At 41.0% G+C, this 144,179-nt stretch overlaps 1 non-coding gene across 1 annotated transcript; it reads right to left on the bottom strand.

Moving 5' to 3' along the window:
* Positions 1–101,975: 101,975 nt before the first annotated feature.
* On the bottom strand, positions 101,976–102,104 carry LOC126021177 (small nucleolar RNA SNORA51). The gene has a single exon (XR_007499783.1). It is a non-coding gene; the product is annotated as a small nucleolar RNA SNORA51 (small nucleolar RNA).
* Between the last annotated feature and the right edge of the window lie 42,075 nt (positions 102,105–144,179).

The raw sequence follows: 144,179 nt of genomic DNA, 5'->3' as shown, positions 1-144,179 counted from the left end.
TTGAGGCTCATCTGTTCCAACAAGAGCAAAACATCTTCCCATTACAAAACTTACATTCTTATGGCTTAGTAGAACAAAAAAAGGTAAAGAGAATCAATGAATAAAGATCTATGAATTGAACTGTGAGAGGGCTATCGAAAGCACAGCAACAGAGGATGTACTACTGTAAGATGATACCAAGCTTTCAAACCCTAACAAAGGTGTTCCCCCAACTTCTCCTTCCCTAAACCTCTTCCTTTGATATGTAAAAGCCCACCTGCATTACTCAACCTTCCCCCTCCTGCTATTGGGAATTGGTCTGAATAAAGAATACACAATTCTGGCTTTTGGATCTGGCAGAGAGCATGAGGCAAAGGCCTTGATCATCATGTCCATTCTTTCCTGACTGACTTGATAATACTTCTTCACTGCAACCCTGCTTCTTCAGACCCGGCTGCATGGGGGTTAGAAATACAATGCCTAGTATGGTCTCACAACTTGTGGAATTTTCTTTTACACACTACCAGGTGAATTTTTAAAAGCACATTCGAGTTGAGGCATATGAAAAGGTAGCAATGAAGCCAACTTGAGGAAATGAGGAGTTGAATTTAGTATTAGAGACCAAAAAAACTCTGACTAGGGGTATTGAAAATTTTGAGAATTCTCCCCCCTTATTTAAACCTAGTGGATAAAGAGATTAAAGTCTGAATCCTAAATCTTTGTTTTCGAGAACCCATCAGAAGTAAGCTTAAGAGAATCAACCCATAGCAGAATTCAGGACATTCCAGCATCCCTGCCTTGCTAAAATGTGTGCTTCTCTGTTCATTTTTTATACTGTTTTATTGTTTTTATTTATTGTTATTTTAATTTTAGATTTTTTGTTTTGTTTTGTTTTTGTGTTTGGGCCACACCTGGTGGTGCTCAGGGGTTACTTCTGGCTCTGCACTCAAAAATCTCTCCTGGCAGTATCAGGAGACCATATGGGATTCCTGGGATTGAACCCTTAGGTTGGCCGCATGCTAGGCAAATGCCCTTTGTCTTTTCTTTTGCTCTGTCCCATATTATTTTAGTTTTGGGCCACATCCCATGATGCTCAGGGATAACTCTTGCCTCTACACTCAGGAGTCACTCCTGGAAGGTTCAGGGAACCTTATGGGATGTCAGGGACCAAACCCTGGTCAACTGCATGCAAGGCAAATGCCCTCTCCACTGTGCTATCGCGCCAGTCCACTTCCCTGTTCTTATTTTCTGTAAAACCTCTTTGGACCATGAGGACAAGAAGGCAACTTTGTGGAATTGAGTTCACCATCTACCAACTTGCTAGCATGTTGCAGAGAAAGAGATCTCCATCTTCTCCTCTTCCTGTGTTTTGTTTAATTGGCTTTCAAGTGGAAGTGGAAACTTGAAGCTGATAAGAATTTGTGTGCACAAACATGTATGTGGAAAATACTTTTGGTTTAAAAGGAAAGTATTACAGGGAGAGGTCAGTGGGTGGGAAGAGCCCTGAGGATCCTTTCAAAGCACTGAGTCCAGGAATGCAAAAGCAGTGTGGAAGCCAGAAAGGGCAGACTTTAGTGATCTCAGATCAAGCTTAGGTCATGGAGGGATGTTTCATGCTTTAAGGCCTAGGAGATTTACTCTATGAGACTTTTGTTTTGGCAGTCCTCAGGAGTTACTCCTGGTACTGCACTCAGAAATCGTTCCTGGCTCAGGAAGCCATATAAGATGCTGGGGATCGAACCCAGGATCAAACCTGAGTTAGACCCTGAGCCAGCCATGTGCAAGACAAATGCCCTGTCACTGTGCTATCACTCTGGCCCCTCTGTGAGACTTTTTGGCTTTGCTTCATTTTGCCTTGCTCACCTCGGACTTGATGCAGTTCAGGCATTTGCTCTACTATTGAGCCACATCCTAGATGGTAGTTTATATGAAAGATCAAGGAATCCAGAGGAAGATTTTGAGAGGAGATCACATTGATTAGATCTAAATTTAAATAAAAGGAATATCATTCTAGCTTCTGCTTATTGAGAACAGATCATAATGGGACATGTGAAGACTGGTGAGGAGATAATTGCAAAACAAAATTAAACAAAAACCAGAGCTCAAATCCTGGTTGCATGAACCACAGTAAGAACAATAGAGAAGGAGAGAGAGGGTGGGAGTCTGAATATTTCCAGGGGAGAGTGGAGAAGCTTCAGCCACACTCAGTAGCACTCAGGGCTTATTCTTGAGGCGACCCTTGCCAGGATTTGGCTAGACCTCCTGCAGTGCCAGGAATTTGGTTGGGTTGGGTTTGAGTTTGGAGGTCATACCCAACAATGCTCAGGCTTACTCATGGCTTCATTCCTAGGGATCACTGCTGACATTGTTTAGAAGATCATATGTGGTGCAAGGTATCAAACTAGGCTGAGCTGCGTGTAAGGCAAACACCCTCATCTCTTTGTGTGCCAGAGATTTAACCAAAGTTGTCAGGATGCAAGACAAGCACTTTAACCCCTGTCCTATGTCTCTAGCCTGAATTCTGCTTTCTATTTTAAAGGAGGTTTCAATAGGACTTATTAAATATTACAACTGGAATGAGACAAGAAGAAGATAACTACTGTCTTTTCCTGGCAACTGAAGTAGACTTTATCTGTGAAGAAAAAGATAATAGTTGGAATAACACGTTGAGACGGGCTTAAGGATAAGAGAGGCCCACGTCTAGACACTTTTGTTTTTATATATCTGTTCCACTATCATGGTAGCTATTGCAGAATCACAAGTCTCTGTGAACCTCAATTGTTGATAGGACACAAAAAAGCACAATCTATTTTAAAAAATAGATAAACTGTGACTTTATCAAAAGTGTAAACTTTGGCTGTTCAGAAAACAAAATGTCAAGCCATAGAACCAAAGACAATATTCCTAACACATGTTCCAAAGAACTTTTATCTAGAATATATATATATAAAAAAAAAACCTCTTGCAACTCAAAAGCATGAAGATAAATGCCCATTTTTAAAGAAAAAATATGAAGACGAGTAGACTTAAAGATACAAAAATAGTTCATAAGTATGAGAAGAGAGGCTCAATATTGTGTCACCAGAAAAATGAAATGAAAACCCCAAACCAAAAATGCACAAGGATGGCTAAATTCAAAATGATTGGCAGTGTTGAGAGTTTGAGAATACAGTCAGAACTCACTAAATTTTCCCTTCTAAATATAACTCAAAATCTAAAGTGAATTATGGAAAAACTCAAAATTAACTCAGCTTCAGAGTTCTACTCCCAGCAGTATTCAAATGCTGCTCTACTGTTGGATCTCTAGTGGTGCAGCAAAGTTATGATTGTCAACACACAAATGCAAATGCTGGGGTGGGGGGGACTACCATGGAGAGCACTAGGCCAAGAGAGTAATGAGCCCGGCAATTAAAGCGTTGACCTCCAGAAGCACAGGAACAAGGCCTGGTCAATCAGTCAGGGGTCAATCATTGAGCCCCAGGTCTGAGTCTGTGAGCATCTGGTCCAGTAGATACATAGTAAACCTGGTCCTCTCACATATGTGTGTGTAACCCACAACCATTGAAGCAATCTAAAAAAAGAGGAAATGGGTGTGAAATTGGAAAAAGCAGCCAGTGGCTTTAAGTCATAAGGATTTATTACATTGCTAGCATTCACAAACCACCTTGCAGACAGAACCCCATATAGCAATTGTTGAGTTGAAAGCTTTGGAGACACTCCAGAGATGGGGAAGGCTAGAACAAAAAAGGGTGCACCTCCTCATAATTAGTGATTACTCAGGCTTGATTCCAGGCCATCCTTCATCCTTCACAGAGAGTTCTAGTTAAGGGAGATTACATGCTTCTTTTATTGTCCACTGTGTTGCTCCCAAGACATTCCTAAGCACCAATGCTATGCTTATCTTCTCCCTGGTGCCTCACTTTCCCTGGGCTATCCTTCTGCTATGTTCCTGGTCCTGCTCCCCTGCATGTATCCCAGTTCTTCTTGCTCTATATAAGCATTATTAAATGGAATAAAGTGTCTCTGGTTATCAGCCTGAGACCTGTTCTTTCCTGGTCATCAGCTGGAGTGAGAGCTAAATGTACTTGGCCCCAAATGCATTGGGAGAATGAAAATTAACCTTTACTGGCTGACTGGGTCAACACAGCTATGAGTTCATGAGGATTAGCATCTTTTGGTTTGTACTCAATTGATCTCTGCCAGGCTCACTCTTACCTTTCAACAGGTAACCTGTCTACAGCTAAACTTGACATCTGCTCTCATCTGACTTGGTTGAGGTCTCTTGGCTAAAGGGTTCTGCTCCAACAGTCTGACTTTGAGCAGTTCTCATGCCTGGCTGGATGGGAAACCATCAGCTTAAACATGCACTCACTCTTGACATGTTGCCTTGGTACTCAAACACCTCCTCACTTCCCCTACCCTGCACATTTTTAAATTCTGGTCTATTCCACTGCTGATTTTCTGGTCAAGCCAAGATTCATCAAGTGGAGCAAGAACAGATGATGAGAGAAAATTTACAGGCATGAGGCAAAGGGTACATATGACATTTAGTTAAATTCATTCCAGGTTTCACATGGAACTAGGGCCAGTGTAAATGAATGCCTGGAAGTCAGAGACCTGGGTTGTGGACAGGAATCTAGATTTTTCAGCAACAGAAAACATTGAGATGGTATAACTAGCCAGATCATTGAGAAATAAATGCTGACAGAGAGGAGAAGAGATTCCGGGTTGGGGAGAAAGAAGATGAATCTATGTGAATCATAAAATGGGAGCTGGTGAATAGAGTCAAGAGGAAATCATGTCTTGGAAGCCAAGCTAAGAACACGTTTTTTAAAAGGAGAATGAATTATTGGTGTCGATGGCTGTTCTGTGAACTAAATAAGGCTGCTCTACATGCCACCTGTTCCTCCTAAGTGACCACAGCATTGTTGGACATGCAGCTGCATTGATACTTATGCAGTTAGATGATGCATGACTTAAAAAAACGTACCCACTTGATCTGCCGACACACAGAGGGGCCAGTTTGAATGCTCGACCCATCCACACTGCCTCTTGTGCTGTTTTTGCTTGAAGTTCCACACCAGAGTGACTTCCAACTCCAGCAAGCTCCAGAGCCAAATGTTTAATGCCACAGCATTTCTCAGAGGTTCTTCTCTGTCACACATTGCTCTATGCAAAGGGACTAGAGTAGGAAAATGTAAGTTTTCAAAGGTCACACAGCTTGTGTCCCAGACATAAGGGACATAAAATAAAGACATAAGGGAGTCAGATAAATTAAGTGAGATAAATTAAGAAATAATTTCAGAGAGTAGAAATCTCTGAAAGAATGGGTGACAATACAACAGAATGGTGACAGGAGCACTTGTGGCCATTATTCTTAATTAAGTGACCAAGGATACTGTTTCAAAGTTGCTAAAGTGTTGCTTCTAGACAATCCTTTGTTTTCTTTTTTTTCTTTTGGGGTTACACTCAGCACACTCAGGGGTTACTCCTGGCACTTCACTCAGAAATTGCTCCTGGCAAGGTTGGGAGATCTTATGGGATGCCAGGAATCGAACCCTGGTCAGACCCAGGTCAGTCACATGCAAGGCAAACGCCCTGCTACTACCTTATTGCTATGGCCCCAATACTCTGTTTTGTGTGTGTGTGTGTGTGAAAATATTTTGTCACAGTGCATAGGAAGGGGAAACCCACCTCATTCCTATCTTTCCTCACATTCTTTCTACTGTCAAATAAAGGGAGATGAATGCCTCAAAGAACTGGTGCACATGCTTTCACAAGGGAACCTCCAGTTGACTTTTTGGTACTAGTACAATCTGTTGACCATCCACATGCACAAAGAGTGTGGAGCAGAGAGGACAAGGTTTACTAGAGTCTGCTAGACCAGATATCCACAGACTCAGTCTCAGTGACTCAAAGAAATGCTTTATAAAGAACTAGAGTTGCCAGAAGCCTTTGAAAGGAAAGGTCTCCTTTGATCTCCTTTGACTTAGCAACTGTGCTTTCTCTGTTGCAGGAAAAGATGTTATTAAACTCTGCCCAAGAGAAACTCATCATTGATCCAAAGCCCCCCTTGGTGGCCAATGGCCCACTGGTATTCTGTTAACAGAGCAGTCAAAGGGGATGCAGGGTGACACACGAGTCCTGTCTCTAAGAGAAACAACAGCAGTCTTGGGTGCGAGCAATTGCTCTTGGAATGAAGACTCTAGTTCTGAGGGATTCAGAGACAGCTAAGGCCATTCAGGTGGTACCAAACAAAACCAGAGTACACAATCGCCAAAGTGGGCTGTTTCCAAAACATTTTTAGACTAAATCATTTTTCAACTAAATGGACTAGATCATTTTTCAACTAAATGATCTAGCCAAACTGGAACCCAGAAACCATACAACACATAACAGAACACATGTATTCACTGGTGATAGTCTTTAGAGAGGCAAGTGCATGTAAGGAGATCACCAATGTATGTTTGCTTTCTCCCCAGAAGGATTCTAGAGAGGAACAGACCATTGAACAACAGTTTCAACTTGAGGATGGAGAGGGGAAATGAGAGAGAAAGAGAGAGAGAGAGAGGAGAGAGAGAGAGGAGAGAGAGGAGAGAGAGAGGAGAGGAGAGAGAGAGAGAGAGGGAGAGAGAGAGAGAGAGAGAGAGAGAGAGAGAGAGAGAGAGAGAGAGAGAGAGAGAGAGAGAGAGAGAGAGAGAGAGAGAGAGAGAGAGAGAGAAAGAACACAATATTTCCCTGCGGCTTTCTCCAGGCCCATCTGTCACTTCCATCTCTCCAAGTCTCTGCCTCCAACACAGGCCATTTGTTTATCGGAAATATGACTGCAATCAGATTTGCTCCGGGCTTTCCTGTTGTTTTGTGTTTTGTTTTTCAGAAAAGAAATAAAGAAATCAGGTTGTCTCTCTCTTTGTGTTTCCACTAGGGTTTTTGCCCTGGTTCAGAAACATTCTCTACAGCTCATGCTCTAAAAGCCACCAAGACTGGCTTTCCAGGAGCAAATCCAACTAGATTTGCAAACCATGCTGGCCCCCGTGTGTTTGTATACTCATTCCTGTGCGCCCTGGGACGAGAAATGAAGACCTAAAACCCTCTGAGAAAGGTAGGAAAAGCAATTGCAATGTTGCATCCATTTGTTGGAGCCAAGTGCAGAGTGAAACAGGTGGGTTTTGCCCTGAGCACTTCCAGTTTATGGGGGAAAAATGATCCTTGCCTCTCCCTGAAGCAACACAGAAGAGATCCCTGTGGGCTTGATTGGATCTCAGATACAGGGCCTAGGCAGGCCCAGCCACACAAACACATGCTGATTTGAGTCAACCCCCTGGAAACCACTGGCAGCGGATTAGTGGCATTTTTTTCATGTCAACTCCTCTGCTTTTTAAGCCGTCAATTGGGCATGTTACCCAGGTTTTGGAGCTGAAACTCCTCAAAGGTCCAGAGGCCTTGGTTCAATTCCTCCCAGTTTGCATGCAGTTGCCAGATCACCCCAATCCTCCACTTGTCACAGCCTCTGGGCCCCGGAGGGCTCAGGAAGCTTCTCAATTCGAGGAACACCACCCTTCAGGTGGCTGCTGAAGGGAGTAAGTGGCGGCCAATTATTCCTCTTTCGTTTGCCCACCCGGGATCCAAGCAGAGAGAGCACTGCCCTCCTAAGGGGGAGGCCACCTTGGTCTTGTCAGCGCCCCTCTGGCTAGAGGGCTGGAACCAGAAAAATCATCACAGCTGCTCTGCACACCAGGACTCTTGCTGGCTGCCTGAGGCACAGGACAGAAGGGAGGGATGGAGGTGAGAGAACCCAGTCCTGGGAGGCTGTGCTGAACCAGAAACAAATGTCTTCCAAAATGTCCTTTTATTGTACAATTCAAGTTCTTTTGTTCCCTTAGTTGCTGCTGTTTTGTGATGACCAGGACTCTTATCTTTCTTTCCTCTTCTCAACCCTCTTTCCTCTCTCTTCTCTATCTCTTTCTCCTCTCTCCTTTTTCTTCTCTCCCTCACATCTCTCTCTCCCTCTCTTCTCTCTGTCTCTTTGTCTCTGTCTGTCTGTCTGTCTGTCTCTCTCCCTCTCTCACCAGGATTCTATCTGTCCTCTCCTCAATCCTTTCTCCCCCTCTCCTCTCTCTCTTCTCTCTTCTCTCTTTTTCTCTCTCTCTTTCTCTTTCTCTCTCTCTCCTCTCTCATCCTACTCCCTTACTGCTGACGGACTCCACACCAGGGGCTGTGCTCACTTACTTGCAATGTTGTCTGTGTAAGTAATAGACAATGATCTGATTTGATATAATTTTTGTGTCACTTGCTAATATATTTTGTTCCCCCTGATCATTTGTAGCAGTTGAGGACAGGAGCTCTTTTGTCTTCTCGTTGTCTTTGCAGTCACTGTTCTGGGCAAAGGAAAAGGGGAGGAGGTTTTCACTTCATGCTATATGGGTACAGTTTTGAATCCTAATAGTTCCAACCTCGCTCACTCTATAGCACCAGGCTCAGGTTTCCATTTTGCACCAGGCCTGGGCCCTCCCAAAAGTTCATTGCAATGTCCTTTTGTCCTCCCTGGTCCTCACCACCCTTCCTCAGAGCCTGAAGTCTGGGCTTCTATCTCTGGTGCTCTATATCTTCTTGGTTTGGAGAAATAAAACCAAATTTCACTTGCAGGGTAAGAACCTGCCACTTGAGACATGATCCCAGCAGCAGGGCTTAAGCACCTTCTCTTGGTCCTGTGTCCCAGGGGTGATGGTGTGGCTTCCACATGGTCTCACATGCTTCCCTTGTGGTACTGGCACCTAGCTGGGAATAAAACCATCTTCTTTTGTTGCACTGAGATCTCCAGATCAAGTGGGGGAGTGCAGTTAGGGCAGAGAAGGGACCATTTCTGGAATATCACCTTATGTGCAGTATCTCCAACCCCAGGTGAACAAGTCTAAAAAAGGGTCATACATGAGATAATCCAGATCAGGCTGAGAATGAAACACATGTAGTCTGAAAATCTTCTGCCTCATATATCAAGAAAGCTGCCTGCCTGAACTGTTTTTATTGAGTGCAGAGACACCCCCCACCCCCACCGGTGGAGCAGTAAGGTAGATAGTTCAGGGTATCCTGAGCCTGTCCCACCAAGGTTTACGTTATAAGACAATATTTTGAGTGAAACCAAGTTGTAAGCAAACAGATACAAAGAAACCAGGGATGGGGATGATCTTTGTTTTTAGGTAAAATAAGATGTAACATAATACATTTTGACAAGAGTTGGAAATGATCACTATGGACAAGAAGTGGGTGCTGCAAGGAGGTAAAGTGATATGTATGATAGCCCTTCAGTAACACAATTGCAAACCAAGGTGCCAAGTTGCCAAGAAAGAGAGAGAGAGAGAGAGAGAGAGAGAGAGAGAGAGAGAGAGAGAGAGAGAGAGAGAGAGAGATGTCTGCCATAGGGAAACTGGGAACATTAGTGACAGGAAATGTAAACTGGTGAAGGGTATTGGACATTGGATGATTGATACTTAATCATAAACAACTTTGTTGCTGTGGACCTCATAGTGATTCAATTAAAATTTTTTTCTTCCCCGACCCAGTGATTCAATTAAAATTTATTAAATTTTTTAAAAAAGAACTTAAGAATGACGGGGCTGGAGAGATAGCATGGAGGCAAGGCATTTGCCTTGCATGGGGAAGAACGGTGGTTCGAATCCCGGCATCCCATATGGTCCCCCAAGTGTGCTGGGGGCAATTTCTGAGCATAGAGCCAGGAGTAGCCCCTGAATGCTGCTGGGTGTGATCCAAAAACCAAAAAAAAAAAAAGGGCCCCGAGAGATAGCACAGCGGCGTTTGCCTTGCAAGCAGCTGACCCAGGACCTAAGGTGGTTGGTTCGAATCCCGGTGTCCCATATGGTCCCCCGTACCTGCCAGGAGCTATTTCTGAGCAGACAGCCACCAGGAGTAACACCTGAGCACCGCCAGGTGTGACCCCAAAAAAAAACAAAAACAAAAAAAAAGGCACAAGTGGCACAAATTCTTGGCACAAGTGGGCATCATGGGGGGGGGGAGTTTTGAATTAATAATCCCCTGTTTGCATGGAAGGTACTTTTAACCATAGAATTATTATCCAGGCCAGGAAACAGTAATTTTTTTCATCTACCAATTTTAGGTTCATTGACTTGGGCTCTCAAATCAAACTGCCAAAATGAGGTAGTGTATCAGGGAAAGAAAACACTTGCCTTGCACATGACCCACCTGGGTTCAGTCCTCTGCATCTAGTGCTGAGCCATGCCAGAAGTGATTCCTGAGCACAGAGATAGGAGTAAGGCCTGAGCAGTGCCAGGTATGGCCCAAAAGCAAAAAAGAAAGTAAGAAAGAAAGAGAGGGAGAGAGAAAGAGAAAAGGAAGGAAAAAGGAAGGAAGGAAGGAAGGAAGGAAGGAAGGAAGGAAGGAAGGAAGGAAGGAAGGAAGGAAGGAAGGAAGGAAGGAAGGAAGGGAGGGAGGGAGGGAGGGAGGGAGGGAGGGAGGGAGGGAGAGAGAGAGGGAGGGAGGGAGGGAGGGAGGGAGGGAGAGAGGGCGAGGGAGAGGAAGAGAAAGAAAGAAGAAAGAAAGAAAGAAAGAAAGAAAGAAAGAAAGAAAGAAAGAAAGAAAGAAAGAAAGAAAGAAAGAAAGAAAGAAAGAAAGAAAGAAAGAAAGAAAGAAAGAAAGAAAGAAAGAAAGAAAGAAAGAAAGAGAAAGAAAGAAAGAAAGAAAGAAAGAAAGAAAGAAAGAAAGAAAGAAAGAAAGAAAGAAAGAAAGAAAGAAAGAAAGAAAGAAAGGAAAGAAAGAAAGAAAGAAATAAATAAATAAAGAAATAAAGAAAGAAAGAAAGAAAGAAAGAAAGAAAGAAAGAAAGAAAGAAAGAAGAAAGAAAGAGAAGAAAGAAAGAAAGAGAAGAAAGAAAGAAAGAAAGAGAAAGAAAGAAAGAAAGAAAGAAAGAAAGAAAGAAAGAAAGAAAGAAAGAAAGAAAGAAAGAAAGAAAGAAAGAAAGAAAGAAAGAAAGAAAGAAAGAAAGAAAGAAAGAAAGAAAGACAAGAAAGAAAAAGAAAGAAAGAAAGAAGAAAGAAAGAAAGAAAGAAAGAAAGAAAGAAAGAAAGAAAGAAAGAAAGAAAGAAAGAAAGAAAGAAAGAAAGAAAGAAAGAAAAAGGAAGAAAGGAAGGAAGATGGAGGAGGAGAGGCAATAGATAGGATGGAACAAAAATTATTAGTGGAAGACCACCAGTGAAAAGCACAAAGGAACAGGTGTCCAGCTATGAAAGAATTTATCCTGTACCACCTCGGTTCTTTTCAAGATTGGAAAATAATCAAACAAATTAATAAGAGTGACTGAGTGATAAGATAAACTGAGTGACTCTGCATGATCTCAGACATCATTATCATTAGACATAGCTAGAGCCGAAAACATTGGGAAGAAGGGGGTGGCTAATCAGTGAGTTTCCCGAAGAATCAAACCAAGCAAACCAACAAAGGCAGTCAGATTTCAGCTCCACTGCCTTTATTGGAAAAATATTGGAAAAGTCCCTCTAGCACCTTGGTGGATTATGTAGGCAGAGATCCTGAAACTTATGAATGGGTGCTCCTAAGCCTATAAAAAGGGAGGAAAAAAAATCAGCAAATTGGCCCCCAATGTCACTCTAGTTGACTTCCGAGAATCATTTTATGTGTAAATGCCTGTTGATGAGTTTCTTTTTGTTTTTGTTTTTGTTTTTTGTTATTTTTTTTGAGGGGGGCACACCTGGCGGTGTACAGAGGTTACTCCTAGCTCTGCACTCAGAAATCTCCCCTGGCAAGCTCAGGGGACCATATGGGATGCCGGAAATCGAACCCAATTCCATCCTGAGTTGGCTGCATGCAAGGCAAACACCCTACCGCTTTGCTATTGCTCTAGCCCCCATGCTTCTAATGAGCATCCAAGAACATCCATAAATCTGGTAGAACCAGCCATTATGTCCAGATGCATGCTGTGGAGGTGGGCATGTGCCACTCAAAAATATGCCTCTTTGGGAGCCAGAGTGATAGCATAGCTGGCAGGGCATTTGTATTGCACACAATCAAGCCAGATTTGCTCCTTGGCATTATGGTCCCCCAAGCCTGCCAGGACTGATTTCTGAGCACAGAGCCAAGAGTAACACTTGAGTGCTGCCTGTCTAGTGTGGCCCCCCAAACAAAACAAAAACAAACAAATATGCTTCTTTGACATATTAATTATTTTGAGATGGTTATTTAAAATTCCTGCCAGCACAAGAGAAACCGTATATACAACATGTTTTTCTTTTATCAGAGAAATTTACATTCATAAAGGAAATGATTTTTAAGGGTATCTCCCTCTAGGTCTCAGGTCGAGAAAAATAACTCTTAAACATGATCCTCTATGCAGAAGGTGTTTACTTAAAATCTGTCTGACAAAAACAGATCCTGTTCTTCAGACCTTTTCTGCCTGCTTTCAATAACCACATTCCCCAACCAGATGCTCCCAAACCACATTTCCTTTGTTAGAATTTTAATTCATGCTCTAACCCAGCCTTTGGGTTACTCACCCCTGAGCACCACCATGTATTGTAGGCATATAACACATACCTCTATAAACTTCTACTTGCTTTCTCTTGTTAACCTGTCTTTTGTTATAAAGCCCCAGTTGAGAACCTAGAAAAACAGAAGAAGAAAAAAAAAAAAAAAACATGTTTTCTCATTTTCTCTTTCATGGAGCCAAAGGAAATAAACTAAATTTCTGTGCAGCAATGGTTCTGCTGTCTTGCTGCTATCTTTAGGGAGGAAAGTCCCCTTAAGTGGATTCAATATTTTTGAAAACTCTCGGTTTATGGCAGTAGCTACCTGTTAACAGCTCTGATGAGATTTTAGGAACTAGCTTGGGCTCTGCTGAGTGAGCCTCAATTCAGGTACAGGTCTAAACATTCACAGGTCTCTGGTGGAGAAAAAAATGTTTATTTGAACTGTAAAAAGAGACTATAGACCTACAATGGAGTCATTAATGCTAAATCTCAAGTCACCGAACCCAAATTTACTATGTAACCTAATTATACTTTAACCCTTTCTCTGGGATACAATCTTTTTTGGGGGAAGTGGGGGGCACATAAGGCAGTTGCTCACGAGTCACTCGTAGCTTTCAGTTCAGAGATCGCTCCTGGCAGGCTCTGGAGAACCATATGGGATGCCAGGGATTGAACCCAGGTTGGCCATGTGCAAGGCAAATGCCCTTCTCACTGTGCAATTGCTCCAGCCCCAGGGTTGGAAGCTTAAATTTGTTTATTCATCTGCAATTACCTGAACAGCACTACAGGTAGTTAGTTCATCTTCCTGGTAGGACCCTGCCATCCCCTAAGGAAGGTGACCTTTCTATAGTCCCTCCCTTCTTTGTCAATGTCACTTCGTCATTACACCACTTTCTGCCTAGGAATTTTTTAATTGTGTATGGTTTTGTTGTTGTTGTTTTTTATTTGTTTTTGTTTGTTTGGGAGCCACACAAGGCTGTGCTCAGAACTTATTTCTGGCTCTCCATTCAGGGACCACTTCTGGTAGGGTTCAGGGAAGCATACTGGGTACTGAGAATTAAACCCAGGTTTGTGCAAGGCAAATGATCTACCTGCTGTACTCACTCCAACCCCATGTGTATGGCTCTTTGGACCTCAAGTCTAAAGAGAAAGGATGGAAGGAGCAGTGATAGAGTCCAGCAGTGTGAATGGGGGCACTTGACTTGCATATGGCCCACCAGGTTCAATCTCTTGCAATCCCATATGGTCCTCCAAGCCTACTAGAAGTGATTCCTAAGTGCAAAGCCAGAAGTAACCCCTGAGCACTGCTGAGTCTGACCCCCAAAACTCAAAAATAAAAATAAGAATAGATAGATAAAGAGAAAGAATGGGGAACCGTGTCCCAGAGCTGCCACCGTATTTGCTTATCGGCCAGACTCATTTTATTGGCAAAAGAAATGTAAATCAGGGGCTGGAGAGATAGCATGGAGGTAAGGTATTTGCCTTGCATACATAAGGTCAGTGGTTCGAATCTTGGCATCCCATATGGTCCCCTGAGTCTGCCAGGAGTGATTTCTGAGTGTAGAGCCAGGAGTAAATCCTGAGCGCTGCCAGCTGTGACCCAAAAACCAAAAAAAAATAGTAAACCAGACCATGAAAAATCATGGTACACCAGTCTCACAACTGCAAACTGGGGCTCTTTCAAGAAGGGTAGGCCAAGGCCAAGTCCCCACCCTGCCTAAGCCTCTGCAGTCACACACATAAACCACAGCCACCAGCACACTAATGATTCAACTTCACCACTTTATCACTGATCTCTACAGAGACACTTAACAGATCAAAACTCCAGGTATGCTTGTATTTCAGCTGGGATTTCCAGGATCCCATTATAATTTGTCATAATGAATGTGAGCAGCCTCCTCTCATTTTTTCATACTTCCAGAAACCCTTGTAGCCCTAGCCAAGAACCACAGCTATAGCCACATCAGCCACAGGACTTGTAATTTCTGAAGCATGTGGCTGCATATGCTGCCACATGACATCTTTATATATATTTTTAACACACCAAATTAGATGTCAAAGTAGCATAAAAGTCATATAAGATTAACAAAGAAAACCAATAACAGAATGATCAACTAGTAATAAACTAATTAGTATACCTTCAGGCCATGGCTTCAGACCATGTCCTTATTGGGATAATTTTCACAAATTTTCTTTTGCTGTATACTTTTTTTTTTTTTTTTTTTTGGTTTTTGGGCCACACCCTGTGACGCTCAGGGGTTACTCCTGGCTATGCGCTCAGAAGTTGCTCCTGGCTTCTTGGGGGACCATATGGGACACCGGGGGATCGAACTGCGGTCCGTCCTAGGCTAGCGCAGGCAAGGCAGGCACCTTACCTCCAGCGCCACCGCCCGGCCCCTGTATACTTTTTTCTATTCCATTGCCACTTATCTTATTTACTTACTTAGCTGTAAATAAGAAATATAAAGTAAGCTATTTTGTGCCTGCCAAAGGGGCAGGCTTGGGGGGGGGGTATTCAGGACAATGGTGAAGGGAACTTAATACTGGATGGTGGGATTCATGTTAGAACATGGAATGGCACAAACAAATGTATTGTGGACAACCATGTAAACCAGTGTTTAAATGAAACAACTAATTTTTTAAAAAGAAAGAATGGAATGCTACCTAACTCATGAATTATTAAATAAAGTCAATTAGAACTTTATTTAGATGAGGTTAACCTCTTTACTCTGATATCTTATCTTCAGGCCTTCTTGATACCAGAAACAAATTATCTTCCCTTCTGTGGATACCAAGCAGTCTCCACACCCAACTTCTCTACAGGTCCATACCTCACACCTTATACTTTCTCATTTAAGACCAATATCCGAGACCCAGAGTGCTGGCACAAGTTGTAGGGCATTTGCCTTGCACGTGCTGACCTAGGACAGACTGTGGTTCTATCCCCCAGCATCCCATATGATCCCCCAAGTCAGGAGCTATTTCAGAGCACATAGCCAGGAGTAACCCTTGAGCGTCACCAGGTGTGGCCCAAAAACCAAAAGACAAAACCACTGAAAAAAAAAAAAAAAAAAAACGACCAACCTCCATAACTTCATTCATGACTACTTGGGCCCTGAACTGTACAGTGTAACTCACACTGTAAACACATTTACTCTTGTCATTGAGCGAAGGCCATTAGGGAAGAAAAAGAGCAATACTTAGTCTAATCCTCCTGAGTAAATCTCCATAGAAGAAAACTACAAAGATTTATCTTCAGAACGTAACAGACACAATGTGGAAGCCCCATAGAAGTCCACCAAGCTCATAGAAGACTATTAGGAGCAATTAGTTCTGAAACCACGCCAATAATAATTATTAAAAAACAACAACAAAAAAACATGATGGGGGCTGGAGAGATAGCACAATGGTAGGGTGCTTGACTTGCATGCAGCAGACCCAGGATGGATGGTGGTTCAAATCCCAGCATCCCATATGGTTCCCCAAGCCTGCCAGGAGCAATTTCTGAGCACAGAGCCAGGTGTAACCCCTGAGCACCACCTGGCGTGGCCCAAGAACAAAAAAAAAGAAAAATAAAATTTAAAAAGCATGATAAGAATGGTTGATGAGGGGCCGGCGAGGTGGCGCTAGAGGGAAGGTGTCTGCCTTGTAAGCGCTAGCCAAGGAAATGACAACGGTTCGATCCCCCGGTGTCCCATATGGTCTGCCCAAGCCAGGGGCAATTTCTGAGCGTGTAGCCAGAAATAACCCCTGAGCATCAAACGGGTGTGACCCGAAAAACCAAAAAAAAAAAAAAAAAAAGAATGGTTGATGAATTCAAGGAAAAGATGGTACAGGTAGTCAGAAAAGCACAGGAACATATGAGAGTAGAAATGAGAAAATTACAAGCAGAAGTGTGGAAATAAAGAGTATGGTGTGTAGGGGAGGAAAATAACAGGAGATGTGGGGGAATCTAAAATGATGTAAAAAATGCATCAGAGCACTGTAGGATAAATTCAAGAGGAATAATATAAAAATTGTTAGTGTTTCTGAGGAATAAGAAGATAAATTTGATAAAAACAACTAGTCAAAATATAATAGGTTTTATGGGGTTGGAGCAATGGTGTAGCAGTAGGGTGTTTGCCTTGCATGGTGCTGATCCAAGACAGACAGCAGTTCAATCCCCTGAGGCATTCCATTTGGTCCCCCAAGCCAAGAGCGATTTCTGAGCACATGGCCAGGTATAACCCCTGAGTGTAACTGGTGTGGCCCCAAAACAAAAACAAAACAAACAGATTTATGTATAAAATAGGTTTTAATTTCAATGGGTTACTCCTGTCTCTGTGCTCAACAAACACTCCTGACAGGCTTAGGGGACCATACAGAATGCTGGGGATCAAACCCATGGTAGGCTACATGCAAGACAAATGCCCTCCCCACTGTGCTATTACTTCAGCCCCATAGTTTGTTTGGTTTTTTTGTTGTTGTTGTTGTTGTTGTTTAGTTCAGATTTGTGTTATTTAAAAAAAAAAAGCCTTAATAAAATGAACACCTCACCAAGAATCTTCTGTCTGGCTAGATTATTATTCAGATTTGCAAGATTCATTCAAAGCTTTATGCACAAGCTTAGAAAGTTCATAGCCTTGAATCTAGATTTGTAAGAAATGGGGCCGGAGAGATAGCATGGAGGTAAGGCGTTTGCCTTTCATGCAGAAGGTCATTGGTTCGAATCCCGGCGTCCCATATGGTCCCCTGAACATGAGCGATTTCTGAGCATGGAGCCAGGAGTAACCCCTGAGCACTGCCAGGTGTGACCCAAAAACCAAAATATATATATATATATATATATATATATATATATATATATATATATATTTGTAAGAAACATTAAAGGAGCTTCTTTAAAAGAATACTTCACCGTTAAGTATCTCATCCACACATCGAGCTTAGAGTCGCCAGCATCTAGGTCTGTCTGTTTATTCCCAGTTTGCAAAGAGTATTAAACATTTTAAATAGTTAGTTTATCATTTACTTTGAGTGGTCTTTCTGCATCTACTCATGCGATATTTTATATCCATAAGATTTTCTTTTTCTTATTCATGTAGATACATTAACATTAACATTGTTTATAACGTAATATAAATTATGTTTTAGATATAATTATAAAAATAGCCAGAAATGGGGCTGGAGAAGTGGTTCAAGTGGTAGAGCGTTTGCCTTTCATGCGCTAACCTAGAACAGACCGCAGTTCTATCCCCCCTCCAAAAAAAAATAGCCAGAAAGATAGCACAGAGTAGGGTATCTGCCTTGCATGCAGCTGGCCCAGGACAGACCTAGGTTTAATTCCCAGCATCCCATATGGTCCCCAGAGCCTACCAGGAGCAATTTCTCAGCACAGAGCAGGAGTAACTCCTGAGCATTGCTGGTTATGGCCCCAAAAACAAACCAAAAGAGAGGTTAATTTCCAACACAAAATCTACACACTTTTATGTATATCTAGGTCTATTAAGATTTGTTTAGTTCTCTGCATACTTGCTAAATCATATATTAGCATTTACACATGCAAAATATATTACCATAAAATATTTATTATTGTTTATTGTTATTATTTATTAATTATTATTATTTATTATTTATTAATTTTAAATGTGTATATATATATATAGGGCCCAGTAAGATAGCAAAGCATTTGCTTTACACAGCCAACCAGGATTCAGTCCCTGGCAATCCGATGGTACCCTAAGCTTTCCAGAAGTGGTTCCCAAGCACAGAGCCAGGAGTAACCCATGAGCATCATTAGGTGTGGCAAAAAACAACAACAACAAAAAGAAAACAAAAGCCAAAAACTACATCTCACCATTCTCTTTTGGCTTGTAGAGCCTAAATAAATAAATAAATAAATTTGTGATACTTAGGGGAGATCCTATATATGTAAGATCTTTCTTTGATTTTGTTGCTATCAATATTCTGTCTTTGGTTTTTGACTTTTGTCATTCTGATAAAAATATTTCTGAAGTTTTTATATGTGGGTTTTTGCATTTTTGAGCCTTGGATCTGGATGCATATATGTCTAAATCATTGAAATCCAAAAAAAAAAATGTATGTATACACACATACTTATACATATACACACACAAACACAGGTTTTTTTTGTTTGTTTTTGGCTACATTTGACTGTTTCAGGCTTATCCTTGGCTCTGTGTTCAGGATCTACTTTGAGCAGCGCTTAGGGGACTATATGTGATGCTTAGGATTTAACTTAGGTAAGTCATATGCAAGCAAGCACCTTATCCACTGTGCTATCTCTCTAGGCCCAAGATATAATTGCTTTGTTTTGTTTTGTTTTGTTTTGTTTTTTGGGGGGGCCACACCCGACAGTGCTCAGGGGTTACTCCTGGCTGTCTGCTCAGAAATAGCTCCTGGCAGGCACGGGGGACCATGTGGGACACCGGGATTTGAACCAACCACCTTTGGTCCTGGATCGGCTGCTTGCAAGGCAAACACCACTGCGCTATCTCTCCAGGCCCCCAAGATATAATTTTTTTAAAAAAAAATGTATCAACTTAACATTAGTTTAAAATTGTGTAGAAGTTTAGGAGTTTAGTTTTATTCATCTGTATGTTTGTAGTTGTCACCACCTACCCAATCAAAACACAATCTTTCTCTTATGTGGCTTATAAAAATCATTATAAAAGAACAAATAATAGCTAAAGGATCACAGCTGGAGAGCTTGTCTTAGAACTGAGCTTGGGGAGAATAGTGACAATTGCTCAATAGAGAATAGAACAATATATTCATGACATTATCATTGACAATACTGTACATGATGGTATTCAATAAAAGTGATGAACAAATAAAATGAGCTGTAAAAATTTTAAATTAAATATATAAAATTTACTATATTTAGCTGAATTATGTGTATTAACATACTTAATAAAATATATTTATTCAACAGGTAAAGCAGGAAGCCTTTTTCATGTCCTGGCCCCAACCCTTTCTGACAGAGTCCAGTCTCCTCTCACCCTGAGCATCCTTTAGGGTGGTTTCCCAGAATGCCGCTGTACAAAGCCTGCATCTCTAGGAAAGAGGTCCATGCATTTCAATGTATATATATATATATTTTTTTAACTTCCCAAGTGATTTTAACATATAACCAGCTATTGTACTGAGCAGTGGTATCAGATCACGAATAGAAGAATGATGTTCCCTCAGTTGAGTTTTATGCAGAATAGAAGAATGATGTTTCCTCAATTGATTTTTATGCAATCAACCAACCATGGGCTAACATGGAGTTTGTAGACTTACTGTTAGGCAAAGCCACTTCTGGCTTGCTGCATAAAATATATGGGATAAATGAGAGAATTCAATGCTTCGAGAGAGACAAGTTTCCCTTACTGCAGCTAGAAAGAAATCAGATGGACATTAGACCAACCGAAAGGAAAAACAAAATTCAGTTCTTTAACTATAAAGATTCCAAAGTCTGAGAGTAAAAATGAGGATACAAATCTCGAGTTAAGGAATCGCCTGTGGACCTGGCTTTTAAGGAAAAGAGGAATTGAAGTCATATGACCAGAGAGGGTGAGTCATGTGACAAAAGTCAGATATTCTGTAACTGACCAGTTGTGCCATAAGGAAAGGTTATTTCTAGTTGTAGTTTAATTCTGGATGAGATCTATCAGTTGGAGGGCTAGAGTGATAGTACAAAGGGTAGGGCACTTGCCATGAATGTGGCAGACCTTTCAATCCCCCGCACTCAGAAGATACCCCAAGCCCTACCAGGAGTGACCCTAGAGAACAGTGTTAAGAGTAAGCCCTGGGCATAGACAGGTGTGTCCCCAAAACAAAATTAAATAAATCTTATTTTCTCTTTCTTCTATATTAATATAGGGCAGTCTTCTTGAAAACATTTTTGTTTGTTTTTAGGCCACAACCTGTGATGCTCCCTGTGGGTTACTCCTAGCTATGCACTCAGAAATCGCTCCTGGCTTGGGGGACCATATGGAACACCAGGGGATCGAACTGTGGTCTATCCTAGGTCAGCCTCATGCAAGGCAAATACCCTATCATTGCGCCACCACTCCGGCCCATTCTTGGAAACATTTTTATACTAGCAGCCCGGTGGGGAGGAGGGGGGCAAAGGAGAGGGATATGCAATGCATGCTGGGAACAAGGTTGGAGGGAAGACAACATTGGTGGTGGGAATGCCCCTGATTCAATGTCACTCTGTACCTAAAATATTACTGTAAAAGATTTGTGATCCACTTTGGTCAAATTAAAATTATTTAAAAATAAAATTTATTGTGACTTAGAATGAGAACTTTAGGCTCTAAAGGGGATAAGATGCCATAGGTACAAAGTATGAAATAAGGATTAGAGTTCCTGCATGCAAGCTAGTTAGAAATAATCAGTGCCAGAGTCATCTGTGCCTCATTCTCTCTCTTGAGCGCTCATGTTCTTTGAGTTTTAATAGAATTCTGTTTGCTTGTTTGTTTTCTAGAGTTTTCCTGTTTCCCTTTTTAGGAAGGAAAGAAATGCTATTCTAATGAGCCAGTCAGTAGAGGAAGAATTTTATTTGCTTTACAGCCTGTCCTATCTTCTCTTTCCCCTTATTATTTCAGAAACTTTCTTGTCTCTGCACATTCTCTGACCTTCACACCTCTACTTCTGCAACAGGGCTCTTGGTGCCTTTGACATCTTTCTCTGAGTAGGAGTTTGGAAAAAAAAGAAAAAGAAAATAGAGCTACAAACTTGGAGTTTATTTTTAGGAACTATATATACATATCAAATCAAGACCCTGAATAGAGTCACACAGAACAAGAATAGAGTCACACAGAAGGAACCAAGTGAATTACCACATCTTCTATGACTCAAATCAACTTATATACTTCAGAGCAATAAAAATTAACTTAAGTTTCTCATGCCTCCAGCTTCACTTGCCTGGGCAAATATCTAATATGAAATTTTAACATACACACCACTTCATGGTATGACAGACCCTGAGATTTATATGCATAGGTGATAGTCTCTACTGTCAGTTCTTTCACACAAATTCAGTGCCGGCCTTCTTCTCCTCTGAGGCAGGCTTGCACTCACTGCAGCCTTGAAATGTAATGTCTGCTCCTGATCTTGTTCTAGCAAGTATTGCTGCTTGTCCAGAACACACCAATGGGAGCAATTACTCGCATTTCCAAGAAACTATATTTGAGAAATCTTTAGACATGTTTTCCCACCTAGAAACAATGAAAATAATCCTGAGTAGAGAAATTGAACATTATCTTGCTGTCTGCGGCACCCCTTTTATGTTGCTACGGGCTTCACGCAGGAACGACCATTTCAATTGTTTACTGGCTATAACTTTAATGGGAACAATAGATCTGGATAGGAGACATAGGAATAATTGATCATGAAGCTGGCCATTCCATTAGTTCAAGACAGCAGTAGAGTTAAGGCAGGCTCTGTAACTTGCTAATGCAAAGTATCTGCTGGGTTCAATTCTCACCACAATGTTAGAAGTCATCTTGGTTTGTACTAGTTCTTTCTAGCGTTAGTCACAAAGAATCTTTTCTGAATATATTACTTGGCTATTAATAATGGAGGAAAGCTGAGTAAGCATTCCTTAAGTCTAATTTAAATAAAGAAGAAAATAAATTAGTTGTGTCCTTGGATTTTATGCCATGTTGAATAAATATACATGTGCAAACCTTTGTAATACAGTTAGAAATAAAAATGATTGCATATTACAAAAATAATAGTAACTCTCACGGTCGTCCTTGAAAATCATCTCAAAAGATTAAAAGCACATATTGAATCCTAAGAGTCTCTGTCTTCCATAATCAGCTCAGTAAATCATTATCAACTGCCTGCCCTGTAAAACTGACCGGACATCTCCTTTCAGGGACCCAGAGATGAATAAGACATGAAACCAGCATCAGAGGAAATTATTCTTTTCTCATACATTAATTGATACCTTTTTGACATCTAATTTTATTTTTTAATCTGAAAAAGGCTTATATGAGGTAGAATCAAGGTATGTCTTGTCTTATCTAGTATAAGCTGATTCTATAGTTTAAATAATAATGTCAAAATAAAAGAGGAAGAAAATAATAACTTTTTTTCCTAGGAAATATTAACTCTTTCTAAGAAATCAATTTGTGTTGATTGAAATTTTTTCAGGATACTTTTTTAAAATTTGGTGGTGGTGGGGATGTGAGTTTCACCCAGCTGTGCTCAGGGCTTAACTCCTGAATTTGTGATCAGGGAGGACTCCTAGAACTTTTGGGGGTGACAATATATGCATTGCTGCTGATGGAACCAGAGTTGGTTATCTGTGAAGTAAGCACCTTACCTGCTATACTATGTCTCTGGCTCTTTTTTAAGCTATTAAAAAAGTTTTGATTTGGGGGAGGTTGGCCCACAACTGGCAGTGCCCAGGACATACTGCAATGCCCGGGCTGGTACTCAGGGATCAATCACAGTGGTGCTTTAGGGCACTTCCCTCCCCTGTGTCCCACCCAAATTCTAAGACATGTTCACAAATATTTAATTTTTGCTTCAACTTTGTTCCAGCCATTTCTGCCTATGCTTTATTAGATAAAAGCAAGGTAATCTGGCTGTCTTCTTTGCAAAACACAAAGCCTGTGTGAAAGAGGTCTGTTGACAGCATGAAACCCATTGTGTAAATACAGACTGTTTTGTATTGTCATGTTGAATAAGTAATGTCCTGATATAGGAAATTCTAACAAGGACGAAAGAGATTTAGTGTTTAAATATAATCCAACAATGTGATATGAAGAAATTGTCACCAAAGTATGGTGAACTGAGGCAGGAATAAGCAGCTATCTTTGCTGTGATGACTTGCAGTTTTTTGTCAGATCAGGTCAACCTAAAGAATTGTCACTGATGGGCCTGAGCAGTAGCACAAGCAGTAGGGCATTTGCCTTGCATGTGGCTGACCCAGGACAGACCGAAGTTCAATCCCCTGGCGTCCCATATGGTCCTCCAAGCCAGGAGCAATTTTTGAGCGTGTAGCCAGGAGTAACTCCTGAGCGTCACTAGTTGCGGCCCCCCAAAAATAAGAAAATGAAAATGAAATATTGTCACTGGAGACAATATTCTAGCCTGAGTCTGAATTGTCTTGAAGACTACATAAATCCTAACAATGTTGATGACATGTAGAAAAGGACAAATAATCTTTCTTCTGTCTTTCTTATTCCCCAAATGGGGTCCTATAACAAAATATATATATTAACCAGAGAACAAACAATTGAAGCTAGTAATATGTATAACTCATGTATACACAGGAGAGACCCAGAAGAAACATAAATGATTCAAAGAGATGTCTTGGAACTCCAGCTAAAATATCATCTTCGGCTGAAGATAAAAGAAGAATGTGGGGGTTTGGGAGGTTTTATACAGAAGATACTAGGAAAAACACGGTAAACAGATTCAGATTTACCAGGCAGATTTAAAACAATTTCTTCTCCATTGATAAGATTTAGAGCCTTAATTCTCTTTCTGGTACATAGAAGGAGACATCCCTAAAAAACAGACACAACCTTTATAAATGTCAGTTTCCTTTGAAAAGGGTAAATTCTACACTGTTTTCAGAGTTTCTTCTGTTTTCTCAAAATACTCATTTCAAAACAAGGTAGGCCAAAGAGGGTGAAGGGCACATTCATCTTTTCCTTCAGATAGTATTTGCTTTCTGTCTACCTTAGGACACCTCTAATGAGTGTAAAGGAGATTAAAGGGAGGTGTAATTATGTTAACAGGAACCAAGATCTCTCCTCAGAGGAAAAAGATTGATGACAAAATTCTAAATTCTCTGAGTTTGGGGGGTATTTTTGAGATTCACATGGTTGAAATGTACAGAGAAAGCTTTGTGCCATTCTTTTCAGAAAACCCTGTACCATTCTTTTCACTCATGGTTGACTATAACATCTTCTTTACCTGTTTCTCTCAATTCAGTTTTATGGAAGCTCTTGAATAGAGCTTCAAATAGCATTTGTAAATATGGTCTTTTGAAATGGGCATTGGTGGGTAAATATCATTTTTATCCCATGAGAATTTCTCAATAGCAAATCAACACATCTTATAATTCAAATACCTTCTAATTTTATTTCTCAATTTACTCTTGGTAAAACTGAGACACTCAACAATTATTCTAAAATATAGTTCAAATCTAAGTCTATTAAAATATGAAGTTAGTTATGGTTCACCAATTTGAGTATTATAAACAATGTTATGCTAAATAGTGCATTGGGTTAATTCATTAATACATTTTGGGAACTGATGAAGAAATGGGAGGTAAAGAGACACCAGCTTGAATTGATCAAAGTTCTATTACCAAGGTTACCATTTTTCTAATTTTCCACAATGCTCTTTCATTTGGAAATTTTTTTAATGTGAAAATGGTGGGCATGAACACTTTCTTGTTTTGAGTTTACCTTTTCCCATTGTAAAAATCAATCATATCTAATGTTTCAGGAAGCAGATTATTTAAAATGTTTTCCAGCAATGAGAGCAATTAAGGGGCTGACCAGGAAAGTACAGAATCAGTTGCTCTCTGTAAATTTGCAATTATGATCTAATAGACCTGATAATGGGGCCAGATTTGACCCAAGTTCGACCTCAGCTACAGGTGGCTAAAGAGCACTAAACAAAACTATAATTTAGGGGCTGGAGCGATAGCATAGCAGTAGGGCATTTGCTCTGCACATGGTCAACTTAGGACAAACCTGAGTTTGATCCCCCACTATCCCCCCGAACCTGCCAAGAGCAATTTCTGAGTGCAGAGCCAGGAATAACCCCTGAATGCCACCAAGTGTGACCCAAAAACAATAACAAGAAAACTAAAATTTATACTTTAAAAGATACTTGATTAAAAGGAGAATATTCATAACTATTCAAAATTGGCAGCAACATGGGGCCAAGAGATAGTATAGTGGGTAAGGTGTTTGCCTTGCACATGGCTGATTCAGCTTTGGTCCCTGGCCCATCCTATTTGATCTCCAGGAATCTCAAGAGAGATTCCTGAGTGTAGAGCCAAGAGTAATTCCTGATCATTGACAGCTGTAGTCTAAAAACCAAAACACAAAATTGGCAATGACTTTAGAACTTTTTGTTATAATCTTCTCATTTTATCCAATTAAAATACCAAAGCATAGAAGGCATAAATGTCCTCAGTCATGTCTCTAGTATGTAGAAGAAACTGTAATAAAAAACAATAAAGTGCCATATTCCTAATGTTTATGCTACAACCGATTTGCAGTGAGAATAATAATGCCAATATCACAGAGCTTTTGTTGTACTCAAGCGAATTAATTAGGACAGGTTTTATAAGACTGTACTGCAAATGAGAAAGTCAGAATACACATTAGAGCCAATATTGATGCTGATGATGATAAAAATTATGACAAGTCATGAGAGATGGTTGTCACAATAGAAACCCCCTTGTTCATGTGCTATGTCTATATATTCTATGCTAATGTGCTTATGGGTAGTAAATTGTTTGCTGGTCACAAGTTCCTTCCAGGCCAGCATGCCTGCTGCTTTATAATGTTGCATTACTAATTCTTCATTTACTAGGCAAACCTGGAGTAGTTTTTGTTTCTTTTTTTTAACCAGCTAAATGTGATGGATCCGATACCATCTGAATTTTAGGGATTAAAAAATCCCTAAATACTTTCACACTAAAAAAAAATCCTAAAATGCAACCATCTTGGGCTAGAATGACAGTACAGTAGAAAGGACACTAGTCTTTCATGCAGTTGAACCAAGTTCAATTCAAGTACCCTATATGATCCCCTAGCTCTGCTAGTTATGGTTTGAATAAAAAAATTCTGATATCTTATTTTATTGAAGTGTGTGAGTTATTTTCTCCATGGCCCAAATTTAACCTGTGGCACTGAGCCAAGTTTATAATAATAGTAGGAATACAATTAATGAAGACTCAGCTGAATGAAACACACCAGAAAAACAGTCCCCACTTGAGATTAAATAAATAAAACATCTTATTCACTAAAACATTTATTGCAAGAGGTTCTAAGTTTGAATTTAGCTGGATGCATTTCTAGGACCCAGCCAGAATAACAGTTCTGCTTCAATTCAGTCATGACTAGATTGAACAAGGTGGTGACACCTGTGCCTCTCATCTCTGTTCCTTCTGCCAAGGTTCTTCTCTTTATCCTGTTCTATTTTTTATTTGTTTGTTTGGTTTTTTTTTTTTAAATTTAACCTAACTGAAAAAAAATCTAACCTCATAAAAAACATTTTTAAGAAATTAGTAAGGTGGGGGCCGGGCGGTGGCGCTAAAGGTAAGGTGCCTGCCTTGCCAGCGCTAGCCTTGGACGGACCGCGGTTCGATCCCCCGGTGTCCCATATGGTCCCCCAAGCCAGGAGCAACTTCTGAGCGCATAGCCAGGAGTAACCCCTGAGCGTTACCGGGTGTGGCCCAAAAACAAAAAAAAAAAAAAAGAAATTAGTAAGGTATAGGTGGGTTTAAAAAGCAATGCTACAATCTCCTGTAATTTTACTCAACACGGTGACTTCCTTCATCAGCCATGACAATGTTAGGGTCCAGAGTTGAAGGATGAGATCACACAATTGGAGTAAAGCAAAACAAAACTGTGTTTCATCAGCTATAAGCCCCATACTGACCGATCAGGATCGTCTTCCAAAGGAGATGACACCTGCCAAGGTCACAAGCCAGTTTATATGGAGAGGAAATAAATAGAGAGAAGGTATTGTAGACATTGTTCTTCTCCAGTCTCTCTTAATATCACTGAATAGTGGAGTTGAAAGAGTAAAAAGAATATACATAGATATTAGGAATTTAGGAAAAAACCCTTTAGAAGGAGATTATCCTGTTACTATGATTGGTACCAATCTGTGAGAACTCTGGTAGACTGAAGCCAGATTAGAGGTTTATTTACTTACTTCTTTATTTGTTTATTTATTTTTGGTTTGGGGTCCACACCCGGCAGTGCTCAGGAGTTATTCCTGGCTCTGCACTCAAAAATCGATTCTGCCTGGAGAGATAGCACAGCAGCGTTTGCCTTGCAAGCAGCCGATCCAGGACCAGAGGTGGTTGGTTCGAATCCCGGTGTCCCATATGGTCCCCCGTGCCTGCCAGGAGTTATTTCTGAGCAGACAGCCAGGAATAACCCCTGAGAACTGCCGGGTGTGGCCCAAAAATCAAAACCAAAAAAAAAAAAAATTGCTTCTGACTGGCTCAAGGGATCACATGGGATGTCAGGGGTTGAACCCGGGTCTGTCCCAGGTCATCTGCATGACCTGGTGTATCATCTGCATCTCTGGTTTATCACATAAAAGGCAAGTGTCCTATCTGCTGTATTATCTGATACAGAAATTAAACTCGTTGCCTTACAAAGAAAATTGTGATTTCACAAACTTTAAAGATAACCCTCTTAAAGAAGTAGTACAAAACTGTTGGAATTAAATCAAATATTTTTTTAATATTTTACTAATAAACATTGGCGATTCAAATAGTCTCTTTTATTAGAATCTAAAATTTTAGTGAAAACTAAGATTTATTTTTGTGTCTCAATGTATGTATGTATGACTACCCCATTTTGCTTCTAGGTGGAATTATTGGGCTGTCTGGATGCAAACACATACAGTCTAAGATAATTTTGGTCATTAAAAACATGGCTTAAAGGTAGTGGTTTGGTTTGAAACATACAGATATCTAAAAGCATAAAATTAGATGCAAAGCTTTTATTCAACTGATATTTATTATTCAGAATTGGCTGGTGTGGGATGGAGTGATAGCACTGAAGAGGGCATTTGGCTTGCACAACACTGACCAGGGTTCAACCCCAGCATTCAGTAGGATCCCCAGAGCCTGCCAGAACTGATTCTTGAGACTCTAGGCCACACCCTGAGCACCGCAAGGTGTGGCCACAAAACAAACAAACAAACTGACTTACGTTTTCTTAAAAAAAAAAAAAAAAAAAAAAGGTAGAGGACCCGCGAGATAGCACAGCGGTAAGGTGTTTGCCTTAGGTGCAGAAGGACGGTGGTTCGAATTCCAGCATCCCATATGGTCTCCCGAGCCTGCCAGGAGTGATTTTGAGCATAGAGCCAGGAGTAACCCCTGAGCAATGCCGGGTTTGACCCAAAAACCAAAAGAAAAAAAAAGGAAAGTAGGAGACGACCTTACATTTGGGGATAAACAGGTTAAAATGAAGTATTATATAGGTCTTAAATTTATAAGGGAAATATAGGCTTCCCCATTGTCTTTTGAGATATTCTTGTGGGGGGTGAGATTTAGGGCACATTTTGATCACACACCCTGGTCTTGTTGAGATTGAGAAATGATTTGCGGCAGAAAGGGCTCGGGTAGATTTCTTGCACTGGGGATCCTTCTGGCGCTGAGTCCGGTATCAAACAACAGTCCACGTTTGGGAGGGGTGAGAAGGAGGGCCACAGAGCATGAGTCAATAGAGGTTTTGGTTGTAGTTTCTTGCTGGGGGACTAGATGTGGGGCTAAGTGAGTGTTCATTTGGGAGCTGGGTGGTGGCTTATTGGGGCAGGAGGTTGGTCTTGATACCTAATGGGTTAAGAACTGAGGGTAAAGAGTGTTAATAAGGCGGGATATCAGATTGGAAATGTGGGGTGAAGGAATGATAGGATTTCTGAAGGGTGGAGGAAGGATAGTATATAGGAGGGGTTATATATACTATAGACATGGATTGTCTACAATTTTGAATTGGCTCTTATAGAGGAGTCCTCTCTCTATGTACTCATGCCCACATAAAAACATACAATAGTGATTTATTCTTAAGATGTTGTTAGAAGTCTGACCCTAATAGGATGGGTCTGAGCTCTTAAGGGTTGGTTAAATAAAGATAAATAATTAGCTTAAGTATAGCTTAAGAAAAAGAGGAAAGGAGAGTAAAAGAACATGTATGGAGCCTGTAGTTATTTCCATGACAGTATACTTCAAGGGCTGAGAAATTCTATCTCTTAGGCCAAGGGAATTCCCTTTTTAATCTCCCCAATATTTACTGTTCCTATGCAAGAAAAACAAAGAAAGAGAAGCACAAATTAATTTTTTTTTGGTTTTGTTATTGTTGTTGTTTGTTGTTGTTTTTTTTTCCCTTGGGTTTGTGTGTGTGTGTGCTCTGTTTTTTTTTGTTGTTGTTGTTTTGTTTTGTTTTTGGGTTTTTGGGCCACACCCGGTGACGCTCAGGGGTTACTCCTGGCTATGCGCTCAGAAGTCGCTCCTGGCTTGGGGGACCATATGGGACACCGGGGGATCGAACCGCGGTCCGTCCCAGGCTAGCGCAGGTAAGGCAGGCACCTTACCTTTAGCACCACCGCCCCGCCCCTCTGTTTTGTTTTTATTTCAGGACCGTGGTTATTGTGTGGTTGCTGTCTTTATTGCTGTGGTGTGTTTCGAGTTTTTTGCTTGAATTTTTTTTTGTATTGTTGTTGTTTTTCTTCCTTTTTCCCTTTCTTCTCTTAAATTGATACTTATAGCCTCCAGAAGGACTCCTCCCATATTTTTGCTTGTTTGATTTTGCCCCATTTTATTTTATTTTCCTTTCCTTCAAACAGAACCATATAACTTGAACCATCTTGTTCCACCTCACAAATTGAGAGGGAAATAATGAAGGGTACCAAAACCAAACAGTCATATGAACATTAAGTAGAAATATAAAAAATGATCAGACTTCAACACCAAATCCAAAGCCAACGACAACAGAATTGATACCCAACCTACAACATGCTAGACACAGAGGGCACCACTTATATTATCAGCCCAGAGGGTGAAGGAGGGGGATATAGGATGCATGCTGGGAACAGGGGTGGAAGGAGGACAACATTGGTGGTGGGAATGCCCCTGATTCAATGTTGCTATGTACCTAAAATATTATTTTGAAAGATTCGTAATCCACTTTGGTCAAAACTAAAATTAAAAAAAATATATATATAAGAAGAATATGTTAAAATAGTGTGATCAGATAATCAGTAAAACCTTCAGATGCAGATTTAAAAAAAAAAAGGAAAAGTACCTGAGTTAGTCTTATAAGGTTTTTGACTAGTACAGAGACAAAAAGGGGTTATGCTAATAACAATGTCATTACCTCCAAGTCAAGTAAACTTTCCTTTGAAAGGTAAATGTTAAACCAAATGATAGAAATTTCTAAGAAGGCTTCATCTCTAAGATTTTTGGCAACAAGTTTTTAGAGCTGCTTAATGAGTAAAGAAAGGATTATTTCAGACAAGGTCATGACTCCAGATTATTTAATAAAGAATCCACCCCTGATAAAGGTGAAGCATGGAATAGTGAGTCTTAGGGAAAGTTTAGACTAGGATTTCCCAATCTTTTTCCAACTATACCCCTCTTCTGACCATGTTCCCTTCCTGAACTCTCCCTGCCCTATTAGTTAGGCCCCTCATCTCATGCTATATTGCCCATTTCTGGTGTGTGTGTTTTTTTTAAACAATGCCTCTGTATAAATATTCTGAGGGTGTAGGGAAGGCCTAGTTGAGGAATGTGACCTTCAGTTGAGGAATACTGGTTTAGAAGACAATTGTGAAGATATGTTTTCAAAATTATAGATATTAATATTTTCCACATCTCTATATTTCACATTCATGTATTTTTTCACCTCTCTTGAGTAAATTGAGTAGTATTAAGTTTATTAATAAAATAATATTGAATACTTTTAATATCAGGGGTTTAAATCTAAAAATATGGCCTTTTAAATATAAAGGACTAAAGATGATGGTATCTCGGGCAAGGGGGATGAAAGTATTCTGAGTTAAGGAAAATGGAATGAAGAAATGTTTTAAGACAGAACATAAATGTAAAAAGAATGTGTAAAAGTTTTGACAGTTGTGTTTTAGGGAAGACACTTTGATCTAATAGAATTATAATATGACTTTAAACATGAGTTTTAATATCTATTTTATATTTGAGTAAAATAAAATTTTAACTTTTCTGCTGTGAGTGTCTTGGGAAACTATTAATTGTTTAAATAATTTTTCAGCAAGTGAAATAGAATATTAAAATAAATTTGTATTTCCAGTCTTTTTCATCAGGTTTTAAGTAAGTCTAGAACTTTAGTTGCTATTTTGAAATATTTGCTATTCAATTTAAATGGGCCAATGATGATTATTTGTATGTTTAACATTTTAAAACATCTAGGAATAAAGCTTTCAAAAAATCAAAATTCTAAGAAAAAATTCTAGGTGGTTAAAACATTGCATACATTGCATACAATGCATACGTACTATCTGTGACTCACACTTGGATATCACATAGACAAAATTTAGCAACAAAAATGCTTATTGTTGTTGAAACTATATTACTGAGAACTAATTTACAGAACTGAGTTTACCAAAGACAGGGATGAGAGTAAGGAGAGTGGTTGGGAGGAGACTCAGACGATGATAGAGGAAAGAAGTTGTTCTGGTGGAGGGTACAGTGTTGAAAAACCATATACATGTAACTCTATTGTGAACAATGTTTTAAATCAGAGTTCTTTAAAAAGAATGAAAAAAGTTCACATTACACTTCAGATCAGCAAATCAGACAAAGTGGACAAAGTGGAGTCTAGTGAGAAACACAAATTGCAGTACCAGCATCAACAAGTTCAAGAGTGAAACATAAACGTTCTTAGAGATAGGCATATCATACTAATCATTTTCTCCCTGTATAAAAAGATAAATATGGGGGCCGGAGAGATAGCATGGAGGCAAGGCATTTGTCTTTCATGCAGAAGGACAGTGGTTTGAATCCCGGCATCCCATATGAACCCCATGCCTGCCAGGAGCGATTTCTGAGCATAAAGTCAGGAATAACCCCTGAGCACTGCTGAGTGTGACCCCCCCCCCCAAAAAAAATAAAAATAAATAAATAAATAAATAAATAAATATGAATAAATCAGTCCTACTTGGTATGTTAAGGCAGATGGAAGACACATAAAAAGAAATGTTTGATCTTCTCAACATATAAGTAATTTATAATGTAAGTATTGTAAAACTATTTGGAAATCCTGAAGACTGATAGTTCTGGTTAAGTCTAGGTAGTTTGGGGTTTGCTTGTCATAATCGAGCAAACTTCCTTGCCAGTTTGCTTAAGATCTTTTAACACTGAGCATTCTAAAACTCTTTTCCATTTGTAGAATTGTTCTAATGCCTTGTTCAGAGGAATCTGCAGGGGAAAGTCTTTGACAGACATGCCAGAGTACAGACTTGTCATGAAACTAAAAATAGAATTGCAGTGTTTATAGAAACACTGGACACTTAAAATTTTCAGATCAAGATTTTCCATATGGGACTGAACAAACTGTTGAGAGTAAGTATAATTTTGATCTACAGAAACTTAGTGAGTGTAAAATAAAAATCTATGAGTTGTAAGATCACCCCAGGCACCATATTTTTAAACCCCATGGAACTGGTCTAAAGAAGCAAGATAGCAGAAAAGAAGTAATACACCAAGCCTGTAGGAAAGTCAAGGAGTCAGTAACTTTTAAGAGTGGCTTCTTCCTAATGCTGTTTCTGAGCTCCAAGCCAACACTCACTTTTTGTAAATTAAAATATAGCAATACCCATCCACCAGAAGGGGAAAGGCAAGAGTGAGACAAAAGTATTTATCCAGTGGGCTTTAACATATCAAAGGAAGAACTGTAAGAAAGGAGGAACTTGGAGGAACACCTTTGTTTGGGGTTGATAGCTGGGTGTCATTTTATAAGTAAGTTATATCTTTTCCATAGCTAAAACTGAAAAATTGACAATAGAGACTTAAACTGGGCCAAAAAAATCAATTTTAGGTCAGAAAAACTCCCCTAATCCCAGGACCCAAAGATAATTTTTCTCTGTTTACACTCTTCCCACCCAAAAATAACCCTTGCTTTGTTTAGGTTTACAGAAAAGACCATATGCCCTGAGGGGGATTATATTGTCTACAGTCGCTCACTCTGTTCTGCCATCCACTATCCTTCCCACCCTCTCTCTCCCTGTAAAAAGCCCTTTTTGTGACTGCTCAGGTAAGATGACTGCTTTGATGACCTGAGTTCACCAGCTCCCAGCTTGTTGGCATAGTGTTCTTCCTTGGCTCCTTACCACATCTCATTTGATCAGCCAGAAAGCAGTAGTAGGGCCAGACCATCACAGTTATGGTGACAACCTATCAGTGTGAGTTGGATTGCTTCCTTAGCATATGTTCATTTTTTTTATCTGTGTAAGATGTGTGTACTTGCACTTTTTGGAAAATGGTTCTTTAAGATTCTAGAAAAAAACATACCCTGTGAAGCAGCCCAAACTTCCTAAGCTTAAGTGAAAGAAGGAAATAGTTCTGGAGAATCTCACACCCTCTGTGCACATTAGCATAACAATGAGGCTTCCATCCCAGGCTTTTCCTCTTCTTCCCCCAGGACATCTCAGAGGTAAAACCTCATTACCCCTGGGAGGGGGTTTTAATTCACTTCTAAGTGACTGGACCTCAAACTGGGTTTCTATCCTCAACCCATGGGTGGCAGGACTCATTTGCAAGTAAATAAAATGTGACTGTTCTTTTCTAACAGTCCTTAATGTTTGTGACAACAAGGGCTACTGCAAGGTTTTCTTAACAAAAAGAACCTGGAAATGCTAAGCAAGGCACATTAGAGATTTTTTTTAAGTCAAAACCATATCCCTGAGTACATAAATTCCCAAATTCTCTTCTTTCCACTTGCCTGGCCTCTATTAGTATGCATGATATTCCTTATAGTCTCATCAATTTGGAGACTGGGGATGTCAGAAGAAGGAAGGAGGAAGGAAGGAAGGAAGGAAGGAAGGAAGGAAGGAAGGAAGGAAGGAAGGAAGGAAGGAAGGAAGGAAGGAAGGAAGGAAGGAAGGAAGGAAGGAAGGAAGGAAGGAAGGAAGGAAGGAAGGAAGGAAGGAAGGATGGAGGGAGGGAGGGAGGGAGGGAGGGAGGGAGGGAGGGAGGGAAGGAGAAAGGGAAGGAGGGAGGGAGGGAAGGAGGAAGGGAAGGAGGGAGGGAGGAAGGAAGGAAGGAAGGAAGGAAGGAAGGAAGGAAGGAAGGAAGGAAGGAAGGAAGGAAGGAAGGAAGGAAGGAAGGAAGGAAGGAAGGAAGGAAGGAAGGAAGGAAGGAGGGAGGGAGGGAGGGAAAGGGGGTGGCACATTAACTCTTGGACTAGAAGGAATTTTGTAGGCTTGAGTAATCAAAACTAATCTGAAAGGTCTATTAATTCCCCCCTGTATATCTTGTTACCAGGTACATGATAATGCCTATCTATGGCTTTCTGTCTCCACTTCTCATAAACATTGTTAATTGAACTACAGGTATTACTTTACAAGAGCTGTAAGTTTTTTGTGTGTGTGAATTTGAACTTCTAGAAGGGAGAATTCACTGAAGATATATTCAAAAATTTCAATCCATGTTATAAGATATATGATGGAGATGTCTTCCACCTTGTTTATTCTATTTCCCCTTAGCCCCCTCCCTGGAGACATGGTGCAAAATAGCCTTTGCTGAAGCCAGACTCCTGCATATTGCTGCTGTGGCAATTGTCATGACCTTAATTACTATTGTCTATTATTCAAAAACACTAATTGAGTCATGGTCCCATTGCAAATGTGACTTAACTTGCTGTTTTACTGCTTGCTCAGGCACTGCAAATAAAAAATAATGGCAGCTGTAATGAACTCAGAACCAGCTATATAACCTGCTATGCAGCCCGTGACGGGTAAAAGTTCAATTAAAAAGTAAAGTTATTAACAGAAAAAGACTTTGTCACACATCTGTCACATAGAATGGGACAGGACACAAATATTACCTTGTGCTCCCACAGAGGAAAGCACTAGGAGTTGCTGTGATTTTATTTGGGGGCTTTCAAAGATAAAGAAAGAGCCCCCATACACATGGCAACTAAAATTTCTCCATATATTGAAGCACTTCTTGTAAACTTTGGTATGAAAGAGATGACATCACATTTCAAGAGTCCAGAGTCAAAGGATGAGACCACATAACTAGAGTAAAGCTGAATATTTTAATCTGTCTGGCAACATCTCCCAAGAAGGAGATGAAAAATTTATGAATAGGATTATATAGGGAAGGGATATAGGGAGGTTCTAACTTTCTGATGATTTTTAAAATGATTGGCTATCCAAGGTGGCAAGCTACAAAATTAACACACAAAAATCAATGGCTTTAATAGTAATAAGGAAGAAATGGACATTAAGAAAACAACCCCATTCACAATAGTGCCACACAAACTCAAATATCTTGGAATCAACTTGACTAAAAATATGAAGGACCTATACAAAGAAAACTATAAAACTCTGCTCCAAGAAATAAGGGAGGACACGCAGAAATGGAAACACATACCCTGCTCATGGATTGGCAGGATTAACATCATCAAAATGGCAATACTCCCCAAGGCATTATACAGATTTAATGCAATCCCTCTAAAGATACCCATGACATTCTTCAAAGAAGTGGATCAGGCACATTTGAAATTCGTTTGGAACAATAAACACCCTAGAATAGCTAAAGCAATCATTGGGAAAATGAATATGGGAGGAATTACTTTCCCCAACTTTAAACTTTACTACAAAGCAATAGTTATCAAAACAGCATGGTATTGGAATAAGGACAGGCCCTCAGATCAGTGGAATAGGCTTGAATACTCAGAAAATGTTCCCCAGACATACAATCACCTAATGTTTGATAGAGGAGCAAGAAATCCTAAATGAAGCAAAGAAAGCCTCATCAACAAGTGGTGTTGGCACAACTGGCTAGCCACTTGCAAAAAAAGTGAACTTAGACCTCCAGCTAACATCATGTACGAAGGTAAAATCCAAATGGATTAAAGACCTCGATATCAGACCCAAAACCATAAGATACATAGAACAACACATAGGCAAAACACTCCAGGGCATTGAGACAGGCATCTTCAAGGAGTAAACTGTATTCTCCAAGCAAGTGAAAGCAGAGATTAACAGATGGGAATATATTAAGCTGAGAAGCATCTGCACCTCAAAGGAAATAGTACCCAGGATACAAGAGCCACCCACTGAGTAGGAGAAACTATTCACCCAATACCCATCAGATAAGGGGCTAATCTCCAAAATATACAAGGCACTGACAGAACTTTACAAGAAAAAAACATCTAATCCCATCAAAAAATGGGGAGAAGAAATGGACAGACACTTTGACAAAGAAGAAATACAAATGGCCAAAAGACACATGAAAAAATGCTCCACATCACTAATCATCAGGGAGATGCAAATCAAAACAACTATGAGGTACTACCTCACACCACAGAGAATGGCACACATCACAAAGAATGAGAATAAACAGTGTTGGCTGGGATGTGGAGAGAAAGGAACTCTATCCACTGCTGGTGGGAATGCCGTCTAGTTCAACCTTTATGGAAAGTGATATGGAGATTCCTCCAAAAACTGGAAATCGAGCTCCCATATGATCCAGCTATACCACTCCTAGGAATATACCCTAGGAACACAAAAATACAATACAAAAACCCCTTCCTTACACCTATATTCATTGCAGCACTATTTACCATAGCAAGACTCTGGAAACAACCAAGATGCCCTTCAACAGACAAATGGCTAAAGAAACTGTGGTACATATACACAATGGAATATTATGCAGCTGTCAGGAGTGATGAAGTCATGAAATTTTCCTATACATGTATGTACACAGAATCTATTATGCTGAGTGAAATAAGTCAGAGAGAGAGAGAAAAATGCAGACTGGTCTCACTCATCTATGGGTTTTAAGAAAAATGAAAGACATTCTTGCAATAATAATTTTCAGACACAAAAGAGAAAAGAGCTGGAAGTTCCAGCTCACCTCAGGAAGCTCACCACAAAGAGTGATGAGTTTAGTTAGAGAAATAACTACATTTTGAACTGTCCTAATAATGAGAATGTATGAGGGAAATGGAAAGCCTGTTTAGAGTACAGACGGGGTCGGGTGGGGAGGAGAGAGATTTGGGACATTGGTGATGGGAACGTTGCACTGGTGATGGGTGGTATTCTTTACATGACTGAAACCCAAACACAATCATGTATGTAATCAAGGTGTTTATATAAAATATATATAAAAAAATGATTGGCTATCATAGGGGTACCTTCCTACCTCTCCCTTATGTCCTTCCCTGATAGGCTACCTGGTATAGTCAGGTAACTTTAGGTAGTTTTAATGGAAATAGGCTTGAGGATAGCATGTGGCTTACACCATGTGATCCTTACAAAATGGCATCCCTCCTTGTTCAGAACAAAAGAGAAGTTTGTCATGTGGCCTTTACAAAATGGCATCTCTCCTTGTTCAGAACCCAGGTCCCAACAGAAGGAAAAGGATCATGAAACAATGTTAAGAATATGGGAAAGCTACAATCTACAAAATAACTAACAATTTATTATAAGAGAACTTCCTGGCACCTCGGTCTGGTTTCCAGTATTCAGAACTGAGTCTGATTCACTGTCTGAAGCCATAGTACAGAGGGTAGCACATTTACTTTGAATGCTTCCCACCCAGGTTCAATCCCCAGCATTCCATATGGTCCCCCGAGCTCTCCAGAAGTAATGTCTGAGTACAGAGCCAGAAATAACCCTGGAGATAGTACAGAGCATAAGGTACTTCCTTACATAAACCTGGTTTGATCCTTGGTACCACATATGGTCCCCAGAGCCCACTAGAATTAATTTCTAAGTACTGAGCCAGGCACCACCCTGAGCACTGCCAGGACTCTGCCTGAGCAAAGAGTCAGGAGTTAATCCCTGAGCACTTTTGGATGAGATCCAAATACCCCTCAACAAAGAATCAAAGACTCATGCTTTACATGAAGATGCCTTGGGCTCAATCCCTGGCATAGCATGACCCCACCAAGCACTGCCAGAAATTTTTTTTTTTTTTTTTTGGTTTTTGGGCCACACCCGTTTGACGCTCAGGGGTTACTCCTGGCTATGTGCTCAGAAATCGCCCCTGGCTTGGGGGGACCATATGGGACGCCGGGGGATCGAACCGCGGTCCGTTCCTTGGCTAGCGCTTGTAAGGCAGACACCTTAGCTCTAGCGCCACCTTCCCAGCCCCAACACTGCCAGAAATTTAAGCCCAGCACTACAACACCCCAGCACTGCCAAGGGTGATCTCAAAAGAAAAAAAAACAAAGGGGATAAAAAATGGCCCAAGTTAAATGTAGACACCTAATTGCCTTTATTAAACAATTCTTTAATCAGACAGTGCCCCAGGTAGAACAGCTCCTCTGGGACATGTATATAATGAAAAGTTTTTATAATCAAAAGAAGGTGGGACAAGGTTATTAGTAAAAGAAAAGGAAGACTTTTTTTTTTCCTAGAGAAAACCATCTTCCCTTTTAGGGGAAGGAAGGCAGGAGGTGGGTCTTATGTAGATGACCTCACTAGTGCAGACCAGGACTATGTGATTACAATTGCACTCTGGGGCAAGCTTGGCACTGCACTTAGTTTAGTTATTCTTAGTGAGGTAGCAGCATGAGCCCTTTGGGGATTGTAGTGACTCAGGACGGCTGCCCTAGCGGCTCTGGGGTAAGGGGGTTAGAAATAATGGATGGTTTTATTTTCAATCTGAAGTAGGGGTGTCTAAGAGAGAGATAGGTAATTTATGGGCCAGAAAGGCTGAGAGAGGCCTGTAGGTCCGGGCTGAGGGGGGGGGGGGAGGAGGGAGAAAGTGAGAGAGAGAAAGAGAGAGAGAGAGAGAGAGAGAGAGAGAGAGAGAGAGAGAGAGAGAGAGAGAGAGAGAGAGAGAGAGAGAGAGAGAGAGAGAGAGAGAGAGAGAGAGAGAGAGAGAGAGAGAATAGAAAGAGGTAGAGGCAGAGCAGGCAGCATCCTCACCTATGCTTTATCTTCCATCAAACCAACAGAATCTATTCCAAGCATGGAGGATCTGCTCCGGACTCTACCCTGGGCCTCATCAACTGTCGATCTTTTTTCTTAAATACTAGCCACACCATTGTCCATTACAGGAAGTATGTCCAGGGATGTGTCAATGTCCAATTACATTACAAGAAGTTGATATATATATCAGCAGGGGATTGTGGTTTTTATTGTTGTTGTTTATTTGGTTTTTGAAACAAGGCTCGTATATACACCTTAGGCTACACATACAAAATATGGAGCTCTGGGTTTCTAACTGGGAGAGGCAAGTATTGGAAAGAAGATGGAGGAAATATTTGGTAAATAAGAATTTTCCCTGGTATGAGTGTTTTCTCTGAGATTACCTCTGGAAGCACTTTTACAAATGGAATTTTATGTAGAGACAAAGCTCCGCTGACAGAGAACAAATTTTGTGTGCAGGAACCCTGGATTTAATCTCCTGTACCCTGTGGTCTCCCATCACTAAGGAAAAAAATCCCCTGAGCACAGAACAATAAGCAGCCCTAGAGCACCACTACATGTGGTTCCAAAATATCCCCAAAAAGTAGCAAAGAGAAATTTCCTTAATAAAATGTAAACCTTATATTTAATTTATAAGTGGTCAGGGGATGATAGATAAGTTTTTCTGTTGGTTCTCAATTGACTCTAGCTCAAAATTATTTTATTTTAGTTTTCTGGACCACATCCAGTGGTGCCCAGGGCTTATTCTTGGCTCTGCTTAGGAATCACTCCTGGTGGGGCTCAGAGAACCTTATAGGTTTGAACCTGGGTCTTTCATGTGCAAAGCAGATGCCCAAACTGTACTATCACACTGGCAGCTAGCTCAAAATTATTTTTATGCCAAAAATATTGACATTATATAAAAAATATTGTCTTGCCTTTCCTCTGTCAGTCCAAAGATCTCTTCACACAGTCTTTTTGTTTTGTTTTGTTTTTTGGGCCACACCTGGTGATACTCAGGGGTTACTCCTGGCTTTGCGCTCATGGCTTGGGGACCATATGGAACTCTGGGGGGGGGGGGCAGGGGAGATCAAACCACGGTCCTTCCTAGGTCAGCATCGTACTAGACAAATGCCCTACCACTGCTCCACCGCTCTGGCCCCTCACATACAGTCTTTTGATAAAAGAACCGTTGAGGGCCTGGAGAGATAGCACAGCGGCATTTGCCTTGCAAGCAGCCGAACCAGAACCAAAGGTGGTTGGTTCGAATCCCGGTGTCCCATATGGTCCCCCGTGCCTGCCAGGAGCTATTTCTGAGCAGACAGCCAGGAGTAACCCCTGAGCAATGCCGGGTGTGGCCCAAAAACCAAAAAAAGAGAGAGAAAATAAAAAAAGAACCGTTGGCCTACAGAAATTAGTAGACACACAAAATCAAATAAGTAAGACAATTAAAACCACAGAAATCCAATATATTTTTAGTCCTTGTTGGCTGTTTACAGTTCATTGAACCACACATTTTAGGCCTCAGCCAGAGAAAATGTAATTTTTCACTTTGTAAATAATCTGGCCTTTCATCATCATGGCTATGATTTAATTTTTTTTTCACTTAGTAGTTTACAACTAAATCTAATATGATCATGTCAACAATACTTTAAGAAGTGCTTGGTATGCTTTGGATATAGATGCTCAGCTATCCCTAGTTTATTCTTTGTAGGCAACACCTAGACAACTGGGGGAGAGAGGAATGGGTGAAGAAGCTGTGATTTCTTGGTAGCTTTCTTGGTTGGGGTCTTAAATTGGTGCTGATGAGAATCTAGTCTTTTTTATATTATGATTACCAAGTGGCTCACCTGACTGAACACCCCAGATGCCCTCAATCTTCACTAGGATGGATCATTCTGTCTCTTTCCGTAACCATCTAGGCTTCTGATGGGCTTTGTTCTCACAGATCTACACTCTCTCTGGCCTCAACTTGATGCCTTTATGCCCTATCACTGTGAGAAAGGAAGAACCTTGGGAAGGCCATGTTTCTCACTGTTTAGCAATCTGCTGCCATTTTACATCCTGGAATGCAGGGATGGTTCAATCCTCTTCTTTGGCATGGCTAATTGCCACATGAGCTAGACAGGTCTGAGAACTGATCCAGATAAATTTCAAGCCTAATAAGCATCTTGCTTTGACTGAGCCCTTCCTTAGTTCTCCTCCTCTCCTTACTCAAGCCAAAGTCAAATGAAAGCAGATTATTCTGCAACTCTACATAGTAGCACATATCCCTAAAATACATAGAGGAGCATCTTATATAGAAATGCAGGAGCCCTTCCTCAGGGCTTAGCTAAGCACATCCTTTCCCACCCCTCTAGTTTCTCAAGACCAGGCCAACTCTTCCCTCACCCTCTTCCTCCTTATTAGCCCCAGGATATAGTCCACCCTCCTTTCTGGCTTTTTTTCTTTTTTCCTTTCTCTTTTCCAGCTACCATCAGCCACCCTGCTCAGAGGCTCCCTTCTCATCAGCTGCCTGTGAGCACCAGGCCTTACTCCCACCCTTATCTGGGAGCCCACAATCTGCTCTGGTTCCTCTCAGACTTAACTTCCCAGAAGCAGGTAAGAGTCAACACTAACTAAAAGAGGCTTTGCTCACTGCTACAGGGACCTGAAATCTCTTCTCAGATTAGAATGAATGTAATGAATGTTCTGTTTTTCAGAGAGAGTTGAGGAGGCCAAATACCCATGAGGAGAGACAACTAGAGATGGGGGATCCTCAGTGCCAGAGCTGTGAGACACAAAGAGAAGGAGAACCCTAGTCTCTAGGAAGTTCACAAGGTCTCCTTCTGGCAAGGTCTCCTTCTGACACTCCATGTCAGAGTGGAACAAGACCTGGGGGTTAGTGAGGCTGGAGATAGGCCCAGGGCCCAACAATAGAGCACTGGCCTTGAAAGTGTGAGGCTATAAGTTTGATCTTATGAAGCCAATATATTCCCTGAAGCTCTGCTCTGTGTAATCCCGGGCACCCTCCAGCCAGGTAAGAAAACACTACACCAGGTACACCCTGGCGGACACAGCAGGAGGAGTGTGAGCCCCTGTGACCACCTTGTGGGCACCACAGTGCTCCTAAAAAATGTTGTGACCTGATGTGTGAGAGTGAACACCACATCTAAATGAGTGAGACCACAGAAGAAAACTATGCAGCTTTGTGGAAGGACAAAACATGTGATTGGCTGTGAGATGGATGGAGTGAAGTCAGACAGTAGGAAAGAGCTAGAGACAGAACAATCTCTCTTATATGTGAGACTAAAAAGATAGCAATAGGCAGTATAATGGGATAACTAATTCACAGATTGTGTGTGTGTGTGTGTGTGTGTGTGTGTGTGTGTGTGTGTGTGTGTGTTGGGGTGGTGGTTGAAAAAGAAGAGGGAAACGGGTACACTGATGATGAGTATGGTTTTAGAATTCAGTACATAGAAAATCACCAGGAATAGTATTGGACAACAAAGAAATGCAATCAAAAAATGTTTAAAATTGCCTAGAAAATTAAAAAATCGCAATTGCCTAGTTAAAAAACAAACAGGTGTTTGATACTAAGTAGTAAGCTAGACACAGAAGGGACCACTTATTCTAGCAGCCCGGGGGGTGAGGGTGGGGGATATGGGATGCAAGATGGGAACAGGGATGGAGGGAGGACAAATTTGGTGATGGGAATTCCCCTGATTCAATGTTAATATGTACCTAAAATATTACTGTGAAAGATATGTAAGCCACTTTGGTCAAAATAAAAATCATATATATATATATATATATATATATATATATATATATATATATATATATATATATACCCCAGTGAGCACCGCAGCCAAGTGTCTGAGACCGTGTGGTTAGAGATCAGCAAAGATCAGGGAAGCAGGAGTAAGGAGGAGGAGGAGTGAGGCAGCACACCTAGGCCTGAAGGTGCAGATAGGTCAGTCACTGCAGCAGTGGGAGGGTCATTCTGTCTCTGAAGAGCCTCAGGGCATGGAACCCGGCCTCCTCTGGAGAAAAGTTTGGTTCTATGTAAACCTGGAACTATGTGAACCCGGAAAAACCTCCCAGCATTGAGCCCTCCCAAGCATGTCACCAACTTCCCTGTAAAAGTTATCTTTTAAGGCAGCAAAGTGAAAGCAGATTCTTTGCCTTCCACAGGAGGGTGCTCAGGAGCCCTTCATGTCCTGGAGGGCCAGAGGGGTGCAAGGGGCAGCCCCACTTTTTGTCTCAGAGGAATCCAGACTTTAACAGCATTGGGTACCTAGGTTCTGGCCCCCACTGTGAGTCTTATCTTCGTGCTCCTAGCAACTGATGCAGAGGTACAGTGTACATGCGTGCATGCGTGCGTGTGTGTGTGTGTGTGTGTGTGTGAGAGAGAGAGAGAGAGAGAGAGAGAGACAGAGAGACAGAGAGAGAGACAGAGAGAGACAGAGAGAGAGACAGAGATGAGAGAGAGAGACAGAGAGAGAGAATTTGCTGTGTGTGTATATATTCAGGTCAAGCCCAAGCAGTATGCACTGTGGCTATGAGAGAGAGAGAGAGAGAGAGAGAGAGAGAGAGAGAGAGAGAGAGAGAGAGAGAGAGAGAGAGAGAGAACATCCAGGCTGTGCAGTGGTGTGTATGTGTGGGGTGGGGTGTGTGTGTGTGTGTGTGTGTGTGAGAGAGAGAGAGAGAGAGAGAGAGAGAGAGAGAGAGAGAGCTCCTTCATGTTTGTTGGCTTTGGTCCTGTTTAGTGCTTTGCAAATCAGCCCCATTGCAGTTTGCAGCTGCCTACAGGGAAGAAAATCCTCCAGAGCTATCTTCTTGCACACCTAATAGGAAAGAAAACAATGAAATCGTCTCTGGAGAGATTTGCAAGCAGCAAAGAGTTCAGCACTCAGGGAGCCTCTTTACCGAGGAACAAACCCACCTTAAAATCACGGAACTCCCCCAGGTCTTTACAGGGGGCGCTAGAGTCTCCAGAACATCTACATGTATAGTGTAGGAAGAACTAACTCCTCAAAATTTGCATTGGCAAAAAGAAATAATTTATCAACATTTGCATGACAACAGGCCTTATAGATCCTGTTCCAGTGTGAGGCTGTCTTCCAGCTCCTCAACAACCAGGATTCTCTATTTTTCATGGGCAAACAGTCATTCTTGATTTGATTGCTTTTATATCAGAATAACCAGGTGCCACTTGCCTTTCTCAGGTCCCAAGAACTAGGCTCTCTCTGCTGGCTTGAGAGGGCAATTAGAGGTTCCCAAAGGCCTCCCTAAAGTGCCATGTTTTAAAACTAAGTGTCCAATTGATGGACAGATCCCAAGAGATCCACAATTCTTGGGTTCTCCCCATTTATCTTATGTAGGAGTCATTGTAGGTTCCTGTAAAGAAACAGTAATTTGTTATGCTCCTGCCTAAATGTGCATTATATAGAAATATTTAATTTTTGTAGCTTTGGGGACTATTTATTTGAGATTCATTAAAATGATTTTTTTCTGCCAAATTACACAGTCTTTTTCATCTTTCTCTTCCACTTTGTTGGTTTTCTTTTTTTTTTTCTTTTTTTCTTTTTTTTTTTCTTTTTTTTTTGACAAATGATTAAATGGCAAAAAACAAACAAGTCCTGATTTATAGACTGCAAGCTGGCTTCTCTGGAGTAAACTGGGAATTGGAATTTGAATTTCTTAATTTACTTATTTTTCCCTTCCAGCTAATGTGACTTGTTATTCTGAGCCTGAGTGCTCCCACTCAGAAAAAGGGGTGCCCTCCTGCGGCTTCTTCATCACCAGCACTTTTCCTTAAGAATGTTGCCTCCACTCTCCACATCTTGGACTTCTCTGGAGCAAATTGGCTTTCATTAAGGAGACTTCACAACCCATTGGTTTTGCAGGTTCAAAGTTACTCTGTGATGCTGAATCTTCAGAAAAGCAGAGTGGAGGGAATCTCCCCCCAGAAAAGCAAAAACAAAACAAAACAAAAACAATAGAAAAAACATAACCAATCCAGGTTGTTTACTTAAAATATTTCCAATTTTCTAGGCAGGAGTAATAGCACAGCAGATAAGGCACTTGCCTTGCACGTGGCTGACCTGGGTTCAATCCCTGGTATCCTATATGGTCCCCTGAGCTCCCCAGGAGTAATTTCCACCAGGATGTGATGTGGAGTCATCAGGGCCATCCCAATGTGCTCTGAGATAGCAGGATTACCTTGCTGTTACTAGGAGCCTCCAGAGCTATGCCCCAAAATGTTAAAGGGACCATGTGGTGCCGAGGATCTAATCCTGGCCAGGGGCATGCATGCCTTAGGTCTAACTCTATTTCCTATACAGTCTCCCTGACTGTTAAAAAAAGGTCAGAGAGGAAGTCAATGATCCAGTGTAAAAGCTAGTGCTAATGTCTCACCACACCTTCAGACCACACATGGGACCTACTTTATGGGCACTTCAGGGAAGATCTACTAGGCATTAAACAAGCATGGCCCTTACTAGTCCAGAGGGAAATAAAGGGTAGAATCCCTCAGTGCAGACATTGTGCCTCAAAAAATCAAAAATAAAAAAACCAGAGCCCAGGGCCCAGAGAGATAAAGAGAAAAACATGTAGACCTTATGGGATGCTGACTTGGTTTTGACTCCTGAATTCTATATGGGGAACTAGCACTGTCAGGAGGGATCCTCAAGCAAAGCCGTTAGGAGGGAATGTGAGTTTGGAATTAACTGCTATTTTGCTTCTGTAATCCTGGCTTTGCTTAAACACTTAGACAAATAAGTACAGCCACAATAAGCTCAAGTTTTAAGGAATAAAGACTAGGCCTAGAAGAACAACCAGTTCCTAGAACCAGACCTCACGGGTACATACCAGGAAAAACTGCAACAGACAGATGGCAGTTGCACTCTGGGTCTGAAGGTGCATGATTTCCACTACTGAGCCTATAACCAATCATAGCCAGAGGCAGGAATTCCCTTAATTCCCTATAAAAGGGCCTGCAAGCCTATTAGAGGGTCGTCTTCCCCTGTGAGAGCTAAGACCCCATCATGATGGTCTTTCAATAAATTCCCATGTGTTAACATTACTAGCTGTCTGTGAGTTGGATCTCTGTCTAGAGTTAGCATTTGGGGTCTCGTCCAGGATCCTGACACTATGATGGGAGGACAACAGAACAGTAAGGAGGAAAAGCTCGAGAAAATATGGTAAATCCATGGCGTGTGTCTTGGTATATTTCTGTATAAGGCCTTATTTCTGAAAGGTAACAGCAAAAGACCTAGGTGGATACACTGGAGGGTCACCAGCAGGGAATCTGGGAGACTGTCCCAATTCCCCTAATTGGGGTCTGTTAGGTAACCCAAGGAGTCTTATCAGGTGGGTTACTGTGGAAGAGGACCCAGAGCCTCTGGCGAGTATTCTGGGACCAGTTTTCAGTGCAATCTGTATCTGTTTTCTCTGTGTGTGTGTGTGTGTGTGTGTGTGTGTGTGTGTGTGTGTGTGTGTGTGTGTGCATTTGTCCTTGTGTCAGGGGTGCATTGTGTTTGTGTCTGGCGCCAGGGGTGATATGTGGGTTTGAGTCCCACATGGACCTCTTGGGTTTGAGTCCCACCATGAGTTCCAACCACTCTGTGTCTCTGTCTTTGTGTCTGGTACCATAAGTAATACATGGGCTTGACTAGTGGATTGGAGTCCCACTGGAGGTTCCAATCACTCTGTGTCTCTTTCTTTGTCAGGCATGCTGTATTTTCTTTGTAGAATGCCACCCCCTCCCCCGCTGAGGTTGGTGGAATTTAATTTGAGTTCAGCAAAAATTGTGTGTTGTATTAGTATGTTTTTGTCTTTGATTTGCAAGACTGATATTATTGCTCTCCTAGAGACAGGTGGCAGCAGGGAGGGCCTTAAACTCTGACAATTCTCAAACAGCTGTCAGGACTTAAATTTTTCCTGGAGAAAGTCTGAACTTTCCAATCAATTTCAGCTGCTTTCCTGCAATTCTTAGATGGGGGGCAGAGAAGGATGAATTGAGGTTATCTGCATGTATATATAGAGATGAGGAAGACAGAATAAGGAAAGTTCTCAGCAGCTCAGTGCCAGGCACTGACCTGGTGACTTCAAAATGATGAAAATTCGCTGGAGAAAAAAAAAAGTGGCCATTTTGAAACCCAATCCAAGTGAGCTAGAGTGTGATTTTGAAAACACTGTGAAATGATACTAATCAGTGAATAAGGTTGGGATTGTTATCTTAGCAGGGAAATTTTCCTAGCCCCTCTCTGCTAAAGAGCTTATTTTCTGTAATCCCAGAACAAACTCCATTTGAGCAAAGTAGAGCAGAGTGATCCAGGTGGACTTTTTACATACCAAATGAGGGATTTGGCAGAGGGAGTAAATGGAAGAATGTCTTTGTTTTGTTAATGACTGGGAGTCACTTTACACTAAGAATGGATAATTGGGTGGAAATGTTGCAAATTACTGTGGTTTGCCTTTTTAGACAATATCGTTAATTTTGTAAGTGCATGACATTGTTTTTCTTTATGGTTTTGGAATTCTTATTCTATATTTTGGGGAGGTTGGGTCACACCCGGTGTTCTCAGTGGTTACTCCTGGTTCTGCGCTCAGAAATTGCTCCTGGTAGGCTCAGGGGATCATGTGGGATGCCAGGAATTGAACCTGGGTCCACCCAGGTCAGTCATGAAGTGCATGATATTGTTAAGGGAACTCAATTCCATGTCAATTTTGTCACATCAAAGTTTAAGTTTGTTTTGATTGTGCAAAATCTCAATGGTGCTAGATTGTGAATACCTAAAAGAAGGGAAATCAATAGAACTGGTTTAAAAGCCTCTCATAAGTACCATAAAGGACAATTTGGTCCTGCTAGCAATTTGATTCCAAATTGGCAGCAAGCAGTTTCAAGTTTCCCTCCCAGAGCGTTTGTTCTTGATTCTAGGGTGCTAACTTGGGAAGCTTTGGTGTGCCTTGGGATGAGGCTGGAACGATGAGCCAACAAAGGCTCTCTCTAGCTTGGAAGCTGGATGCATGTGGTTGCCTGTGGCAGGCAGGACAGCAAGACTGTCTATCAGAGGATGAAGAGAGAAGAGATGGTTAGAAAAAAAAAGTGTAGATGAGTGTTTTATGTAGGAAAGATAATGAAGTTATAAAAAAAAAAACCCAGAGAATTCTATGAATGTGTAATTAATTGATTGCAAGTTGAGATGGAGGAAAGTTAAAACTGGAACAAAATAATGTGCAGAAGGTTTGAGGGTTGTGTTAAAAAAAAACCTGTACGGTCAAAATGTATTGTTATTAGTACGTCACTAAATCAGAAATGACCTAATGTTTTCTAGAGAGAAGTCTGTGGAAAAGAAACTTAGATGCTCTAGACTCATGTTACAGTACTCTTAGAAAAGTGGACCTTTAGAAATTACAGGAATTCAAGGTTTTCCAAATGGGATTTAAAATTATATGTATAATGGTTGTTCTCTGTATTCTGCAAATTGAGAATCATTGCGTTTTCTCTTCTCTTGGCACCTGCAGTATTTTTGATGCTTCATGGCATTATGTTGATTTGCATAAATACAAGCAGGAAATTTTCCTCTCTGTAGTGGAGATTACTCCTCTTGCAGACAGAAAATTTTAAAAGTCAACTAGGAGACCCCAGAGCCCTATTTCAGGGAGACAGAGTTGAAAGTGGTTGAGGTTAAGTGACAAGCAGGTCCCTACTATTACGTACTCTGCTGATGTGACAGGAAGAAAATAGAGGTGGATTGTATTAGGTAAATAGGAGCTCTTCTAAGAGTATCTGGATTTGCACTGACTGGCCACAGCCTGGGCTCTGCTCTCAGCATCAAGAAAAGTTCCAGAGATTGGAATCTCTCCCAACCCTGGAGAGGATTGGGACAGGATCCCTCTGGGACACTCCTATAGAGAGTGAGATGCCCAAGGCCATCCTTCAGATAATAATGCTGAACTGACTTTCTCATCTTTACAACAGCCAAGCCGGTGTAACCCTGATGTAACAGGTAAAGTACTAACGCCTATTGGTAAACCACCTGGCAAGTATCAGGGTTTATTCTTGGCTATGCACTCATAAATTACTCCCTAGTTTGATCAGGGAACCATATGGAATTTGGGGGATTAAACCTAGGACATCCATGTGCAAGACAAACGCCCTCCCTACTCCAGCCCTTCCACTTCTAAGCTTAGGCTTGTGGTATCAAATATCTAGGCAGGCAGAGGAAAGAGCACAGGGAGGACATTGAAGCCAGCTAGACACTAACAGGCTCAGGAAGATAGAACAAGCTTGAAGGGCATGCTTCACTGGGGGAGCCCTGGGTTCAAACGCCAGGTCTACATACATGGTATGTAAGTAGAACTAGGAGTAGAAGCACCCAAGCATTGCCAGGTGTGGCCTTTAAACCAAAAAGGGAAATGGAAAGAAATCATGGTTGACCTTTAACTTGAAGAGGAAAGAGAAAAGGCAGAGATTGAGGACAATTTCTGCTTAAGATGTGCTGCGAAGACCCAGGTTCTGAATAGGCAATGGGTAGATGGAAGGACTGTAAACAGAACAGGGAGAGAAGTTTTTCTTTAGATTCTGGAGCTCTGGGTGTCAGGAATCTAATAAGAATGTTGGGGAGTAGCAGGATGGAGACAGGATGTTCACTGGAAGGCTGATGCGTTTCTCTTTTGAAGAGAAAGAGAGGGACTGAGTGAGAATAACAGCAACAGAGTAGGGATAGAGAGATCAGAGAGGCATTTGGAAAGCAAACAACACCAAGGATTCGGAGTTGTTCCTTCTGAGCAAAAGGCAGTGTTGATTTTGAAGGAAAACTTAGAAGCATGAGTCATCGAGTTATAAAATGAACACACGGCAAAGAATTCATTTCCCCATAAAGAAGGATACCAGGCAGATGTTCTAAGTGGTTCCAGAGAAAAATGGAAAACCAGACACATTTATAGGGAGGAATATTGAAAGGCTTGTGCAAATAGAGGTCAACATCTTCCACTGCTGGGAAGGAAATTCATCCAAGTCTCTGTTAGCCAGCACAGAAGCTCATCAAGGATAAGAACAACTTGGCCTGGGGTTAGTCCATCACCAGAGCTGTGCGTCACCCCTGGAAACAGAGGGGCTCCAAAGGGGTGTCCTGCAGCCAGATGGAGCTTTACAGGGAAATATTTTATTCTCTTTGCAGCAAGAGGACATGGTAATGCTGATGCAAACTGTCAGAGGAGAACACTCAGTCCCCATGTGTTTTGGGTGCTGAGAAAGAATCCTAAATCTGAAGTACTGATCAAGAGCCAATACTTCTAGGGGCCAGAGAGCCAGGTTAGGCACTTGCCTTGCATACAACAGTCTTGGTTCCCAGAGCCCTGCCAAGAGTCATTTCTGAGCATGTAGGGCATGGCCCCAAGAGAAAGTAAAGCAAAACTAAGCAAATTGAAAGAGACAACACTTGCAGGTGAAAGAGAGAGGAGTGGCTGGGCAAATCTTTGATGCTGTAAAGGGAAACCTTTGCCCTCAAAGCAGAGGCACTGAAACTGGAAGCAAAAATCACCTCTTGTCTATGCTTAGTTGCCACTCCTTGGCCAGTATAGTCCTGTTTTTGACTCTCTGGAAAAGTCAGCTGGGGCTCAGGGTCCCATTTGTGGGTGGCTCTGCTTTGAGAAACTTTCCTACCCTGAGTCAGCTTTTGAATTTTACCAAGCATCTTGCTTTTGTTTGGTTGATTTCAGGGTCACCTGTGGTAGTGCTCAGGGTTTGCTCCCAGCTTAGTGCTCAAGAATCATCCCAGTGGTACTCAGGAAGGCATGTGAAGCCAGGGAGCAAACCCATGCCTGTCGCATGCACATCATACATCCCAGATCTTTTTTTTGGGGGGGGCCACACCCGGCATTGCTCAGGGGTTACTCCTGGCTGTCTGCTCAGAAATAGCTCCTGGCAGGCACGGGGGACCATATGGGACACCGGGATTCGAACCAACCACCTTAGGTCCTAGATTGGCTGCTTGCAAGGCAAACGCCGCTGTGCTATCTCTCCGGGCCCACATCCCAGATCTTTGAAGGATTCCCTCTGGTCCCTATTTTTCATAAAAATTAGTTTGATTGGGGCCAGAGAGATAGCATGGGGTAAGGCATTTGCCTTGCATGCAGAAGGACGGTGGTTCAAATCCCAGCATCCCATATGGTCCCCCGAACCTGCCAGGAACGATTTCTGAGCATAGAGCCAGGAGTAACCCTTGAGTGCTACTGGGAGAGACCCCCCCCAAAAATAAAGATTTTTTTTCATTTGGGTACTGTTTGGGGCTACCCCTGGTGAAGCTAGTGTGAGCAGAAAGCACTGGAATTTGCATCCAGGGCTCACATGCCTCAAGCCTCTGACAGAAAGTTGCATGTACAGCACTAGGGCCTTTTTCCAAATGGTTCTGAATGTGACAAAGCTCCTGGAGTGGTTTGTAGAATTTTTTAGAATTTACTCACTGCAGTTACTGCAGTAAGCTGCAAGGTTGCCACACTTCTGCAGGTTTCTGCAATTAGCTGCAAGTCCGGTTGCTGCTCTGCTGCTACTTGGCTGCAAGGGCCAAGGTACTGCAAGGTTCGCAGAGGCCCCTGGGGCCAAGAGCCCACCCAGGGAAAGCCAACTTGTAGCAACCTCCAGCTTGAGACAGAGAAAGAGAAGGGAGAAGTAGAAACCAAGTATCTCTTTTTGTTTGTTTGTTTGTTTGTGGGTCACCCCCGCTGTGCTCAACCATTACTCCTGGCTCTGTGCTCAGAAATCGCCCCTGGCAGGTTCGGGGGACTATATGGGATGCCATGGCAAGGACTATATGTCCTTGTCAAGTGCAAGGCAAATGCCCTACTGCTGTGCTATCTCTCTAGCCCCAGAAACCACGTATCTTCTTTATTTCTCCTGAAATCTGAGGCCTGCTGCTGCCTCCCAAGGGTTTCAGAGAGAGAGAGAGAGAGAGAGAGAGAGAGAGAGATTAATTGGCCAGAGCTGGCTGGGGAGGCCCGGGTTCAATAGAGAAAGAAAGAAGAATAGACACAAAGCAGGCACCATCTTGCCGATGATTTATCTCTGACCCCCATGGACTGGCTGGTGCTGCTCCGGTCACTATTCTGCCTCCCCCACTTCAAGTTTTCCTTTTTATTCCTGGCATGACGGGGGGGGGGGGTGTCAGGGGTGTGTCCAGGGGGCGTGTTCACGTCCTACTGTCATCACAGTGGGGTTCTCCAAGGGGCATATCCAAGTCCAACTGCCATACAACAACCCACTGATCACTTTCCCAACACAGTAACAGTGTTCTTTTATACAATCCTGTGATAAGAATGGATCTGTGGCCCCAAGGCAAGAGGTGAAGAACTGTCTTCCCAGAAATGGGGGGAGTGGAGAGGTGGCGCAAGCGGTAAGGCATCTGCCTTGCACATGCTACCCTAGGACGGACCAAGGTTCGATCCCCCCACATCCCATATGTTCCCCCAAGCCAGGAGCGATTTCTGAGCACATAGCCAGGAGTAACCCCTGAGCATCACCAGGTATGGCTGAAAAACATAAACAAACAAAAGAATTGTCTTCCATGTGCCAAATCCTAATGTGAGGACATAGAACATTTATTTTTACAAAGTTATGTCTATTTACATTTGAAAAATAATATAAGCAAGGGAAGCTTAGGCTAGCCTTGGCCATTTCAGGCCATACAGGTCAAGGATGTCTTTTTTGGAAATGTTCGCTTACACCCAGCAGTGCTCAGGGGCTCCTCCTGGCTTTGTGTGAAGGGGTCACTCCTGATAGTTTTCAGGGGACCATATGTGATAATGAGGATTGAACGGAGGTAGGGGGCATATAAGGCAAGTGCCTTAATCCCTCTGATATCTTTCTTGCATGAGGATGCTAATTTAGTAGTTTATATTGAATTTCTTTTTTATTACTGTTTGTTTTTATATATATTTATTACTGTTTGTTTTTATATATATCTATTTATATATATGTAGAAAAATTTTTTTCTTTCTTTTAGGACTACTTGGCTCTGCTCAGGGCTTACTCCTGGATGTGTGCTCAGGGGTCACTCTTGTTGGTGCTCAGGGGATCACAGTTGGTGCCAGGGATCAAACTATGGTTGGATGCACACATGGTAAACACTTTAACCACTGTGTTCTATCTCTCTTTCCTTTAAATTTCTCTCTTAATCTAAGTAAAGCACCATGGAATGCTAGTGGTAATTAACAGAACTAGAAGCTAGGAAGATGAGAAAGTGGTATCAATTGTGCAGATTCAGGAAGGAAATCTGGTTCTGAGCCTCCATTTCTCTCCATTCTTCGAAGCAAGTGACACCTGAGCCTTGTCAGGCCAGTTCCACCTCTTCCTCTCATCTAGGAAACTCCTCAGCAGAAATGTCTGGTCCAGACCAGAACCATGACAGACTCTGGGCCCTGTATCCTGCCAGTAACCTAAACTGCTAAAGGAGTGGAGTTCAAGGCCTGTAGCAAGATTGCCCTTGGTTGGCCAATTCCTTTTCCTGAGCCCAAACCCAGAGATTAGGCCCCAGCCTCCAGCTAAAGTACTTCTCTGAAGCTAGCTGCCAATCTCCATGGGCTTTGAGCACTGGATACTCTTCATTCACATTCTCTCAGACTTGGGGCAGGACAAGGAGAAGGTATTAGGTCTACCTACTCCCCCATGCTGAGTGCAGCCCACATTCACTGTGTTCTGTTCTGAGCTCACACAAAAGCTTGCCCTGACACTGGCTGCTGGGCAATACTAAGAAGCAACACTGGTGACAACAATGACCAGGTTTCATGCCTGGTCCTGTCCAGATGGCTTTGCTGGCCACCTATATGGGCCACAAACACCTTCACCGAATGCCTAGTGGCAGCGTTCTCTGAGTTTACATCCAAACTGGGTCTGCGTCATACTAAAGAAACACCAAGGGGCCCTGAGATCCTTGGGTTGAGTTGATTCTTCTTTTTCCAGCCATTCCTTCTCAGAGGCTGAAATTGTCCCCCAAAACAATCTTCTGTGACTTCCTCCCCTGTCCTGCATCTACTGTAAAAAACAAACAAACAAACAAACAAAAAACTCTGCTCTTTTCTGCTGGTCCTCAATCAAAATCCCTGCTAAGTCTCACCTTTGAGTGTGTGGTAGAGAGATGTAATATATTGCTTTCTACAAATAATTTGAGATCTAATATTCACTCTGGACATCCCCCAATGTTAAGTTTCCTGTCTTCATATGTATATATCATGTGCCTATGGATGCATGTAATAGTTGTAGTGACTTGCTTGGAAATGTGTTCATTTGATTTTGCTTTCCTCAATCATATTAGGAAGGACAGATGTGTGAGACACTGTGCTAAGGTCTTATACACTCTTACATCCGATCCTCCTAATTCATGCTTTGATTGATTGACCCTCATTGTTGAAGGAGAAATCTGTGACTTAGAAAGAGTCATTCTGTACATCTCATACTTAGTAAAGGACAGAGCAAGATCTAAATACAAGTTAGCTGGCTGTGTGTTCTAATCTCAACACTATGTGTGTGCCTTCTTCCCTAGCCTGAAGTTGGGTGTAGAAAAGACTCTCTCTACAGTCACATGTGTCAGAGAATGAATGCTTCACTCACTCTTAGTGAGAAGCCAACAGCAACTCACAGACAGAGATCAGCCTTCCTTCAGCTATTGTCCTCTAACATAAAGGAAAGCTCTTGTGGTACCTAATATCACGAGTTAGAAATTAGAAAATTTAGCAGAACCTCATTTAAAACAGATTGGTTTGGTTATCACTGACACTATGATCTGTCAATGACTCCATTGCCCTTCAGGTTTGATAAAGACCAAGTTGAGGGGAAAGTAAAGATTCCTTTTCAGTGAAATTGGGGGTGTAGGTGTAGCTACCTGAGACCCACCCATTTCTGGGAGGGGTCTTGGGAACTGGATATTAGGTGTGACCTTACCTGCAAGACCCCGCCCATTCCTGGGAGGGGTCTTGGAAAAGTTAGAAAAGCCTTGGACTGAGGGGATTCGGCCCCTTTTTCTGCGCTGCTGGGCGCTCTGGCTTTTGGGTCTCTGTGTTTTGGTCTTGGACCAGCATGGAGCCCAAAGGGAAGATGGCTGAAAGAAGTTTAGATGCAGGGCCAAGAATAACTAGTGCTTGAAAGGTTATGAGTAGGCCACACACATGTGGTGAATAGGGCATGAATAAAGTTAATGCTTCCTGATGCCTGCCTGTGAGTGAGTTCAATACCCGTCGCTTTCCTGAACCCCAGACCCGCCGGTTGATGGGGGTTGCGGAACCACGTGGCCTGGGATGGCAAAGAGAAATCCTTCGCCATCCAGCACCATCGTTAAATACTTGATACAACAAGGGGAAAAGAAAACAGAAAAAATCCTAAAGGCTGTGATACAAATGCAACCTTTAGCCCAGAAGTGATTTCACTCAGTTGAGGAGTGGGAGAGAAAGTCCTTATTTCCTCTTCTGGTGGTTAGAAATTTTCTCTCATTGCCAATGCACTGGAAGATCACAGGTGAACTCGAAGAGTAACATCTCGTCCAAACTCAACTCTGGGAACACTTTCTGCTACTCAAGGCAGTGGGCCAGGAGCTTTGGCTTTAAATCCCGATCCTCTGGGGTCAGATTCCTGGGTACCACTCAGGGACCATACGACTTTGAAGGACAACTGCCCCACATCTGCTGTCTAAAAAGCACTAAGACTTATTGGCATTTGATACTTCCCAGCCCCAATGTTTGCTATTAGTAACTGTTTACTCATAAAATAGACAATGAAAATTTAAAGAGCCCCTTGAAGAGAAACCAAGCCTCCTGTGCAAGCCAGCTGACAAAGGCGCATTATTTAAAAGCACATTTGACATATTTACAGGCACAAAGGCAAAGAAGTCACTCCCAAGAGTCCTGACACCAGAAGGCGATTCCTCCTCCACGTCCTGGGGCTAGCCTGTGTGATGCAAGCATCAACTGGACAAAAATAGCTTCAGTCCTAGAAAAGAAACAAATTTCAGGCCAGAGATGCTTCCTTTCTGATGCAAATTATATAAGACAATTCCTTAATGAAGAGGAATTAATATTTGTGATGAATATTGTTTGATAGCTCTAAGCATTCATTTCACTTAATATAAAACCTGTCAGTAACTGAGAGACTGGAGAAACAGCACAAGAGTTAAGGTACTTGCCTTGTATGTGACATGTTGGTCCTCTGATAGCTATTGTGTGACTATGGTTTGACTTCCTTCCTTCTTTTCTTCTTTACTTTCTTCCTTCTATCCCTTTGCCCTTTAATTCTTTTTCTTACTTCTTTTCCTTTCTTCCTTCCTTCCTTCCTTCCTTTACCTTTCCTTCCTTTTTCCCTTTCTCCTTCTTCCCTCCTTCTTCCTTCCCTTTCTCCTCTTTTTTCTTTATTCTTTCTTTCTTTCCTTCTTTCTTTTCTTCTTTCTTTCTTTTCTTCTTTCTTTCTTTTCTTCTTTCTTTCTTTCTCTCTTTCCTTCTTTCTTTCTCTCTTTCTTTCTTTCTTTCTTTATTTCTTTCTTTCTTTCTTTCTTTCTTTCTTTCTTTCTTTCTTTCTCTTAATACATGGTTAAGGGGATAAAACAGCATGGCATTGAAATAAAGACAGACCATGAGATCAATAGAAGAGGGCTGAATATCCCAAGAAAGATCCTCACATATGTGAACAATTACACTTCAATAAAGGAGCAAACAATATGAAGAGGAACAAGGAAAGTCTCTTCAACAAATGGTGTTCGGAAAACTGGTTGGATATATGCAAATATAATGAACTACAGTCTCTATAATATCATTCAAAAAAAGTTAAATCAAAATCAATTAAAGACCTTGATTATCAGACATGAATCCATAAGATACATTGAGGAAAACATAAGCAGAACTCTCCAAAGTCACATCTTTAGAAAGTCAATTCATTTTTAAGAACACAATTAGTTAAGAACACAAATAATTAGAGCTAATTATTTTCCTTCGAAGAACTAGTCGTTCTGCTTTGTAGCTTTGTGCTTGGGCATGCTGACATGCACAGATATGCAGATAAATAAACACTAAATATTCTCAGTGACGGTCTCTACTTCAAGACTGAAAATTCTGCAGAGGAGGATCCTGGTCCCATGCTGACCTCCCTATCTCCAGGTTTGAGCCAAGTGTATATAGCATGACTAGTCTATAAAAATGTGCTGAACAATTAAATTAATCAACACGCCTGGTTGACTTGAGAAGAAAAGAGGAAGAACAGGCCTGAGCAGTTCTCAGCATTAACTACCAAGATAATGATTTTTCCAGGAGGGAAGACAATATTTAACCAGCTGTCAAGAGAGGCAAGAAAATGCAAAACAACTCATTTTACTTCAGAGAGAAATTCTCAAGACTTGAACTGTTTCATACATTATCCACGACAGAGTTCAAGTAAACAATTTCAATGAAGGAACATCACCACAATTCACAGCACAAATCCCTCCTGTGCACATTTAGGAAATGTAGAAGCTCAAAAGATATGATTGGACAAGACACAGCTCCTGAATGAGCAGTTCCAGGCAGGTGTATTGTGTGTTTTCTGTGCTTTCTCAGCAACAAGCACCTATTTTGGCCTGAACGTGTGAGTGCATCACCCTTCCTTGAACAGTCCATCTTGTTGGACTTCCCAAAACCCCTCTTGGGGCTATCTGGCCTTGGAAGTGAGCAGAAGTCATTTCAGACACTCTTTAGAATGCAGAATTCAGACCCACCAGGTGTTAGCAAAGATTTCTTTCTAAGAAAGACCTGAGAAATGAGAGAATAAGACTTCCCAATTCCGGCACCGTTGTTCTGTATTCCAGAAGCTCTTCATTTTCTCTGCTCCCACCACAGGAAAATGTTTGGTCTCCAAGGAAATAAGCCAATTAAGCAGTTGCTTAAGGGTGAAAGCAGAATCACAGGGAAATTTTAATGGAGCCACTGAAATTGAAGGAGGATGATACTTTGTGGAACTCAGATAGACAGGCACCAGTGCTATTCGGTTCAGAGATCCTTGACCCACAGACTCTGCAATTCAGCAGTCTGAGGCTTGGAAACAAGTTGCCCTTTGACAACAAGAGTTTGTTGGGGAGAGATGGATAATAGAAGGTGAAAATAATACCTAAGCTGCAGACAACATGTTAGGTAAGCTGTGTTAACACGTAAATTATTAAAGTTCAGGGATCCAAATCCATCCTTTGCTGCCATTTTCACCTACTGGGATCTCATGAGGTAAAGACCTGTGTGTCACTGTTTTTTCATGGAAGAGTCTCCATCTGGACCTCTGCATCTTTACTGATTTCTCTGAAAGTCCAGCTTTGCCCAAGCTCTCTACAGGGAGCAGGATCAAAGTGGAAGGATATGTGCAGAATGTGGGTATAACAAAGAGCAAGAAAACTTTCTAAAACATTCCAATGAAATGGAAAAGAAAATGAAAATGTAAGCCTCTTAAAATGTAAATAGTGCCAGCAGGCCTCACTATGTGCTGAATTCTGCCAAGAAAGAAGGGAGGGAAGGGAAGAAGGAACAAAGGTGGGAAGGAGGTTCTGAGATGAGGTACGAAAGAGAGAAATTTATTCCCACAGTAGTTGGGTCAACTCACACCATCATCCACACCTCCCTGTCTACAATATTGGGTCTAATGTTATTCTCTTTCTCCATTAATACTGATATTAGGACAATCAAAAATCAATGGACCTAAAGCAGTATCCTGGCTGCCAGAGAATCATGTCTTAGAACATATTCACCTGCTTCCCCACCTAGACTAATTCTTTTCCCATTGGTAAGAAGGAAAAAGCTCATTGCTGGGACATTTTTTATGACCAACCACATAGTCCTCTCACCTGCTCTTTCTAGCTATTCTCTCCTCTACAGACCATCTGTATACCCAGATGGTGACATGCTTCTCCTGTTAGTAGAGGAGGTGCCTACTCTCACCACAGTGGCCCCAGAAAGCCACTGTGTGGGAAAACTACTTCAGATGCAACCTACATTCTTGGTTCAGAGGCTACTAATAAGTAAGTCATGGTTTGGACTGTATGCATTGGCAAGGGGTCCTCAAAATTTTTAAACAGGGGGCCAGTTCGCTGTCCCTCAGACTGTTAGAAGGCCAGATTATAGTTGTTGTTTTTTTTTTAATTATGAACAATAGTGGCCCATGTGCCTGATACTGAGAGGTGGAGTTAAAAGACAGAGAGAACAAGGGGAGTTAGAGTCAGGAGTGAGGGGCACATCCCACACATATACACTGACACCCAAGAGGAGCTGGCTGCTAAGCTGGACAGGCAGCAGTAGCAAAAACACCTGGCAGGCTGGATAAATGTCCATGACAGGCTGTATGTGGGCCACGGGCCATAGTTGAAGGACCCCTGCATTTGCACAATTACAAAATTGGAACTTGGGCATGTCACTTCTTTGCATTTGCTTTTCTAAGGTTGTCCTGTCCAGAAGTAACTTGATCAAATGTTCCCTTCATGGATAGTTACTGTCTCTTTCCTTTTTTTTTTTTTTTTTTTTGGCATAGCTCTTTTTGGTCCCAGATGTAACCATGAACCACAAAAGCATCATTTTTTTTTCTGTTGCAAAATTGGGAAGATAAAATTTGCCACTGAGGTGAGCAGAAATTTCCAGGAGGTTATTTTTCTTCCTTGACGTTAGGAAAGCAGTGTTTCTTGACAAATACGCTTCTCCGATGTGATGAAGGAATTGTAGCACTGGAGCAGGATTGTGTGCAGGGCAAACACCATTTGTTATTATGACTTTAAACAAACCAAAAGGACTTGCTCAGCAGCACTAAACCCAACTGACTTTCAACTGCTCACGTAGTTCCTTGCTTGTGCAAACAGAACAATGCAGCCATTTAGTTGCTCTGTTTTGCACATTCATTCAATATTTAATAGCCTTCAGAGATTCTTGTTCGTTTGAAAATAATGTACTGTTAATGAAAACTCTTCTGTCCAAAAGAAGTGATAATCACTGCTTGATATCACTGCTTGTTGTCTATGAATAAAAAAGTTTTGAAAATATATATACCTAACTCTCAGGTTAGCAGAAAGAAAAAGGAGGGGAAAAGGAATATGTTTCACTAATTTATGTACTTGCATGTATTTTCTGCTAAGTTATTAAAACTAAAGTGGTCAAGAATTTGACACATTTTATGTGTCTTTCATGTACACCTCCTATAAGGATTTTTTCTTTGATTGTATACATGATGAAACAAAGATGGTAGAAACTTGCCTTGGTTAAACAGATTTTGCTGGAATCCTATACTAGAATCCAAATTCCTAGCCACGGTGCAATGTTGGTTGATTCTTTGTACTGATTTGGAAAATGATGTGATTTAATAATTTAAATGGTGTGGCTAAAGAATGGTTGGTTCCACTAAGAAATGTTTCAGTGTCTAATACATGTGCCTTAGGCTGCAGATTTGACCTCCAGTGCTGTCTGATGCATAAAGCACAGTGCTGGCACCTCAATGTCTGAGGTCCCTAATGCACCAAGGGATTTTTGGCACATTGCAGCCAGGTGTATGTAAACACAACTAAACAAGTGTGTGACTGCCTGATCTCAGCAACGTCAACAGAGGAATGGGAAGTGAGAAAAAATATATGTAGTGGGGCCAGCGAAAGAGGACAGGGATTATGGTGCTTGTCTTGCACGCGGTAAGCCTCAGTTTGAACTCCTGCAACACATATGTTTCCCTGAACACCTGAGTAAAACCTGAGCACCACCAGAGAAGGCCCCAAAACAAACAAGCAAACAAATACATATTGGAACCGAATGCAGTGACCTTGCTTGCCTAATTTAACTACTCAGAACAAATCAAGTGCAGAAGTTAACCTTGCCCTCAGAGATTTGGCCTTTGCTCTTAATTTCTAAAGAGTGAATTTCTACAGGAGAGTTTGGTTCAGTGTGGGGTTCAGTCATCCCAGAAGGAAAAACAATGTGATTTGGGTTATAACCTTTTGAATTTTATATTTTATCAGCAACCTTTCTCTGAACATACTTATGTCCAACTGTGAATTGTTCCTTCAAAGGATCCAGTTGGGGATTGGCTCTGGAGGCACCAAACTTGCAGTTAGTGATGGAAAAACAGGGTAGTCTTGGAGAGGGACTGTCTCCTTTAACTTGTGTTTGGTGCCAATTCCTCAGATTTCCTCCACTTCGTCTTCTGGAAAATGACTGAAAAAATAATCTCTAACGCATTTCCATAAAGCCCAATAGTATTATCCTGTCAAGGATACTGGCTTTTTTTTTTTTTTTCCCAGTAGGACTCTTCCAGGGACTGGCAGCCTTAATCCAAGAAAGCCCATACTAAGGAGATAGATAGAGAGCATGTGAAAATTTGGGACTATCATTTATTCTGCATGAATAACTCTAGCGATGTCATTCACATAAAGGGACAACAGCAATCATGGGAGTGTAATTGAGGGGAGGCAAATTCTCTGAGCTGTGCATTTTATTTCTACACCTAAATAAATAGCTAGTGGGTTCTGTTCTACTATAGAATAGAGATTGTTTAACTCAAGGGAGCTCATGTGCTCTCACCCTACTTCTACTTCAGCCCCTAGAGTCAGAGAACTGTCAGACTCAGCAATCTAAGACTTGCCGACCAATGTCATCTGATTTGGCTGGCAGCCAGTGGTTCCACCATGGGGGGAAGCTTTCACCAATGAGTCTTTCAGCTTGAGTAATACTGAAATGTTTATATAAGTTTCAGAATGTTTTAAGACACAAGAGGAAAAGGTCTGAATCGAGTCATAAAATTCTTTGTTTTCGGGGCTGGCGAGGTGGTGCTAGAGGTAAGGTGTCTGCCTTGCAAGCGTTAGCCAAGGAAGAACTGCGGTTTGATCCCCCGGCATCCCATATGGTCCCCCCAAGCCAGGGAAATTTCTGAGCGCTTAGCCAGGAGTAACCCCTGAGCATCAAATGGGTGTGGCCTGAAAAAAACAAAAAAAAAAATTCTTTGCTTTCAAAGGTCCCCAGTTTATTGGTCAAGGCAGTGGCTTCTCACTCAACATTTCCTTGAACTTGTTTGTTGACTATTGTTGTTGTGTTGTCTTGGTGTTGATATGTGGTGTTGTGTTGATATTGTTGTGTTGTGTTGGTACGAAGATTTGAACCCAGGGCCTTTCATGTGCAAGGCAAATGTTCTTTTGTCTGAGCTACATTCCTGATCCCCTGAGCATCATTTTGATTTATTCATTGCATAGTGGAAAACCTTCAACAAGAGGAAACAATAAAGGCCCATACTTATCGCCCACCAGGCTCTACAGACACCAGTATAGATGCCTGCTTCCTTTACAGACTCTACATATTTCCTCTTACATCCAATGTGTTCATAATTACCTTATCTCATCCTCTCAATGGCTTAATCTTTCAGGTACCATCCTTTGTTCTTTTATTTGTGAAGGGGCAAGAAGGTGAGTCTCTAAAACATGAAGCAATTTTTCCCTGTTCACATTATATATGGACAGAATAATGATCCTCCAATGATGGCATGCTGTCATCTCCTAAATATGCCAGGTGTCATATTTATGGGCCAAGAAATACTTTGCAGATTTTATTAAGATTTTGGATTACTCAGATATATCCAATAATAAAAGGGGCCTTAAAAAGGGGGGACAGTTGGGGCCGGTGAGGTGGCGCTAGAGGTAAGGTGTCTGCCTTGCAAGCGCTAGCCAAGGAAGGACCACGGTTCGATCCCCCGACATCCCGTATGGTCCCCCCAAGCCAGGGGCAATTTCTGAGCGTTTAGCCAGGAGTAACCCCTGAGCATCAAATGGGTGTGCCCCCCCAAAAAAGGGGGAGACAGGAAGATAAAAGTGGAATAGGAAGATAAAAGTGAAATATGAAGAAGAGCTGGGACTCATGTGAGGAAGGGGCCACTAGCCAAAGAAAGCAAGTGACCTAGAGAAACTGGAAAAGAAAATAATCTCCAGAACCTTCAGCAGAAATATAGCCTCACTTAAAAATTTCAAGAATGTTGGGGCCAGAGAGATAGCATGGAGGTAAGACATTTGCCTTGCCTGCAGAAGGACTATGGTTTGAATCCCGGCATCCCATATGGTCCCCTGAGCCTGCCAGGAGCAATTTCTGAGTGTAGAGCCAGGAGGAACCACTGAGCGCTGCCAGGTGTGACCCAAAAAACAAACAAACAAGCAAACAAAATTAAGAATGTTAAGTTAATTCATTGGTGTCATTTGAAGTCACTAAGTTAATGGCAATTTGATAGCAAAGAGAAAGAATAAATTAATACATATTCTAAGTGATTTACTGGGACTTTAAAACTAAGCAATTTACCTCTAAATAGGAGTGCTTAGCTCAATGTACTTGTCTCAAGTCATTCTCCCCATCTAGAATCTTTTTCTTTTTTCATTGTATGTATGTGGAAAGTGCTCAGAAGTTACACACATCTCTGTACTTGGGGCTTGCTCTGTGTTGGAAGTGGGGTGGATGAGCCATGAAACTGTAGTTGGAACTGGTACTCTCATCCCGATTGAGCTATTTTTCTGGACTCTACTACTACAGTTGCTCTTTTCTTATTTTTTTTGGTTCACAATGGTGGAGGTTGGGTAGGGTGTTTAGGCCAGATCTGACAGTGTTCAGGAGTATTTCTGACTCTGTGCCAATAAGTAAACTCTGGAAGTGCTCAGAAAACCAGATATTTGAACCTGGGTTCACATCATGTAAGGCTTTCCTTATATTCTATCTCTTTGACCTACCTGTGGAGTTCTACAGCCAATACAGAGACTAAGAGGTTAGCTGAGCAAATCTAGCCTACTCACTTACACTTTATAACCTGTTTCCTCAGTAGGAAAAGATGGGATAATGATGGTGCAGAATTTTGGGGAATTTTAAAAGGATTCAATAAAATAGTCCAAGTATATCAACAAATACAAAGCCTGGCAAGAGAAAAACACACTAAAAATATATTACTCTCTTAAAACTTTATTGAGTGTTTAATATTGCCCTCTAGCCTTTTGTAGGAAGCGTTGCCTTTGGAATTTCATGTTGGCAACAGACCATCACAAGATTTCATAAAAACAAAAATATTTTCTCATTTTCACATAAATTTAGTGTTCACTTATTCAGTGTTATTTACAAATAAATGCTGTAATGGGTTGACTAGTATCTTTGCAAAATTCCTGTCAACTTAAACCTTCAGACTAGGAACTTATGAGTAAATAGCATCCTTGCAGCTATAATCCTAGCAAGAATTGAAATGAGATTGTCCTGCATATGGAATGGGTTCTGAATCCCAACAGGGTCTTTAGGGCAGAGTGAAGAGCTCAGAGGGATACCTGGGCAGAATAACATGCACATGGAGACAGAGACTGGAACACAGTTGCTGAACCAGGCTCACCAAAGAGGGCTGCAGTAGACCATTGGAAGTAGGGAAGAAGCAAAGAAGGATCAGCTCAAACCTCCAAACCCTCTGATTTCACATTTCAAGTCTTTGAATTTTGTGAAAGTTCACCTCTGCTGCCTTTACCCATCAGTCTCTGTTAACTTGTCACAGAGTCACAGGAAATGGTTACAAACGGGTGTTTGGGTTCTCCTCAAATCACCCTCCACTTTTAGGAACAACTGCATCATCTGCTCAATGCCTAGGCCCTAGATCCCTCATAGATGACAGTTCCTAGTGGGTCACTCACTGCCTCCTCTCTGCTTGGTAACATGTGGACATCAGGCAGCAAGGAAAAGGCAAGGCAGAGTCCATAGTGTAAAACAAGCAAGTTGACATGAGTGTTAATGAAGCATTTGTTTCTCTGCTGCTCATAAAAGAGATGGAATATCGATAATATTGATATTGTACCCTGGTCCTGATAAAAGATTACCTATTGAATTTTATCTATTCATTAGTTTGGGGAACATACCAGAGGTGTTCAGGGTTGCCCCTTGGCTCTGTGCCAAGGGTAGGTCTTGGGGTCCCATGTGCTGTGTTGGATAATTAAACCAGGATCAGCCACATGGATGGCAAGCACCTTAGAGTTTTCTAGCACTATTTTTTATTATTACTAAAAGAAAGAAAAAGAAAGAAAGAAAGGAAGGAAGGAAGGAAGGAAGGAAGGAAGGAAGGAAGGAAGGAAGGAAGGAAGGAAGAAAGAAAGAAAGAAAGAAAGAAAGAAAGAAAGAAAGAAAGAAAGAAAGAAAGAAAGAAAGAAAGAAAGAAAGAAAGAAAGAAAGAAAGAAAGAAAGAAAGAAAGAAAGAAAGAAAGAAAGAAAGAAAGAAAGAAAGAAAGAAAAAGAAAGAAAGAAAAGAAAGAAAGAAAGAAAGAAAGAAAGAAAGAAAGAAAGAAAGAAAGAAAGAAAGAAAGAAAGAAAGAAAGAAAGAAAGAAAGAAAGAAAGAAAGAAAGAAAGAAAGAAAGAAAGAAAGAAAGAAAGAAAGAAAGAAAGAAAGAAAGAAAGAAAGAAAAAGAATTTCCCTTCTGCAAGCACCAAGGATCAAAGACTTCAAGCACCACTGAGTCTGGCGCCCCCCAAAAATGAACAAATAAGTCTCACACACAGGCTCTTGCATGTTCACCTAGACTTAAAGGCAATAACGACGAGGCAAGTAACCTTGGGAGTTCATTGAGGTTCATCACTCTCTGGCTCAGTCCAGGTCCTTTGGCCTATGTTTGCCTCTTTCATGGCTGCATCACCAGGTGCCTTTTCCTCAAATCCCCCCATGCACAGCAATGTATGGCCTGTGGATTTTATCCTTCTGGGCTCATTGATTAACGCATCCATGTCCCTTTGCATGAAACAAAGCACCAAAAACATCAGGTGATGTTGCCAATCATTTGCATCCTTTTTGAGTGTCTCCTGCCATATTGATGTGACCAAGTAAAATCATCAATAATGTATCTACGTAGACAGCAAAGCGAGGGTGTGGGGTTGGGTTGGTGACTGTTCCCGTGACTGTTCCTGGCAGACTTGTCAGTGTGGCAACTTGGTGACTGAAAAATGACATGAGAGGCAACATTTAAATAAGCAATGCAACAGTTATTACCAATTCCTTGATAGTTTTATTGGGAGAGTAGAAGCTCCAAAACAGTGCTCATGAATCCCCAGGGGTCCACCCACAATTTTCAGCAAGTTCCATGCAAGGGTATAAAACTGCCAAGGCTTAGATCCTTGGTGCTAAAGATTCTCCAAGCCACCAAGGTAGTACCCAGGGGCCTCTAGACCCATACCCTGTGATGCTTGAGGAAGTTTGCAGTGCTAGGAGGGGGTGAACACTTAGCATGCACTCTTAACTACTGTCCTATCAACCAATCCCCTTGATGTTTACAATCAATAGGTTACTACCAAAAATTTATGAAAATCAGTTATGGAAAAAAAATCACTTCAGAGAATAAAGATACAGTGATAAACCAAGTGTCATGTATTTCCCATAAAGATGGGGATAGAGTAGGGGCAGGTGAAGGGATTGAGGGACATAGAGTAGCCCCCTGTCAAAGGAGAAGGGTGGCGAGCACAGAGGGCTGAAGCAATGTTTGCAGGTGCTATTAGCTCAAGGAGAGGAGCAGGGGTACTGCAAAATATCCCACTCTGGGTTGGGCAAAAGCCCCCCACCCTGTGTGGAGGTGGAAAAGCACCTCTCAAACATCCCCATAAGGTGGAGTGCAGAGTCCACACACTCTCCCTGCTCCTCCTAAAACTCAGAACAAAGCACCAACTCTACAGAGACTCTCTGCTTTCCAGTCTCCATGTCAAACTAGGCCAATTCAGCAACCAGCAGGGCCCACTGACTAATTTCCCAGCGTTCAGAGGATTATTTTTGAAGGTATAAATGAATGTCACTCTTTGAACCTCAGAACACAGCTCACCCTATATGAATCATGGGGCTAATCCAGCGTAGGACTCAGGATGGTGTAGGCTGTATTATTTGTCCTGGGCCCAGGGAAGAAAGCAGTGATATATTGAAAGCTGGGTGTTTTCCGAGTGGAGCATTAACACAGTGAATTATACGGGGGAATGCAAATGAAAGAACGGGAAAGTGACCTTGAGTTCTGCAGTTCATACTGGTTTCCTGTGAGCTAATAGCCAGGCTGATTGAAAACATCAGGAGCAGGGTTACAGATGTTCTGATTATTAAACAGAAAACATTAACAACTTGGTTGTACATTGAAACACACCAAGATGGGAAAATAAGCACAGGGCAGAGGGGCAAAGTTCTGTGAATTTTCCCGAAGTGTTTACTTTTTCCTTTGAAGTGTCATCTCAGTGGGGGGATATTTTCAAATATCAGTTAGGGCAGAAATTCCATCAAAGAATTTATCGTCGAGCAGACTTGTTTGCAGCCCTACAAGGTCAACAAGTTTAATGCAATCCACTTCTAAAAACTGCCTGTGGAAATCTAAAGCTGTTAAGTCACATTTTGGAGTAAGCCTGTAGCATACTGCACCTGTAGGGGGAAGAAAAGGCAGTGAGAAAAACTATTAGAACTCCAAGTGACATGTTCATCATACAGGATAAGACAGGGGGACACAAGAAATGTCTAACTGGAGCTGAGCCCAGGCTTAGGGTTTCTGCTGAATTCAGGCCATGTGCCTAAAAACCACAGATAAACTCACAAAAAGAAAAATCTGACTAATATGACAGACTTTACTGGATTACTAAAATGTTCCACCTATAAACTGACCTAAAATAGTTCACCACCCTCCAGTTGAAAAGTTGGTTGAAACTGGAGCCAACTTTTCATGCACATCTGAACATTTGAGCTAGGAGTGTGGTTCTTCAAGCACCAGTCTGTGGGCCAGTGCTCGTGATAAGTATAGAAAGGATGATGAACACTTATGTCAGGAATTTCTCTCTGCTCTGATAAAGGGCTGCTGAAATAGCAGCCCTGAATTCCACAGAGCTCCTGAGGGCTTTCTCCACTAAAGTGGCATCTTGTCTCTCCCTTTAGTGAGTAAAGCCACTTGACACATTGAGAAACTAGCTCGGGCAAGGGGCTGCTCCATCCTGGCTCATATTCATAGCTAAAAAAGACTAAGTTTTACTTTGTGAGTCAATGTTCCACTTCAGGACAGAAAAGACCCAGAATCACTAGGGGCCATTTGTGGGACTTGCTGTTTGATGTCAAAAAGACTAGAGAGAAATTTCTCTCACCAGAGTGAGAGAAATAGAATACCTGTATCTAATACAGGCAGGGGTGGAGGAAGAGGTAGAGGGGGACAATGATGGTGGGAAGGTTGCCCTGGTGAAGGGGATTGTTCTTTTCTATAACTGAAACCCAACAACGAACATGTTTGTAATCATGGTGCCTAAATAAAGATATTATTTTAAAAAATAAATAAAACTATCTTTTATGTTAAAAAAGAAAAGCAGGAAGGGTTTCTAGTTTAATGTGCCTGTTTACCAAAAAAATGTGCATCCACATTCACTTTTCCATCGAGAATATCATCTGGTTGAGCAGAGTTAAGGGCCACATCCTAGCCGAATCCGAAGGTCATCCTAGATGACCAACATCTCTCTGGGAACACACACAGGGGGTGTGCCAAAATGTAGACAGTGGACAGTCTCCAAAGCAAGGGGTGTGAATGGTCTGGGAGAGCTTTCAGAGGGTGGTCTGCTTTGCCTATTGTCAGCTTTGAAAATGAAATTTGGGGGGGGGGGTTGGGGCCAGATCTGGCAGTGCTCAGGGGTTGCTCTTGGCTCTATACTCAGAAATTGCTCCTGGCAGGGTCAGGAGACCATATGGGATGCCAGGGATCAAACCCAGGTTCATCCCGGGTCGTCAGCATGCAAGGCAAATGCCCTACTACCATGCTACCACTCTAGCCTTAAAGATGAACTTAATTTAGTTATTTGTTGTGGATGGAGGGTAAGAAAAATCTATGAGTGCTCAGGGTCATTCCTGGCTAATCACTCAGGGGACCCTTTGTAGTGCAGGGGATCAAACTGGTGTCAGTCACAGGCAAGGCAAGTGCCTTAACTCCCCTATCATTTCTTCTACTCTCAGAATTCTCAGCTTGGAGAACTTGAGTGCATCAGTCCTTCATTACCTAGAGAAGAAAGGGCCCACAAACACAGTTCACTCTGGGTTCACGCCTTCATGTGGATATAATGACAGCCAATAAAGCTTATTCCTCATGCCACAGTAATGTTAGATAATTATCCTCCATTACCAAGCGAGGGAATCAATGGAAAGGGTAATTGTTGACCAGATCACTGGTCAACTGGAAACTGGAAAATAAAGAAATTTGGATTTTTCTCCCAAGTTTGCCTTTATAAAAGCTACATGAAGGGCCAAAGCCATAGCACAGTGAATAGGGTATTTGCCTTGCACTCGGCCAACTGGGTTCAATCATGGTATCCCATATGGTTTTCTGAGCCTGCCAAGAGTAATTTCTGAGCACAGAGCAAGGAGTCACTTCTGAACCCCACATGGTGTGGAAAAATAATGAGCTACATGAACGTAGGCAAGTCCTTAAGCCTCAGTTTCCTCCTCCATGAACTATTACTGTGGTTATTTACTTCCTGTTTATTTCCCAGGAAGTAGGAAGTCAAGAAATCCCTAAGTCTAAAGATTGTGAAAAGTTCCCAATAAACAAGAGAAAGATGTTTTGAGGGACAAGAACAATAGCTCAGTGGGGAGGGCATATGCTTTGCAGGAGCCTGTCTGAGTTCAAACCCTGGCAACCCCTAGATTCCCCTAAACCGAACAGGAGTGACTCCTTAGTGCAGAGGCAGAAGTAAACCCTGAGCACCACCTAGTCTGTCCCCAAAACAAGACGGAAGACATTTTGATTCATAATAAATGAATCTCTCTCTGTCTCTCTCTACTGGGACTTGACTTCTTTGGATTCTGGACTCAGCAATTGTTCAACCCTCCAGGGCCTGCCAGTTCCCAGAGGTCCTGGTTCCAAAGTCACGCAAACAACTGTTGAGCCAAGGAAAGGGAATGCAGAAAAGGCCTTTCCAGAATGTGCAGGAAGCTGCCAGAGAATCAAAGGCAGGTGGGCATTCCTGTCATCTAAAAGGAAAAATCCTACTTTGTCCTGAGATATCTTCATGGAGGCTTGAATGCAGTCAACCTGGGTTTGATCTCCAGCTCTGCATATAGTCCCTCTGGCACCACCAGGAGTCATCCAAGAGCCAGGAGTAAAGCCCTGAGCATAGTCAAGCATGCCAACACCACAAGAAAACAATGACAAAATTGGGCGGGAAAGATAGCACTGTGGTAGGGCGTCTGCTTGTACGAGGCCAACCCGGGATGAACCCGGGTTTGATTCCTTGCATTCCATATGGTTCCCAGAGTCTGCCAGGAGAGATTTCTGAGTGCAGAGCCAAGAGTAATCTCTGAGCGCCGCCCCCCCCCCAAAAAAAAACACAGAAAAAAATTAATAAAAATTGTTAACCAATCAATTAGAGTTGTGAAAGCATATATTCATAGGGAAAAGAGTTCAGAAATTTGGAAGAAATACTGTATCACACACACACACACACACACACACACACAAATTCAGAGAGGAGACTGAAGTAATAGTACAGCAGCTAGGGCGTTTGTTTTGCACGCAGACCAATCTGGGTTCAATTCCTGGCACCCCCATAAGGGCCTCTGATCTTTGAGAGCAGGGTTAATAGTAAAGGTGGTACAGTACAACTCGAACCAAAAAAAATTTTTTTAAATGCACAAAGAGCCACATCTCAAAACCAAGAAATCCAAGGGCAGGTCCAGAGGTAAAGAGCAAGAGGGAAAAAACAGACCAGTGAGACAGGAATTAATGATTAAAATAAACAATGAGAAACAACTTCCTGTTAACAGGACATCTTGAGTCAGCAGGCTCAAAGGACCCCAACCCTACCCCCAAGTCCTCTAGTCCCAGACAGGATTCGTGAAACACGGTACACACACCCCAGAAGAACAGGGAGGTAATGTTCACAGCCTGCTCCACAATACCGTTAATGCTCCAGGAACCTCAGAACAGGAAACTTGTTACAGAGTTCCAGGGCGGGAATTAATACATCACATCCTTTGGGGTAAGGCAATTTGGGAGGAAGCTGGACAGAGAAGGTGTGGAAGGAACCAAAAAGTGCTCTGTTTAGGGAAAGTTCCCAAAGTTAGAGTTCCCAGAGTTAGGGTTCCCAGAGCACCCAAGCGTCCTGTCTAGGGACACACCACACACATTCTCCTTGCGTGCAAAAAAAAAAACCCAACACATACATAGACTTGCAAAGGAAAGGGACGCGCTGGCATTGCTGAGCTCGCGAGGGGAAACCAGCTGGAACTGATAGAGTAACTTCATCATGTTTTTTGTTTGTTTAAAAAAAATGTTCCAACCTTGACTTTGAACTTTGTAAAGTCAAAGAAAACATAAAGCTGAATTCTAGCGAAGCACATTTCCTTGCCTGCGTTTACTTAGCAGTCTGATGAAACACAACAACACAATGCCAGGTACTGCCATGTCCCTGCCTGCCCATGTGCTCTGCATGGCGTCGAGGTTGATGGAGGAAACTCTGGATCCTGGATATTCCCAAGGACATCTTTTTGCCTTCCAAAGGTGGGCGGGAGAGGTTGGAAACAGTGACTGCTTTGCAACTATGACCTTTGCCCGCTCACCTTCACCTACAAACATGCACCCCTTTGGAACGTTTAATTTGAGGAGTATATATAGCAGAATATATTCAACATACACCTGAACCCTGTACCATCCTGTGAAGTGTGCCAGATATCTTTGAGGTTCATCCTTCACTCGGGATTAATTTGCATTTCTTTTAATATCAATGGGATCATCTAAAAAAATTTACTCCCTGGGGCTGCTGTGATGAATTATGACAAACGAAATGGCTTATTCAACAGATATAGACTCTTTCCCCACTTTTGGAGACTAGAGTCAAAAAAGCAAGCTGTGGGCAGAGTAGTAATCTTTGGAAGGTTTTAGAGGATTCCTTCCTTATGTCCTGAAGCTTTTGGTGCTCCAGGTGTCTTTGGCGTATGGAATCAATCCATTTCTATCTTCATCTACACATGGCTCCCTCCCTGTTATTGGTACTTGCTCTTCCAGAAACAGCAGTTATTTATTAAGGACCCTTTCTAAATGTACAATGAGTATCTTTTTCAAATAAAAAAAATTATTTACTTATTTATTTTTGGTTTGGGGGCCACACCCGGTGACACTCAAAAATTACTCCTGACTATGTGCTCAGAAATCGCTCCTGGCTTAGGGGACCACATGGGATGCCGGAGGCTTGAACCATGGTCGTCCTAGGTTAGTGCACGTAAGGCAAATGCCCTACCGCTTGCACCACCGTTAAATCATAAAAATTTCGGGAGAGTCATACCTAGGGATGCTCAAGGACACTCCTGGCTGTGCTCAGAAGTCACTCCTGATGGTACTCAGAGACCATTTGGTACTGGAATCAAACCTTCTGTATGACAAGTATGTCAAATCTATTTCTCTTGCTTATTGATATTACTCTCAGCAAAGACCCCATTTCCATACAAAATCACTGCCACTAAGGGAAAAATTCAAAGTCTTCTGTTTCTTTTTATACATTACTATCAAACTCACAAAGCCTCTGGCACCAGATATGTGTATACATGTGTATGTGTGTATGTAGGTTTCCCCATAACAAGAAATTCTATGTGATACCAGTTGAGTGTCCTGGTTAACTCAATTTTACCTCAGTCTTCTTATGTCCGCTCCCATGATAAAACACAGACCCCAAGTCTGTCCCCATCTCATTTCAGATGTCAACTGCAAATTACCTGGGCTTTGGAGCAACAGGCTATACATCAGAGGTTCCAGTAACACCTCCTTGGGCTTATCTATTTGTGATAGTTGTTCTCCAAACTTATGAACAGAGTTGACTTGACTTTTACCAGTTTGTTACCAAAGAATATGATAAAGACCCTGGAGAACCTTCCAGAGAGAGGCAAAGCTCAAGACAAGAAATGTAGACCGGGGCATGGAGCTGCCATGTTTGTCCTCAATATGCCACTCTGCCAGCCTTGTCCCACCATAGCCCACATACATGGACCACCAAGCCAACACTGGAATTTGTATGGTGGCTTTATCATGTCAATGCAATGATACTAATTTACCTCTATCTCTGACTCTTTTCTCTTCTTTGGAAAATGTTGGAGTGGGGGGAATGGAAAGCAGGTTGAAAATCCAAGCTCCCAAACTTGGTCTTTCTTGGGATAAGACCCAGCCTAGGAGTCACCTTATGAGAACAAAAGATAACGCTATCACCCAGGAAATGCAAGGGATTTGGAAACTGACTCAGGCACTGGCTCAGAAATCAAATATTAAACCCGAAGATGTCCCTGGTGTTCTCATTACTTGGGAAACTAGTAGAGTTCAAGGAGTTCTGGATCAGGATCCAGGCCAGGGACCAGTATATATTTTCTATTATCTCTGTCACCTTCATAAGGACCTGTGGTAAGACTTGGACATGATTAAGTTCAGATATGCCACAATCCAATTCTTTATTTACTCATCTGAGAATGGACATTTGGATACCTTCCATTTGTTACATCACACATCAAATTGCAAACATGCTTTCATTTTTTCTGGGTAAATGTGCTTTTACTCTATGTGTATCTAATTTTATATAACAGACGATTTTTTCACTGGAGGGGTAAATTGGGGTCATCTCTAGTGGTGCTGCAGGCATACTTTTGATTCTGTCTGTATTCAGGGATCACTCCTGGCAGTGCTCAGGAGACTATTTCCTGGGATCAAACCAGAACTAGCTAAACACAAAGCAAATGCCTTCACCCCTAAACTATCTTTCTTGTCTGTATCTAAATTTAAATCAAATTTTCAATGAATTTCTCAAAGTCATTAGACTACTTGATTCTACTATGATCAGGGCATAAGAATTGCAGGTACTCTATCTTTCTACCGGAAGGTGTCTTTTATAAACCTTTATGATGGTGTATCTGATTGTGGTTTTTATTGTGCATTTCCATGATGACTGATGATGATGAATATTCTTCCATAAGCTTATTGACTATTCATATATTTTCCTTGTAAAATGCCTGCCTAAATCTTTTGCTCATCTCTAATCAGGTTACTTTTCTTATTCTTGTAACCCTTCATTCTGAAAAGTGTTGTGGCTTATTTTCCCCTTTACAAGTAAAAGCAAAACCAATTTTTATTTGGGGCTGGAATGTGTGCCAAATGTGGAATAACCCAAGAGAGACATTTTCCAAACCAGAACCAAAAGTCTGTCCTGGACCACAGAACAGCATTGGTGATGAGCTGAAGAGAAACATTCCCCCTGTTCCTCCATAGATGGATCACACCCGTGATGTGCTTTTTACCCACACAACCCTACACAAGCTATCTATATCCCTGCTTCTCTGTCTCTTCATTAATAAAAGAAGAGGGTTGCAGTCTTGCTTCAAATTCCCCTCTATAAGTAGTTCTTCTGAGAAATGGTTAAAGTAGTCACAAAGAGCCTTCCATATATGCCCTATTTGAACACTCAAACCATTTTTAAAAATTCAGTGGGGCTCCTGAAGTCTGAAGAAAATCAAATTCAAGAAAGATGAAAGAGTTGTCTGTGCAGAGTGACAGATAGAGCCTGTGTCAGGGGAACTGTGGGAGATTCACTCTGGAATCGGCTCAGTGCAAACAGCAGCCCCTCAGCTCCCTGCTTGCCTGTAGCTCTGAAATTCCTGCATGCAGTGATGCTTATTTCCAGGTCATCCACATTCTCTCCCCCAAAAAGAGCATCAGAATCTTTCAGGATGACAATAGATGAGTATCTGTCAGAAACAAACCAGCCACTATTTCTGCTTGTAAGAAAGCTCGTCTGTGCAATAGCTCTGGATTCTTCCCATTGTGTTGTCTATTAAAAATTTGTAATAAAAGATTGTCCTTCAAAACTGAAAATGATTTGCCATGCACATGAGCTCATCTCTGCTTAGCAGTTTAATTCAATCAAAGAGCTCCCAGGGCAGTAAGTGAATTGTTTTTCCCCAAGGGGTGATAAGCATGTTTGACTTGCCCTTAGTTCTTTTTGTTACAAAGGCCATGGTTATGAGCAGTAACTTTAGGATCAGGGTTGATTCTGGGGCCACTGGGTTATGGTTCAGCAGCAGCAACTAGTCTGCATGGGGATTGGCCAAGAATCCTGATATCAAGTCAGAATTATATGACTTTAGGCTAAAGGACATTTGGCCAGCAGCCTTTAGATTTTATTAGCACCATGATCTCTAGTCATTGAGACTTGCCAACTAAAACCATAGAGTTAGGTGTTTTATAATGATCAAGTGGACCATTTAAAACACATTTGCCTTGATCAGGAACTAGAGCTTATACCATGGAATAAGAATCAATATAATTTCTTGCTTGTTGAACATCCAGGCCATAGAATATGGCAACCTTCAATTTTAAGCTGAGTTTAGCCCTATTCTTTTTTGTTTGTTTGTTTTTTTTTTTTTTTTTGTTTGTTTTTGGGCCACACCCGGCGCTGCTCAGGGGTTACTCCTGGCTGTCTGCTCAGAAATAGCTCCTGGCAGGCACGGGGGACCATATGGGACACCGGGATTCGAACCAACCACCTTTGGTCCTGGATCGGCTGCTTGCAAGGCAAACACCACTGTGCTATCTCTCTGGGCCCATCCCCTATTCTTAATTCTTAGGATTAAAAAACAAATATCAGCAAGGGGCAGTACCTATACCTGTAAGAAAAAAAGAACATGAATTTCAGGTATTTGGAGATAAGAAGTTTACACAGATGTGTAGTCAAGAAAATGCAAGACACTGTGTCTTCTCTAGGCTTATATTTCTGGTTGGTTTATGCCTAAAATGTATTAAATTGTTCTCTGTCTCTATTATATAGTCCTCATTGTTTTCAAAGACATGGTAATGGTGAAAGAATTTTAGCAAGTATGCATATATTCATGACCTTGATGATGTTATAAATATTTTACTGTATTTTCTTTATCGTGTATCAATCCGACTACTGCTTATTTTATTTTGGGGGCTTTTTATTTGAGGAACTCAGCAGTGCTTGGGGCTACTCCTGGGTTTGGCTTGGTGTCTGGGGGTCGTGTGTGTGTTCAGGAGACCATGCAGTGCTGGAGACTGAATTCCAAGCACTCTAGCATGTAAGTAATGTATTCAGGCCCTTTAAGCTATATCCCCAGCTCATCTTATTTTTAAATATAATTAAAAGTAAACAATGGATATCCATTCATAATTTTTATTTGAATGTTTTTTTCTTTCTTACCGAGTTTTTGTCAATTTTCATTGATCAATTTCTTTCCTCCATGAATAATTTAGAGACAAAAATATTCCCCCAAAATTCCAGAGATAGCTCTGTCAGACCAATCCCTTACCCCCAACTCTCAGTAGGCAATTCTCATTTTCTCTTCTTTTTTCTCATCCAAATGAACTAGACTGTCCCCTAAACTGACATTTAATTACTTTTATTTTCCCCAAAGTGAAAAGAGAAATAACCTTCAAAGGAAAGAAAGAAAGTCCCTCATCTGCCCTTGGTCCTCTAGGACTATTTATAGATCTCAGAACATTCCTTGTCAAACAATAGCAGCAATTTCTCTCCTTGTTTTCCTCTCCCCATTCTGGAATCTTCTCTATGTCTCTTCATTACCAGCGTCAATTCTGAAATAAAATTTATGATTAGAAAGACTATCAAAGGCTAATTAAGAATTCTATATAATTGTCGTAGGTGGAAAATATGTACTTTGTCCCTTCCTGAAACACTACTGATATATAAGTAGAGGAATAAAAAAATAATAAAGTCAGAAGGACAAATGGATTAGAAGAAGAAAGGCAACAGTGGAGATGGAGAGGACTAAAAATGGGTGAAAAACAGTTCTATTTGCTCTGTGAAACTCAAAAGCTCAAAAGCTAGGAATTGTCAGGGCTTGGGGCCAGGGCAGGGGTGTAGGTAGAATAAAGGATCACAGAAGACCAAGGAATGGCATAGGGCCAAAGATGCAGGTGCAGGGGCAAAGGATGATAGCACTGTGCCCCTGGCCTGTCTTCTCTGGAGAAAATGAATGGAATGCCACCTCTGAAATAGATCCCAAGCATAGCAGAGAGAAGGTATGAGGTGAGACATAGAAATAGGGATTGAATAGGGGAATTAACACTCTTCTCTTTCCTTGCCTGCTTTCACTATATTTGTGGTTCAAGAAATGGGGGGACTCAGATCAATATCCTTTAAAAAGATCCTCTAGAAAAATCAAGGTACAAGAGAGAAAAGTTGTATGCTATTTGGGGTTCCCCTCAAAATAATACACTCTCATGGGGGTGGGATGGAGAGGCAGTACAGTATTTGCTTTGCATGAGACCAACCCAGGTTCAATCCCTGGCACCCCTGAGCCTTGCCAGGTATGATTCCTGAGCATAGAGTCAGGAGAAGACCTGACCACCACTGGCATAGCCACAAATAAAAGAAAGATAAAAGAGAAAGAAAGAAAGAAAAGAAAGAAAGAAAGAAAGAAAGAAAGAAAGAAAGAAAGAAAGAAAGAAAGAAAGAAAGAAAGAAAGAAAGAAAGAAAGAAAGAAAGAAAGAAAGAAAGAAAGAAAGAAAGAAAGAAAGAAAGAAAGAAAGAAAGAAAGAAAGAAAGAAAGAAAGAAAGAAAGAAAGAAAGAAAGAAAGATTAAGAGGGAGAAAGGAGGGAGGGAAAAAGGGAGGAAGAAGGGCAGAGGAGGAAGGAGGGAAGAAAGAGGGAGGAAAGAAGGAAGGAAGAGCAGAAGGGAGAGAGAAAGAGGGAGGGGAGAAAAGAGAAAGGAAGGAGTGACCCCTCTTGTCAATCATTTTAACAGCCTACCAGTCAACAACAAACACTTTACATCCTTCAAAAGGTCAGCAGATATTTGAAAAAAGCCTGTAACAAAAAAAGGCATAAGCCAAAAACAAAGAACTCACAGGAAATACAAGTTAAGGAAGAGATGATGCTTTAAAATCTGTCATTAATGTAGTCAGAGAGATTAGAGAAAATAGTACACTCAATAATGAAAGAAGAAGAAGCTACAAAAAAAAAATTGTCAGTCTAAGAGGGACTATTGTTCTCTTCAAGGATGACAGTCAAAATGGTACATTTACAAAGAGTACTAAAAAATGAAGTAGGTTGGGCCGGAGAGATAGAATGGAGGTACTGCGTTTCATGCAGAAGGTCATCAGTTTGAATCCCGGAGTCCCATATGGTCCACCGAGCCTGCCAGGAGCAATTTCTGAGCATGGAGCCAGGAGTAACCCCTGAGCACTGCCGGGTGTGATGCAAAAAAACAAAACAACAACAACAAAAAAATGAAGTAGGTGAAGATTTCAGAAAATAAAGCTAAAACAATCCAATAGACATAAAAAATTTAAACATTGGTTCTCTGTTTCCAAACAAGGATTTCAAGTTCGTAATCATAGTACACTAAGGTGAATGTGGAGTCCTGTGTGATAAAAACAAGTCAAAGGCCCATTAAGCTGTCATTCACATAAAGACATTTACTTGGTCCCTTTCTTGGAAAATGGGCTCCAGAGTAAGAGGATAAAGGAAGGTAACAGAAGAGAAAGAAAGAAGAAAAAAAAAAAGATGCAGAAAATGAAACATACCTCAATAGACAACGAGGCTGGTTAGAACAGGAGACAGAAAGTTTCAAACCAAATTTCAGGGAGGCAGGAGGGGTGAACAGATATGAATTTGTACAGTATTTGGAATTCGTTTAAAACTTTTTCAGTAGATGTGCAATATTTTTAGAGCATTTGGGAATACATGTCAACATCTATATAAAAAATTTTGCAACCAAAACAAAAGCCAAGACTAACTGGAAAAATAAAGTTTTGTGAAAAAGGAAGAATACTCAAAAGATAAATTTTTGGAGCAGAAAAATTAAAGTTTCATACAGTTTGATCATGTAAATAATTTCTACTTATATTAATTAATGTTTTGATACAAAGTCATTTCAGGTAGAAGGGAATTGGTAATAAACAATGTTTAGTGAAATTTTGATGGAATGTAAAATTAATTTTAATATTTTCATATATATAAACATATAATTGAGTCACCCGAATTAGTATTGACTACTTCAGGAGGATAGATGAGTAAGAAGGTTTAATGGCAAAATTAAAGTAATATGCTTATAAGCCATTAAGAGCCATGCTTTCTGTCTCATTAATTATCCTAAATGATTGTTTTAATATTTATAGTTTAGGTTATTATGGTGGTATTAAAGTTAAAGGTGCTGAGATATAAAATTACTAAAATCCACCACCACCAAAGTGCTCATAACTCTCCACCATTGTCCCTAAGTTATCTCTACTCTTTTCTTTTTTCTCCTCCTCCTTTGTCCCCACCCCCATTTTTTTTGGTTATTGGTTTTGTATTCCAATACCTAGCATTTGTTATTGTCTAGTCTCTTGTTTTCTCTCTCTATTCTCTATTTCTTGCTCATTCCACAGATCATTGGTATTTGTCCTCCCTCTGACATAGCATGACACCTTCCAATTCCATCCACAAACTTCATGATTCCATCTTTTTGTACAGCTGCATGGTATGCCATTGTGTAGATATACCATCATTTCTTGATTCCTTCATCTGATATGCTTCCATATCCCCAGTTGTTGTGCTAAATGCTACAATGAACATAAGGTATACATAAATTATTTCCAATTAATGTTTGTCTGTTTGGGGTGGGGGTAGAGGCCAAGAAGTAGAATCTCTGGGTTATATGGGGGTCTATTCACATTTTTTGAGAAATTTCCATGCTAACTTCCGTAGAGGCCGAACCAGACAACAATTCAACAGTGAATGTGGGTTCCTTTCTCAACAGATCCCCTTCAACATTGGTTATTTCCAGTATTTTTTGCATATACCATTCTCACTGATGAGATAATAACTTATAGTTTTATTTACATTACTCTAATAATAAGTAAAAATGATCACATTTTATGTCTCCTTACCATATATATGTCTTCTTTGGGAAAGTGTTTGTCATCTCCTCTACCCATATTTGCAGGCATTATTGGATTTATTGCCATTGAACTTTCTGAGTATCTTTAAAAATCTATGATCTGACATATGTGCAAACATTTTCTCACATTCAGTAGAGAAAAGTAAATTTTCAGCTAGAGATTCTTTGATCATATAAAACTTTTAAATTTGTTATAGTCCCATTTTTCATTTTTGTTTTGTTATCCTTGACTCTAGAGTCAAATCATTTAAGACCCTACTGATGTCTACTTTTGGGGAATTTCTGCTTGTTTATCTCATTATATTATATGTATATCATATATCTTGGTCTAATATATCCATATATTCTGGTCTAATATTTTTTGGTGTGCTTTTTAGGACAAATTCAGCACTGCTCAGGGATTATTCCTAGCTCTGCAACCAGGAATTACTCCTGATAAACTATATAGATGCTTATATTGAACCTGAGTCAGACACATGTCAAGTAAGACCCCAACCCCTGTATTATCATTCTGGCCTCTCTGATCTAATCTTGAGGATTTTAATCCATCTTTAATTTCTATAAAGTGTGATGTTCATTCTCTTTTTTTTCTTTTGTGATGTTCATTCTTTACTTTAAGTCTCACTGATAGCATCTTTAAATATTCTAGAACATTGTAAACTAAGGCATCATCTAGTCACTCTTCCCCTTTTTCAACCTTCTATCTCCATTAGTCTAGAATCCTTTCATTAGTAACAGCATATTGATTGAACCATTATAGCCTTCATAATTAATACCAGCACCTAACTTTTGTTTTCTTAAATTAAAAGTATAGTATGATGAATGGAGAAAGTGAGGTCTTCAAGAAGGGGACAATGTTGATAGAATCCTGGTCACTGTGTCCATCTCCTGGAAGACACACACAAACTCTTAAAAAGTTGACTTCTTAATTAAGAAACTAGGTTCTCTCTCACCTTACTATAAAGAGTGTCTTCTATTTTAAGAAAGTAGTAGATTCAATTTGCTTTTCTTGAACAGAAAAGGGAACCAGAACAAATAACAAAGTAGATAGTTTATTTTGCTTTAAAGAAAAATAAAAATAATCTGGTACAGTGAGGTGAGGTGACCAGTAGGTAGAGTATAATCTTGGCATGTGGGTCCAATCTGTGACATTGCACACATCAAAAAAAAATGGGGTTCTGTTTGTTTGTTTGTTTCAAAATCCTGCATAATCAGAGGCCAGAGAGGTGGGAGAAGGATTAAATTGCTTACCTTGCTTGCAGGCAACCCCAGTTCTATCCCTGTATCTATCTAAGTATAGCCAGAGTTTTCTTCTGAGTCTAGTGCCAGGAATAGTCCCTAAGCATCACTGAGTAGGGTCCATATGCCCTCCACATACTGTGGAATCATTTTTTGACTGTTTACTAAAAGTAATGATAACAATAATGTACTATTTCCAAAGACAGGAGTATTAAAAAAGATACTGCTGCCAAGGAGTCATTTTGAAGTACACAAATAGAGACATTTTATAACGGAGAAGATAAACTATCCTTAAGACTTCTGTCCTATATAATTGTGTGGATGGTATATCAGCGTATGTCACTTAACAGTATACAAAGGGTTCTCATGGAGAAAATCACTGCACACTTATTCCTGACTATTAACCAACAAGTCTACTAAGGATTCTGTCACCTTATTTCTAGCACGTGTTAAAGCCAGCTCCTTAAACTTTGGGAGGTAGAAAAGAAGAGAGTTTTGGAGCATTTTCCATTACCAAAGCCCCCGGAAGTGATTCATCACATTTGGTTCACAATTCAATGGTGAAATGATACCATGGACCACACAAAGACACGGAAGTGCAATCCTAGTATTAACTTACTCAGGGAAAGGTGTGTAACCCATAACAACCTGAGGTTTCATATTTCATTTACAAGAGCAATCAGCCCTGCAAAATCTAGAGAGGAGTAAGTTGAAATCCACCGAATCTGGAAGAATTCATGACTAACAAAATCTCACTAAAAGAAAATATTTGAAAAATTCCTTTGAAAACAAGGGAAAAAAATACTAAGTAAAGAAGAATACTGAGGAAGCCAACATATAGGAATATATCTCTTTATTATTTAAATATCTTTAAAAAATAGTAATTTTTAAAATAATGACATTATAGTATGAGGTTGATGGCAGACACAAGATAAAAAACAGTAGTGTAATATTTATACTAAATACTATACAACTTTGAGTACTGTGCAACCTAAATAAATATTTGAAATAACCAAGCAGAGTTTCAACTAATAAGTTTACAAAGAAAAAAATGTAAAAAAGTTTAATGATTCTAAAAGAAAACATTAAAAATAAATAAAAAGAGGCAACCTTAAATATATCAATAATTTCCTTGAAAATTTCCTTAAAAATCTAAATATAAAAAAATGGGGAGATGAAATGAATAGACACTTCTCTGAGGAAGACAGAAGGATGGCCAACAAACACATGAAAACATGCTCACCTTCACTCATCATCAGGGAGATCCAAATCAAGACAACAATGAGATACCACCTTACACCAGTGAGGATGGCCCACATCAAAAATAATGGAAACAACCTTTGTTGGCGGGGATGCGGTATGAAAGGAACTCTCATCCACTGCTGGTGGGAATGTCCCCTAGTCCAACACCTATGGAGGAAAGTCTGGAGAGTGCTCAAAGAACTCAGAATTGAGCTGCCATTTGACCCAGCAATTGCCCTCCTAGGCATATACCCACAAGATGGAAGGACATTCATTCCAAAATACATATGCACCCCACTATTTATCGCAGCACTCAGTATAATAGCCAAATCTTGGAACCAACCTAGGTGTCCAACAACGGATGAATGGATCATTAAGATGTGGTACATATACACAATGGAATATTACATGGCAGTTAGAAATGATACAATCACAGACTTTGCAGCAACGTGGATGGACCTAGATCATGTTATGTTAAACGAAGTAAGCCAGAAGACAAAAGATAAACACAGAATGGTAGCACTATTCTGAAACACCTAGAACATATATTTTATACACAACTAATACCTAACAATCATATAACAGGGTTTAACAGGGTAGAAACTCCGATCACTGTAATAGTCAACATACACGTGGGAGCAGTGTCCAAAATACATGAAAAAGGAACAATGCAAACTCTTGACTGCACATTATACCACAAAGAAAACAGCAACAACAGAAACAGCAACATGGAGAGAACAGGTATGTAACCAGACTCCTACAACAAAGGCCCACAATAATCCCTTAGAGATCGTAAACAGGAACACAAGTATAGAACACCGCGGGAAATCACGTAATGCAATGGCAACATACCATAACACTACGTTTTAATCCCTTTACCTTACTATATTTTAAAAATAACCTCTCAGCTTTTCTTTCCACAGGCGCCCTTAGATACAAAGGGCGGACAAACTAAGATGGCAACTCGGGATACCACACGAGATACCATACCTTGCTTGCACTATGAGACGGCCACGAGAAAACTCTTTAACATTCACTTTATCTCTAGGTTAAACCTTCTTTTAGGAATCGAAGCACGTGACCAGTCAGACCACCAAAGCAGTACCTGCGATGTACAGACCTAAACTACAGGCTCTAGTCATCGAACACATTCAACCAAACCAGCATTCCCTTGCTATTCTCTCCTTTCTTCTCTCTATTTTTTTTCTCTTTTCTTTTTCTCTTCTACTCTTCTCTTTACTTTTTTCCCTTTCTCTTCTCCCTTTCTATGGTATTTTCTCTTTTCTCTTCCTTCATACCCCTCCCATATATCTTCCCCTTTCTCCCCCCTGGAAATCCAACTATCCCTTCACCCCTCAATCCCATCCAGATCTCCCACCATATTAAAACTCTCCACCCTCAGTCCTTAATCTTTTAGGCATCAAGATCGACCTCCTACCCAATGAACCAGTACCCAGCATCCAGGCGAGGGGACACCCAACCGAACCCACACATCGTCTCCTGCAAGAAAAGACAGCCAACTCCCCTGTGGACACATGCTGCGAGACCCTCCCTACCAACTCCCCCTAACATGGACTGTTTCTTGAAACCGGACTTAGGTCCAATAGTATCCCCAATGCAAGAACTCTTCCAAGACCTCCCAGCTGCAAATTTTTACCAATCTGAAGGGGGGCAGGGGGTGTGATTGGAAGATGCCTGGGAACCCACACACCACAAGAAAAATCCAAAAGACAATGGGAAAACTGTACTTCCAACATAGGCATAAGACCTGTAATACACCAACTCTTTACCTGTTCTCTCCCAAATGCAAAGTAGTCTTTTGCACCACATTGGTCCTTTAAAAACTTCGCTAACTCATTTTAATTTTTTTATATTTTTTTAATTAACTTATTTATTTAAATGTTTGCCTTACATATACATTTGTGGGCACATACACTTTCATTTCCTTTTTTTTTTTTTTTTTTTTTTAGTCGTCTTTGGGTATGTGACCTATCTCTGTTACTCACTCTGTCCACCCCAAATACTCCGACATATAATGGAGCACCACTTCCCCCTGCAAAGGCACACTAAATAAAGGGGAAATCTTACATAGTAAAAAAAAAAAAAAAAAAAAAAAAAGAGCTCTTATCTACTAGAGATAGGAACTCATAGTTGTTTACAATACAGGGTTATCTCCTACCTTGAAAATATGTCATGTGGAATCAACTTAGACCTCAGGTGATTAGATACCATTCAACCAGCCTTGAACCCTGGATCCCAGACATAGAAACGGCACAGCTCCTCACAACAGCTGTAAGAAACAATCTCCATCTGGGACAGCCTTATTACTGCAGGGTCAACAACAAGGGCCAGCTCTAACATGATATCTCGACAATGAGGAAAATGTGAACAACTTGACCTTAGAGCAGTTTAGCCTACCTCACCAGCTAACGACAAGACAAAACCAGAAGACGTGGCACCCTTTGGTAGGTCCAAAAGCCAAGATCGTGATTTACAGATGACTGGATACTAGAACCACGACCAGACTGTATACATCTTGGGACCAATAAAAAAGCCCTAGTCTAGGGTTTGAACTAAGACCTGCACAATAAGCATGATCCCCAGTCCCAAAGGTCCGGCAGAGACAATTGTAACGGAAAGGGGCTTCTGGAAGAACAAAGAAAGACGCTATCCTAGATGCCTTCCTAGGTTCAGCGCAAAGACCAAGATCACCAACCACAGAAGATGGATTAAAATGGCACTGAGGTAACAGAACCTCCAGATTCACAAAGACTGACTTCACCATAAGTCCCACCTCAGGATATGTACAGATACTGGGACTGCTAAACACAGAGCTCTGACGGTATCACACTGGACAGAGCAGAAGCTTTCCACACACCAAAAAAAAAAAAAAAAAAAAAAAAACCACAACCTGGAGAGTAATGATCCTGAGCAAAGACTAGAGCTGATTCCATGACAGTATACTCCAAGGACGGAGAAACCCCATATCTTATAGGGCAAGTGAATTCCTTTTCGAATGACCCCAATATTTACTGTGCCAGGGCAGGAGGGAAAAAAAAAATACAAAAAACACAAAACCTTGGTTATGTATGTATATATATATATATATATATATATATATATATATATATATATATATATCCTACCTTCATTTATTATTGTTATTATTATTATTTTTATTTACCTAGCTATTTTGGTTGATTCCTCAGTTTGGATGTGATTATTGAAATTGTTGGCCCCAATTATTCTTTCTTTCTTTCTTTTCTTTCTCTTCCTTTCTTTTCTTTCGTTATGTGCTACGCCATGTTTCTTATTTCAAGACCACGGCGTGTTTTTTGTTTGTTTGTGTTTGTTTTTAGTTTGTTTTGGTTTATTTTTTATCTGTTTTTTTGTGGTGCTTATCGTTATAGCTGGAGTCCTCACTGGATATTTGACACTTCTTTTGGTACTGGTGGAGTGTTTCAACTTCTTTTTCTCCTTCATTTCCCAAATCGATGATGAGAACCTCTAGAAGGATTCTGCCCATTTTCGGGGTATTAAACTCTTACCCCGGTTTATTTATTTTCTCTTTTTCAGGCAAAACCACGCAACTTGAACTAGCTACCCCTGCCCCTACTTAGAGGGGGAAATAAGGGAGGCATCAAGACCAAACTGATGCAAGACTACTAAGTAGTTGGTTAGAGACAGAGGGGACCACATATTCTAGCCGCCCTGGGGGTGAGGGAAGAGGAAATGGGAGGTAAGACAGAAACGGGGGAGTAGGGAGGACAATTTGGGGATGGGAATCCCCCCTGATTTTATGTAAATATGTACCTAAAATATTATTGTCAACAATATGTAAGCCACTATGATCAAAATAAAAATTATATTAAAAAAAAAATAAAGGTAATGTTAGCAATAAAAAAAAAAAAAAAAAGAAATATCAGCCTTCCCATTTGTATTCATTTTTAAGACAATCAATGATATGCCTTCTCTCTTTGTATTGTCTTCAGGTGTAAATGTGATGCCTTCATTCATTAACTTCACAAATAAACTAGAATTTGCTGCAAGAAAAAAAAAAAGTTTAATGATTCTAAAAGAAAACATTAAAAATAAATAAAAAGAGGCAACCTTAAATATATCAATAATTTCCTTGAAAATTTCCTTAAAAATCTAAATATTCCAGTTAAGACAAAGAATCTGTCAAGATGGATTTCTATTATTTGGAGGCTGCCAAGTAGTGCTCAGGATTTACTCCTGCCTCTGTGCTCAAAGATAATTCCTGGCAGTGCTTGGAGAACCACATGCAGGCAAAGTATCTTAATCACTATACTATTTTTTCTATCCCCAAATTGGATTATTTTTTCCAAATTGAATTTTTTCCCAAACTGGATTTTTGAAAAAGTTGAGATTCCACTCATCTGTTCCCAGGCATTTGGGATACTATATAGCTATTAAAAATGAAGTTATGGGGGCCGGGAAGGTGGCGCTAGAGGTAAGGTGTCTGCCTTGCAAGCGCTAGCATAGGATGGACCGCGGTTCGATCCCCTAGCGTCCCATATGGTCCCCCCCAAGCCAGAAGCAATTTCTGAGCGCATAGACAGGAGTAACCCCTGAGCGTCAAACGGGTGTGGCCCAAAAACAAAAAAATGAAGTTATGAAATACATGGATGAATATGGGGAGTATTAAGCTCAATAAAATGAGTCAGAGGGAGACATAGAATGATAGTACTCAGTTGTGGGATATATCAAAAAAAAGATAGTATGGGGCCGGAGAGATAGCATGGAGATAAGGCGCTTGCCTTGATTGCAGAAGGATGGTGGTTTGAATCCCGGCATCCCATATGGCCCCTCAAGCCTGCCAGAAGTGATTTCTGAGCATAGAGCCAGGAGTAACCCTTGAGCGCTGCTGGGTGTGACCCAAAAACCAAAAAAAAAAAAAAAAAAAAAAAAAAAAAGATAGTATGATGGTAATATCCAGAGACAATAGAGATAAGGGCCAGTAATTCCAATCTATGGTAGGAAGCTTGGCACAAACAGCAGAGGGATGCATTTAGGCCAAAGAAGGGGCCACCATGACAACGATAGTTGGAAATGAGAACTAAGTGAGAATGCTTCTTCAGTAACAATATTGCAAACTATAGTATCTAAAAGGACAGGAGAGGAGGGGGGGGGGAGGAGGGGGAGGAGAAGGAGGAGAAGAAGGAGGAGGAGGAAGAAGAAGAAGAAGAAGAAGAAGAAGAAGAAGAAGAAGAAGAAGAAGAAGAAGAAGAAGAAGAAGAAGAAGAAGAAGAAGAAGGAGGAGGAGGAGGAGGAGGAGGAGGAGGAGGAGGAGGAGGAGCAAGAGGAAGGATGAGGAGGGGAGGAGGAGGAGAAGGGAGAGGAAGGATAAGGAGGGGAGGAGGAGGAGAAGGGAGGGCAGGAGGAGGAAGGAGGAGGAGAGAGGGCAGGAGGAGGAAGGAGGAGGAGGGAGGGCAGGAGGAGGAAGGAGGAGGAGGGAGGGCAGGAGGAGGAAGGAGGAGGAGGAGGGAGGAAGAGGAAGGAGTAGGAGGAGGGAGGAGGGGAGGAGGGAGGAGGAGGAGGGAGGAGGAGTAGGGAGGAAGAGGAGGGAGGAGGAGGAGGGAGGAGGAGTAGGGAGGAAGAGGAGGGAGGAGGAGGAGGGAGGAGGAGGAGGGAGGAGGAGGAGAGGAAGAGGAGAGGAGGAGGAGGGAGGAGGAGGAGGAGGGAGGGCAGGAGGGAAACTGGGGACATTGATGGCAGGAAATATGGTTGATTGGGCCAGAGAGATAGCATGGAGGTAATGTGTTTGCCTTGCATGCAGAAGGTCGGTGGTTCAAATCCCAGCATCCCATATGGTCCCCCAAGCCTGCCAGGAGCAATTTCTGAGAGCCAGGAGTAGTCCCTGAGAGCTGTTGGGTGTGAACCAAAAACTAAAAAAAAAGAAAGAAAAGAAAAGGAAATATGGTTGATGAAAGGTGTTGGACATTGTATGACTGAAACTCAATCATGAACAACTTTGTGACTTTGTGACTTACAGTGATGCAATTAAAGAATTTATATTTTAAAAAGCTGGGATTCTACTATTTGCTACCTATAAGAAATATACTTTAGGGGCCGGGCGGTGGCGCTAAAGGTAAGGTGCCTGCCTTGCCTGCGCTAACCTTGGCCGGACCGCGGTTCGATCCCCCGGTGTCCCATATGGTCCCCCAAGCCAGGAGCAACTTCTGAGCACATAGCCAGGAGTAACCCCTGAGCGTTACTGGGTGTGGCCCAAAAACCAAAAAAAAAAAAAAAAAAAAAAAAAGAAATATACTTTAAATATAAATTTAGAGAACAGAAATGTTATGTATATCTGTATGTGTAAAAATATGTGACATACTTATGCATGCTCACATCTAATAAAGCAACTAAAATTTTGGATTTTGTTATATTATTTTAATCAGTATATTTCAAAACATACACTATCATGGCTAAGGAAAGTTTTTTTTATAACAATTATGAAAGAAACTTTTAAGAGGCTAAAGTCTTTTTCCATGGAACCACATGGCAAAAGAAATGAAGATTTCTTTCTTACCATATATATTGAAGATACTTTATAACACTGGCTTAAAATTCTGTGTGTATTCAATGCTACTTAAGTTATGTGTTTTTTGTACGCAATTAGTCCAAAATGAAACATCTAATGGATCCGAGTCACGGCACCAAAAAAAAGAGAGAAACATCTAATGAATAAAAAGGAAAGAAACTCACAGTTGTAAAGTAGAAGGATCAATATTATTCCAAGAAGCATATTAGTCTCAACAAAAACTTAACAAGTATTGACATAAATTTTCAAGAACCCATGCTAAAGTAATGAAGTGATTAGGGTTATCAGGATATTGTTATCAGGATATTGTTATATAAATTTGGGTAATAAAAATGACAGGTCTAAACAACTACAGAAGATGAATTAAAACGACATTGAAGAAGCATAACTGCTAGAACCACAAAGAAAGACTTCATCATAAATTCCATTCCTTGAGCTGCACAGTCACCAAGATCTCTAGATACAGAGGTCTGATTTTACCATCCAAGACGAAGCAGAAGTCTTCCATACACCATGAAAGCACCAAGGGGAGAGTAAATGATCATGCAAGGAGTCTATAGTTAATCCCTTGACAGTATACTTCAGGGGTGGAGAAACCCTGTATCTCCTAGGCCAAGGGAATTCCCTCTACAATATCCCCAATAGTTACTGTGCCTATGCAGGGGGAAAAAGAAAAAAAAAAAAAGGCACAAAACAATCATTTTTCCACATATTTATTTATCGATTGATCGATTTTTTTGACGTCTTTATTTTGGTGTAGAGATTGAAGTTGATGTCTCCAATATTATTTTATTTTATTTTATCTTATCTTTCTCTTTCTTTTTGCACTCGAGCATGATTTGATTTCAGAACTGAGACTATTGGTGTGGTGCTTGTCTTTATTGCTGTAGTGCTCACTGGATATTTCATTTAATATTTCTTTCTGTATTGTTGTGGTGTTTTAATTACCTTTTTCACATCCTCTCTCAAACTGAGATTGAAAGCCTCTAGAAGGATTTTGCCCATTTTCAGCATATTTGACTTCTTTTTTTTTTCTTATTTTGTACCCCAATCTATTGCTTTTCTTTCCTTCAAACAAAACCACATAACTCGATTTATCTAGCTCTGCCTCTTAAATAGAGGGGGAAACAAGGGAGGGTACCAGGACCAAACAGATATATGATCACTAATAGTAAGCTAGACAAAGAAGGGACCACCTATTCTAGCAGCCTGGGGGGTGATGGTGGGGTATATGAGTTGCAGAAAGGTAATTGGGGGGGAAGGACATATTTGGTGATGGGTATTCTCCTGATTCAATGTTAATATGTACCTAAAATATTACTGTGAAAGATATGTAAGCCATTATGATAAAAAAAAAGTGTGTTTTAGGGCCCAGAGAGATAGCACAGCGGCGTTTGCCTTGCAAGCAGCTGATCCAGGACCGAAGGTGGTTGGTTCGAATCCCGGTGCCTGCCAGGAGCTATTTCTTTCTTTCTTTTTTTTTTTTTAATTTTATTGCAGGAACTTTTCTTTTTTTTTTCTTCTTTATTTGAACATCTTGATTACATAAATGATTGTGATTAGGTTTCAGTCATGTAAAGAACACCCCCTTCACCAGTGCAACATTCCCACCACCAATGTCCCAAAGCTCCCTCCATCCCACCCCATCCCCACCTGTACTCCAGACAGGCTTTCCAGTTCCCTCATTCATTCACTTGATTATGGTAGTTCTCTGTGTACTTATTTCTATAGCTGTACTCACCACTCTTTGTGGTGAGCTTCATGAAGTGAGCTGGTGTTCCAGCCCTCCTCTCATTGTCTCTGAGGATTGTTACAAAAATGACTTTTATTTTTCTTAAAACCCATAGATGAGTGAGACTATTCTGCATCTCTCTCTCTCCCTCTGACTTATTTCACTCAGCATGATAGATTCCATGTACATCCATGTATAGGAAAATTTCATGACTTCATCTCTCCTGATGGCTGCATAATATTCCATTGTGTATATGTACCACAGTTTCTTTAGCCATTCATCTGTGGAAGGGCATCTTGGTTGTTTCCAGAGCCTGGCTATTGTGAATAGTGCTGCAATAAATATAGGTGTGAAAAAGGGATTTTTGTATTGTATGCTTGTGTTCTTAGGGTATATCCCTAGGAGTGGAATAGCTGGGTCGAATGGGAGCTAAATTTCCAGATTTTGAAGGAATCTCCATATCGCTTTCCATAGAGGCTGTACTAGATGGCATTCCCACCAACAGTGGATAAGAGTTCCTTTCTCTCCACATCCCCGCCAGCACTGATTGCTCTCATTCTTTGTGATGTGCTCCAATCTCTGTGGTGTGAGGTGGTATCTCATCGTTGTTTTGATTTGCATCTTCCTGATGATTAGTGATGAGGAGCATTTTTTCATGTGCCTTTTGGCCATTCGTATTTCTTTTTTATCAAAGTGTCTGTTCATTTCTTCTCCCCATTTTTTTTATGGGATTAGATGGGTTTTTTTTGTTTGTTTGTTTTTTGTAAAGTTCTGTCAGTGCCCTGTATATTTTGGATATTAGCCCCTTATCTGAAAGGTGTTGGGTGAGTAGTTTCTCCCACTCGGTGGGTGACTCTTGTATCCTGGGCACTATTTCTTCTGAGGTGCAGAAGCTTCTCAGTTTAATGTATTCCCATCTGTTGATCTCTGCTTCCACTTGTTTGGAAAGTGCAGTTTCCTTCTTAAAGATGCCTTTAGTCTCAATGTCATGGAGTGTTTTACCGACGTGTTGTTCTATATACCTTATGGTATCCGGTCTGATATCAAGGTCAATCCATTTGGATTTTACCTTTGTACATGATGTTAACTGGGGGTCTATGTTCACTTTTTTGCAAGTGGCTAACCAGTTCTGCCAGCACCACTTGTTGAAGAGGTTTTCCCTGCTCCACTTAGGATTTCTTGCTCCTTTGTCAAAAATTAGGTAATTGTATGTCTGGGGAACGTTCTCTGAGAACTCAAGCCTATTTCACTGATCTGAAGGTCTGTCTTTATTCCAATACCATGCTGTTTTTGATAACTGTTGCTTTGTAGTACAGTTTAAAGTTGGGAAAAGTAATGCCTCCCATTTTGCCAGGAGCTATTTCTGAGCAGACAGCCAGGAGTAACCCCTGAGCACCACCGGGTGTGGCCCAAAAAAACAAAAAAAAGTGTGTTTTAATCAGAAATGTTCTTTGACTTACATGTATTATTATATCATATTAATTATATGTTATATTATGTTATGTTACTATATTATGTTATGTTAGTTTACCTCAATATGTTAATCAATTTTGTCTCTTGAATAAATTCTTACAATAAAAAAATGACAGGTCTAGGATACCTGGATACTAGGATTCCATTCTTGGGGGAAGTTCTTGCAAATAATTCTGTAGACTTGTCCCATATTTACAGCTGTGCCCCAAACAACCACATTTAACGAAGGCAATAAGAATGTACAACGACAGGGCCAGAGAGATAGCATGGAGGTAGGGTATTTGACTCGCATGCAGAAGGACAGTGGTTCAAATCCTGGCATCCCATATGGTCCCCCGAGCCTTCCAGGAGCAATGATTTCTGAGTGTTGAGCTAGGAGTAACTCCTGAGCATTGCCCGGTGTGACCCAAAACAACAACAACAAAAAAGAATGTACAACGACATAGTCATGTCAGCAAGATAGAGAATTCTATCTTTTTATGCATCATGAATCTGGATACACCAGGAAGTGCTTAGGCTCCTTTCTGGAAATGCTCTTAGAATCCTGTGGCACTAGGGTTTGAATCCTGGCCCCTGTTTAAGAACCTCCCCTTTATCCCTTTCAGCAACCTCCCTGGCTCACAAATGAACTTCAGAGTAAAGCATAATGACAATCTAGTACATTTTTATCTCAAGTTACCTATTGCTTTCTTTATTTCTTTTTTTATTCCCCTGCATTGAATTACAGTTTCCCTGGTAAAACTTACATTAAAATGTGAGAAAATAGCAATGATGTTCAATTGAAAGAAACAAAGCAAAGAAATAAGAGTTGTGTTTAGGGGATATAGAAATAAGTGTGTGTGTGTGTGTGTGTGTGTGTGTGTGTGTGTGTGTGTGTGTGTGTGTGTGTGTGTGTGTTTCTGCTTCAAATTGGGGGTGGAAAATGTGTTGAGACTTGAAGTACTGTATTCATTTCAAGCCCTAGTGGTTTGTTTAACTTGGGTGGATTAATTTACTGGGGTCGTAGCGTGGCTTACCAAGCTTGGAGAGATAATTTAAAAAATCTTTGACCTTGTCAGTTTGGGGAACACTTTCAGGTTAGATGTGTTGAATCTGCTATGTCACCTCCTAGTTTCAGGAATCTTTCTTACCTTAAGATCTTGACCTTGCAGATTCTTAGCATTTATTGCTGTTCATTTTATTCCTACTACAATTTTCCCATTCCTTTGAATTTTCATCTGTTTTTTCACTTGTAAAATGTACAATATTTTCAATAGCGTTTTGATGTGGAGAGAACACAAAACAAAAATGAGAAAGGAAATTAACATTTCATATATTTAGTGTGTATTCAGAAATTCCATAGATAATTTTTATATATCTTATTAAACACTGCAATCATATATGCACTTCTAGGTTTTCTTATAAATCAGCTATGTTAAAAAAAAACATACTTGAAAATACACAGAGCAGGTATGTCAATCCAGATCCAAAATTCAAAAATCCATTAAAATAGAAACTCTTGTACACTCTTGGTGGAACTGTAAATTGGTACAGACTCTATAGAAAACACCTCAGAGATTCCTTTTAAAATGGCTGTATTTCACTACATAATAATCATACCATATATTTTTCAGAAATAACAGGCATAATTTTTTAAAGAAAGTAACTCACATAATGGTCACACTCCATTTTTTTGCAAAAGTATTTGGCACAAAATCTGCAATAATTATGAGGTAAACAGGGATAAAAATTAAAATACTTGAGCTAGAGCAATAGCACAACAGGTAAGGTGTTTGCCTTGCAAGCAGCCGACCTGGGTTCAATCCCTTGCATCCCATATGGCCCTCTCAGCCTGCCAGGAGTGATTTTTGAGAACAGAGACAGGTGTAACCCCTGAGCACCACAGATATGGCAAAAAAAAAAATAGTTTTAATGGAAATATCATTCAATCCAGAAATGCTACTTCTATAAGTTTATTAAAAGACATGAACTCATTAATTCTAAAAAATATTTGTATCTTTATGTTCACAGCAGCATTATTCATAGGCACCAAGACATGGAAACAACTTCTATTCCTGTCAATGGATGATTGGATAAAGAATATACATAATATACCCAATAAATATACATGTTCACACATAGTGATATATACACACCCAATAAAATATTAGGAATAAAATAGATGAAATTGTGACTTCAACAACAGCATGCATGGAGGTTAGAAAGGTAAGTGAAATAAGTCAGTAAATGAAAGATAATTATCAGAAGGCTACATTCCTTTATATGATATAAAGAACTAAAGCAAACAAATTAGCAAAACACAACAAAAATAACTCCTGAAATCCATGAAATAACTGTTGGTACCTGGAGAGGAAGGGGAAGAAGAGTGGAAAGGGTTCTATTCTCGATTGTGATGGCACCAACCTTGGTGGTGGATGAGATAGTAAACATATACAACAGTGGGGGACTATTCTCTAATTCCCACATGTTGTAATTTTATTTATTTTTTTTTGTTTTCTGGGTCACACCCGGCAACACTCAGGGATTACTCCTGGCTCTATGCTCAGAAATCACTCCTGGCAGGCTCAGGGGACCATATGGGATGCCGGGATTCAAACCAATGACCTTCTGCATGAAAGGCAAACACCTTAACTCCATGCTATCTCTTTGGCCCCACATGTTGTAATTTTGTAAATCAATGGTAAAGCAATAAAATTTGATGTAAAATGAATAATTTTATTTTAGTTAATTTTTATGTAACTCACAGTTTAAATGGAGGTTCTTTGTTATTATACATATTTGGTATTTCAGAGTCTTTTGTTCAAAAGCAACTGCCCCAGTGAATTCTTCTTGCATACTGGAAAAGAGCAGTTGGCTCTCTTATTTGTGTTTGTTTCTGGGTCAACTTTTCTGTTTTATTAATCTGAATTTATCTCATCACCTTTGTAAATCAGAGTCCCTCAAAAAAAGAAAAGAGGGGCCAGAGAGATAGCACAGTGGTAGGGCGTTTGCCTAGCACACGACCAACCTGAGATGAACCCTGGTTTGATTCCCTGCATCCCATGTGGTCCCCAGAGCTTGCCAGGAGAGATTTCTGAGTGCAGAGCCAGGAGTAACACCTGAGCACCTCTGAGTGTGGCCTAAAAACAAAAAGATAACAAAAAAAAAGAATAGTGTTATGGAGCCATAAAGATAGCTTAAAGGGGCTAAGTTGCATGCTTTTCATGCAGGAGTCTCAGGTTTGACCCCTAGCACCCAATAGTTCCCAAACACGATCAGGAGTAGCTTCTAAAGATACAGCATCAAGGGTAGCCCCTGAGTACCATCCTATGTGGCCCCCAAAACCAAAGAAGACGAAGAATAAATTTAAAACAGTATGTCAGTTATAAAAAGCATTGACATGTTGATTTTCTAGTCCATAAAAACAGCATCATCACTCTTCCATCAGTGATTTGTAGTTTCAACATACAATTCCTCAATATAAATGGTTAATTTTTAATCTAGTCTTGCTAATTTTTTGTTTTTGTTTTTGGGTCACATCTAGCAGCGCTCAGGGCTTACTCCTGGCTCTACTCAGAAATTGCTCCTGGCAGGCTCAGGGGACCATACAGGATGTCAAGATTCGAACCACCATCCTTCTGCATGCAAAGCAAATACCCTACCTTCATGCTATCTCTCCAGCTCCTAGTCTTGCTTTTTATGTGAAAACAAACTATTTTAGAAACTTTTATCATATGAATTTTGTTTTGTTTTGTTTTTTGAGCCACACCTGGTGATGCTCAGGATTTCTTCTGACTATGTGCTCAGAAATTTCTCCTGGCATGGGGAAACATATGGAATGCTAGGGATTGAATCTAGGTCCATCCTGGGTCAGCCATGTGCAAGGCCCTATCGTCATGCTATCATTTTGACCCCATCGTATGAATTTACTAGTGGCTTACTTAGAAAACCCTTAAATGAAAATCATGAATTGGAGTCTCAGGGGAAGTTTATCATTATAGAGAATTTTAATTGATAGATATTTCCCATAACAGAATCAGCATTGGTACTAAATACTACAAAAGTTAAGACACTTGCCTTGCCCATTGCAGATTCTCGTTCTTTACCCAGCACCAAATATGGTGCACTACCAGAAGTGATCCCTGAGCACAGAACCAGAAGTAAGTCTTGAACATTTCTGATGTGGTCCAAAACCAAACAAATAAAAATATTCTAGATTTGTTTCTCTGTTCTCTGGAAATTTTGAAAAATCTAATAACAGCTAATTACTGAGATGGAGGCCAGTTGCATATACCCCTGGCAGAGATACTGCTCTCCAGCCAACTACAAATGCCCACAATGCCCAGAAAATTTATATACAAGTCTATCTACCTGACTTCATTTCTCCTTATGTTATTTTAATGGCCCTACAGTTTCCTGAACTTCCATTTCTGCCTTGGATAGTGACACATATCAACATTATTTTCAACTTATTTATTAATCTTTCATATATTCTTTATAAAATACACACACACCATCCATACTTTTCTATATTTGCTAAGATACACACACACACACACACACACACACACACACACACCTCAAATGTCCCATGTCCTTGGTACTTCTCAACACCAACTATTTCTTCCAACCAGAGAAAATGTTCTTTCCAGGCTCAGAAAAGATAACAGAGCAGTATGGAAGTTGGGGGGAGGAAAAGGGGCACATGAGGGAGTCTTCTGTTTAAAAACTCTTGCCCATGGGTTGACATTTTGTCATAGACACACTGGACAAAGAGGAACCTCTGGTAATCAAATAGAAGTCATTTTTTCGTAGCTTGCTTTTTTCAGTTCTGAACTTGTGTGAAGGTAATTTCCTAAGCGTTTATGCTGGGGTAATGGAGGTTATTCTGCAGGGCACTACCAAACAAGACTTAAGACTTGATTTTTCTGAGGAGAGAGGAAAGGTTGTTTCCTGGGGTTAACTGAGTTGGCTCTGCTTATCTCTCCTGTTCATTTCGGTGCCTGACAGAGTTAACACCATCCCCATGTCACCTCTCAGCACCATCATCACGGGGACAGAGAGGAGAGTTTATTTTCAATATCCCACTTCTCTTAATCCATTAGCCATGATAATCCACTGTGTCCCCTGGGTACTCAATCATCAAAGCATTTAAGGATCAAATGGTTCTTTAATCCATTTACTCAGCGCACCCTCAGTCACCGAAAATGAATCACAAGTGTAAGTGGGCCACACTTCCAAGTTTCTCATGGAACCTGTTAACAAGGTAACCACCCGGTAATGGCTTTGGATGCCAGGTGGATTCAAAAAGTGGAACAAATCACCTTGGTTGGCTGTTTCTCCCCACCTACCCTGTGCTCTTCATTCTAACTTAGCTCACACTGCCTGGTTGGCTGACCGGCCTGCCTTCCCAGAATCCCACTCGATGAATTAGCAAAATTTAGCCAACCTGAGATCTAATTGGATTTGAAACTTTCCAGTGAGGTGCCATTAATTCTCATCTTCCCTCTGCATCTGGCTAGCTCCAACCACTTAGGGAAATCACCTCAGGTCTTTGAAGTAAGAAAGCAGTCATTTTCAGTCAGCTACATTCCAGGCTATTCCCTCTTGTCCTTATGTCCTCTTTCCTCATTATTGAGAGATGGCATCAGATTACCCACCCCACCCCCAAATGACCATACACCCAGTGGACCCTACGAAGCCTCAAGAGTTCCCCCAAGATCATGATTATTTAGCTTTCTCTACATTTTTTAGTTATCCAATTAAGAGAAAGGGTAATTATAATTGAACCACTCAATAAAAGAAATTAAGATTTCACATTAACTAGAAATGCCCTATTGTTATAATCCTCTATAAAGATTTTTTTTTCTTTTTGGCCAGAAGAGCTGGATTAACTTGAATTTAGAAAAACTCCTGACTCTGGTCACGAGAAAAGGCTTTTTAATTATTCATTATGTAGCAAGTAAGTGTGCTATGGTTAAGCGGGAAAGAGGAATGCCTTTTCTAAATAAGAAGACAGCCACAGGAAGAATAAAAAGTCATGCAATTTCTAAGTCCTTCCTGTACTTCTACAGCACTAGTAGGGGCTCATGGAGATGGAATAGTCATGAACAGAAATAAAAGGCAGCCCAAAAAGGAAAAAAGCTTTAGCCTGTGCCATGAATTGGCCACACAGGGAAGAACTGGCTTTTGTGAACTGGAACCAGGTCAGTTAACATTTACTGGCTGCAGCAGCTGAACTCAGACTGGAAGCAGGACACTGTCGCAGAGGGCTGCTGTTTCCTGAGCAAGTCAGACAGTTGCATGAACCTACCCACCTTAGCACCTAGAGAGAAACCAGGACAACTTGGTTGCCCAGAGAAAAACTCAGACCGTAAGAGATCAGTTATGAACTGAACATCTCCCTCCCAAAGGCACATGCTGAAATTCTTTCCCCTCATGTAAGATATCAAGAACGGATTTGATGAGGATTTGTGAATGTGATTCTACCTTTATGCAAGAGATTTCAGGTCACTTTCTCCATCCTCCCCTTTAGAAGCCCAGGGGATCACCCACAAATCAAGAGAGGGGGTCTTTACCAAATGATGAGGGAGGCACCTTGGTCTCAGACTTTCCTGCCCTATAGATCTCTGAGAAATAAATGCTGACTATTTCAATTATGCTATATTTCTGTGAGAGTAACAGTAACAGCCTAAAACATCAGAGCTTGAGGAGCAGGATGATGGGTGCTTCTCTTTAGAATGTCTCCACCACTGTCCTTCTTCCTGAAGCCGGATGTACCTCAGCCATGCAGACTTTACTGGGTGCCTGTGGGTTCTCTGTCCTCACCAGAATCCTTGGCACTGGATAGTCACATGTTGACATTTGTAAAGGCCTTGTTGATGAAGAGACTGTCTCTTTTATCCCTTCCTCCATTCACATGTTGAAGCCCTAAGCCCCAATGGTCTTTAGAGATGGACCTGGAAGATGCTTAGGGTTAGAAAATGCCATGAGGGTGGGGCCTTCTATACAGTGGTTCCCCCAGGAAAGAAATATCAGTGAGCACCTGCCCATCTCAGCCATGAGAATACAAGAGTGAGTAGCAGTCTGCAAGGCAGAAAAGAAAGCTCTACCAGAACCTAAACCCTGGCACAAACTTCAACTTGGACTTTCTAGTTATCAAAAAGATTAAAAAAAAAAAAAAGCGGTTCTCTTGTTAAGGACACTCACCCTGTGGAATTTTATTATGGCAACCCAGCCAACATGCACATTGAAGGCTCCTTGCTGAGAAAGGGCTGTAATCCAGTGGGCACTGCCAAGGAACTCTCTGGGGCTAGCAGGACCAATTTATCTTTAGAATTTTTCTTGTATATAAATTCAGTTTAATGAGCCAACCATTGTATAAGACTTACTCTTGTGCATTTAAATTCCATCTCAGGAACAAGACCTGGGGAAAATTTCATTCATGATCAAAATCAAGGTGCTAATGTTAAGTTTTCAGGAAGAGAAATGCAAGCCTTCATTTACATCATGACAATAGTGACTTGTTCCTGTTTCTCTCTGAACGTCCAGCCAGTGAGGATCCATGCTGCCTTTTCTCACCCGATCCCCTCTTCACTTTCAGCCTAATCCGGCAGAGGGAGTACAACTAACCAGACTTTAATTTTAGACCCGAAATGATAACACTTGTCCAAGACACAGTTGTCTACTGTAAGTCTCTGTGACTTACAAGGATGCTATTTTGCTCCCTGGTTTCCACCAATTTACTAGCAATATAACCTTGGGTGAGAAGCTTAACGATAGCAATTTACAAAAAAGTGTCTTGCTACCTTCATTTTAGGCTTTCAGTAAGAATTTAATAGCCATCTGGCACTAAGCACAGCCAAATGCTCATTTGCTATCCCAAAAAAAATGAAGAGAGGAGAGAGTGTTAGTATATAAGAGGGAGTTACATCTCCATGGGGATGGGATGGGAACAGAGTCGAATGCAAGATCACGTGATATGTCCCTTCTTCCTGGTGAGATTTTTGGCTTAGTCATCACAGCCATTCCTTGGGTACCACTCAGTCTCTCCAGCTTCCTAGAGCTGCTCTGCTGGTACTCTTGAATAAACAGGCAAGAAAGGATATTGCATCAAGCAAGTATTTTTTGCTTGTTGCCTAAAACCAACAATTTTATTTTTAATTATTGCTACTTCTCTTCCAAATGCTAGTGATTTGAACAGAATTGCAATAGTAGTGTTGTCCCAGGGAGATGGGCCACTAGAATGAAATCATATCCTTGGATTTTATTTATTTTATTTAAAAAAAAAAAGCACAAGTGGCACACAGACTTATTTCATGAATGTTAATGTGGCCAAGCTTCTTGCTCACTGGAAATATGTGCACTAATTGAGTCATGAGAAAGGGAGCAGGGCACATCAAACAAAAGAAAATCAATAGACTTCAAAGGATGTGTGTTCCCAGGGTGGGGTGAGACAAGAGAAATAATACTATTTTATCAAAATAGTATTGAGAGGAAAATTAAAGTGAATATTTCAACATCCATAAATTTAAGATGGGGTTCAGTTAAAGGTCTTATTTTTCTGGGCCAGGGAGATGATTCAAAGAGCTGGAGAACATAGTTTGCCTGCAACAGTCGTGGATTCAATCCTTTGTAGCACATTATGCCCTTGAGCATCACTGGGTGTGACCCAAAAAACAATAGACAAACACAAAAGCATTTCTTTTTCTTATCACTAGAGTGTCTGTGATCTGACCCAATGTGAAGGGAACTCTTGGCTTCAGTCACATTACACGTACTTTGCAAATTCGCTTAATGATCAGCTAAGTCCTTTCCACAAACATTTGGCATCTTCCAAAATGAAGCCAAGAGAATTATTTAATTTTATAGACTGAAATCTCCTTCCAAACAGAAGCCTCTGCCCTCCTACCACAGTCAAGGGGCTAAGGTCTGTTTGGGGTGCCCCATTTCCCTCATCATGTCCTTGTCTGAAAGAAATATCAGATTGTTGCCTCTTTTTCTGGCCTCTCTTAACATCAAGCATAGGTCCCTATACTTAAGCTCAAATGTAAAATAAGAGCAATAGTGGTCAGTGTGAGGAAGAAAATGTTGCCTATATATGAGACACTGTGCAGTGAGATCAGCAACAGATCAGGCACCTTACCAAGATCTGAAGAGAAGCATTGCCATGGAATATTGACCAGCATTAACCTCCAGCTTCCAGTGGAAACCAAGTGGTAGCATTGCAGCCTGCAGATTCAAGATTAAAGCCAAGTTAGTTGCTTTCTTGGCCATAACTTTCCTAGCATGAAAGAGAAGCAATTCAAGGAGAAAAGAACAGTGGTCATGTTGGTGGAGCAGAGCCATGTGCTTCAGACATGCTGCTGGTTTTTCTAGAAATCATTTCTTAAACTATAGGTCACCAACCCCAGGTGGGAGCTACAGGCCTACACCACAGTGCGGGGTACAAAAAATCTGGCAATAGCAAAAGGTTTTGAATCAATTGCATAATGAATTTGAGGTGTTTCTGGCAGTGCTCACTCGAGTTGTCATTCTTTTTTTTTTTTTTTGTCCCCCAATTCACAATACAGACCAGGCAAGGGGCCTGGGTTGAGGTGTATATGGGGTGCATTTACTGTACCTCCTCTTTCTATACAGTGTAAAGAACACAGCCTGTGGTATGAATTGGGAGGCCTTATCTTTTCTTTTCTTTCTTTTTTAGTTTTTTAATATTTTATATATATAAAATCCTTCACCAGTGTAACATTCCCATGACCAATATCCCAAGTGTCCTTCCTCCCCATCCCACACTGGCTTGTACTCTAGACAGGCTTTCTATTTCCCTCATTTAGTCACATTTTGTTATGATAGACATCAGAAAGAATGAGAACAAGCAGTGCTGGTGAGGATGTAGAGAGACAGGAACTCTTATTCACTGCTCGTGGGAATGCCGTCTGGTCCAACCTTTGTGGAAAGCAATATGGAAATTTCTCCAAAAGCTGGAAGTTGAGTTATACAATCCAGCTATACCACTCCTAGGGATATATTTTAGGAACAGAAAAATACAATACAAAAATCCCTTTCTCACACCTATATTCATTGCAGCATTGTTTACAATAGCCAGACTCTGGAAACAGCCTAGATGCCCCTCAATAGATGAATGATTAAAGAAACTATGGTACATATACACAATGGAATATTATGCAGCCATCAGAAGAGATGAAGTCATGAAATTTCCCTATACATGGATCTATTATGCTGAGTGAAATAAGTTAGAGAGAGAGAGAGAGAGAGAGAGAGAGAGAGAGAGAGAGAGAGAGAGAGAGAGAGAGAGAAACACAGAATGGTCTCATTCATCTATGGGTTTTGAGAAAAATAAAAATTATTTGTGTAATGATTCTCAGAGACAAAATAGAGGAGGACTGGAGGGTCCAGCTCCTGACATGAAGCTCACCACAGGGATCATTTAGTGCAGTCACAGAAATAATTATACTGAGAACTATCATAACAAAATGTGACTAAATCAGGTTGCCATTCTAAGGCATAAAAGAGTTGTGAGTGGATAGGCTCAGAAGAAGCCCTGTTGTAGGAGAAAAGCCAGTCAGGACTTGCTCTCTACCAGGACAGGATCTTCTAGGCAAGAACATTTATGATTCCCCTTGCCTCATTGTCAGTGTGGCACAAATGCCTAAACTGTACAACTCAAGTGACTGCACTATGGTACAGATACTCATTCTCTGATGGTTATAGAAAGAGCTGTGATTAACTATTGAAAGCCATAGCAACATAATGCAAACAAATATTGACATCAAATGACCTAATGGCTTACTAATAAATAAAAACATATTCAATGGGTCCCCTTTTGGAAAAGGAAAATAGAAAAGTCAGAAAAGAGTTTGAATCTCCAATCAAAGATATGCAAACACAAGTTTGCTTATGACAAGGAGTTGTGTGGGGTTCCAGATATTACCATGGTGGGTTCTAGGAATCAGAAATCCAAAACTGTTCACATCCCTTTTTCCTGGCAGTCTCTAGTTTAAGTAATATTTTATTTGCTGGGTCACAGGTAGCTAAGGGGCTATGTAACACTACGCTGACCGATCAGATAGGAGAACAGATTACTGGGCAGAACATTCAGGAAAGATTCTTAATTGTCAAACTTGTCTAGCACAACTTTTTATCTCATAGACCTTCTGTCCTTCCCCTGCTCCCTTTTCTTCTCTAAAATGGATACAAATCCTGGGAAATAGCTGCTACCTGGACACCATGAAAAGGAAAATCACTTTCTCAGGAGAAAGAGGAGGAAGATAAAACACATGAGGTTCTTGATAACAGATAAAATTGTTACTCTATCCAGGCTTACCTGGGACAGGGTCTTGGGTGCAGATGACAAATTTTCTTATTTAATTAAAACTTTATTATTTGCAATTAGATGTATGCCTGATAAGTAGACTTACATGGTGCTATCTCAATATATGCTATCTCAGCGGGGGTGGCATGGTACAGAATGGGGGTGGGAGATAAATCAAAAAGGGGAATAAAGGGGGAAAAACATATGCTAGCTCAGCTCTGTAATGATGCTGCTTATAGTGTTTGGGACAGTTTTGCTGGACATCTCCCAGAGGTCTACTTCTGTGCTTTTAGGCAAAATTCCTTCCTTTTGCCAAATATCCTAAAAGCAGTGAATAGCAGTGATTATTTCAACTTACTTAGCTCTCTGAAATCTGAAAATATCATTACCATTTCCCTTTGTTAACTTGGTGAGATGCAATTTAAGCTTTTTTTCCCTGGGTTTATTCTAAACATAATGATGTTTCTTCCTAATACTCTGCATCACTCTTGTAAATCAAGGTCTTACAATTTCCACTGGGAGATTGCTAGAGAGGTCAATCCCATCTACTCTTGAATCACAAAGCCAAAATATCTCTAAAGATCATCTTCAAAATAGCATGCTTCCAAAAACAATAGTTTTAATTCAGGATACATTTGAGAGCACATGAGCTAGCTGAAGGACAACGGCTTATGTGAAGGGCCCATAAATATTTGATGGTCCCATCTTAAGTGTTCCTGAAGATAAAACCACTCTTTACAGTATCAAATTGTCCCCAAAGACTCTTCAATCTAAAGAGTTGGCTTTAGCCACATTACTCATCATTTGTGGCATTCCACTCTCCCCATGAGGAACTCAACATAATCAATAAGAAGCAATTTGTCAAATGTGTAGCATGCTGCTTATTTATAATTCTCAGTATGCATGTGCTATGTGTCTCAAGTGACTGAGAAGCGGAAGATTACGGGATGGCTCTCAAAGCCTCTGCCATGAAACCCCCTTGGCCTAGTTCCATAAGCTCACATTGTACTAGGAAGGAAAGCAAGCTAATCCACTAAAATCTATGATCATGTTGTAAACTCTAGGGCACCCTTTGAAGGGAGCCAATTCAAGTTCCCACCCTGCTAAGTCTCCAGTAGCCAGACCCATATAGTCTCAACCAATTGATGACCCGACTTCACCGTTTCACAAATAATCTCTGCAGAGACATCAAAAAGACAAAAACTACAGGTACTCTTATTTAGGGACTGAAAACTCTGGGTTCTTTAATGAGTCATGCACAGCCTCCTCCCCTAACCCCTCTCTGTGCTTCTGGAAGCTCCATCAGCCATAGTCACATTCTACAACCACTACCATATAACCTCATTGACCAATCACCACAGATCCTAGAATTCCTGGAGCATGTGGCCACATAAGCGGTCACAAGATACTTCCAAATTCCTCAATAGAGACACCCCAGCAAGCGCACATCAAATTAGAAGAGAAAGTAGCATAGAATCCACCTAATTTCAACAAACAAAAACAACAAAGAATATTCCAGTAGCAGCAAACAGCTTAGTAAACTTTCAGACAATGACTTAATAGCCCCATTGTGAGATATAACAAGTTTCAGAAATTTTCCACTATTGAAGTTTTTTCAATAATTCCATTACCATTTAGTTATAATAAACACTGTAAAATAAATTATTTTGTGCCTGTCATGGGAGAAAGTGGGAAACTGAAGGGAATGGAACACTGGTGGCAAGATTGGTGCTAGAAGATTGAATGTCATAAATAACTGTATTATGAGCAACTGTGTAAGCCATTGTGTTTAAATAAAGTAATTTATCATTTAAAATGTTTACAGAGTCATTTCAGAGAAAGGAAACCGCAATCAAGTGCCCCCTTCATAAAAAGAAAACAAACAGCAAAGGTAATAGCACTGTGAACACCAGTTGTTCCAAGCACTATAAACACAGTAATTCATTTAATCTTGACATCAACTCTGTAACTGATTCTACAATAACCCTTGTAGTAAAAATGAAGATACTGAGTTATAAAAAGCATCAAAGTACATATATGGGCGCTAGGGCCTAGCCAGGTTAACATATACTATCAAAGAGTTCTAAACACCCTAGTAAAAATTACTTGTTTCTACCTCCCAGACTTGCTCTTATCTTACATGGCTACCACTATTTGTTCCTGGAGCTACTCATTTTCAACTCTACCTTTTCCCCTTAAATTTTTTTTTTTTTTGGTTTTTGGGTCACATTCGGCAGTACTCAGGGGTTCCTCCTGGCTCTATGCTCAGAAATCGCTCCTGGCAGGCTCAGGGGGACCATATGGGATGCTGGGATTCAAACCAATGACCTTCTGCATGAAAGGCAAACGCCTTACCTCCATGCTATCTCTACGGCCCCTCTTCTTGAATTTTTTAATGTCTTTCACTAAATGCAAGCAGAAATTCCCAATTCAGGGGAGGAGGGCAGACAAGTCCTGGAGACTTCCCTGAGCAAAGTTTTGAAGTCCTGCATCCCCACTTCTCTGATAATGAGTCCTTAGGCCCTTTGAGTCCCATGGTCTCTTCAGCATCCTGAATTTTTACTGTGTTCAGGTTAACCTCTGGTTTGAGAGTGGGTTGTGTATTTTTCATCTTTTTGTTATTGTTGTTGTTAAGGCAATATTTCTATGTAGGCAGTTGGAGGGGGAGGCAGAAAGTATGTGCATTATTATTTTAACATCTAATTGAAAATTGGCTTGAATCAAAAAAGTCTGATGGTGAGAGGAAATCATACTGGGTAAACAAAGCTGGAGCATAAATGGGAGCACACACTGCATATGGAAGAGGGCAATAAGAGTTGCTCCCAGTCTAATGCACAAGCACCTGCCATGTGCTTGGAGCTAGAAATAATGAAGCACAAGGTATGTTATTTAAGTTCTCCACAAGCCTTGTGTTGGATCAGGGAATACTGAATAGAGCATTAAGTGGGTTTTGGAAAAATAGAATCTGGTTTTAAAGCATAGTGGTCATATGAGAAAAAAGTTTTACCTCTCTTCATAAATCCCAGAGCTGTAGGCCTATGATATGGGAATTATGTTCTATAAGTTTTTTTTTTTAAGCAATGTGGAAACTTGGCAGGACGGTATTAGCTAAGAACAGGTGATATAAACTGCCTCAGACAGTACCAATTTATGTCTCTCATCCTGGTTTAATTATTTATAATACCGCTTGCCTTTTTCAATATGACTGATTTGGATGATACTTTACAAGTTCACCCTAGAAAGAAGCTCAAGAGAATCTGCCTCTTGAGGACAAGGTCCTTGATCTCATTGCCTTTGTGCCCTAAGTACACAGTGCCCAAGACATAAAGATCCCACTATCAGTTAAGAACTCAATTACTATAACTCAAAAACCATAAAGAGCATGAAAATCATAAAAATCATGAAAGCAATAGCCAATTGAAAATTAAGTAGTATATTAGAACAGTTTCAAGGGGAAAGCTGTGGGTAACAGATGGTAGAGTTCCAGGGAAAGCAAGAAGTCTAGAAGAAATAAGATGAACTCAAGTTACTTGAAGAAATAGCTAATTTCACATCTGCAGCAAGGAAGTGTCACAAGATTAGCAGAAATTAGCTTGAGCCAGAAATCCAGAAAGGACAAAAAGACTAAGTTTGGGCTATATCAAAGGGCATAGGCACTGATTTAAAAGTGCTCTGACCTTCTGGTCACATTTTACAGATTTGAGCATCAAAAATAATGATGCCTATGGATTGCAAATATAGAAAAAAATAAATGTTTCAAGTTTGTAGTGACATCCAACAAAAAAAGCACTTTTTACCAGAGACTGTCAGCCAATAAATGCCTAGAGAACTTGATAATCGCCATTTTGAAGCCATTGCTGCAATCATTGGTTCAGCAAGAAGAATCAATGCTTGGCACCACCACTGAGAGAAAAGTTTTTAGGAACAAGATTATTTGTGTGGTCTCTTGTGTCATTTGTTAATTACAAAATAGAAAGAGACCCTTGTACAATGGAGATATTTGACAGGCAACAACATGGAAACAAAACCAAAAAGGGACCAAAATTGACATGTACCATCTTCTGATATGTTTTAACTGGAAGCACACATTATTTATGTAGTATTCTTGCCAAAACACTACAGAAAACATTTAACTTTAATTGAAACTTCAAGAAACACACAAGTCCAGAATGAGAATTATTTTACAAGACAATTGGCTGGAATGCCTAAAAGCACTCCCTGTCAAGAAATTTCACACAAGAGATGGAATATTTTTGAACTAGATGAAGGGAGCATGGAGAAACAAAATAATCAAACACAAAGGAATTGCTTTACATGACATTTTATTCGGGACAGAATTGAAATACATACATCAGGGTATTTTGGAGAATATTTAGGGTCTTGAATATAAACTGCTTATTAAGTGAGCTCCTAAATCAACATTAAGTTATTTGGAAATAATAGTATATTGTAGTAAGTTACCTTTTTTTAGGAGATACATGCTAAGAATTTAGAGTGAGGTGTTTAGGTGAAATGTCATAGTGAAATGTCATGACATAAATATATTACTTTCATTCAAATTGCTTTGCCAAAACACACACATGCATATACATAGGTAAAAGGAAGTAAATGTACAAAGTATTAGTAATTTTATAAAGTGAAATTCATTGTGGCATTTATTATATAATTGAATCAACTTTTCTATAGTTTAGGGATTTTCCCAAATAATAAAAATAAATGACAGAGCTGGAGAAATAGCTCAACTGTATAAGTATTTGTTTTTTATGCAGGAAGCCCAGAATCAACCTATGGTATACAGGGTCCCCAGAGACCCACAGGGAATGTCTCCCCAAAGTACATGCAGGGATAACTCAAGTGGTAGAGAATATACAAGGGCCTAAGTTTCTACCCTGACACCACGTTAACCAGAGCACCATCATGTTCCTGTGCACTACTACGATTGGCCTAGTTCCTTTCCCAACAAGACCAGGTATGTTTCCCACAACAACAAAGGAAAAGGGAGAGGAAAGTTTGGAAGAGAAGCTATATGGTGACAGAGAGAGCAGATAGTTGACTTGGAATAAAAGAGAAATCAGTGACCATGGTCACAAAGGTAACAGAGAAAAAAAGAGAGAAAAGTAAAGAAAGTAGAGCTAAACCTTACAACCCACCTTCTGGTTCAAATCCCCAGCACCACATATGAGGGAAAGTGTACCACCAGAGGTCACTCATGAGCAGGGAACCTGAAAAAGCAGGAAACACTACCTACCAGTTGTGGCCAAAAAAAAAAAAAAAATTTTAAAGAATGTTGACAAGAGTGAAAAGTAAGACAATAACCAAAGAAGTTAGATCAAATAAAAGGGTTTGGGAGCACTTTTTTTTAACTAAGGGGAGTATAATATTCAGTGGGAAAGCAATGGCTGCCAGTACTTTGAGGGCAGGATGCAGGTTGGGAGAATAGTTTCTTGGTGTCTTTGGGGAAGTCACTTGGTAACTTGAGATCCTGTGCTCTGGTTGAAGCTCTTTCCCTCATTGCCCAAATCCATGCTTTCAACATCTTCATGGAAATTCCCTCTAGAGATGTGATGAGGTTATTTCTTATCCCCATACAGGTGTCCCCACCCTCTCTGCACACTGCCTCTTAACTCTTACTCAAGAGTTAACTACATTTCACTTCAGGCTCATAATGATGAATTCCCTGAAGAAATCTCTTCCTCACACTGGAGCTCCACAGAGAGCACCTGCCAGTTCTCCCTGGTGCCCACTTCATACCATGGGTGCCAACTTGCAGGCTGGGGCATTGAACAGTGGTCCGTCCTAGGTCAGCCACATGCAAGGCAAATGCCCTATCACTGTGCCACCTCTCCGGCTTCCTTTGTTCAACGCCCCGGCATCCCATATGGTTCCCCAAGCCAGGAGTGATTTCTGAGCACATAGCCAGGAGTAACCCCTGAGCATCACCGGGTGTGGTCCAAAAACAGAAAAACAAACAAACAAAAATTAAAGCCTTAATTTTTCTTTTGGTTTTTTTTTGGGGGGGGGCCACACCCAGCAGTGCTCAGGGATTACTCCTGGCTGTCTGCTCAGAAATAGCTTAGCTCCTGGCAGGCATGGGGGGCCATATGGGACACCGGGATTCGAACCAACCACCTTTGGTCCTGGATTGGCTGCTTGCAAGGCAAATGCCACTGTGCTATCTCTCCGGGCCTGAAGCCTTAATCTTTATCAATGCAACATGTATATTCTACAATAAGTAGTGATGTAAACATGAATCTGGAAAAATAGCACATTGTTTAAAAATAAAAACAGTAGGGGCCAGAGAAATAGCACAATAAAAGGATGTTTGCCTTGCACACGGCTGACACAAGGCAGACCCTGGTTCAATTCCTGGCATCAGTGTGATCCTCCAAGCCTACCAGGAGCAGTTTCTGAGTGCAGAGCCAGGAGTAACCCCTGAATGCAGCTGGGTATGCCCCCCCCCCAAGAAATTCAAATAGCATTAATAAACCTATCACTGACAATAACTTTCCCCTTCTCCTTTTGTTTCTACTCATGTTCATGCAATTTATCAGATGCTTCTGGTATTTACAGCCATGGTTCTAAATTATTTGCTTATAGTAATATTTCTTGATCAGTTTTATTAATTTTTTTACTTATTGTCTCCTACTGTAGCTAAGTATTTAACAAAGTTACCATACCATCCATATATGCCTCATTAACTTTACTCCTCCCCTTCTCACCTACCCATTTTGGTCATATAATTTTAGGTGAAATTAATAGTCATAATTGATATATTTGTTTTTGCATTTCTTTTGTTTGTTTGGTTTTATTTATTTTTGTTTTTGTTTTTGGTCACAACCAGCAGCGCTCAGGGGTTACTTCTGGCTCTATGCTCAGAAATCGCTCCTGGCAGCCTCGGGGGACCATATGGGATGCCGAGATTCAAACCACCGTCCTTCTGCGTGCAAGGCAAACGCTCTACCTCCATGCTTTCTTTCCGGCCCCTGTTTTCGCATTTCTTTAATAGCTCTTATACGTTTATTATTTGTCAAGCACTATATGACATCTCCCTTGAGTTACTATAAAGTCATATGCTAATAAATATATCACACCTAAAATATATTGTAACTTGGGTCCAAGCAGTAGCTCAACAGTTTGAACTTATGATTTGCATGTGGGAGCTATGATCTTCTGAGGACTGCCAGGAGTAAGCTCCCTGCACCAATGAATGTGGCCCCAAAATAGATATAGATTTTAAAAAAACTTTCAGAAGTTGAAAATGATTTTGATTCATCTAATCTATCAAACTTCATAGCTTAATTTCACCTCTCTTAGAAGTACTTAAAACATTACCTTTGTATGTGTTTTGGCAAAATCTTTATTAACTTACTCTATTTTTATAATAAATTTGACTTTCTAATGTAATTTATGAAATGCCAGACACTGTAAAGTATTGATCTCTTGATTAACTAGCTGAATGGGAGTGGTGGCTTGTTCTTACTGCTCAGTCTCAGAAGATTATAATGGATGTCATACAGTGCTAATCCAGTAAAAGATAAAGATTTACATTCCACATGCAGTTTCTACTAAATTCATGTTTTTCCATATGCATTTACATATGTTTTTATCAGCAAAATTTTCATGTGGAACACTCAAGTCAGGGACTGTTCGCCCCAGGTTGCTAGTTTTGTATGACTTTCAAGGAAGTCAATGTTTTCATCATTACAATTATGACTGTGCTAGCAATTATTATGTGATTTTTTTTAAAAAGGTGTGAATACCCAATGGTTAATATGCCCAAACTCACATTTGTGCTATGTGTTAATTTAATATAGATAAATTAAAAAAAACTTTTGCAAAGGGGCCGGAGAGATAGCACAGCGGTGTTTGCCTTGCAAGTGGCCGATCCAGGATGTAAGGTGATTGGTTTGAATACTGGCATCCCACATGGTCCCCCGTGCCTGCTAGGAGCTATTTCTGATCAGATAGCCAGGAGTAACCCCTGAGCATAGCCGGGTGTGGCCCAAAAACCAAAAAAAAAAACAAAAACAAAAAAAAAAAAACCAAAAAAAAAAAAAAAACTTTAGCAGAAGAACTGATAGGAATTAAGTTACATTTAAGGTACTATTATCATTTCCATTTCAGAAGAAAAGGAAAATTAGAGAGTAGACAAGTTTTATAGTTTATACTAATATAATTATTTAAGTTACATCGACTAGGACCTAATCTAGGACCTAATCTAAGTCAGTGGTAGAGTAGTTGTCTTGACTCTGTAAAGCCTGTATTTACTTTCTGGCATTCCACAACATGCAGCACACACACACACACACACACACACACACACACACACACACATGATTGTAGCATGAATTATCAATGATTACTTCAATAAATTTTGAAATCTATAGTGGAGATTTCATGCTATGAGGTGGAAACTGCATCTAAGTTGTAAGCAGTATTTTTCAGGCATTAATCTGTTAACAAACTTAGCTGTATCCCTTTATCTTTGATTTCTACTGAGGTTATTTATTTTATTGCACTAAAACTCACGAGCCCCATATTCTCTGGAACAATTTCCTTATTCAAAGATCTTTCTCATGTCTAATTTCTGTGTAAATTTGATTCTACTACCTAATAACTACTGTTTTGAAATGAGAGAGTTGAATATATAGATTAAGGGTAAAAAACCTGTATCATATTGTCAGACGCTGGCCCAGATCCCTGGCACCAAAGTCATAAAAGAGTTCTGAAAAGCTTAGAGTGTCTATTGAACAACAATAGCTTAGCAGCTCGTGTGATTGTCAGTCAGCTGACAATGTTTTGACCTCCAACTCATCCTTCCCAATTTTCTACCTAAATTTTTTTTAACCAAGGAGACTTTTCCTTTGGGGAGGGGGAATCATTGTTATACCTTTACATAATTATTCAACCATGTTTGAGGATATACCAAGATTTAGCACTTTATTTCTATACATTTTCAATCTTTATTTCCAGAACTGACTGTGTAATTGACTCAATCAATTGAACATTGACTGTTCACCCCCAAACCTTGGATCCCATCTTTGGATCTGCCACAGTTTTCTACAACAGCAAAGGAATCTAACTTCTATCAGAGTAGGCCCTAATATTGCCCTGGCACTAACTTGCTCCAGGATGGGTTTATATGACATCCTGATGACTTGGAAACAGTAACAATTTGCTTTCAGGGCAAGTTTTCCTGCTTCACCACCTAATAGTGAGATGAAACCAGAAGATACTCCATGACACCATGGCTTCAACATAGGATCTTTGCTAAAACTAAGATCTCTAATTACAGAAGCCAGATTGTGACAATTGTGATTGAAAACTTTTCCTGGGACCATAAAGAAAGGCTTTAGTCAACATAGTATGACCAGAGCCTGTAGTTACTTCATAGGTAGGGACACCTTGTTTTTAGATCAATGGTTTTTCCTTCCTATTTTTCCCAATGTTATCTGTGTCTATGCAAAAAACTGCCATACAAACCTTTTTTTTAAATCTTTTAGATAGGAGCGCCCACCTTTTTCATAGAACCTTGGGACATAATTACTTTGTTGTACCTCATATTTCTGCTTTTTGTTTTTGGTTTTTTGGTTTGTTTTTTTTTTGGTGTTTTTTTTTCTTTGGTTTTTGGGCAACACCCGGTAACACTCAGGGATTACTCCTGGCTATGTGCTCAGAAATCGCTCCTGGCATGGGGGACCATTTGGGACAGTGGGGTATCGAACGGTGGTCTGTCCCAGGTCAGCCACATGCAAGGCAAATGCCCTACTGCTGTGCCACTGTTCAGGCCCTATTTCTTCATTTTTCTATAAAATTAAGAAATAAAGAAAAAAATAGAAAGGATGGGGGTCAGGGGTCAACGTGCCTCAGATGCATTGATGGGGATATAAAAAAAGGACAGAACTAAATATTCAAACCAAAGTCTATAACAATAGAATAAAGAGACCCAAACTATAATAATCTAAACTTAAAATGGACCTGTTACACTGGCAGGACAGGCAATTGGTGGTGGTATAGGATGCATGCTAGGAACATTGGTGGACGGAGGTCAACACTAGTGTTGGGAATGGCCCTAACTTACTTTTGCTGTATGCCTGAAATCCAACTATGTAAGACTTTGTAAATCACAATGGTTTCAATAAAATAAAATAAAATCACAGTGCAGAGTCTGTCACTCTGGCCTATGAAGGGATGTTATTTGTATATGTCATGTGTCTGTTTCTTTCTCCACTATGGCACATTACAGGACAGGTTGTGGTGTCTGGCTGCTCCCAAGAAACCCCCAGATAGCATTCACAACATATCAGTCCACCCATCTTACCCTTACTTGCTTGCTTTTTTTCAAGTACTACCAAATGGGAATTCAGCAGCAATCTATTTGTCACTGCTAAGGGAGAGAAAGAGAAATCATTCTACCAACACTTCAGGAATACCAAATCCTTCTGTTTGTGCCCCCAAAGTTCTACATGGATTATGCTTGGTTGAATAGTGTCCATCCTCTCTCCCTTCCCATTTTAAATTCATTTGTACATGGGCCCTGTAAATGTGACCTTATCTGGACATAAAATCTTTGCAGACACTTTTGAGTCAAGATGAAGTTGTACCGAGTTTGTGTGTAGCCTTATCCAATATGACCCACGTACTTAGAAAAAGCAGAAATTTTATGTACAGAGATGCTCATGCACAGAATACAAAGCCTTTGAAGACAAAGGCAGAAACTGGATTGATTTAGGGGCATATCAAGGAATTGCAAAGTCTTCCCAAATACACTGGCAAGAAAGGAACCTTTGCTAGAACCATCAGAGGGAGCACCACCATGGCCCTGTGACACTTTCTAGAATACAGAACTGTAAATTACTTTTGTATACATAGAAATTGATACCCTGTTTCTGGTACTTTATTATACAAAAAATGTCACTGACCAGCTATAACTCCAACATGAAATTCCCAACATGAAAGTAGTTCTTTAGACTACTTACTCTTTATGGTGAGACATGACTCTGGTCATGATAATATCCCTTGTACTTTAAAGTGCCAGAATTTCAAGTCAGGAATGTGGCTCCACGGAAGAACCTCAACAGAGCCTGGTTTCTGCAAGGATCTCAGTAGCCTTTGGGTGAATACAAGAAAAATGAGTTCATGAAGCCTTACAACTACCTTGACATCAAACATTAGAGCTTAAGATCTATGCTGATCTTTGTGCTCAGAGGTACTCAAGAGAAACTTATGGTGTTGAGAATTAAACACAGATTTCTTGCATGCAAAACATGCACTCCAGATCTTTCAATTACCTCCTTGGTCCTGTATCACCTTTGAGTGAGTTTTCAGCTCAGTGAGTTTTCAGTTCAGTTTTCAGAACAGGGCAGTTTCTAGCCCAGAACTTAATCCTGTATTCCCAGTGCCATGTTTTTGCACTCAATAAGTGACACATCTCACAGCACCATGCCTAAGGGTTTCCTGGATTCCTTGATTCAAGTCAGCCAGTCCCGGAAGCATCCCTATCTATGAGAACTTGCCCTATAGTAACAGAACTTCCTTATGCTGGGCCACTAGCCTTTCCTACAATCTTGGCTAGTAGCCATCATGGGAACACTGAGTGAACCAAAGTCCTTGGAAACTCAAGCAAATTGATATCTTGTCCCTTGTAAATCAAGAACACACCTTAGATACGACTTGATACAACTCTAGGTAAATGATAGACAAATCGTCAAATATAGTTGACAACCAGAACAAACCTGTTCAAGCAATAAAGTTCACATCATAATTCATTGCATTGGACCCCACACACTCACACTTATACGTTACCAGAGTGCCAGAGAAAATGCAATTATACACAGTAAGAATCAACAACCTATATTAGTGTCCAGATTCTTGGCAAGAGCTAACAATTTTAAATACTTCATATTGCTATGGAAACAGATTTCAAATACCCGTAATTATCAATAATTTCTCTCTGAAAAGCCCACATCCAGCTCCAGTTTTCATAATTACCTGGAAACGATTTGAAAGAAGTGCTTAAAAAAATAAAGCCCAAGGATGCTGTTACTGCATAGGCAGAGGGAATTTGAATAATCCCCGTAGACACCTGCCTGCTCAGGGTGCCTTAGCTTGTACTGGAAACTCCTACCCAGGAGATAAAATGTGCTCATTGTGCTGCAGAGGATGCTGGGAGCAGAGGGAGGGTTGTTCCAGGTGTCAGAGCCAGGGGAACCTTGCTCTCCTACACAAATCTCACATTGTTCAAGTGCAGGCTCTTCCAGAGCATGAGACAAAGTAAGTCTGTGCTATTCAAGGCAAGGTCCTACATCACCCAGCTCTGTATGGCATCACTCAACACTGGACTGAGAGACAAGAGAACATTGACTCGGAACTCACCTGCTTTATATCCTTTAGTTTGGGCTCCAAAATTTATTATCTTCCTTGATTCCTCTCATAATAAAAATTTTCTCTTGTTCTAAGTCAGAGATTCTAAAGGTAGGTCTAGGCCTGAAGCACTTCATGGCCAGCTTATTTCTCATTCTCTTCTATTACTCTGCAGCTAGACTCTAGATGGCTATTTCCCCTCCATAGACATGAATCTAGTATCTGTCTCCAACAGACACAGCAGTCAGTGCTTTGACTCCACATCCTCACCTTGTTCTCCTTCTCTCCCTTACTCTTTTCTATATCAGGAATTTGGAAATGGACAGTTCTTATTGTCCATTTATCCCATCACTCCAATTCATGCCTAGACCCTCACATATAGCACTGGACTTGCCAGAGATCAATGACCACAGCCTGGAAGATATAATGAATTGTTTTCACATTTTACTGGGTTTTTACCTTTATATATAATAACTCTTTCCACTCAGTTTTCACATCTTTTTTCTGCTACTCACCACCTATTCTGTTAGATTATGATTCTTTAAAAAATTTTTTTTCATTTAGGCACTGATTGACAAAATTATTCATAGTTGAGTTTCAGGCATGCAATGTTCTAACAACAATCTTACCACCAGTGTCAACTTCCCTCCACTAGTATCCCCTATTTTTCCTCTCACCCCATCAGCCTATCTCTGTGACTGGCACATTGTATTTATTTATATTAAGGACATCTAGATTGAAAAAGAAGCAGTCAAACCTTTACTGTTTGCAGATGACATGATATTTTGCTTAGAAAGCCTTAAGAACTCTACTGAAAAAGTTTTTAGAGACAAACATTTATCTGGTTTGTTTTGTTTTGGGGGGACACTCCAGCTGTGCTTAGGGCTTACTCCTGCACTTAACTGTCAGTCCTGATGGGGATTGAGGGACCATATTTGTCAGGGATTGAACAGGGGTTGACCACATGCAAGGCAAGCAGCCTACCTGCTATTTTATTACTCCAACACAACAAACACATTTAAAAGTTGGGGTCTGGGGCTGGAGCATCAGAGCAGCAGTAGGGCATTTTTCTTGCACACGGCTGACCCAGAATAGACCTGGGCTCGATCTCCAGCATTCCATATAATCCCCAAGCCAGGAGTGATTTCTGAGCATCACCAGGTGTGGCCCAAAAAAACAAAACAAAACAAAATTGGTGTCTCACACTTACAGTGTCCTCGATTCTGTAGTTTAGACATACACATATACCAAACCTTTATACAATCCATGTGCCCAAGGCCCTGCCACTGTTAGCTCCCACCCATTTCTTCTGACTGCTATCCCTAAATTTCCTCCCTTCCCTGTCTTTCTCATTCTATAGTTTTAGATACAGGTAGAAGTACCCTGCCTTTGAAATCTTGCGTTTCCTTGTTCTGTTATTTTTTTGTTTGTTTGTTTGTTTGTTTGTTTTGGTTTTTGGGCCACACCCGGCAATGGCACTCAGGGGTTACTCCTGGCTCTGTGCTCAGAAATCACTCCTGGCAGGCTCAGGGAACCATATGGGATGCTGGGAATAGAACACAGGTCCATCTTAGGTCAGCCACATGCAAGGCAAACTTCCTACTGCTGTGCTATCTTTCCAGCCCCTGTTCTGGTATTCTGTATCTTATAGATAAATGAGATCATCTTTATTTATAATCTAATGATTATTTTTCTTTCATTTTTTCCCCAACATTTTAATCTCCCCCTTGGGTCTTTTTCTCAGTCTATCTTCCCTGGACTGTGAGTAACATCCCGGCCCAAAGATGACCCTGACTGAGCCAGCATGATAGTATAGCAGATAGATCTCTTGTCTTGCATATGGCCAACCCTAAGATTGATCCCCAGCATCATATATGAACCTTTCAGTGTGTAAAGAGTAAAGCCCTGTGCACAGTCAAGTGTGGTCTAAAAGTCAAAATAATTTTATAAAAAAAAAAACTAATCAAGACTGTTTTGTCAGCAGACAAGTCTTGGGGACTTGTTGGGGAATCATTCCCAGGATCTGTGGTAATTTAATTATTTGGTTACAGGAGTTTTCCGCACTGATATTACAGAATCAAAACCAAAGCAACAGATTCAAGATTTTCTTTGCCCTGATCCCAGCTTCCTTTTTTTTATTTTATTTTTTAATGTAAACACCATGGTTAAAAGGTTGATCAACGCTCTTTACCAGTGCTCATTTCCCACCACCAATTTTCTGTTTTCCTCCGACCTTTCCTCCTACCTACCTCTGAGTCAGACATTTATCTCCTCTCACTCTCTCTTTTTCTTTCTTTCCCCCTCTTTTTTTTTCTCTTAGATGCTTAGGCCTCAAAATGAATTAGTAGGTACATCACAGCCCTGGAAGTCTTTTTAACTTCTTTTCCCTACGTTTTTGACCTCTCACTCACCCCAAATAGATTACTGGATTCTCCTTTCCTAAAAGTGTGAGCTCTTCCTCTCCTAATTCTCTCAAATTTTTTGTGTTTGACCTCAATTTCCTCCCAGTGTCTTTACATGCAGTTTTGCTTCTAGTCCATATTGCTTTAGAATTTTTACATTGTTGAATGTATATTAGTTTTTTGTCACTGTCAGCTTTAAAACAGAGGTTAAGGGACTAACCTCTGTTGCCATTCACTTGACTATCAAGATATGACCTTCACTACTCTGATCTCCAATCTTAACATCACCAAATGTCCTAAATTCTACCCCATCGAGTCTACTGTATCTTTCATCATACTCTCTCCCTGGAATGTTCTTACACAGTTCCTCCTAGCGAATAAATGCTTTCTTTCAAAACTCAGTACAAGAGGCCAGGGAATTAACTAAAAGGGTTAGAGGGCATGCTTGGCCTGCAGAGGCCCCAGATTCAATCCCTAAGACCACATAGTCCTTCAACTACTGCCAGAAGTAGCCCCCAAGAACTTCAAGGTCCCCTAAAAAAATCAAATTAATTAAATAACTTATTCATCGCCTCTCCAAGAAATCCTTCTTTTGGTTTGTTTGTTTTGTTTTGTTTTGGGGTCACTCCCAGCAGCACTCAGGGGTTACTCCTGGTTCTCCGCTCAGAAATCACTCCTGGAAGCCTCGGTGGACCATATGGGATGCAGGATTCAAACCACCATCCTTCTGCATGTAAGGCAAATGCCCCACCTCCATGCTATCTCTCCAGCCCCAGAAATCCTTCTTTTAACTCACCACTCACCTCCCAGGAAAAAGTTCTAGTTTTTTCTTTATTCTTTTCCAGAAGATAAAAAGGTATGAAGGTATAACTGACATCTTATAAATTTAAGGCATACAAATAGTGATTTGATCCACATAAATTATGATATGATTCCTCTAAAGGGGCTAGCTGAAACCTCAATCATGCCAACTAATTAACAGTTTTTTTTTAATGTGTTAGAGCATTTGGGGTCTATTCTCTTAGTTTTTAGAATATAATATAAATATCATCCTGTTAACTATAATCACCATCCTGCACAGAAATTATCTTTCTTGTAACTGAAAGTGTGTTCTCTTTGGCCAGTCTCCACATTGCCCTATTCATCCCCAATACCTGGTAAGCATCATTCTAGTCTCTTTATATGACTTTATAGCTTTTTTTTATTACACACATAAATGAAAGATAAAATTAGTCTTTCTTTGACTTATTTTTATCAATAGCAGACTTTTTACGAGCTGTCAAATACTCTAATGTAGCCAGATTATATACTATTTTACCCTACAATGTTGTCAGTGTTTGTCTTTTTTTTTTTTTTTTTTTTTGGTTTTGGGGTCATACCAGGCAGTGCTCAGGGGTTACTCCTGGCTCTACGCTCAGAAATCATTCCTGACAGGCCCAGGGGACCGTATGGGATGCCTGAATTTGAACCACCATCCTTTTGCATGCAAGGCAAACAGCCTACCTCCATGCTCCCAGTGTTTGTCTTGAATTTCTTCATGCTCCTCCTCCACAACTCACCTACCCCACACACACTAGAGTATGAGCCACCTGAGGACAGGAATTCTTTCATCTTTCATCTTTCATCCATCTGCTACTGGCTAGACCAGTGTTTGGAATGGAAGGGCCTGATAAAATCCTGGTTGAAGGTATGAGCTGAACAAACAAGGCAATTACTCTCCATCATTGAGAATACAAAGGACCATAGTCCTATACAAAAGCAAACAGATGACTCTATGGAAGGTTGTGCTTAGAAGGTAGTTTAAAGTTCAAGTGCTGGGACAGGAAGTATTAGCAGATCAGGCACTTGCCTTGCATGTGACTGACCTGGATTGGATCCTCGTTGCCACATGGTCCCCATAAGCATCATCAAAAGTGATCTCTATGCACAAAGCCAAGAGAATGCCCTGTGTATGGCTTGGTGGAGCCCAATAACAAAAAATAAGGTTTGATGATGGGAATTCATGAATATTTCATGTAATGCTAAATAACTGGCTTTCATTCCCTATATATCTATCACTAATATAAAAACTAAGCTGGTACTCTGGTAACTACAGTGAACAAAACTAATAATTCTGGCCCTAACCCTAGCCATTTTGTGCAACTACCATCCAAATCTTTCAGAATCTTTTTGCTATTTTTCAAGCATTGTCTTTAGTGCTTTATACACATTTTCAGCTGTTGGGGTGTGGGGTATAGACACTCTGAAGTTTGTGTTATTTCCATCAAACAGGAAAAAAAATAAAGCCCAAAACACTTGTGAAGGTTAACATTGTTCAAGGTCAGACAGTATTTGGCAGAACAAAGATTTCTTCTAAAGTAAATCTGTTTACATTACCTTTATATAACACCTCTAGATGCTGAGGGACACAATTGGAACTCCAAATTATTGGTATTTTATCCCAATATTTGGTTTCTGAGGCTAGGGCACAATTCTAGAAGTTCTGCAAGAAGTTTATTTTTATTCTCTTTTTTATGGATGTACTAATCAAATAGGGAGAAGAATTTGTATTAAAATTGATCCAAGGAAATATAGAAGTTTGTAAGTGAGCATTTATGTTCCAAAGCCATGAAAGTATGGCTATTAGTGTGATTTATCACCTTCTTCTGGTCTTTGAAGCTGAGAGAAAGTGGTGGAGGATGTGTGTGGGGTGGGGTGGCTATGTGGAATAGTTTTAAGCAGTAAGAACTTTCCCCGAATGAGCTCTATGCTTTGCAGATTCTTCTTCTTCTTTCATGGAGATGCCATTCTAAAGCAGCACTTGTTTGGACTGGACTGACAGTACAGCAGGTAGGGCATTTGCCTTGCACATAGATGATCTGGATTCAAGCCCCAGCATCCTATATGGTCCCCATAGTCCATCAGGAGTAGTAATTCCTGATCACAGAACCAGGAGTAACCCTTGAACTCCACCCAGTGTGACATGAATGAATGAATGAATGAATGAATGAAGCGGTAAGTGCAAGTTGGGTCCACCAAGTTACTCAAGATGTTTAGAAAAATAAATGTGTAGGGCCCGGAGAGATAGCACAGCGGCGTTTGCCTTGCAAGCAGCCGATCCAGGACCAAAGGTGGTTGGTTCGAATCCTGGTGTCCCATATGGTCCCCCGTGCCTGCCAGGAGCTATTTCTGAGCAGACAGCCAGGAGTATCCCCTGAGCACCGCTGGGTGTGGCCCAAAAACAAAAACAAAAACCAAAAAAAAGAAAAAGAAATGTGTATAGAGGCCGTAGAGATAGCATAGTAGTAGGGCATTTGCATTGCATGCAGCCGATCCAGGACAGACCTGGGTTTGATTCCCGGCATCCCATATGGTTCCCTGAGCCTGCCAGGAGTGACTTCTGAGCACAGAGCCAGGAGTAACCTCTGAACATGGTCGGGTGTGGTCCAAAATCCAAAAGAAAAAGAAAAAAAATTCATGTGTCCCATTAAAATATTCTTTCTCAAATGAACTCTACAGGGTGGGATGAGTTTTACTGCAGGACTAAGTAAGCAGAATCGACACCAACAAGGCCTTTCAGAATGGCTCCAGAGCTAGTGCAGAATCCTGGGAAAGGAGAAACATTTGTGTTTCCATGAAAAACTGACATTATTTAGTGCACTCCCTCCCTTCCCTTGAATCTGATCCTGTGGGAACCATTTCACAACTGTGTCATAGGTAAAGTTGTGAGAGAATTTTTTTTTTTTTGCAAGATGACCCTTGCCCACAGACTTGCAAAGAAATCATTGCTGCAAGACCTTCCTCCTGGGGCAAAACAAAATTTGCCTTTATTTGCAATTTCACTTCTACAATTTTTCATTGTTTTCCAAAATTTATTCAGTATCTGACTCCTTATGGGCTATAACATCTGTGATTTACTCATCACAACTAAACTCAAGCATCTAATGTGAGTTGGCCTTTAAATTCTTTGGACAATGTTATCTGTATATACATTGTTGGGGAAGAGAAGACATTTCCTCCTCCTTTGGGTTCTTTTCAATTTGGTCAAGCAATCAAATTAACATCAGACAGGTGAGTAGGTGGAGGAAAGCAAACTTAATTACATGCACTATGGGGAGGCCCCATCTACATAGATTTTAAGATCAGGAAGGGAAAATGTGGGGGATGTACCTTGAGGCAAGGAATTGGAATGGACTATTGGGGAGATGGCTCAAAGGGCAGGAGTCCTGGATCTAACCCAGAGATCAATAGAGTGTACCCTGTCCTACCACCACCGAAAAAAAAAAAAAAAAGAAAGAAAGGAAAAGAAAAGAAGAAAGAAAGAAAGAAAGAAAGAAAGAAAGAAAGAAAGAAAGAAAGAAAGAGAGAGAGAGAGAGAGAGAGAGAGAGAGAGAGAGAGAGGGAGGGAGGGAGGGAGGGAGGGAGGGAGGGGAGGGAGGGAGGGAGGGAGGGAGGGAGGGAGGGAGGGAGGGAGGAAGGAAGAAAGAAAGAAAGAAAGAAAGAAAGAAAGAAAGAAAGAAAGAAAGAAAGAAAGAAAGAAAGAAAGAAAGAAAGAAAGAAAGAAAGAAAGAAAGAAAGAAAGAAAGAAAGAAAGAAAGAAAGAAAGAAAGAAAGAAAGAAAGAAAGAAAGAAAGAAAGAAAAGAAAGAAAGAAAGAAAGAAAGAGGGGGCTGGAGAGATTGCATGGAGGTAAGGCATTTGCCTTTCATGCAGGAGGTCATCGGTTCAAATCCCGGCGCCCCATATGGTCCCCCGTGCCTGCCAGGAGCAATTTCTGAGCCTGGAGCCAGGAATAACTCCTGAGCACTGCCGGGTGTGACCCAAAAACCAGAAAGAAAGAAAAGAAAGAAAAGAAAGAAAGAAAGAAAGAAAGAAAGAAAGAAAGAAAGAAAGAAAGAAAGAAAGAAAGAAAGAAAGAAAGAAAGAAAGAAAGAAAGAAAGAAAGAAAGAAAGAAAGAAAGAAAGAAAGAAAGAAAGAAAGAAAGAAAGAAAGAAAGAAAGAAAGAAAGAAAGAAACAGAGAAAGAAAAAGAGAAAAAGGAAAAAAATGCAGAGAAAGGACTGGGACATTAGCAGAGAGGAGTAAACTGACATCAGAGAGAGAGAGAAGACCTTTTATGATGAACCTGCTGGTCCTTGGTCAAGCCAGAACCAAACATTCACATGTTCTGACAATACACCTTGGGATGAGCCTTGAATGTCTTTCTGCAGGTAGCTTTATTTTCTTCTTCTTTTTTTTTTTTCTCTACGTGCTTTTTTTCTGCAGTAGATTGAGAGTCCACAAGCTAGGCCTTATCTCTAGTTCTGCCCCTTTCCCCTTGATCCAGCTCAGTTTAGAACTGGATCTGAATACAAAATTTCCCTAATGTCCATATTATGACCATGGATTGACAGTTAGTTCATTGCTCCCTCCCTTTAACTTTTCTCTCCAAAAAGTCTGTTTAGATTAAAAGACAGCATTTCAATCAGCCTCACAATCTATGGACAATAAAATCAGTCGTTTTCATGATAAAGGTAGATGAGCTTTGACAGACATGTAGAAAGCTGCATACCATTACCATAATCAAGACACAAAACAGCAAGGTCCCTCTTCCTCTAAATCTCCTCCTAACCTTTTGCAATCAATTCCCTCTTCCAATCTGTACCCTTGGGCAGCTATTGATCACTTTGCTTTCATCAGAGTTTTTCTTTACTAGAATTTATATATAGAACTTACAAACATACACCGACTTATGAAAATAGGATCATGGAAACATTTAGTCTTCAAACACTGACCTAATACTATTGAAATGTGTCCATGTTGAAGCCTGTGTTCGTCTTTCCTTCCTTCCATTGTTGAGAAATAATTCCATTGCGTTGATTGACCACAATGCATTTATTCATTCAACACTTGAAGGACATCTGGGTAGTTTCCAATTTGGGGTTGTTATAAATAACAGTGGGATGATTGAGTTGCATATTTAGTTTATGTTTAACTTTATTATTTTACTTTTTATATCTTTCGTGGGTTTTATGACTGTGCCCATGGATGTGCAGAGGCTACTCCTAGCACATGCTTGGTATGGGTCCCTTAACCAGTGTTTGGTGGACCAGGTGATACCAAACACTGAATCTTGACATCCAACATACACTACAGCCTTTTGAGCTATCTTCCCAGCCCTAGCATATATTAAAATTTATATTATTATTATTATTATTATTATTATTATTTCCACCTTTTTGGTTTAAGACAAAACCAAAAAACTGAGAAAAGTTATGAAAGTTTTGTTCTACTTTTCTCCACCAGAGGCAGGAACCCCAGATCAGAATTTATAAAAGTGGCTGTTATTTTGCATAGGCACAGTAAAAGTTAGCTATAATAGTGTAAAAGTTTAAATTGTATATCTCATTCTCAAAAAATCATCTTTTTCCACATCTTTCCATATCTTATACATTTCACAAAATGTTTTTCACGAACTTCTCTGAACATAAACATTAGAACTTTTCCGCAGATACACTTAATTTGAAATTTTTTAAACATTCTCACACCGAGCACTGTAATATGAGTCTAGAACATCCAAGTTCCTTTTCATAAACTTCCTTACACAAAATCACAATAACATTTTTGCAGATATATAGTTTAAAAATAAGTTTGCTAAAACAGTCTTAAAATGAGCACCATAATAAGAGTATATTGCATCCAAGTTATTTATCATTGACTTTTGTGGACAAAGACATTAGAATATTTTAGCAGACATAATTTGATAATAAGTTGCTACATAATATATATATAATCAACAGAGAAACATTACTAGGATAGCTGAGAACACTTAACAATCCCATTTCCCAGAAACTGTGCGAACTAATATTAAACTACAAAAATTGGGTATAAAATTTTCTCTTTGCAGTAGGGCATAGAACAAAAGAGTAGCATTAAGATCTATACAAGTAGAACACACAGTTTAATCAGAACACACAATTTAACCAGCAATATAATGATTGACTCAAATAGGATAGAGATTAATCCAGAATAAAGTTGCAGGAGGGGGCCGGAGCGGTGGCACAAGCGATAAGGTGTTTGCCTTGCACGTACTAAAGTAGGACGAACCACGGTTCAATCTGCTTGGTCTCCCAAGCCAGGAGTGATTTCTGAGCACATACCAAGGAGAAACCCCTGAGCGTCACCAGGTGTGGCACAAAAACCTGAATGGATGATAGATAGATAGATAGATAGATAGATAGATAGATAGATAGATAGATAGATAGATAGATAGATAGATAGATAGATAGATAGATAGATAGATAGATAGATAGATAGATAGATAGATAGATAGATAGATAGATAGATAGATAGATAGATAGATAGATAGATAGAAGTTGCAGGAGGTTCTGAAAGCAGCTTCTCCCCAGGTAGGATTTGACTGGGTTTGGATCCTCCATCTTCTCCATCTTCCTCTGTGTTAGGATGCTGAGGTCATCTGAAAAGAAAAGGCCAGAATCTGGGTGAGGGTACCCACTTATCTCTCTGCTGTTGGTTCCCCTGAAATTGAGCTTTCTCTTTGGCTTCTTCCCTAACAGAGACCTTTATAAACTGCTGCAATTTGGGGGCTAAAGTCCTCTCACAAAGCACCTTTTAATAGAAGAAAGGTGGAGAGCCTTGGCCTCTGGGACTCTACTGAGTCTTCAACTCTCTCCCCTTCACTGCCTGCTTCTGTCCCACTTGAAGGAGCCTCTGCCACATTCAGAACAGTGTCCATGTGCACTAATGTTCCAGTGATGGGCACTGCACACTCAGTCCAGTTCTATGAGGCTGTGATGGTGATTATTCACCAGAGGGTCAAGGCACTCACCATCGTTGGGGGTCTTTTCAGGTCCCTGGATCCTGGGTCACTGTTCAAGCGCCAGTTGTAAAATAAAAACCGTGAGTTGTGAGCTCAACCCACATGCCATGTTTCTAACCCCTTAGGTGGATGGGTCTGAAAAAGCAGGGTAGCAACAAAGAAATAATAAACCAAGCCAGTCAGGAAAGGATTATCATGGCATCCATGGTCTTTGCCTTGTGCTCTCTGTCTGAGCTAAAAACCTCTCCTCTTTCTTTATTAAACCAATTCCCAATTCCGGAGGGGAAGGTAAAGAGAGACACAAAAGTACCTATCCAGTGGGCTTTTACATATCAAAGGAAGAACTTTACTGGATATTTTACATTCCCTCCAAGAATACATAAGATTTACAGTAGTTCCATATTCATAATGAAACTTGGCAATGCAAATCTTTTTATTTTAACCTATATAGTGGCTGTAAAATGGTATTTCATTGAATTTTTGTTTGCATTTCCTTGATGATAAATTATATGAAACATCTTTCAATGTGTCTATATCTTATTTTTACATATGCTATCTCCCACTCATTTTCCAATCAAATTGTGTATCTTGTTTCATTGGTTTATTTTCTGTGGTGCGGGGGATCAAATCCATGACATAACACATAACACATACATTAAGCTACCTTCCTGGCCATTATTATGTTTTTAAAGTGACTTACATTCAGTGGGAAGTCTTTTAATCTGGAAACAATCCAAATGTCCAAAAAAGATTAGTAGACAAAGAAACTTTGGTATATCTATACAATAGAATACTGTGCAGTTGTTAGGAAAAATGAAGTCATAAAATTTGCTTATACATGGATAGATATAGAGAGTATTATGCTGAGTGAAATTAGTCAGAGGGAGAGGGATAAACATAGAATTGTCAGACTCATGCGTGAGATATAAAATATATAATATGGTAAGAATATTCAGAGACAATAGAGATGAGGGCCAGGAGGACCTGTCCATGGTAGGAAGCTTGTCACAACTAGTGGGGGCATGCATTTAGGATAGAGAAAAGACCACTCTGTCAATGATAGTTGGAAATGATCACTCTGGAGAAGAGCTGGATGCTGAAAGGAGGTAAAGTGATATACATAATACCCCTTCAGTAACAATATTTCAAACCAATTTCTAAAAGAAAAAAAGGTGGGGAAGAGAGAGAGACAAATGTCTGCTACAGAAGTAGACTGGAGAGATAGTAGTGGTAGAGTAGAAGGAAACTGGGGATAAATCTGGAGGGAAATGTGTACTGGTGAAGGGTGTTGGACATTTGAACAACTTTGTAAATGTGTCTCTCATGGTAATTCAATTAAAGGATTTCTTTATAAAAAATAAAGTGACTTACCATTTCTGAATCCAAGTTTTTATGAAGTAAAGATTTTGTAAATCAGTTCTGAGTCTGTGGCATAAGAAAAGCATTGTATTTTGACAAATAAATTCTGCATCCTTGGAAACGCTGACCAGTGCAGTGTCTGTTGACATCTGCAGTGTACAGCCAGTTACGGGGGCAGGGAACTAATGCCAAGCCCCAGTCTCTGGCCCAAAGGGAAAATGCTCTCTGCTTTCTTCACTACTTCTGAATTCTCTTGCATGTTGTTTTTTCTGCTTATTTTTTTCTGCATTTGTTGCTTTCTTTTGCTGTTGCCATTTTAGGTAGAAATGTATTTCTCTTTCTTTTCTGATGCAAGTAAGCATCTTTGCTTCTGCCTTTCAGAATGAACCTCTAAACATAGCTTTATTTATTTTTTTCAAACATAGCTTTAAAGACAACAAAGCCCCTTCCAGGGAAATTTTCCTAAAGGCCCCCAGCTAAGCCCTTGAATGTTCTACTATGTTCCCTCACTTCTTCTGGGGACTAGATTTGCTGATAGAGTTTCTGCAAAAAAGGGAATCCCATGGTGGCCATTTTTTGCTGTTGTTGTTAAATCACTGATGCTAGAGAAAGGATTTCTGTTGAAAACTTATGTAGGGATTGTAGGCAGGCAGGGCTGTCTAGGGGAACTTGGAGCCAAGTATCACAGAAACTACTTGCTGACACATTTATTATGGCTTTTCCTCTCATCTTATCTCTTTTCAAATATCCAGACAGGAAGAAACCTGGATGGATTTTGGCAGCCTTCCTATACGTGGAAATGCTAGGTACTTTGGCAGGAGGAAAAAAAATGATTTCCTGTAGTTTAGCTAGGTTCTCAGGTTGGGACCCTGTACATTATACAGAGATAATCATAACATTGGACTTTCCTGATGAAGAACAGAATAATAGAAAACAGGCAAATATGTTTAATGTTGTGTTGAGTCAGGCAGAACTGCCATAGAGAAATGAAGAGGGTTACTCGGGTTACATGTTTTTACGTTATTGGAGAGTTTTTGGGAATACCAACAGGCTTTAAAGGGAAAATATAATGGCAGTAAAAGAAGTTGAAGTGAAGTGGAGACTGGAGGTTCCCTCTGCTCAGAATCCTCCAGGATTATCTTCAGAAACAAGGATGCTTCTTTTCTCAGGGTATGGGAAGATGCCTCTTACTTGAGAATATTATGAACTGCTTTGGAGAAAAAATATGAGAGACCGTGGGCCCCTGACTGGTCTCATATCTCTTTAGCTTAAAGTGTTCATCATGACTAGGTACTTTCTCTCAGCATGTACTAAAGCCTGTCACATACTCAATATACATCTCTTTGCTCCTTCCTTGTTTAGACTATCCTGACTTAGGATAGTAATAGACCTCGATAAAGAAATAATAATCCCAGATTTCTTCCCAGAGAAGGATGGCCACTGACATAGTTTTGGTGAAAATAACATAAGCAAAATTCTCTGGTGGGCTTGTCGTCTTGGGTGAGGCATCTTGCCATGAGAGGGGAAGGTGGTTTCCTTGAATTACTTTAAGAAACTAAAAATGGAAATACCATAAATCTACTCCTAAACATAAATTCAAAGGCTATGAAAACACTAATTCCCAGAGATATTTCTGCTCTTCTGTTCACAGCGGCACTATGGACAAGAGCCAAATATGGAAGTAACCCAAATGCCAATCCACAGATGACTGGAGAGAGAAGTTATGGTCTATGTACTCAATAGACAGTTATGATACCATAACTGAAGAAGAAATTTGGTCTTTGGGGATAAGCATGGATGAACTTGAAGTAATTCTGAGAAAATTAAGTCAAAATAAAAAAATAAGTAGATGGCTTCACTCCTATGTGAACTACAAATATCTAAAACAAACTGGCAAAACACAACAAAATAATTCCTAGTCTCTGTGATAATAGTGGTGGTTGCCAGAGGGAATGGAGAACAGGCAAGGGAGGAATATGAAGTGAAGAGGACATCTGAGAATGGGAATTTTGGGAATGGGGGGGACTGTGAATCTTACACATGGCGAGTATGTTCTTTGGCATGGAAATTTATGGACCTATAGATAAATGGCAAATCAAGAAAATGTAATTTTTTAAGTTGCTGCTTTGGATCACATACAATAGGTGGATTTTATGATACATAAGTAATAGCTGTGTAAAGTTATTTAAACGTTTAAGTCAGAAATATTGAACAAGACAGGGTCTTGAGTCTTGAGTCCTTAGGGCCTCACTCTGTCCAATCCATTGTCACAGAAACCCCATCTTCTAAGTTCTCAAATAGAGACAGCCCTGGTATAAATCACTCTGTACCTTCTCCCTTAGCACAGACTTCCAGCCCTGAAGAGTATATAAATCACTCTGTACCTTCTCCCTTAGCACAGACTTCCAGCCCCTAGAGTTGTCTGGGGACCATGTGGGGTTCCTATGACCCGGAGCAGCAGGACTCAAAAATAGCACATTCACCTGAGCCCCCTGGGCAGCCGTCTAAGAACATGTCACAGACTTCTCAGAAGGTTCCAGCAGAGTTGAGCATCAAATGTTACTGGGATCTGTTTGCTCTGTTTCCCGCCTGGCTCCTGGCTCCAGGGTCCAGCCCTCATGCCTGTTCCCTGGGATCATGTCAGCCACTCCCACATGAAAACAGGCAGCCGAGACTTACCCAGCTCTCCTCTTGGAAAATTTAAGCTGCCCTAGAAGATGCTACTGAGAGAAGCAAGCAAAATAAATCAGTGTGTGTGCATGTGTGTGTCTGCAGGGCTGCAGGGTGAGGGCAGAGAGATTCACAAAGCAGTCAGATGAAGTTCCAGGAGTCAGCCAGCTTTATTTCACAGTCCCTCCAGCCATGCACATCTCCTTACATGGCCTCTGATACTAAGCCTTTTCCTAGCAGCTACTTCTCTACTCCTACTGGGCTCTCTCAGCCTCTATCTCCCTTTCAGCTGCTTTTAGCAGGCTTTCTAACTGGCTTCCAGGCTGACTAATTCCCTTTGGTGATGCTACTGCTGCTGCTTCTTTGATGATGCTCAATTGCTGGTACTGAATCTGATGTTGTATCTCTGATGATGATGGCTCTCTCCCGCTTCCCTCTCTAACTCTTATCCCCTCTCTCCCCTCCCCTGAAAACTCCTTTACCCGCCCATTCCAGATGTGGGCAGTTCTGATCATTCAGGTGGGATAGATGTGTTGGAGGAAGGGATCACACACACACACACACACACACACACACACACACACACACACTTGAATTTTCCTCCTCCATTTCTAATTTGGGTTTCAGTAACTGATGCATTAATTGGGGGGGGTGGGAGTCACACCCAGTGATGCTCAGGGGTTACTCCTGGCTCTGTGCTCAGAAATAGTTCTTGGCAGGCTTGGTGGACCATATAGGATGCCAGGAATCAAACCAGGGTCTGTCCTGTGTTGGCCGCATGCAAGGCAAACATCATACTGCTGTCACTCCAGCCCCAATTAATGCATTACTAACCTAGTCAGTTGCCTTGGACTAGACATAGTGTCAGCCCAGCTTAAGTGCTGGTGCCTCTCAGACAGTTTTGCACAATGCAAATTTAGCCTAAGTCAAAATGACTCAGGAATCACTCTGGATTATAAAGATACAACTATAATGCAGGCATTTATGTCAATAATGTCATTTAAAATACAGTTTTGCTGGAGCTGGAGCAGTAGCGCAAGCAGTAGGATGTTTGCCTTGCACACGCTAACCTAGGACGGACAGCAGTTTGATCCCCCCATGTCCCATATGGTCTCCCAAGCCAGGAGCAATTTCTGAGTGCATAGTCAGGAGTAAACCCTGAACATCAACCGGGTGTGGTCCAAAAACAAAAGCAAACAAACAAACAAAAAAAACGTTTTGCTGTGGAAGTCACCACAGTTCCCTAGTGGTTGAGCTAGGAAAATTTTACCATTGATCCAAATCAATTGTCTTAGATCTACAAATGGCCCTGTCCTCTTGTTCTCTCCAGTGGGGGCTATGAAAGTAAAGGGCACTGACTGTCAGGAAATAGCTTGAGTCAGGGCAGTAAGGAATGCCACAGAAGCTCCATCCAGCAGAAATCTGACTCCCTCAGGAGCTCTCTCTCCCCAGGGCCCTGGTTCCTAGTATTAGCCTGTGTTCCAGCCTAATGCATGTTTTAATGTGTAAAGCCACCTTGTCCACAGTGACAGCCCCTTCTGAGGCCATCTTTGTGTGTCAGATTGGTTTCGGTCATGGCTCAAAAGACCTGGGAGCAGCCATGCCTGAGCAGAAGAGTCCCTAGAGACCTGAGTGGTCTCTGAACAAACTCCTTTCAACATATTCCAGGGAGTGGACTGGCCCAGGGAACTTTCTTCTTCTTATCAATGGCCTTACAAAAAGGATTCCTCCATTCACCTGTTCTTTTGAAGAGTCATCTAAAAGATATAGGCAGCAAATACAAGATCAAAGACCCCCCCAAGTCTGAAGGTCTGCCTCAGAGCAGACATTTCAGAGGGGCTTAGAAACTCAAAGCTGCCCAATCCCCGGGCATTAACTTCCAGGAGCGATGGATATGCCTGTCCCTGGGGGATCTTATTCTGGGCCTAAAGCCACTTTGCACTCAATCAAACCAAAGGAAAATTCAAGTTGGACAAATGCAGGGCGACTGCTCAGATGCTGCAAAAGAGTCCTGTTAGAGCTCCATAAAGCTTTTAAAATTGATCCTCAAGCTTATACGCAAGTAAACTGCCCTCAAAACCCAGGGGTTCAAACCCAGCTAGCAGCTGGCAAAAAAACAAAATGGTCCAATTTTTTAAGACTGAAAGATGTAGCATAGCACGTGAGCTAACCTAACAGCATCTCACCTGACAGTCCAATTCCTGCTCTTCCCTGCAAGTTGGAGACTCAGAGAGTGGAGCCAGGAAGGCAAAGCATCCATTTGCCCCCTGCCGACAGTCCTCCTGCCTTAGCTACTGTTACTTCAACACATAATGCTAATAGGGAATGAAAAGACTGATGTGTTTGCATGCCTCGAAGGGTCATTTCCAAAGGAGAAGCAGTGTCCTTGATGCTTTTAGCTCATTTCTATGTCCACAGGCTTCTAATATGGTGTATGTATCATTTCCCTTCCTTAAAATCTGTGAGTTGTGTGCTCATGGTTTTGTTAGATCTGGTGAGAAAGAACCAGAAAGAGACCCTCAGATGCATGCAGAATGCAAGAGCTTCTTGCAGCTCACTGGGTTAAGCTGGAGAGAAGTCAGTGAGCAATTTCTACACCACTCTGCCCAGAGGAACATCAGCCAGAAACAGAAAAATTAAGGGACTTTGGGCAATGGTTGCCAGAAATCTGGGAAATGACCAAGTCAGGTATTTGCTGAGCTCCTAAAAGAGGCTCCAGATGCAAGAGGAGGAGGTTGAGAGAGTTTCAGGTGTCACTGAGGCTTCCATGGGGAATTAAGCAAGCAGTGAAGTAAGAGAGAGTAGATTTAAAAATTAGCCTGTGTGCGAATGCTCTATGTTCAGAAAAGGAATTGAAAAGCAAACAAGAACTCGGCCAGCCTCTCCCCTCCTCTCCTCTCCTCTCCGCCAAGCTGGACATTGGCATTTGAGAAGAGGAATTGATTGGCTGCAAAGACACTAGGCTGGTAATTAAACAAGGGGCCGATCGATGGCCTGGGCTCTGACTTAGAGCTCCATTGACAAGCTCACAGAAGAATCCAGAAGGAGCAGGTGACTTGCTATTTGGCTCAGGCCAGAGGGAATCTTCAGATATCTTCTACCTTGGGAAAGGGAGTGCAAAGAGCACATTGTCTTCCTCTCCTCTCCTTTAAAACCTCACTTGATTCTGTACTAAACCAAGCAAAAATAAAGAATCACATTCAGAGCATTTTTCTTGGTGGCAGGTGACAGATGTAAGGACCCAATTTGTGATGACATGGTTCACTTGTGCAACGACAATTAAGCTGCCTGTTAAATCACCTAGCTAAATAAAAATCACAAGCAAGTTACTTATTAGCTCCCTTTCTCCAGCCTTCCTAAGTGCTGGTGGCTGCAGAGGGAGCTCCATTGATATGTGAACTGTATGATCCACCCTCTTCCCTGCACAGCCCTTTCAATCAGAGGCCCATGTATGGGGCTATACCATCATATATGCACTCACATAGCCCTGTGGAGCTCAGACATGGGATGATCCTACAAAGACAATTTGTCTCCCATGATGAAGGGTGGGGCCTATCTGGGCCCATCTGGGCCCTTCTACTCATTACCCACCAGTGAAAGTGGCTAATGATAAATAAGATGAAATACAGGAAAGTTCATCTCCAAAGCTCGAGGAAAGGAAACTCCACCAGACACTGAGGGCTGAGACTGCAGACCTCACCAAGCTGTTTTGTCCAGTAGTCTTGTTTCCTGCTTTTGACATCTTCAGGGGAAATGGAGTGGGGAGTGGAAAATCTATGGACAATCTAATCCATAAAACACATCCAAGGGAAACATAAGCAAAATTGTCCGTGATAATGACTTTAAAGGTATCTTCATTAAATAGATTTCAATGGCCAAGAAAACAAAAACAAAACTAAACAAATGGGACTATAACAAACTAAAGAGCTTCAGCACTGAGAAAGAAATGAAGCCTAAAATAAAAAAACACCCCCCTGAGAGGAAGAAATATTCATACATCAGGCATTGAACAAAGGGCTAATAGGAGCAATCTATAAAATACTCACAGGACTTGACAACAAAATAAACCAACAACCTCATGAAAACATGGGGAGAAGCTGTGAACAGACACTTCCTTAAGGAATCCATACAGATGGCCAATAGGCATGTGGATAAAACACTTATCATCACTGTGAAAGAAATACAAATAAATATGATAATGAGATACCATCTCATACCAAGAATAATGGCATTTATAAAAAAAAATGACTGAAAACTATCAGTGCTGATAGGATGTGGGGGGGGGGCCTTATAAACTGAAATGGCTCAATGTATGTATAGAAGAATACAGAACCTTCTAAAACAATGAAGTATAGAACTATTATAGAATATACCAATTCATTCCTTGTTATTTGTTCCCCAGAACACACATGCAAAAAAGCCTTTCTTTTAAAAGATATATGCACACCTATGCTTGGGGCAGTACTAAGTACAACAACAAGAATATGAAAGCAGCACAAAATATTTAATGACACATGAGTAGAAATAGAAGTGGTATAGAGTCACAATGGAATACTACTCGCTATAAGAAATTATTAAATCTGGGACTGGAACAATAGCACAGTAGGTAGGGCATCTGCCTTACACATGGTCTAACTGGAGTTTGATCCCCGGCATCCCATATGGTTCCTTCAGTGATCATTAGTAATTTCTGAGTGCAGAACCAGGAGTAACTGCTGGCCAGGAATAACTTCTGAGCACAGCCATGTTTGGCTGAAAAGAAAAATCAAAAAACAAACAAAAAATGAGTAAATCTTACCTTTTGCTGGAATTAGGTGGAATTAGAAGGTATATTAGAGGGAAAAGGGCAAATGCAGGTGATCTTACTTATCTGTGGTAGAGAGATAAACAAATGAAACAGACATTTGTTTGAATGTGACATTTTGAAATGCGAACGGTGACAAATTGAAAACAAACCATTTGACTCTAACAACATAATTGAGAGGTTAGCAAGGAAGAAGAACATGAAGACACAGGTAAAGGGTACAGGCTGTTTGGTTGAGGAGTCTGTCTAGTAACTGGACACCAGAAGCATAAATATCAACACTATCATAAATCTTGTTGTCTCAAAAAGCTCAAGAGGTCCAGTGACCAACCAATCATCATCTCTCAGGAATCTCTCAAGAACGCATATGGGTATCCCAGCATCTTCTGGGAGAAATCACTCTCTTCCAACCTTTGCTAGCAAAACTGAATCATTCTAGATTCAGGTTGACTTTCTACCAGGCAAAGTGAGGGGGATGAAGATCCTGTTGAAAAATGCTCATAAAAACAGAAATAGAGAAAATAGTAAAACACACCCCCAGAAATAGCAATTCCATGGTTCCAAGGAGAGAGGTGGTACTATGGGGCACAAAAATTAACTGAGTTTGCAGGGTTCACATTAGAAAACCCTAGAGTTGAAAGCAGTAGAGTGTTTACCAGGGGCTGGAGAGAGAGGGACACAGCTCATGTTCAATGGGTGCAAAGTTTCAGTATAGACTCTGACCAAGTTCTAGAGTTGGCTGGTGGTAATGGTTACTTACACAATTGTATGGTTTTCTTTTCTTTTTTTTTTTGGGGGGGGGGGGGCAAAGCCATACCCAGCAGTGATCAATGGTTACTTCTGGCTCTGCACTCAGGAAATACTCCTGGCAAACTCAGGAAATCATATAGAATACCTGGAATTGAACCTGAATCAGCTTTGTGGAAGGTAAGCACTCTACCTGCTGTTTTTATTTTGTTTCATTTGGGTTGGGTTTGGGTTTTCATACCCAGAGGCATTTAGGAGTTGCTCCTGACTCTGCACTCAGAAATCACTTACTTGTAGGCCCCAGTGACCATAAAAGATGCCAGGGTCCCAATCTGAGCAAGGCAAATGCCCTACCTGCTGTGCTATCACTTCAGTCCTGCTACCTTACCTACTATATTTTCTGTCTGACCCCTTCTTTTTTATTTTTGGGAGTAGTTCCTGGTAGTGCTTCTGCTGGTGCTTGGGGGTGATGTGATGCCAGGAGATGGACTGACATATCCCTAAGTACCTGTTTTTATTCCTGACAGACCCTAACACCAGCCATCATTAATGGGGCCAAGCGCTCCTGCTTACAACTCTGCTCCAGTTCTTTGAACCATCTCCTTGGCACCTGTGTGAATGTTCTTAACTGAACTGCATCCTTAAAAATGATTAAAATGGGGGCCGGAGAGATAGCATGGAGGTAAGGCGTTTGCCTCTCATGCAGGAGGTCATCGGTTCGAATCCCGGCGTCCCATATATGGTCCTCCCGTGCCTGCCAGGAGCAATTTCTGAGCCTGGAGCCAGGAATAACCCCTGAGCACTGCCGGGTGTGACCCAAAAACCACAAAAAAAAAAAAAAAAAAAAAAAAAAAAAAAAAATGATTAAAATGGTCAATGCTATTCTATTTTATCACAATAGAAAAGTATGAGTCAGAGATGACAATGTAATTTCATGGAACATTTGTTAAGGTGTCTCCATATTTTAAAAAATCACCAAGCGAGTGCCAGCATGCGAGTGCAGCCTGCTCCCTCTCATCTCCCCAACTCTCCTTTGAGTTCTGAATTTTATGCCCCCGATTTCACCCATGTCTCCTAGAATTTTAGCAGCCCCTTTCACCAAGACTCGTTTCCCTCCATTGCTTTGTCAGGCGGTTCTTTCCTAAGCCCAGAACATTTTCCTGTCCATCAACCTTGTTGGCCTGAGCCCCACGCCCAGTTAAGTTGGTCATTGGGCACAGAAATGCCTCCAAGGCACCTTGCAAATATGTCCAGGCCCATTTAGAAAGAGAAAGCTGAAGCCAAATGGAAAAGTTAGGGGAGCATTCTTGGAGAAGAGAGTTAGTCTCCTTCTGAAGGCGATTTATTACTGATCCAATGAGTGGCTTCAACCAAATGAGACCACATGAACGTTGGCAAAGAGCACAAGGAAAGTTCTATCTTCACTCAGTCCTAGAACAAAGGAGCAAAGGTTTCTTAAACATAAACACAGCTGACTCTCTAGAGGGAAAAGACAGTCTCTCTTTTATATCCACTAAATCAGAAGCTGTAGGGACCAGACCCAAGAATCTGCATTTTTTTAAACGCTTCCCTTGAGAGCTAGGGTCTAAAAGTGATGACAGAGTCAAAGCAGGAGCTCTGTGTGTGCTTTTGTTTTGTTGGGTTGTGGACATCAACAATAAAGCATGTGATATTAATCTTGTTTGTTTACTGGTTTTTTACACCACAGGGAGATGCTGAGATAGGAGACAGTGCTTGAGGGAGCAGCTATAAACATCCACAAAGGCCTGCTGTTTCCGAGTCAAAGACCCACCAACTATAAACAGTGACATGGCCAAGGAAAATAGATTCTACAGCTTGGTTTCCTCTTTTTTCCTTGATGCATGGAAATCCCTTTTACCTAAGTTAAGAGGGCAGAAGGTCCTTTTTAGGGATCCCAGTGGGGAACCCGAGGAATGAAATAAAGGCACCAAACAGAAGGGAGGACAGAAGAAGCATGCACCCTGGTGAGTGGGCTATAGAATTGCACTTAGAATTGGCCTCTGCTTTAGAGGATAGTCTGGAGAGGCTAGAGCTGGGTGAATAGGAAAGCCAGGCCTTTCTCCCATGCAAGTTCCAGTCCTGCCTGAGTCCATGTAAGCTGTTGTCATGCCAGGCCACAACTAGGTGGCTTTAATAACAGAAATTTAGAACTCATGTTCTAAAGCTAAAGTCTAAGACCACCATGTGACAATGATGGAGTAGGGCATCCCTTTTCATATCATTTCCTTGTTGTATACTCAAACTATACAAGAGGTGAGGGACCTGTAGAGGGTCTCCTTCTTTAGCATTAACATTCCAAAGGTCTCTCCAAATCCCATCATCTTGGGGGGGGGGGGTCTAAGATTTCCACACAAGAACTGGAAGGCACCCAGTTGCACATTCTGGAGGCAAAGAATACTTTATCTGGGACGTCCATTGTCCTGAGAGAGCAGCTGCCACTCTACCATGTACAGATCACTGCTTCCCAAGATTCTTCTTGCCTTAGCTTCCATTCTGCTTCCTTTCTCTCTCAGCAACAAACTTCCTCGAGCTGATGAAGCATCATAAGAGAGAAATTTCTGGAAATCTGAACCTTGATCCCAATACCTTGACTTCCTGTTCCTGTGACAGTGGGCAAGCCACTGACACTCATTTACACGGTTTCTATTTCTAATAACAACCCATCCTGGTGGTGGTTGAGGCTCCAAGGAACTCTAGATGAACTAATTTATCTCTAGGTACAAGTATTTCTTCCTGACAGACACTAATGCTTGCCACCATATTTGCTCATTCAGTGCTTGCCTTATTCATTCAGGTCTCCTTTGGGTGCTTCTGATAGTTTCTTTTCTGTGGTTGTTGCTAAAAACCTACTTGTTCAAGCTGACCTGAGCCAATGGCCCTTCGTAGTTATAACATTACCTTCTTAGCCTTCTGTCACCCATTTGCTATGAGACAGACTGATAACCATAAGTGTCCCTTCCATCACCTTTTGGCCAGGTGGCCTGCCTCCATGAAAGCAAGTGTCTGAATTCTGACACACAGAAATGCTTATCAGCCAGCAGGAAGGAACATCAGACTTGGTTTGGAAGCTCGGCAAAGTCCCAACTCTCCATCCTTTCACTCAAAGCAGATGTGACAAGCAGCTAGCAGCAAGATTTAGCTAATTGGTCAGATGACAGAATTCTTAAGCAGATGGACAATGGATCTAGGGGAATTTGAAAACCCGAGGGGTATTTCAAACGATACCAGCTGCTTATACTCTGTTCATCATGTAAAGGCAAGGCGACCTGTATGGCTCGTCTGATTAATCCCACAAACATCACTCATTCAATTGACAAAGTAAGTCCATTGGTATGTAGTATGTAATGTGTAGTATACTACACATTACATACACTATCATACTACATATGATAATGATAGACTTTTCGGGGTTTTCTGGAACTAAATATCACTGAAGTGCTGATGTTTGCCCTTGAAATATAACAAATCCACCCTTACGTGTTAGGTCCAGAGTGTTAGAAAATGCTAACTGTTAAATAACTATGCCTATGATAATAATTAAGATAACTTTATTACACACCAACTGTTACATAGAGGTCTATCTTTTTCCCTGTATCTCTGTCTCTCTGTCCCTCTCTCCCTCTTTCTCTCTTACTCCTATCTCTGTTTGCCAGATGTTTTAAAATAGAGACTTAATAGAGTATTAAAATCACTTGCTTAGGGTCCAGAGAGATAGCACAGTGGTAGGGCATTTGCCTTGCACGTGGCTGAACCAGGATGGGCCTCATTTCGATCCCCATATGGTCCCCCAAGCCAGGAACAATTTCTGAGCACATAGCCAAGACTAACCCCTGAGTGTCCATGGGTGTGGCCTAAAAACCAAAATAATAAATAAAATAACTTCTTAGAGCATATAGCTAGAAAGTGGCTGAGTCAGGATTTGAATCTGGGATTTTCTAAATCCTAAGATGTCACCATGCAGTCTACTTAGGAACTGACATACTGGCAACTGAGAGAGGGGCTGAAACAGCACCTCCTGAGAAGTGCCCCTCAGGTTGAAGAGGAAAATCGGTCAGCACATGGGATTTTGGTTCATTTTTGTACCTAGAGTCTAATTACCTGAGTCAAGCTCACACCCCTGATTCCAGACCAGAGACAAACACAGCTGCTGTCTCACAGAGAGACATTCAACACAAAAGGAGGACTAGGGGCCAGGAAGATACCATAGCAGACAGTACATTTGCCTTGCAAGTAGTCAACCCAGGTTTGATCTCTGACATTCTATACGGTCCACCAGCACCACCAGAAGTAATCCCTGAGCACAGACCTGGGAGTAAGTCCTGAGCTCTGCCAGCCTGAAACAGAATAAAACAAACATTTGTATGCCTGGGTTTGGAAGGACAGAATTACCAGAAAAGATTGCGGTACCAGCCCTGCCTAGCCATTCATCTCTCCTTTACCAAACAAGCTGGTTTCCCCTGAAAAAAACAAAACATCCACCATGGCCAACAGCCACCAGGTTCCTGAGTGGATTCCACAAAATGAACACTGTCTCGGGTAATGGGTATTCCTCAGGAATCTAACAGATGATGACCATCTGTTAGAGGGTGCAAGATAACCAGGCCCTGCAGGAATTTCTCTGATCCTTGAAAGATTTCTAACAGAAGACTCCATGTTTGCTGGCAAAAAGTAACTGAGGGCTGCAATGACTTTAGGGATTCTCATATGCCTCTCCACCTCTGCATGACCCCAGCCTCTGCCCCCCACTTTCAGGAGCTACTGACCACTACCAGCCCCTCAGCCCCATGCTCATTGACAGGTTTCTGCTCTACTCCTGAGTGTTTGTCCAGGATACCTCAGGTGACTTGATGGAGAGGCCCAGGCAATTGGGCACCGCCACTCAGCACTGTATTCTTTGGCCTAACACTGTGGCTTCAGTGAGCAGTGGGATTTTCCCTTAGGAAGAAAGAGCCTCTGTTCATCATCTGCTCTGCAGGGGTGCCCACCATGAGGAAAGGAATGGAAAAAGGAAGCACTTAAAGGGGATGTCTAGTGACAGATCTCCTCTTTCTTATGAAGTCCCCAAACCTGCTGGCCATGAAGCTAAAAAACATGTCCTGTTTGCAATTTGTCAAGGCAGACCCAGAAGAAGAAGGATCTTTGGGTGAGGTTTCCCTCTACCTTCCCCAAGCAAAATGGGGGAGAGCACAGAGCAAATCCTGACCCTGACCATGTATTGTTTTCAGCTGCTTCTCTGGCTGAGGTCTCCTCCATAAGGGGCTTCTTGACAGTCCTCTCACCCTGGCTCTACATTCTTGACTGTTGACTTCCTCCAGTTCTTCTAGGAGACTGTCCCTGCCGAAGTTCCCCAGAGTATCATAAAAGAGGGGTTGTATATCTGGGACTCCAGCATCTCTGGGTCTGAGCCCCAAGACTGGGCTCTTGGGTCTATTTAGGACTCTACTTCAGGCGGCCCAGATGGACCCAAGCCCTGTGCTGGTAGTAACTACATCCTAGGACTAGACACACTTGAAATACAAGGGACACCCCTGGATCAGAATTGCTTGGAGTGCTTGTGATGCTCTTTCTTCTGCTCTCATTCACTATGCCCCAACACCCCTTCTTCTCCATACTGTAGGGTCTCACATTAGCTTTCTGAAAAGATCACACTGTCCATATGTTCCACCATCCCTGTACAGACTCCTTGTTTCAGGTAGGATATTGTAAAATGCAGGAGCCATTCTTCGAAAGCCTAAGGCCAGATTTGGTTGTATTCAACAACCCCTTTGTGATATCCTGCCAGACTTTCTCCAGTTCAGTACAGATGGGTTGAGGATCTCCTTCCCCCAAAGTTAGCTTGAAATGTAAGTGAGCTGAGCCCAGGTTTTGGGAATGTGGATCTCACTGAATAAGGAACACCAATGATCATAGTTGACAAAGTATAAGAAATGCTTCACTAGGAGGGACCACGCCTTCACTTCCAATCCTTTATACGAACCAGAATTTCTCTTCCAAGGAAACAGGCTTGACAAATTGAAAATGGAAATGTTCATGATTAGTGTCCCCCCCACCCACCTCACAACCACCACCACCACCCTGGCTCACCGCCATCAGTCTTTGAGGACATGCCCTCAACCAGATTCTGCCTGCAGGGACTCATTATCTTCTCAGCTTTTACCCAGCTCCCCAACTCCACTATAAAGGCTGAGGCCACTCAGGGTCATCTAAGGCTACTAAGTCATTTGCAACTTTAACAAAACTGGCTTGACACCTTTTTCTTCACTTGTTTGGGAAAACCAAGACTCCACCCAGTTCCAGCAAGTTCTCAAGCTCCTCTGGAGCCTTGTTTCCATTGTCTCTGTCCCCTCACCTGTTCTCTTCTACCCATTGTGACCTAAGTTCTTTTCTGGAACACCTCCCCCATTGTATGCACCCTGAAGTTCTGTGTTCATGGCAACTGCATACAAAGTTGAAGCCAACGGAGAGCTTGTCCCTGAAGCAGCTCAGTGTCAAAATCAGAGTGTCCACAACAGGAAAGAGGTATCACTTGGCTTTCCAGACCTTTAATGTCTGATCCAATAGCCAGGGTTCCCCTCTGGCTTCATTTTCCCTGGATCCTGACTCCCTGTGGAAGCATTCTCTGCCTCCCTTCTCACCTCTCCATCTTCTCAGCTCACTGGCTTGCTGCCTCTCTAACTCAGTGTCTCTTCTGCCAACTCTTCCTGAGACTCCACTAGTCTGGAGAATGGAGTCCTAGTCCCGGCTTCATCTAGAAATTTCAGGCTTTCCTTTCCCTTCTCCAACCACTCTAACTGGAGGGAAGAAACCCTGCAAAGTTTATTCTCTTTGAGAACAGCAGCTGTGGGTGTTTAGGGTTTTTTTGGTTTTTTGTTTTGTTTTGGTTTTGGTTTGGGGGCCATACTCGGTGACACTTGGGTTACTCCTGGCTATGCGCTCAAAAATTGCTCCTGGCTTGGGGGACCATATGAGAGGCAGGATTCAACTGAGGTCCGTCCTGAGTCAGTCACATGCAAGGCAAATGCCCTACCACTGCGCTATCACTCTAGCCCCATAATGTGGGTTTTTTTGTTTTGTCTTAATTTTGGGTTGTTGTTGTTTTTAAGCCACACCCAGTGGCAGCACTCAGGGACTACTACTGGCTCTTTGCTCAGAAATTTCTCCTGGCAGTCTCAAGGGACCATATGGAATGCTGAAAATCAAACCTGGGTCCGTCCTGGGTTGGCCTTATGCAACGCAAAGGGCCTACTGCTGTCCTACCACTGCTGCCCCCAAAATAGCAGATGATGTGATGAGCTGTGTGTCTTTTTATCTCAGGTAAATATCCTCCCTTCCATTACTAATAATGTCACCAGGTTCAGAATCCAACTGTGGCTCAGGCTGGGAGGGAAGTAGCCAGGCCAGAGTGAAGATCCAGCCAACCTCACTCTGCTCAACTCCCCTCTGTAATTCTCAAACTTGACCATATCAAGGACCCCCTTCTTCAACCTCCTCTTCTTGGAATCTCTCATTGAGTCTAGGACAGAGCCCTGGACTCTGTCTTAGGGGGAGGGCACACCCAGCAGTGCTCAGGAGTTACTTCAGGCCAGTGTTTCTCAATTATTTTCTGTCATGCCCCCCTAGGAAGAAGAAAATATTTTTCACGCCCCCCCGCGTGACTGTAAATAGTCTCTTTATTAAAAAAAATTTTAACCTGCAAAACAAAAATATATAAAATAATTTGAGCTGATTTTTTAATCAGAGGTGATGTCTGAATTAATGGCTACAATGAGCACGTTTTGCAATACATAGCTTTTCGAAGTGGGGTTTGAAGCAGGACACAGCAACTCTCAGCTCCAGAGATGAGACATACAGAGACATAAACACGGGGCTTAGTTTGTTAAGACAGTGTTTGCCGAATTTAAATGCACCCCCCCCTTTTTTTTTTTTTTTTTGGTTTTTGGTTTTTGGGCCACACCCGGCGGTGCTCAGGGGTTACTCCTGGCTATCTGCTCAGAAATAGCTCCTGGCAGGCATCAGGGGGGTGGGGGACCATATGGGACACCAGGATTTGAACCAACCACCTTTGGTCCTGGATCGACTGCTTGCAAGGCAAACGCCGCTGTGATATCTCTCCGGGCCCAAATGCACCCCGCTTTAGGAGCCTCATGCCCCACTATTTGAGAAGCACTGCTCCAGGCTCTGCACTCAAAAATCGCTTCTGACAAGCTCGGGACCATATGGGATGCTGGAGACTGAAACCAGGTTTGTCCCAAGACA

Source organism: Suncus etruscus, chromosome 10 (genome assembly GCF_024139225.1).
Source record: "Suncus etruscus isolate mSunEtr1 chromosome 10, mSunEtr1.pri.cur, whole genome shotgun sequence".
Classification (NCBI taxonomy): Eukaryota; Metazoa; Chordata; class Mammalia; order Eulipotyphla; family Soricidae; genus Suncus; species Suncus etruscus.
The sequence above is the reverse complement of the archived record's forward strand: the minus strand, read 5'-3'. Positions and strand labels throughout refer to the sequence as shown.